Source organism: Podarcis bocagei (genome assembly GCF_964188305.1).
Source record: "Podarcis bocagei genome assembly, chromosome: 1".
Classification (NCBI taxonomy): Eukaryota; Metazoa; Chordata; class Lepidosauria; order Squamata; family Lacertidae; genus Podarcis; species Podarcis bocagei.
In genome coordinates, this window is record NC_138125.1 from 7399195 (window position 1) to 7543373 (window position 144179).

General features: G+C 46.2%; 1 protein-coding gene across 2 annotated transcripts; it reads right to left on the reverse strand.

Moving 5' to 3' along the window:
• Positions 1 to 38559: 38559 nt before the first annotated feature.
• On the reverse strand, positions 38560 to 107183 carry TMEM260 (transmembrane protein 260). 2 transcript variants are annotated; one of them, XM_081192453.1, is made up of 16 exons: positions 107053 to 107183; positions 93576 to 93607; positions 92613 to 92764; positions 69887 to 70064; positions 67013 to 67126; positions 64718 to 64897; positions 63195 to 63235; positions 61181 to 61264; positions 60694 to 60811; positions 52629 to 52801; positions 48945 to 49116; positions 46576 to 46724; positions 43909 to 44085; positions 42680 to 42733; positions 40204 to 40294; positions 38560 to 39613 (listed from the first exon to the last, which is right to left on the reverse strand). In XM_081192453.1, the coding sequence occupies exons 1-16, from the start codon at positions 107144 to 107146 to the stop codon at positions 39332 to 39334; spliced, it is 2091 nt and encodes a 696-aa protein (XP_081048579.1). In that variant the 5' UTR covers positions 107147 to 107183; the 3' UTR covers positions 38560 to 39331. The 2 variants fall into 2 exon arrangements, with proteins under 2 accessions (XP_081048579.1, XP_081048580.1); XM_081192454.1 differs by having other exon boundaries at positions 39573 to 39667.
• Between the last annotated feature and the right edge of the window lie 36996 nt (positions 107184 to 144179).

Genomic DNA, 144179 nt, shown 5'->3' on the forward strand with positions numbered 1-144179 from the left:
CCTGGACACAGAGTTAACCTGCACCTCCATGGACAGCTGTGAATCCAAAATGACTCCCAGGCTGCGCACCTGGTCCTTCAGGGGCACAGTTACCCCATTCAAGACCAGGGAATCTCCCACACCAACCCGCTCCCTGTCCCCCAAAAACAGTACTTCTGTCTTGTCAGGATTCAACCTCAATCTGTTAGCCGCCATCCATCCTCCAGCCGCCTCCAGGCACTCACACAGGACCTTCACCGCCTTCACTGGTTCTGATTTAAAGGAGAGGTAGAGCTGGGTGTCATCTGCATACTGATGAACACCCAGTCCAACCCCCCTGATGATCTCTCCCAGCGGCTTCGTATAGATATTAAAAAGCATGGGGGAGAGGACAGAACCCTGAGGCACCCCACAAGTGAGAGCCCAGGGGTCTGAACACTCATCCCCCCCCCACCACTTTCTGGACACTGCCCAGGAGGAAGGAGCGGAGCCACTGTATGACAGTGCCCCCAGCACCCAGCCCCTCTAGACGGTCCAGAATATTATAAGGACCTGTGAGCGGGCTGGGAAACCTCCTTCGTGCTTGTTCTTATACAAAGAGAAAATGTGTCAGGCTGGACCCTGACCAAAGGCCTGGCAGAACAGCTCCATGTTGCAGGCCCTACAGAAGGATGTCAAATCTTGCAAATGTAGCTGGTTGACCACTGGACTAGAATTCTGGATGAGAAAGGCCTTTAAGCCTGATCCAGTGGGACTCTTCAGTATGCTATTGTCATTCCCTTTCGAAATTAAAGATGGTGGCCACCAGAAGTGGAACTCAGAGGTGCCCGGGTGAGTTTTGCACACATGCACACAGTTACTCAGAATTTGCCCCTCCTTGTAAGCTGAAATGCCCTTCCTTTACTTTGCTGTCCATGTTAACATAGGAAGGGGTGTTTCAGTTCAGTCATAATACATACGGACCCTATGATCAGCAGGTGAGGCTGGCTGGCGGTTTTGAACTGTAATTGTTTTTAGAATGGTGGAATCTACACACATATAAAAACACTGTGGAAATGCTTTTTTAAAAAACGTTTTGGAAAATATATTTAATTTGCCATAGCTCACCATCGCCATCTAGTGTCACATTTGTATACTGCACTTCACAACACACTTAAAACATTTTATTTGCAGCTGTATAGCTGAGTCCAACGTTGCTGGTCTGTTTGAGAATGTTTGCTATGATTCTGTTTTAAATGGTGAATCTGGGGGAAAGGCCCCAGGCTCTCTGAAGGACCACATTCTCCCACACAAACCTGCCCAGGCTTTGAGATCCCCAAAGGAGGCTCACTTGGTGGGGATGCAGGAAAGGGCCTTCTTGGTGGCTGCTCCCTAGCAACTTTGGAATTCCCTCCCTGGAGAATCCAGACTGGTTTCCTCCTTGTTGTCCTACCATTGGCAAGTGAAGACTGTTTTATTCTGACAGACCCTTTGAGAATGACTTTTTTTAAAAATAAAAGGAATGGGATTTTTATAGCGAAGAGCTGTTTTCCTATCTGTCTTTCAATAGATTCTTCTTTATGTTGTTTTCAATTTAATTTTTTGTTGTTGTTGTTTATTCGTTCAGTCGTGTCCGACTCTTCGTGACCCCCAGACCAGAGCACGCCAGGCACTCCTGTCTTCCACTGCCTTCCGCAGTTTGGTCAAACTCATGCCGGTAGCTTCGAGAACACTGTCCATCCATCTCGTCCTCTGTCGTCCCCTTCTCCTTGTGCCCTCCATCTTTCCCAGCATCAGGGTCTTTTCCAGGGAGTCTTCTCATGAGGTGGCCTCATGTATTGGAGCCTCAGCTTCAGGATCTGTCCTTCCAGTGAGCACTCAGGGCTAATTTCCTTCAGAATGGATAGGTTTGTTCTTCTTGCAGTCCATGGGACTCTCCAGAGTCTCCTCCAGCACCATAATTCAAAAGCATCCATTCTTCAGCGATCAGCCTTCTTTATGGTCCAGCTCTCACTTCCATACATCACTACTGGGAAAACCATAGCTTTAACTATACGGACCTTTGTTGGCAAGGTGATGTCTCTGCTTTTTAGGATGCTGCCTAGGTTTGACATTGCTTTTCTCCCAAGAGAAATTACCTTTTAACAATTACCTTTTAACAATTATCTTTTATATGAGTTTTAGCTTTTAGGTATTTTATCTGTGTTGTTTTAAACTTGCGTAAGCCGCCTTGAGTCCTGGCCTGGAAAAAGGCGGGATACAAATAAATAAAATAATATTAATAACAACAAACTAACTCACAGATATGAAGCCATCAATAACCCGGTTAACCTGTAGTTGCTGTTCCTTTTCATGTCGCAAATGGTTACCTGTCCCGATTGAGATGGGACAGGACTGCACTTAGAACCTGCCCTTCCAGTTGCATAGGAGATCCTCCATCTCATTTATTTTCCCCTGTCTTCTTCTTTTACAAAATGTTCTGGCGCAGCAAGGCCTTGGATTGGGCCATTAAGGGGCTAACCAGGGAACGCTTGCAATGTTTTGATCGGGTGCGTCTCGGCGCCGCTGCGCCTCTGAATGGCTTGATTGCCTGCGGAAGGCTTAAGGATCTAAGTCACGCCCTGAATCAACATGAAGGGTTTTTAATCGTAAACTTGGTGACATAAAGACAAATGTCGAAATCTCAGGACCAAATTATGTCTAATTGCTGTTCGACGGGAGACGCGCCGCTGAACTGCCAATTTGCATATGGGGGGAGGGACACATGCTGCATTGTTTTAAACAAGTTTACCAAACATATCATTAGCGGCAAGCACCAGGAACCCTTTTTTTTGTTTTGTTTTTAATTCTTAATTAGAGCTCCACTCAGCGTTGAACGGGCCAACTTCATCCTCTTCCAGTAAGTGCTTCTTTATCAGAAGATTATATTGAGCACACCGTCCACAGGGGGTAAAGATCAAATGTAAGTGAAGGCAGCCAGTTTGGGCAGAAGGGATGGAGATCAGAGAAAATGAAGTTGGAAGCCTCTGCTTATGAATCCCCAACAACGTTTAAAGGCCCGGGAACTAGAAGGGAGCAGACTACCCCGAGCCAAATTTGCATCTCTGGTGTTTTAAGAGATCTGGAGGGCTGGAAACGAAATCTTTCCTAACCTGGCAAAGCAATCCTTGCGTGTGCTTTGTAGTCTGCAGTGGGGATGAGAGACTTCACCAGCCCCCAAATCATGTTCAGTTATTGTTGCTTTCGTTTGCTCTGTCTTGCGTTCCGCTCCGCGTCAACTTGAAGCTTAGACAGAAGTTCTAAAGCTGATTCCAAGATTTGCAACATCCCCATCAGCGTTCAGTTCCTATCAGTCCTTCCAGTACAAACTCTGGTTTTCTCCTGCTTGGACTACTGCAATGCACTCTCCGTGGGGCTACCTTTGAAAGTGACTCGGAAACTACAACTAATCCAGAATGCAGCTGCTGGACTGGTGACTGGGAGCGGCCGCCGAGACCACATAACACCAGACCTAAAGGATCTACACTGGCTTCCAGTACATTCCCAAGCATAATTCAAAGTGTTGGTGCTGACCTTTAAAGCCCTAAACTGCCTCAGCCCAGTATACCCGAAGGAGCATCTCCACCTCCATTGGTCAGCCCAGACACTGAGATCCAGCACTGAGGGCCTTCTGGAGGTTCCCTCCCTGCGAGAAGTGAGGTTACAGGGAACAAGGCAGAGGGCCTTCTCGGTAGCGGCCCCTGCCCTGCGGAACGCCCTCCCATCAGATGTCAAGTAAATAAACAGGTATATGACTTTTAGAAGACATCTGAAGGCAACTCTGTATAGGGAAACTTTTTAGTGTTCAATGTTTTATTAAGTTTTTGTATATGCTGGAAGCCACCTAGAGTGGCTGTTGGGTCAGCCCAGTTAGATGGGGATTATTATTATTATTATTATTATTATTATTATTATTATTATTATTATTATTATTATTCCCTACCTCCGGGTTATAGGTGCATAAAAACTCTCTGCAAAAATGCCAATCTGCTTGGGATAATCAGTATGATCTTTTCTGTGTGGTCCTGGATATTCTGTTATTGCAATGCATTTTACATGGGGCTTCCCTTAGGCCTGGTCTGGAAACTTCAACTGGTGCAAAACACTATGGCTAGATTGTTGATGGAGACACACTAATGCCAGCCCATAACTCTGATGCTTGCCCTGGCTACCTGTATGTTCCCAGGCCAAGTTCATCTATTCATTTACAAGGCTCTTAACCCTTTTGGTCCAGGATACCTTGAGGACAACTTGATTCCTTTAAAGCCCTAAACTGCCTCAGCCCAGTATACCCGAAGGAGCATCTCAGCTGGGCATGTTTAGCCTGGAGAAGAGGAGGTTAAGGGGTGATATGATAGCCATGTTCAAATATATAAAAGGATGTCACATGGAGGAGGGAGAAAGGTTGTTTTCTGCTGCTCCAGAGAAGCGGACACGGAGCAATGGATCCAAAGTACAAGAAAGAAGATTCCACCTAAACATTAGGAAGAACTTCCTGACAGTGAGAGCTGTTCGACAGTGGAATTTGCTGCCAAGGAGTGTGGTGGAGTCTCCTTCTTTGGAGGTCTTTAAGCAGAGGCTTGACAACCATATGTCAGGAGTGCTCTGATGGTGTTTCCTGCTTGGCAGGGGGTTGGACTCGATGGCCCTTGTGGTCTCTTCCAACTCTATGATTCTAGATTCTAAATTCTATCCCTGCCAGATCACTAGGGTCTTTGCAGGAGTCTCTGTTAGTGGTCACCCATTGCTCAGAGTCCCAGATCACATCAACCCGCTGCAGCTGTGCATTCACTATTGTGGCCCCCAACTCCCTCCTGCCTGAAATATGGAAGGTTCTTTTCCTGTTGAACTTCAGGCACCCCGTTTAAGAACAATTCAGCAGGGATTTTAAGTTGGCATTTCTTGTTCAAATTGTTTTCTCTTGTGCATCTCTTCTGTAGCCTCATTGTGCGCTGCTTAGAAACCAGCAGCGTTAAGCAGCACGTTAAGTTGCCGAAATAAATTAATACTGGTAAAACCCTATTCGGAAAACCTACAGAAATCTAATTGAAAAAGCAAAACGAGACAGATGCTAAAAGACAGATGGGAGCATCTCACAAGAGCCCAAAGTGAGTCTAGTGAACCAAGTTAAATTTCTAGTTCTCAGAGGCGGCTGTTTCAGTTTGTACAATTCATCGATCTTTCAGGGGTAGATTCCCTCCCCACATTTTATATTACTGGTTATGCCTCATGGCTGCTGTTATGTGTGTGGGGCTTCAGCATGTTTGAAGGGAGGAAGGAGAGAGCCAGGAATGGAGGTCAGGAGGGATGGAGGAAGGAGCAAAACTGTGGGCTGAATACACTAATCAGAAATTAATCAGAATTGTGCCCTGTAAATAAAAGTGTTCAGCACTGATAGCATTGTTGTAGACATTCTACATCCACCTCTTTATTCAGGCAGGGAGGTCAGCTGATTTTATTCACAATAAGTCACTTGTGTCTGGGATGCTATTTCGCTGAGACATTTAATTAAATGATCCCAAACCTTCTATTGAGATACTGTAATATTATGGTTAATCAGTTGATGAATCAATTGATCGGTTCTAAGCCAGGCAGAAAATGACATCCAACCGGGCGGGGGAGGGGGAGGGGGTGGAGCAACCCAACCCTTTATCTGGTTGACTGTCCCAGAAAGGAGGAAGACTTGTAACCTGAAATGGCTTCACCCTTCTGTTTTTGCAGCTGGAAAAAAAGAGAGAAGCAAGGTAGATAAAGGGCCATCTCATAATTGGCCGTTGAAGCAAGGGATGTCCACTTGAGTACAGTGGAAGTTGAAGACACTTGAACTCAGGACGCAAGGGAGAAATGGGCTAGGAGGAAGGCACGCTTGGCAAATCCACACCGTGATCAACTCCCGCCTGGAAACCCATGTCCCCACTGTGGAAGGACGTGTGGATCCAGAATTGGCCTCCACAGTCACTTATGGACTCATTGTTAAAACCGTGTTTATGGAAGACAATCTTACTCAGCTACGAGTGATCACCAAAGAAGAAGAAGAAAGCAAAGAAATGAATGGTCCTTTTGTACCAGCATTATGTCAGGGCCAGGTAGAATGGAATAGAGAAAGCTTGTTGTTGTTGTTTAGTCGTGTCCGACTCTTCGTGACCCCATGGACCAGAGCACGCCAGGCACTCCTGTCTTCCACTGCCACCGCAGTTTGGTCAAACTCATGCTGGTAGCTTCGAGAACACTGTCCAACCATCTCGTCCTCTGTCGTCCCCTTCTCCTTGTGCCCTCCATCTTTCCCAACATCAGGGTCTTTTCCAGGGAGTCTTCTCTTCTCATGAGGTGGCCAAAGTATTGGAGTCTCAGCTTCAGGATGTGTCCTTCCAGTGAGCACTCAGGGCTGATTTCTTTAAGAATGGAGAGGTTTGATCTTTTTGCAGTCCATGGGACTCTCCAGAGTCTCCTCCAGACCAGAATTCAAAAGCATCCATTCTTCGGCGATCAGCCTTCTTTATGATCCAGCTCTCACTTCCATACATCCCTACTGGGAAACTTCAATGAATTGGCTGCAGTTAACTGAACTGCATCTAGCCCATCGCCATCTTCCAAGCACTGGATGAAGTTTGTTGTGGCACGAGCAGTGGAAAGTCAGGCTTTTGACTGGGCCTATACATTCCCTGCCATTTCTCAGCAGTGATCATGTGTCCTGGGGAAATCGCTTCTGTGTGCTGGCAAAATCTCTCCTTAAATACACAGCTCAAGTCCTTATTAGCTAGGCACAAGAAGTGGAGAGAGAGAGAGAGAGAGAGAGGCAATAAAGCAGGGAGCTGTTTAGCAATTATTCTAAGACAATCAGCCTTCTTGGCGTATCTTGAACTCTCTTCAAGATATAAATCTGAAACTCGTGCTGCCCTCTTCATGAGACTCAAATGCATGTGAATCTTGGAAGTGACTCTCGGCCGACTGATATTTTTATTCACCTCACACTCCCAGGAGCTCACTGACTGGAATTCAATAGAAACTGTTCTCTGTGTGAAAGTAATTTCAGAAAGTAATCTAGTTTATGGAAATGAAAGGCATCAAAACACAGGGCCAAAAAAAGAACAAGGGAGGGGGAGCCCACTCTTTCTGTAGAAGTGTTCCGGCTTCAAATATTTGACATGGAAATTTATCTAATCCCTCTGGGGCACGCAGGTTTCACAAGTGTTAACGTCTTTTGAAATGAATTTCACAAATGTTTATTTGGGATTCCCGGGCATACAAATAATTGAGAATATCAAGGCACCTCGCGGAATCAGCCTTAATGATAGAGATCTTGGTGGGTTAAAGGGTATGAATTCTAATCGGGGAGGAGGGGAGGTGCGATTTCCCCCCCCACACACACACACACGCACCAATCGTTCAACATGAACACGGAGGGTAAATATGTCTTGGCACTTCTGAGTCCCAGCTGCCATTTTACTCCAGTACTTCAAGATGAGACCGGCGCATTTGTCACATTTTAGGAAAGGGGGCAGGCTGCAGACGGAGCAGATCTAGCTCGCGGGGGGAAGAGCACATTAAGAAAGCGTTGACAGAAAGGCAGAAAAGGGATCCGTTTGGCTGAAGAGAGAAAGAGAGGCAGTCTTTCTTGGGATTAGGGCTGTAAGACGGCCTCCTTCCCCATTCTGCCCAGTATCTATCGCATGCAGGAGTGTTTCCATTCTTCTGCATTTCACCCTTCCACTGAAAACCACATAATTTGTCTCACTGTCTGCTGCGGCAAAATAACATAACTAACCCAATTAATTAGGACGCGGGTGGCGCTGTGGGTTAAACCACAGAGCCTAGGGCTTGCCGATCACAAGGTCGGAGGTTCGAATCCCCGCGACAGGGTGAGCTCCCGTTGCTCGGTCCCTGCTCCTGCCAACCTAGCAGTTCGAAAGCATGCCAGTGCAAGTAGATAAATAGGTGCCACTCTGGCGGGAAGGTAAACGCCGTTTCCGTGCACTGCTCTGGTTCGCCAGAAGTGGCTTAGTCATGCTGGCCACATGACCCGGAAGCTGTACGCCAGCTCCCTCGGCCAATAAAGCGAGATGAGCGCCGCAACCCCAGAGTCGTCTGCGACTGGACCTAATAGTGAGGGGTCCCTTTATCTTTACCTTTACCTAACCCTATTACAGATAGGTAACCGTGTTGGTCTGCCATAGTCAAAATAAAAAAATTCCTTCCAGTAGCACCTTAAAGACCAACTAAGTTAGTTCTTGGTATGAGCTTTCGTGTGCATGCATTTCATGTGTATGCATTTCGTGTGTATCTGAAGAAGTGTGCATGCACACGAAAGCTCATACCAAGAACTAACTTAGTTGGTCTTTAAGGTGCTACTGGAAGGAATTTTTTTATTCTAACCCAATTAATTAGAGAAATTACATTGTTGTTACATTATTGCACCCCATCCATTTCAATGCAAACTGAATGCAATGCAAATTGAGTGGGGAGGGGACATAATCAATAAAGTATAATTTGTGGACGGAAAGGAACAGCAACTGCCCACTGACTTCCATTCTGTACAGTGAACAGATTAGCAAACACAGCAATTTCTGCCCCCATTCCTGTTTTTTGTAGGGATTCTCTAAGATCTGTACTTGGGAGGCAGGCTAGGCCGAAACCCAGAAGTAACCCGTTCCTTTACTTCCGGGTTTCGGCAGTCCGTAACCCAAAAAAACACAACCTGGAGTGGCTGTAACCCGAGGTATGACTGTATCCAGAAGCACTTCTGAATCTATCAAAGTCTGGCCTGCGAGTAGTTGCAGACCAGATCCAGTCACTTTGGGAAGAAATTGATTTTCTGGGTCCATTTCAATCAGGGTTTTATGCCCGGTTTGGGAGAGGGCTGTCAATGGCTACTTGTCAGGATAGCGACGCTCCACCTCCAGGGTTGCAGAGAGCAATGTTTCTGAATCCCAGTTGCTGGAAATGGCAGGAGGGGAGAGGCTCTGGTCCCCAGGTCCTGAATAATACTACTACTACTACTGTTAAAGGGATGTTGGAATGAAAACAAGCGGTGTTGGTAAAAAGATTAACAAGAATATGTAAATATGGATTGATAATGGTGGAAAATATATATTTACTATAGGTTAAGATGCTGAGTAAGGCTAAATGATAGAGGGTAAGGATTTGCTGAACTAAATATATGAATTGGAATACAAAAAGGGAGGTGTGAGGAGGTCAAGAAACTAGTGAATGAAATATAAGATATGAAAATACTAACCTTTTTTCTGTTTTGCTTAATGGCGTTTTTTTATTCTTTTTTTCTATTTTGTTAACAGTTTTTTATTGTGTATTTCTTATGTGTTTTGTTTTGTATTTTTATTTTATTTTTGTAGTTTTTCTTGGCTTTTGTATTCTATGTTTAAATTTTGAAGCCTTTGATTGTTTATGAAACTTCAATAAATATTACTTTTAAAAAATACTACTACTACTACTACTAATAATAATAATAATAAATAATTTTATTTATACCCCACCCTCCCCGGCCAGAGCTGGGCTCAGGGCAGCTAACACCAGTAAAATTACAATAAGAACATAATAGGGGGGGGGGACACAATTTAAAATACGGGTTAAAATGCAAAATGCAGCCTCATTTTAAAAGTAGCTCATAGATCAAAACCATAAGGGGAGGGAAACATAAGGCTCAGACTGAGTCCAAACCAAAGGCCAGGCGGAACAGCTCTGTCTTGCAGGCTCTGCGGAAAGATGTCAAGTCCCGCAGGGCCCTGGTCTCTTGGGACAGAGCGTTCCACCTTCCCCTAAACTTGATATTCAGTGGTACCTCGGGTTACAGACGCTTCAGGTTGCAGACGCTTCAGGTTGCAGACGCTTCAGGTTGCAGACTCCGCTACCCCAGAAATAGTACCTCGGGTTAAGAACTTTGCTTCAGGATGAGAACAGAAATTGCGTGGCAGTGGTGCGGCGGCAGCAGGAGGCCCCATTAGCTAAAGTGGTACTTCAGGTTAAGAACAGTTTCAGGTTAAGAACGGACCCCCGGAACGAATTAAGTACTTAACCCAAGGTACCACTGTATATGAGATTGAAATGGGGACAGTTTTGATATTGCATTTTCAGGCATCTTCATGTTGTGTGTGGTTTATTACCAATTGCCCCCCCTTTTTTTTGAGGGGGGGAATAGCAAAGCCTCCGAGAAAAGAACTGTTTTGTCCCGCAATAAAAAGTGCACTGGCTGCTTCCCGGCTTCGGCTGGGGAGGGCGGGATATTAAAAATAAATAAATATTATTTATTATTATTTTATTGTATTTCTTGCATGTGAAGCTGTTGCTGACGGCCACATTGAGATAGACAGGCGACTGTGCAAGTACAGAAGTAGATAAAAAGGGCACCTGCCACTCCCAGGATTATTTTATATAAAAACCCCCACCCATCTTCCTTTGGGTCCAGCATCAAATCCCCAGCCTGAGCCAACTGCCCCTGGCCTCCTTTCTGCCAAGGCCTGGAGCTCACATCTCCGAACTCATCCCTGCGACATCTGGGGCCGGCTGCCGGCCTGAGACACTCCTCCCTCATTACCAGAGCCAGCGGGGAATACAAGACCCCTGTTTCCCTTCACTCTCCCTTTATGAATGGGTTGTCGGGGCGGGAGGAACACTTGATGGGCAGGCGGGGGAGGCAGGAAGAGGAGGCGTCCCACCCAGAGCATCATTTTCTCAATGGAGGGTTGAAAAGGCCTGCAGGCTGCTATTCATCCCGACTCTTGTCTCGTCCCCTCCCCATTCTTTAGGGCTGCCATTCCAGCTGTTATTGCTGTCTAACCCCGCTGACCTCTGGTGTGTCCTCAACCATGGGAGGAACTCGGCCGAGGGAGAGGGGAGTCTGCTCCTCCTACCGTTTCAATGCCAGTCTTATTCGCTACCCATCGATTTGGCTGCCCAGGGTTCTGTCCTGACCCACAGTTTGGTGGCGGTGCTCAAGGTGGCTTGGCCATGGGTGCCCGGCCAGTCTATGAAGCCTGGTTGCAACCGTGATGGATGGGTTGATTTGGGGGGGGGTAGGATAAATCTATTTGCTTATTTAAAGGTACAGTGGTACCTCAGGTTACATACGCTTCAGGTTACAGACTCCGCTAACCCAGAAATAGTGCTTCAGGTTAAGAACTTTGCTTCAGGACGAGAACAGAAATCGTGCTCCGGCGGCACGGCGGCAGCAGGAGGCACCATTAGCTAAAGTGGTGCTTCAGGTTAAGAACAGTTTCAGGTTAAGAACGGACCTCTGGAACAAATTAAGTACCTAACCCGAGGTACCACTGTAAAGGTAAAGGGGCCCCTGACCATTAGGTCCAGTCGTGGCCAACTCTGGGGTTGTGGCGCTCATCTCGCTTTATTGGCCGAGGGAGCTGGTGTACAGCTTTCGGGTCATGTGGCCAGCATGACTAAGCCCGTTTCTTGCGATCCAGAGAAGCACACGGAAATGCTGTTTACCTTCCCGCCGGAGCGGTACCTATTTATCTACTTGCACTTTGACGTGCTTTCAAACTGCTGGGTTGGCAGGAGCAGGGATCGAGCAACGAGAGCTCACCCCGTTGCGGGGATTCGAACTGCCGACCTTCTGATCGGTAAGTCCTAGGTTCTGTAGTTTAACCCACAGCGCCACTCACGTCCCTATTTGCTTATTTACATGTGCACAAATCTCCCTTTGTGTACTTTGTGTCTCAAGGAGATTCACCAGTGTTGAAGCAATGATTCATCAACTTCATTGGACTGGTCATGTTGTGCACATGCCTGATTATCGTCTTCCAAAGCAACTGCTCTATTCCGAACTTAAAAATGGAAAACGTACGGCTGGTGGTCAACAAAAGAGGTTTAAAGACTCTCTCAAGGCAAATCTAAAAAAATTGTAGTATAAACACCAACAATTGGGAAACACCTGCCTGCAAGCGCTCCAATTGGAGGACAGCCTTTACCAAAGGTATCATGGGCTTTGAAGACACTTGAACTCAGAACGCAAGGGAGAATTTTGCTAGGAGGAAGGCACGCTTGGCAAATCCACACGGTGATCAACTCCTGCCCGGAAACCAGTGTCCCCACTGTGGAAGGAGGTGTGGATCCAGAATTGGCATCCACAGTCACATGGACTCACTGTTAAGACAGTGTTTGTGGAAGACAATCTTACTCAGCCACAAGTGATCGCCAAAGAGAGAAGAGAGATAAATGTACCGTAAAAAAATAATAATACCACTAATAAAGAGTGAACTCCATCTTTGGACTGGCAAGCTCCTGTGACAGCTGGGTCCATCTAGCTTACTATCTGTGAACTACCCTGAGACCTGCGGGCATAGGATGGTATCCAAATTTTAATAATAATAATAATAATAATAATAATAATAATAATAATAATAGGTCCACACTGATGGGCAGCAGTTCTCAGACCTACCTGGAGAAACCAGGGATTGAACATGGAGCCTTCTGCATACAAAGCAGGTACTCTACCACTGAGCTAGGGTTCTTCTCTTGCATAGAAGGGTTGTGTACCTTGTCTGGGGGCTGGGCTGGGGGGCTGGGGGCAGGGCAGGGGCTGGAGGTCAGGAGACCCTCTAGGGAAATAGCTTGGGTAGGTTCTGATCTCTCAGCACCAACAATTCCTAGCCGTGGTGGAATACCTGATCCAAGGCCACAGGGAATTCAATTCAGGGGCCTTATTTCCCTCTTTTAACAATTTGACATTATCATTGTTTTTTGTTTTCCCCCAAAGCAATATTTTAACTCCAAAGTTCACCTGCTAATCCTTAAAGCTGCTGAGACACCAGAATCAATAGGATGGGATTTTGCGATTCTCATTATTGTTATGTATTGTTCTTGCTGAGCATTCTGTATTAATATTTATAAATGCTTGGGAAGTCATATATATGAAATTTATATGAATAGAAATGAGAGGGGGGGCGGCTTCCTTTCTACAGAGAACTATTGTATCCAATATACTTGATTACCTTTTTGGACAATGGCAAGGAAATGAAATGATTTGCTAAACAATCCACTTAATGCTAGACGGGGGTTGCTGAACTGGGAATGTCTTTGGGTGCGGAGGAAGTGAGTCAAAAAGCTTCAGGTAGGTTGATATGATAAGTAGAGACCTGTAGCCCAGTTAGGGTGACTATGTGTGCATCACCCAAAACAAAGGCAAGGCACATTTTCATAACATTTAGATATGCTAATTTCTGCGAACTGATTTCTGTAATTTAACTGGGTGGGGATCTCACCCTACTGGGGAGCGAGACTCTGCTCATGAGATCTGTGTGTGCCTTCTCAGCCTGTAGTTCAGGTGCTCACAAGTTGATCGGCAACTTGAATAGCTCCTGCGGGTCTCTAATAACAGCAACAACAACAACAATTTATTTATACCCCGCCCTTCCCGGTTCAAAAACCAGGCTCAGGGAGGCTAACAACAAATTTAAAACACTTTAAAACACTTAATTATAAAAGCAGCATAAAATACAGTATACAAACATGAATAACAATAAAATTCAAAAATCAAAATCAGATAATCCCCAGGGCTGGCTGGCTGAATTGGTCCTACTTGAGCCAGCGAGGAGGCCAGGGGAGAATTAGCTGTGGGGTCTCAGAGCAGGTGATCTTCATAAAAGGGGAGGGAAGAAATGGGAAATAAAAGATCAGGCTGTATTCAAATTAAAGGCCAAGCGGAATAGCTCTGTCTTACAGGGCCAACGGAAGGAGGTTACATCCTGAAGGGCCCTGGTCTCATGGGACAGAGCATTCCACCAGGTCGGAGCCATCACTGAAAAGGCCCTGGCCCTGGTGGAGGATAGTCTGACATCCTTAGGGACCTCTAAACTATGGTTATTCATGGACCTTAAGGTCTTCTGTGGGGCATATATATTAGACTTGGACCAGGCAGCACTTCATATAGAGAACTGTCCTCAGTAAAGTGGAATATAGGACAAGCCTGCAGATGCACAGAAAAATCACCCTGACCACCATCCACGTCACATCAGTTTGGCTTCCTTCTGCCACATTAAAACCAACCAAGAGACTAAACAGTGGGGCTGTGTCCCAGATATGGCCGGATCCTGCACTCTGGGGCGGATTTGGGTAATATTTCATAATACGGCACCCTGCATGGCAAGGCAAAAAAAATAGATCTTCTCAGTTATGGATCTTCTCAGTGTTGCACCCCCTCAGCTTGGCACCCTGTGTGGCAGAACCGCCCTCACTGACCTGAATCCTGTGCTGCATTTTCAGATCAACTCAGGATTTGGCCAGATCAGGTTGAGGCAGGGTCAGATCCCCCTGGGTCAGATTGCGTCCAATCTGGTGCCCTCCATATATTCTTGAACTATTGTTGTTGTTGCTGTTTAGTCGTTTAGTTGTGTTTGACTCTTTGTGACCCCCCAGACCAGAGCACGCCAGGCCCTCCTGTCTTCCACTGCCTCCCGCAGTTTGGTCAAACTCATGCTGGTAGCTTCGAGAACACTGTCCAACCATCTCGTCCTCTGTTGTCCCCTTCTCCTTGTGCCCTCCATCTTTCGCAACATCAGGGTCTTTTCCAGGGAGTCTTCTCCTCTCATGAGGTGGCCAAAGTATTGGAGCCTCAGCTTCAGGATCTGTCCTTCCAGTGAGCACTCAGGGCTGATTTCCTTAAGAATGGAGAGGTTTGATCTTCTTGCAGTCCATGGGACTCTCAAGAGTCTCCTCCAGCACCATAATTCAAAAGCATCAATTCTTCGGTGATTAGCCTTCTTTATGGTCCAGCTTTCACTTCCATACATCTTGAACTATAATTCCCATCAATCCCAGTCATTGGGCATTTTGGCTGCAGGTGATGGGAATGGGATTCTGACAGCATTCAGAAGACACCAGTATTGCCTAGCCTGGCCAATGCAGTTTGCATGAACAAATCGAAAGACTTACTGCTGCATTTTGTTGATTCTGGCTTCCGTTACCCACCCCAAGCCTTTGGGGGTGGGAGGGCTACCAATCTAAACAAATAAATCCGGAGCCACCTAAGCCTATGTGGAACGATGGCCTCTTTATGAATATCTGGAAAGCGACCAAGTCCTTTCCGTTGCGGCTACTTCTGCAAATAAATAATAATTAGAAAAGAGATTGAATTTCTGCCGCGAGCACCTTCGCAGTACACGCAAGAAAGAGAATACCTGAATAGTTTAAGCAATAACACACAAGATGGGCTTCGTTTTACAGTTTTGCCGCCACCGCAGGGGCTGCTAATCTGAAATGATTTTATCCGGAGGAAAATGGGGTTTACCAATGGCTTTGGCCAAGAGCCTGCGATAGCAAATGCCACTCCTCTGGATGGTGGAACAACAAAAGGGGCGGTGGAATTAACTGCCCAAGTGTGTTTTTGTTCTCTTCCATCAACACATTTCCCGTGTTGTCCCTTTTTTCAGAGGGAAAATTATATAAAACAAAGAAAACACTCTAAAGGAGCCCTTCATGTTCAAGCTACTTATTTGTTGGGCATACGGCGGCATCGTCAAAGTGATGTTTTCTTTTTTCCCAAACCTTTGTGCTTTTCTCCTCTGGTTCAGCGCAGGTAGAGCTTTCCTGCTCACTGAGTCAGAAAACTGGGTAATCAAACCTGGAGTCCTGCCCTGAAGCACTAACCAATACCTGATACTTTAAGCACATTCGTTTCCCAATAACAGCGCCCAGTGATGAGGTCTCTCAGTGGGAGCATCAGTTTACCCCCTGAAGCCAAGGGGCTTGATTGCCTTCATTATCAGACTTTGGCGAACTGCAAAAACATTGTTCCTGGCCACCAATGAACCCAGCCCTGCTTTCAAGCCAAATCATCCTCGTTTTGTCTTGAAAGCTGAGTTGTATTGGCTTTCGAGGTGGAGATAACAGACACTCAAATGGGCAGCATCGTGCAATGAACTTTAAAAAAAAAATGTTTATTTTGTGGGCGAGGGAGGATTAGCTGTGCTGGAATTCTAAATGGATATTCAACTTGTAAGTTGCATCATTAAATATATATACCGTATTTTTCGCCCTATAGGACGCACTTTCCCCCCTCTAAAAATGAAGGGGAAATGTGTGTGTGTCCTATGGGGTGAATGCAGGCTTTCGCTGAAGCCTGGAGAGCGAGAGGGGTCGGTGCGCACCGACCCCTCTCGCTCTCCAGGCATCAGGAAGCTATCCGCAAGCCTTGCAAGCCCGGCGGGAGGTCCGCGGGCTCGCAAGGCATGCGGGCAGCAGCCTGCAGCCCACAAGCTCAGGGGACAGCGGGGAGGCGCAGCGCCGCCACCCCGCTATTTCCCGACCTGGTCTGGAGGCTGGCAGGGGGGAGAAGCAAGCTTGTTTCTCCCCATTGTCAGCCCCACAAGCTCGGGGGATAGCGGGGAGGCAGAGCACCGCCACCCCGCTATTCCCCAACCTGATCTGGAGGCTGGCGGGGGGGGGGGGAGAGAAGCAAACTTGCTTCTCCCCATCAGCAGCCCCACAAGCTCAGGGGACAGCGGGGCAAGCCGCTGCCCCACGGAGGCTAGAGAGGCTGTCCCTGAAGGCAGAAGAGGAAGACGGAGCGCCCCGTCTCCCTCTTCTAGCTTGGGGATGGCTGCGCAAAGCTGGGGGGGGTGGGGAATAAAAAAATTTTCCTTGATTTCCCCCCAAAAAGCTAGGTGCGTCCTATGGGCCGGTGCATCCTATAGGGCGAAAAATATGGTATATCAACCCACCCTATTCCCTTTATGACATCAAAGCTGGGGGGGGGGGGACTACTTTGGAAAGAGAGCATCATGCCCAATACTTTTTCTTCTTCTTTTTTTGGCTGTGGTGATCTTTGTTTTCGTGTGTGGGTGAGGTGGGTGGGTGTTTTGGATCAGGTTAGCCATATTGATTTGTATGCTGTCGGTGGATTATTGTCACTGTCCTGTTGGGCTGTGTATGTGATAAAGGGGAGCCATAACAGGGTGAAGGCATCTTCTTCTGTTTGTCCCCGTGCCAGTTTCAGTTTATTGGTTATTTTTTCTAGTAAGGCTGTTCCCCATGCTATTTGGTACCATTGGTCCATGCTTACTCCTGACAGGTCTCTCCAGTGTCTGGTTATGGTGTTTCTGGCTGCTGAAAGTTGGTGGGTTATGAGTTCTTTGTGGTGTAAATGGGCATTGTTGTCTTGGAAGATGCTTAGTAGGGCCAATTCTGGGGTGATTTCTAATACTTGCTTAGTTATTTTACATATTTCTCGTGTGGCTGTTGTCCAGAATAGTTGGATTTGGGAGCACTCCCAACACATGTGGAGGTATGTGCCTGTGGAGGTGCACCCTCTCCAGCATTTTGGTGAGGTTCCTGGGTGTATTATCGCTAGTTTTCTTGGTGTTAGGTACCACCTGTAGGTGAGTTTCAGAGTGAGTTCTTTTCTTTTCGTTGATATGGATTTAAAGGGGGGTTTAGACCACATTCTGGTCCATTGAGTGGGGTTAATCTCATAGCCTATATCATTCTCCCATTATTTTTTGATTGCGTCTAGGGGGTTTGTGGGATTTTGGAGTAGTATTTTGTATATTGCGGATACCGTCAGGGGCTTACACACAGATGTGCTTGGGTCAAAGTAGGCTTTGAAAAGCTAATATTTAAGAGTTGGTATGTACAGGCAAACACTCTCCACATGGTAACACCTGACAACACCTCCTTCTTTTTAAAAATATTTTTTATTAGTTTTTTAACATATCATTTTCGAGAATAATTAAACATACTTTTATATCTTATACAATTTTTTATGCCTTCCATCAATCAAATCTGAAAATTTTCCAATCTTTTCACTTAATTTACATTTCTTACTTTCACTATTACATTTAAGTCTCATAACTAATATCTCTCTTCTTTCTCTACTTTGCAAGGTTTCATATATTCCTCCTTACAAAACTTATTGTAGTCCTACTAGCCTAATTTGTTGATTACAGTTGCTCTTCAAATAATTTGTATATTTCTTCCAATCTTCTATAAATCTCTGGTCCCGCAGGTTTCGAATCCTTCCTGCCATTTTATCCAATTCTGCGTAGTCCATTAGTTTTGTCTGCCATTCTTCTTTCGTCGGTATTTCTTCTTGTTTCCATTTTTGGGCTAAAAATACTCTTGCTGCTGTTGTTGCATATAGAAATAATTTAACATCTTGTCTCTTAATATCCTCACCTATAATACAAAGTAAAAACATTTCTGGTTTTTTTTAAAAAATGTATATTTCAACATCTTTTTCATCTCATTATATATCGTTTCCCAGAAGTTTTTGACACCACCCTCCTTCTTATGGGCACCCCAATGCCTGAGCTTAGCATCGCACACACCCTTTGTTCTTCCAGGACTTTTCCTGAGCTCCCTCCAAGCCCCCCCCCCCCATGTCCTGGGACCTCCTGACTCAGCTCAGGCCACTGCTACACTCAAACTAATGGTAGGGCCGGCCCTGGAAAACATCACGGTTTGAAACCATTGATAGCACCTTGTATTCTGGATCTGTTCTTCTGATATCACCTTTCAAAATGGCTTTTGTTACTCTTTGAGAACCGTTACAGGTGAAAAACAGTATGTGATAAGAAATCTCCATTGGAAAGAAGGAACGCTCCCAGAGATTACAGATCAGCAGATACTCATGTTAGAATATCTACAATTAGCAAAACTGACGGGAAGCAACTAGAGAATAGATAATATTTAAGAATTACGTAAAACTTTATTGCACAAATAACTCCACATTAGCAGAAATTATGTGATATTTGGAAAGAAAAAGATCAAAGGAATATATACAAAGCAGAAAGAAATGATATTATATAATGTAAACCTGTGTAAAAAAGAATGTTATATCAAACAGTATAATGAGAAGGATGGGAAGGATTGTGTCGATGAGTACTTTTACTATGGAAATAATTTTGTCTTTTTTTATTTCTTTGTTTCTTATCTTTACTACTTCTTTTTTATTATTTCTTTATAAATTTTCTATTTTATATAGTTTTCTTTTTTAAAACCTGTTAAGAGATAGTACATAATGTTTGTATAGACATGCATTTTTTTTAATCAATAAAGAATATTCATAATAATAAAAAAGAAATCTCCAGGCATCTCACAGAATTACAGAATCGCAGAGTTGCGAGGGAGCCCCAAGAGTCATCTAGTCTGACCCTCTCCAATGCAGGAATCTCAGCTAAAGCATCCACGACAGATGGCCATCCAATCTCTGCTTAAAAACCTCCAAGGAAGGAGAACTTCTCTAGTGCAACTTCTGTGCATCACAGTTGCTTCTGAGGGGAATGTCCTTCTGAGGCCCTCCTTCGTTTGCCTCTTCCTCAAGAGGTCCAGAAGGTGGAGACACAAGAACGGGGCCTTCTCTGCAGTGGCTCCCTGTCTGTGGAATGCTCTCCCCAGGGAAGTTCGCCTAGTGCCTTCATTATACACCTTTAGGTGCCAGGCAAAACGGTTCCTTTTTAACCAGGCTTTTAGTTGATCTCATTGACATCCAACACCCTTTTAGAATGTGGCTTTGGGGGGAAGGTTATTGGGTTATTGCTTTTGGTTTGATTTTATATGTTGTCTTGTTGTGAACTGCCCTGAGACCTCCAGGTATAGGGTGGTGTATAAGTTGAATTATTATTATTATTATTATTATTATTATTATTATTATTATTAATAATAATAATAGAGGCAATGCTCACCTCACACAAGAGAGTGAGAAAAGCTACTGAACTTAGCAGTTGGTCTCTGAATATCGAGGAAAAGTTCTGGTGGCTAAACTATAGAAATCGCAGGAGTGACGTCACATGCACTAGGCCGGCCAGTATATGGACACTGGCATCAGTTCCTTGGGATGCGGGAGGCGCTGTGACTTAAACCACAGAGCCTAGGACTTGCCGATCAGAAGGTCGGCGGTTCGAATCCCCACAACGGGGTGAGCTCCCATTGCTCAGTCCCTGCTCCTGCCAACCTAGCAGTTCGAAAGCACGTCAAAGTGCAAGTAGATAAATAGGTACCGCTCCGGCGGGAAGGTAGACGGCGTTTCTGTGCGCTGCTCTGGTTCGCCAGAAGCGGCTTAGTCATGCTGGCCACATGACCTGGAAGCTGTACGCCAGCTCCAATGGCCAATAAAGCGAGATGAGCGCCGCAACTCCAGAGTCGGCCACGACTGCACCTAGCGGTCAGGGGTCCTTTTACCTTTTATCAGTTCCTTAGTAAGTGAGTCGAGAAAGTCCATCCATCAAGAATGAGGAAATGGCCTTTGCCATTTTAGTTGCCTGCTGCGCCCTGGGGCTATAATTTGCCAAGTAATTTCCCTTGAACATCTGCCAATGCTCTGTGTGGTAAGCAACAGTTAGCCAGCTAGGGATGTTCCACCATACTGGCATATCCCAGTCTACGAGAGGAGCATTTTTCTCCTCCTCCTCCTCCTCTTCTCTTTCAGTGCTCCTCGCATCTAAAATGAGCTTGTGGTAAATCCTGTCAACTCAACACCTGACAAAAGCGCTTCGACGTCAGATGTAAAGAATGCCACCTACGGCTTAATGTCTGGCTTTAGAAAATACGAGAGAGAGAGAGAGAGAGAGAGAGAGAGAGAGAGAGAGAGAGATTCAGAGTGGGGATGTGGGGGGGGGGGGAGACTATCAAACCACTCCCGAACGTTGCAAACAATGAGTCCTTTTGTCTTCCTCAAGCCCAGTTAAGTCAACCGAGTGGAAATGCTACTTCCATCCTTAATCGACAAATGAAATTAAAGTTGTTGAAAGATGCCTGTGAAACCAGGAAGGCCTCGCTTCTTGCTGAGAGCAGAAGAAAAGCTGAAACCCACCAAATATTTTAGCAGCTTTATTAAATTTCCAATTATATCTGGGATCGTTGCTAAGCGCATGCTTGCAGACGCACCGCGAGCATGAGACGCGCAGGTTGGCTCGCAGGAGGGAGATTTAGAGGTTTAAAGGTTTCTTCGGCGCAAAGAAAAAGAAAAAGAAAAAGGAGTGTTAATGAAGGAGGCTTGACAATCCGTGACGTTTGTGCGGAGCCAAGGAAGTCAGAGCGGCGTTTCCATGCGGTTAGAGGAGGAGATCCCAGGTCCCCAGCAGTGGAAAGAGATGACAGAACTGGTTGGCACATTGCAGTCTGCAGCAGGAGGGAGTCACATATACACCACGCAAGCAAGGGGCCCTTAGCTATATTTGGCACCAAAGTCTGCCTGCAATCTCCTTTCAGCCAAGAAGGGGGGAATGAATAATAATAATAATAATACAGTGGTGCCCCGCAAGACGAATGCCTCGCAAGACGGAAAACCCGCAAGACGAAAGGGTTTTCTGTTTTGGAGGCGCTTCGCAAGACGAATTTCCCTATGGGCTTGCATCGCAAGACGAAAGCCCATAGGGAAATGCTGGCGGTTGGGAGCAAAGACTTTCGCCCACAGCCGGCCTTCAGAAGAGGACCTCTTCTGAAGGCCGGCGGGGGGCAAAAGTCTTTGCTCCCCCCCGCCTGCCTTCCCCCCCCCCCCCGCGTGCCCCGGGCGATCTTAAAATGCTGGCGGGCGGGAACGAAGCGTTCGCTGCCGACCCCCAGCATTTTAAAACGCTGTTCCGAAGTGGGGAGGGGGGGCGGGAACATCTGCCCCAGCCGCCCCACTTCGGAACGCTGTTCCGAAGCGGGGAGGGGGGGCGGGAACATCTGCCCCAGCCGCCCCGCTTCGGAACGCTGTTCCGAAGCGGGGAGGGGGGGCGGGAACATCTGCCCCAGCCGCCCCGCTTCGGAACGCTGTTCCGAAGCGGGGAGGGGGGGCGGGAACAGCTGTCCCAGCCGCCCCGCTTCGGAACGCTGTTCCGAAGCGGGGAGGGGGGCGGGAACAGCTGCCCCAGCCGCCCCGCTTCGGAACGCTGTTCCGAAGCGGGGAGGGGGGGCGGAAACAGCTGCCCCAGCCGCCCCTCTTCGGAACGCTGTTCCGAAGCGGGGAGGGGGGCGGGAACAGCTGCCCCAGCCGCCCCTCTTCGGAACGCTGTTCCGAAGCGGGGAGGGGGGCGGGAACAGCTGCCCCAGCCGCCCCACTTCGGAACGCTGTTCCGAAGCGGGGAGGGGGGGCGGGAACAGCTGCCCCAGCCGCCCCACTTCGGAACGCTGTTCCGAAGCGGGGAGGGGGGGCGGGAACAGCTGCCCCAGCCGCCCCACTTCGGAACGCTGTTCCGAAGCGGGGAGGGGGGGCGGGAACAGCTGCCCCAGCCGCCCCACTTCGGAACGCTGTTCCGAAGCGGGGAGGGGGGGCGGGAACACCTGCCCCAGCCGCCCCACTTCGGAACGCTGTTCCGAAGCGGGGAGGGGGGGCGGGAACACCTGCCCCAGCCGCCCCACTTCGGAACGCTGTTCCGAAGCGGGGAGGGGGGGCGGGAACACCTGCCCCAGCCGCCCCACTTCGGAACGCTGTTCCGAAGCGGGGAGGGGGGGCGGGAACACCTGCCCCAGCCGCCCCACTTCGGAACGCTGTTCCGAAGCGGGGCTGGGGGCGGGAACACCTTCTGAAGGCGGGCAGGGGGCGAAAGTCTTTGTCCCCCCCTGCCTGCCTTCCCAGGGGCTTTTAAATCGCCCCGGTCAGCGGAGAAGTCCTCCGCTGTCCGGGGCGATTTTAAAATGCCGCCCGACAGCATTTTAAGATTGCCCGGACAGCGGAGAAGTCCTCCGCTGTCCCAGGGTTTTTTAAAATGCTGGGGGTGGGAAGAAAAGCCCTTGTCCCCCCCCCCTCCAGCCTTCAGAAGAGGTCCGGGGACAGACTGTCCCCGGACCTGGTCTGAAGGCGGTTTCCCTAGGAACGCATTAATTGATTTTCAATGCATTCCTATGGGAAACCGTGCATCGCAAGACGAAGAGACTTGCGGAACGAATTAATTTCGTCTTGTGAGGCACCACTGTAATAATAATAATAATAATAATAATAATAATAATAATAATAATAATTTATTTATTTATACCCCACCCATCTGGCTGCATTTCCCCAGCCAGCTCCCAATCGAGTGTTAAAAACAATACAGCATTAAATACTAAAAACTTCCCTAAACAGGGCTGCCTTCAGATGTCTTTTAAAGAGAAGATAGCTGCTTATTTCCTTCACATCTGAAGGGAGGGCGTTCCACAGGGCGGGTGCCACTACCGAGAAGGCCCTCTGTCTGGTTCCCTGTGACCTCACTTCTCGCAATGAGGGAACCGCCAGGAGGCCCTCGGCGCTGGACCTCAGTGTCCGGGCTGAACGATGGGGGTGGAGACGCTCCTTCAAGTATACAGGACCGAGGCCGTTTAGGGCTTTAAAGGTCAGCACCAACACTTTGAATTGTGCTCGGAAACGTACTGGGAGCCAATGCAGATCTCTCAGAATTGGTGTTATGTGGTCCCAGCGGCCATGTGGGATGTAATGTCCCACGTGGCAAAGGTTATCTCTTAAGTAGTGAATCTTCAGAGCGCTGGCTTGTTCTCATGAGAAACTGGGACAGAGTTGGTTTGGGGCAGGTGGGACAGAGGACTGAGACAAAAAGGGATATGCAGATTCTGATAACAACAACAGCAAGGATTCTTTATGCACAAAAATGGAAGGAAGAAGAAGTTTCCACCAAAGAAGAATGGATAAACAAGGTGATGGGCTGTGCAGAATTGGCAAAGTTAGAGAACCTAAATGATGATAGTTTTGTGGAAGGGTGGAAAGATCCTGGTTTCACAGGCATCTTTCAACAACTTTAATTTCATCTGTCGATTAAGGATGGAAGTAGCATTTCCACTCAGTTGACTCACTGGGCTTGAGGAAGACAAAAGGACTCGTTCGGATGACATAAAGAAATAGCTACAGTATGATGAATTCGCAAGCAGGATTTGAACTATGAGCAGCAGAAGGAATTAGAGATTATTGTAATGGTGTAAGAAACAGCAAAGGGGGAGAAATAAAAAAACACCGTGGAAAACGGGGTGGGAAGTCAACAAAACGAAAGAAAAAATTATTGTGGATTGGAGTGTATATGTGAAACTTTTGAAATTTAATAAAATATAACTAAAAAGAAAAACTAGATTCCCCTTTACATTTGTTGAGAGGTGGTTTCCTCATCAAGGCATGTTGTTTGCAAAGGACCACTGTGTCTATTGTCCAGATTGCCCTTCTGTTGCTATAAAAATTGTCCTGTGAGCATCACTGCCATATTTTGGAGAAGGCCTACGACATCAGCGCCTTGACATCAAATGGAACCCCCTTCGTCCTTCGTCCATGCAAGGTTTTTTGTTTGTTTGTTTGCTGTTATCTGACAGGGAGCCTGCATTTCCAAAATTCACAGTTGGCATTCCTGCCTCCACCTGCCTCAGGTGTCTCTGAAGGAAGTGTGGTCAAGGCTGGACCCAGACATTTAGCCGGTTGAGGCCAAGGAGAAGATTGTACCCACTTCCCCATTTAAGAAGATAATTCTGTGATTCTATGGGCGATAAAAGGTCTGGACTCAAAGGCTTTCGGGGAACAGTTGAGGGGGGTGGTATTTAGCCCAGAGAAGAGACGACTTGAGAGGTGATTTGAGAGTCATCTTCTCAAATATCTGAAGGGCTGCTCCATGGAACAAGCTTGTTTTCTGCTTCTGCAGGGGGTAGGACCCCAACAAGTGGGTTCAAATTACAAGAAAGGAGATTCCGACCAAACTTTCTGATGGCAAGAGCTGTTCAACAGTGGAAAGGGCTCCCATGAGGAGTTGTGAACTCTCCTTCCTTGGAGGTTTCTAAGTAGAGGTTAGATGACCAACTGCTAAGGATGCTTTAGTTGAGATTCCTACACTGTAGGCGGTTGGGCCAGAAGACCCTCGGGATCACACTGTGCAATTTGATAATTCTATGAGCTTTCTGGATGAGGCCATCTAGTCCAGCATCCTCTTCTCACACTGAGCCGAGACCTGCAGGAAGCCCACAAACCAGACATGAGCACAGCAACCTTTGATCACCAGTGGCTGGCATTCAGAAGTATTCTGCATCTGATACTGAAAGTGGGACATAGCCAGTGCTGGATTTAGGTTTGATGCGGCCCTCAGCTACTGAAGGTAATGGAGCCCCTGATGTGTCCAGCTGTCCTTTGTCAACAACAAATTGTCCCTGTTCTTTTGTGTTGAATATATGCTATATGGTAATTGATGGACCTAATAGGTATCTCAAGCCATTTGCACATGTTGCCATGCAACCCTTCCATGCAGAATGTAGGCACCCTTTATAGATAAATAAGCAAACCAGTGAAATTTTAGGGAGCAGGCTAGCAGGCGGGGACCATGACTTACATGGACTGTCTCGCCAGAGTGTTACATGCTCTAATTATCTCCCGCTTGGACTACTGCAATGCACTCTACATGGGGCTACCTTTGAAGGTGACACGGAAACTACAACTAATCCAGAATGCAGCAGCTAGACTGGTGACTGGGAGGGGCCGCCAAGACCACATAACACGGGTCTTGAAAGACCTACATTGGCTCCCAGTATGTTTCCGAGCACAATTCAAAGTGTTGGTGCCAACCTTTAAAGCCCTAAACGGCCTCGGTCCAGTATACCTGAAGGAGCGTCTCCACCCCCATCGTTCTGCCCGGACGCTGAGGTCCAGCTCCGAGGGCCTTCTGGCAGTTCCCTCACTGCGAGAAGCCAAGTTACAGGGAACCAGACAGAGGGCCATATTGGTAGTGGCGCCCACCCTGTGGAACACCCTCCCATCAGATGTCAAAGAGATAAACAACTCCTGACATTTAGAAGACATCTGAAGGCAGCCCTGTTCAGGGAAGTTTTTAATGTGTGACATTTTGATGTATTTTTAATCTTTGTTGGAAACCACCCAGAGTGGCTGGGAAAACCAAATATTATATTATTATTATTATTATTAATTATTATTATTATTATTATTATTATTATTATTATTATTATTACTACTACTACTACTACTACTACTACTACATCATAGGAGCCTACATAACACCAAACACTGTTGCTGTATATAGGTTTTATTTTATTTGTTTTTTATCTTATATTTTGGAAATGTACATCTAGTTTTTTTCCCTTTAGATTTTTTTGGGGGGCCCCAAGAGAGTGGGGCCCTGAGCTATAGCTTGTTTAGCTTATACGCAAATCCAGCGCTGGTCATAGCTGTGGTGGCTTGTAGCTATTGGTAGCCCTGCCCAAAAGGAATCATCACAGGTAAGAGAAAACTGACTGCTCTGGCAGTCCAAGTTGACTTCAGCACTGCTGGATAGGACAGCATCCCCACCAGCGCAACTGAGGGTAGCAGTGAGAGGAAGCCCAGCACACAAAGCTCTGCTTCTCAGGAGGATCATAGAATCATAGAATCATAGAGTTGGAAGAGACCACAAGGGCCATCGAGTCCAACCCCCTGCCAAGCAGGAAACACCATCAGAGCACTCCTGACATATGGTTGTCAAGCCTCTGCTTAAAGACCTCCAAAGAAGGAGACTCCACCACACTCCTTGGCAGCAAATTCCACTGTCAAACAGCTCTTACTGTCAGGAAGTTCTTCCTAATGTTTAATCATTGCAGAGGCAGCAGAGGCTGTTGCCATTACCCCAGTGCCACCCCAGCTGCCTCGCTCTGCTTAATGCAGGGGTTTAAGTTTAAGATCTTACACCAAGACTTATACAACAGAAACTGCTATTTAGAATCTATTGGACTCCCTTAGAAAGGTAAAGGGGGACATGGGTGGTGCTGTGGGTTAAACCACAGAGCCTAGGACTTGCCGATCAGAAGGTCAGCAGTTCAAATCCCCGCAACGGGGTGAGCTCCTGATGCTCGGTCCCTGCTCCTGCCAACCTAGCAGTTTGAAAGCACGTCAAAGTGCAAGTAGATCAATAGGTTGAGGCCAGCCTAACCTCCCTGGGGCCCGAGATCTCCAAGATGTTTTTATTTGAAGACCGTAAGATCCTCTGTGGGACATACCAGGAGAGGTGGTCCCGTAGGTACGAGGGTCCTAGGCCTAACCTGACACCCTAACCACTGCACCTCACTCTCTCTTTAGAATACAGGCGTTTAGTTTGTTCATCCGCATTGCCTGAAGACTGAGACAAGAATGACACAATAGCCCTGTAAGGTCAGTCCGCATTAGCCTGGAGATTGCTTCTAGAGCTGAAGGCGTTTTGAAAGAAATGTTCTTGCTTGCAGTGTGTGGACTCATTCTACTTTTGCCTCTATTTAGTCAAAGTTTTGTGCAATTCAAAAACCAGCGATTTCTACTTTCCTGAAAGTCACAGCAAGACTGCAGTGTACATTCATGCAAAGTACACCTTTCAATTCTTTTGAAAGAAATTACGTGTTTCTTATTATCCCCATGTTACAGATGGTGTGGGGACGACTGAGGCTGAGAGATAGCATAGGCCTACCTATGGTTATCTGCCGAGTTTGTGACGGAAGTGAGATTTGAGTTGGGGATCATTCACAAAGGACCCTGGGCTTGCGCAGAATGCAAAGCCATTGTGGGAACAAACCAAAGGTTCCTCAGCCAGACACAAACCATGGCTTCGGACCACAGCTTAACCATGGACAGCAGCCAATAAACCGTGAGTTAATCTTAGACTGCTTTGTCTCTTTCATTTCACAAATGTTTTGTGTCACTGAGAAGGCGGGAATTCTGTACTGATTTGCTATGGATGTTTGTATGTGATGCCAATAAAAGGTTTGATGGTGATGATGATGAATAAACCATGAGACAATCAATCAAATTATTTGCTTCGAATTCCCAGTCCACAGAGCCACTCCAGGAGGATACAATTGCCAATGGTATCTAAAGCTGTTGAAAGACCAGAGAGGACCAACAATGGCCACATCCTAACCTGACCTACCTCACAGGGGTGTTGTGGCCTGTGGAGAAGGGGTTTGGCTGGGGAGAGTCCCAGGGTCCAGGCTGAGAGGCCCAGGAGGCTGAATTCAGCTGCTAGGAATGAGGTTCATCAGCGCTGAATTAAGTATTAATATTTCATTAAGAGAATTCCATTCATAAAAAGAGGGGGGGGGGAGAGAGAACGAAAGAAAAAAAAGTGAGTGAGAATGACAAAAAGGGGGGACTGCCCCCCTTACCATACATGTGTATATTCTGATTATCCTAATAATATACATATAATTGCCAATAACCTAATGTGTAAACTCATTCCAAATATCATTGCATTTATCCAAAGAAAGTTTGTGTCTATAAGCTGTTGCCAATGTTGTCATGATGTCAAGCATTCAATGAAGGGGAATCATCTCTCTCTATTCTTCCAATTTGTCAGTTTCAGCCTCAGCACACAAAATCCATTTTCACTGCCCTGCTGTCAGTTTCCATACAATGGGTATATAGTTCAAGAGCATATTCACCTCTGAAAATCTTAATTTTTCCCTATAAACTGCTAGGTTGGCAGGAGCAGGGACCAAGCAATGGGAGCTCACCCCGTCGCGGGGATTCGAACCGCTGACCTTCTGATCAGCAAGCCCTAGGCTCTGTGGTTTAACCCACAGCACCACCCGCGTCCGTCCATCGGAGCCTACACAACACCCAAAACACTGTTGCTGTATGTAGGTTTTATTTTATTTGTTTTTTTCATCTTATATTTTGGAAATGTACATCCAGTTTTTTCACCTTTAATTTTTTTGGGAGCTCCTAAGAGAGTGGGGCCTTAAGCTTTAGCTTGTTTTAGCTTATACGTAAATCCAGCCCTGAATTGGGTATTTGATAAAAACCAAGGAACTACCTCGAGAGTCCCATGGACTGCAAGAAGAACAAGCCTCTCCATTCTTCAGGAAATCAGCCCTGAGTGCTCACTGGAAGGACAGATCCTGAAGCTGAGGCTCCAAGACTTTGGCCACCTCATGAGAAGAGAAGACTCCATGGGAAAGACCCTGATGTTGGGAAAGATGGAGGGCACAAGGAGAAGGGGACGACAGAGGACAAGATGGTTGGACAGTGTTCTCGAAGCTACCAGCATGAGTTTGACTAAACTGCGGGAGGCAGTGGAAGACAGGAGTGCCTGGCGTGCTCTGGTCCAGGGGGTCAAGAAGAGGCGGACACGACTAAACGACTAAATAACAACAACAACAAAGGAACTACCGGCGTGTCTGTGTGTGTGGATTGACATTTCTGCTTCCCCTCTGCTCCCTGGGTCTTTAAAAGGTGGCATACTGTATTTCCTTTTCCCCCTTCTCACCATTAGAAAAAGAAAAAGAAAAATCGGGCGAAGAAGAAGAGGATGGAGATGCAAGGGCTCGTTCTAGTGTGACAATTAAATCCAACCATTTAGCAACTTGCATCTGTAAACAGAGGAGAGAGCGCCTCAAAAGGCGTCTCCAGCCTGCCGGCGAGGAGAAGGGAAGTTTTAAATCTGACGCCCGCATTCTGAAACACATTCCAAAATGTAAATACGCACACGCAAGCATGCGGCTACATATTTTGAAGGAAACAATTGCAAGGCTGCCTCTGTCAAAAATGCCCCCCCCTTTTTTTTTTGCAAACGGAGAGATGCTCCCCAGGTCTTCTCTGGCCTGCCCTCTGCTGGAGAGAAGCTGCAAGCGCAGGCCACGCTGCCTCCAATTAAAATTTGGCAGCTTCCGCTCGCATCTGCTTTAGGAATCCAAAGCGTGAAATTTGGAGTAGCAGGTTTAATATTTGATCCAGCCAAATAAATTTTGCTACAAGGACTTACCTATGGTAGGGGTTTTTTGTGGGGGGGGGGCGAGGGGGGAGTTATTATTCTTGGTTCTCTGCGGTTTTTTTTGTTTTTTGCTTTTTTGTTCCCTTGCCACCCAGCCTGTCCAAACTCAAAAAAAAAAAATCTGTCACCAAAGTAAATACGTGGCAGGCATAATTTCATGGCTGTGCAAAAATTTGTTTAATTTCCCATCCGGTGCAAATAATTACTTAGCATAATACCACTTAAAATGTGGGCTCTTATCAGGAAACCGCTGATGGCACATTAGAAAAAAAAGAGAAAAGAAACAAAAAATATATAACTTGAGAAATAATTATGGTATCTTGGCGGGGGGGTGAGGTTTGCACTGATCTCCTACAGCGAGGGTCAACCTGGCAGCGGACACCAGGTAATATGCAGCTAGCACGGCGGCCCAGGTTTGACCAAAACATCCATGGAGTCATAGAATTGTAGATAGTTGGAAGGGACCCCCAAAGGCCATTTAGTCCAACCCTCTGCAGTGCAGGAATCACAGCTTAGATGGCCATCCAGTTTCTGTTTAGGAAACTCCAGCGGAGGAGAGTCCACCACCTTCCGAGGTGATCCGTTCCACTGTCAAACTGCTCTTGCTGTCAGAAAGATCTTCCTAATCTCTTTTCTTGTCATTTGAATCCTTTGATTCAGGTCCTACTCTCTGCAGCAGTTGAAAACAAGCATGCTCCATCACCCGTGTCCTTCAGATATTTGAAGAGAGCTATCACAGCTCCTCTTTTCCAGGCTAAACATACCCAGCTCCTTCAACCGTTCATCATATGGCTTGGTTTCCAGACCCTTGATCATCTTGGTTGACATCCTTCCAGCTTGTCAATATCCTTCTTAAATTGTGGCACCTAGAACTGGACACAGGATTCCAGATGTGGTCTGACCAAGGCAGAATAAAAAGGTAAAGGGACCCCTGACTGTTAGGTCCAGTCGCGGACGACTCTGGGGTTGCGGAGCTCATCTCGCTTTATTGGCCGAGGGAGCCGGCGTACAGGGTCATGTGGCCAGCATGACTAAGCCACTTCTGGCAAACCAGAGCAGCGCACGGAAACGCCGTTTACCTTCCCGTCAGAGTGGTACCTATTTATCTACTCACACTTTGATGTGCTTTCGAACTGCTAGGTTGGCAGGAGCAGGGACCGAGCAACAGGAGCTCACCCTGTTGCGGGGATTAGAACCGCCGACCTTCTGATCGGCAAGCCCTAGGCTCTGTGGTTTAACCCACAGCGCCACCCGCGTGGCAGAATAGAGTGGTGCTATACTTCCCTTGATGGGGACACTATACTTCTGTTGATGCTGCCTAGAAGAGCGTTAGCTTTCTTTTGCTGCTGCATCACACTGTTGACTCGAGTTAAGCTTGTGATCTGCTAGGACACCCTCCGGGATCCTTTTTCACACTGTGTTCAAGGGATCAAGGGAAGTAATAGTAATAGTGCCACTGTATTCTGCTCTGGTCAGACCTCACCTAGAGTACTGTGTCCAGTTCTGGGCACCACAGTTCAAGAAGGACACTGACAAACTGGAACGTGTCCAGAGGAGGGCAACCAAAATGGTCAAAGGCCTGGAAACGATGCCTTATGAGGAACGGCTAAGGGAGCTGGGCATGTTTAGCCTGGAGAAGAGGAGGTTAAGGGGTGATATGATAGCCATGTTCAAATATATAAAAGGATGTCACATAGAGGAGGGAGAAAGGTTGTTTTCTGCTGCTCCAGAGAAGCGGACACGGAGCAATGGATCCAAACTACAAGAAAGAAGATTCCACCTAAACATTAGGAAGAACTTCCTGACAGTAAGAGCTGTTTGACAGTGGAATTTGCTGCCAAGGAGTGTGGTGGAGTCTCCTACTTTGGAGGTCTTTAAGCAGAGGCTTGACAACCATATGTCAGGAGTGCTCTGATGGTGTTTCCTGCTTGGCAGGGGGTTGGACTCGATGGCCCTTGTGGTCTCTTCCAACTCTAGGATTCTATGATTCTATGAACCCACATCTGACGGCCTCCAGCTATTGAGCGTTTGCCTGGTTGTTGTTTGAGCACGTGGTTGCTCACTGCTTTGAGCCATGGGGAAGATATTGGGTAGGATCCAGACAAAGGCTGCAATCCTAGCCCCACTTACCATGGAGGAAGCCCTATTGAATTGAATAAAGCTTACTTCTGAGTAGAATCGCACTGTACGTTGCTTCCACTGAGGTCCCACTGAAATCAATGGGGACTGAGGTTGATTCACGACTGACTTGTCCTATTATTGTAAAAAGTCCGTAGTTCAAGAAAGTTTGGGTCTAGCTCATGGCAAATGGATAAATGCTACAGTCTAAAGAGCCCTGTGGGAAAAGACTGTAGCTGCCAGTCAGTCTACTTTGATGTTGCATAAATTTTTCCAAGCAGATATTATTTCCAGGTCCTGCTATTCAAGATCTTTCCACCTGGAGGCACTGGGGAACAAACCAGTGATCTCCTCCATGTTGGCTGGTACCCAGGGGAACTGGTAGGGCAGGAGGCAGGGAGCCCAACAGCAGGGGGCGCCAGAGCCAATGGCAGGCTGAGTCAGCTATTCCTAGCTTTGTCCCCATCCGTGTCATGGACTGGTTGGGTGCAGAGGAATGGTGGGAGGAACCAGCTGGTGAACCCGAAAGGAAAGACGGCTCAGCGTGGTGGTGGGACAATGATGAACGGTCAGAAGGAGAATACTGGGAAGAGGAGGAGTCAGAAGCAGAAGATGTAACAGGGCTTAGTGAGCAAGGAGAATCCATGGCAGAGAGAAGTTCAGAATCAGAGGCAGAAGCTGAAGCAGGAGAGGAGGGAGGCCAAGAGGCAGGGATGAGTCAGGCTGGTGAAGAGGCACAGGTGTCTCCCCCTCCTGCTGCGACAGGCTCCCCGTCCCCGGTCTCCCCAGGACCAGAAGAGGCATGAAGAGAGCAGAGAAACGTCGGAGGAGTCTCAGATTGCTTGGGAAGGACCAGGTGGAGCAGGAGGCTTAGGCAGTGGACCTTTAGTCTTGGCAACTGCTTCATAGGGTCAAGACCTGAGTTGCAGCGTTGATTAGGCCTGACACTCCTGTGCAGATCCTGATTCGCTCATGAAGGACTCCTACCCACTGACTAAAGGGAGCTGCCTTATAAGAGTTGGCCCTTTCCCTTTAAGACATTGCCTGTGTGTTGGTTATTGGCGTGGGCTCTCGCCCAACCAAGTACATAAGAAGAACCTGCTGCCCATCAGTGGAAGCTCTTAAGTTGGAGCTGAACGCAACAGCCCTCTCCCCTCCCTCCTATTTCCTGCAACTGGTATTCAGTCTTGTCCAGCCTCAGATAGTGCTGGCAGAACATATACATTGTGGCTGCCAGCCACTGCTGGTCTCATTCTCCTCCAAGGATCTCCTCCAGTTCTAAAGTCATCCAAGTTGGTGACCATTCCATAGTCATGGTGAAGAAGTCCTTCCTTTTTTGTCCCGGGTCTTCCAACGTTCAACTTCCTTGGATTCCCCCTGAGTTCTGATATTATGGACAGGAAGTAAAACTTTTTTCTGTTCACTTTTCCCACATACCATGAATAATAATTTTATACACCTCTGTCACATCGCGTTGATTTAGCAGGAGGCAGGTGTAAACCTTTCTCGTAAGGCATCCTTTCATCTATCAAGCAGTCTGCTTTTCAAATGCTGTCGCTGGAGATTTTACTTTGGCTCGATAAGCAGTTGAAAAATATCTTAAATAGAAAGATCAGTGAGAATTTAAGTGCAAATACTTTTTTTACACACACACACACACACTTATGATCTAGATGCCAGAATTGTGACTGTACTGTCATAATTATGTACGCTAAGGATCAACTATTAAGACATTGTGCGAATTATATTATATATTTATACTCTCAATATAAAATAGTTTTTAAACATTTGAAGATAGTGTTTTATACGACAGGCCCCTTATATTGTCTAATTAGTTTAACAAGATAATAAAGTTGATGAGACTTTTTTACGTAGATGTTTACATTATATACTATGTTTTAGAATAGTATTCTATTACAAAGAAAAATGAGCAAAATAATCTAACAGCTTGCCCAGCGGTGAGCTTATATGCGGAATATTGAAAAAATGTGACAACAGTACTTTTACGTAGAGCAGATTTTCACAGCATCCTGAAAAATCACAGAGATTGGTGGTTCTTAATTGTACTCGGAAAAAGCGCAAGACATTTTGGCAGGAGGGAAATGAACATACTTCTCTTGGTGCCAGATTTATTTTTGTTCCATTTCCATAAAAGAAGGGCACCCGTTTTTATCTTCTGAAGCAATATTGGGTGCTAAAATGGCCACCCTAGCATGCTTACTCGCGAGCATGTCTGCCCAAACTCCTTGGGACTGAGCAACTGTGAAGGCTGTGGAGCAGCACCGCTGCCTTTTAAAAGTAGGTGCCTTTAAAGGCGAACAAACGGTTGCTTAACTTCGCATTTTTTCAATTTTTTTTATTACCAAGTACTAAGCAAGCGCTCTCTCTCTCTCTCTCTTTCTCTCTCTCTCCCCCTCCGATAATGCTTTTGTAGACAAGAGCGAAGGGGTGGGGAAGAGGAACGACTTGTGATTTCTTCTCGGCCCCTTCCCATGGAGAAGTTACTTTCAAGTCAGCGAAAGTCCTTAGCCTATGATTAAAAGTCTTTGCCAATTAGCGCTCGACAACTCCTATTCATCCCCTCCCGGTTCAAGATGAGTAGGAGACTAATAAGGCCGTGTGATAAAAGGGCAAAAGGCACCGAGACAGCCAAAAAAAGGTCTTAATGAGCCCTCCTTCGTTTATTTGTCCCCCTAACAGCTGAACTGTTGCGCCCATTGATCCTGTTCAAAAGGCCGTGCTCTGAGCCCGGCAGGCTCCAGTGGGCATCTTCAAACCGCCGGAGAAAGGGAGCGCAGGAGTGTCTCCCTTGGTGTCACGCCAAGACCAATAAAGCCCTGGCCGATCAGTCAACGAAACTCCAGCCCCCACCATTAGCCCCACTGCCACCACCCTCTCCCAGCCCGCCCCCCTCCCCTCTCATCCATCACCCTTTGAGATTTATTTCCTGGCTGCAGCGGACAAGGAGGCAGATGGAGGGTTCGGGGATTGTGCAGTAGTCAAGACCTCGTCAACGGCTGTCACAGGAACCCTTGTTGTAGAGCAAACTCGGTGACGGGCACCTCTTGGTCTCAAGAAAAAAGGAGCTCTCCATCCCATCATACAAACTCCCTGCCCTCAACGGCTTATGACATCACAAAGGACACTCAAAAACAGGGGCCCGCAATGGCATCCTGTAGCACTTTTAAAAGAGAATTAGTGGTTTTAATTATGGCCGTCGTCTGAAAGGGAGCCCAGTGGAGTTCACCAGGAGGCCTTTTTGATCAAGGACCTTGGCTAGAACAATGGTGCGGAACTGTGACTACGTACGGAGGAATAGTCGGGCTGGGGTGGGGGTGCGGGGGCTCTCTCCCCCCTCCGCCCCTGAATAGCTCGCCAGTGATCTTTGAATGCCAAGCAAGCTCCTAAAACCTTCCCTCTTCATTAAGCGGACATTTCTATACAGGGCCCTGTGTAAGTGCTCTGGAGTCTAGCAGCTACACAATTGGAGCAGGGTGCAGGGGGGCTGAGAATCCCCACAGATTCTGGCTACTACTTACCCAAGTGCTGAAGGGCCCTGAGTGACTTAATTCATTAAAACAGGTTGCTATTAATTAACTGTCATAATCAAATAAAGAGCCATTATTTGCATTTCTTAACGCCGTTCCCTTTTAGTCCGCAAGCGAGGAGGCGGTGCGTGGAGTGGGGAGGGATTATTTTAACACAAAAAATATATATTAGGGGTTTTTTTTAAAAAAAACCCAGCACACGCACACAAGAGAGAGAGAGGAAAAAAGAGGGTGAAAAGAAAAACACTCTCCCCCTATTCGCTTTCCACAAATTCTCCTTTTCAACATGTAAGCAGCGGGACCGGCAGCTAATTACAAGGACCAGATCGGCAAAAGGAACAAACAGGGGAGGCAAAACGCAAATAGGAAAGTAATTAGGAAAATGCAGAAATGTGTTTACTTGGCAACCGGTTTGTGCAACTGAGACGAAGGGAACAAGCACGGCCCCTGGTTGTTTGAGAAACTTGGGGAGGCTGGTGGCCCCAGGAGGACCGCCGGAATTAAACTTCTGCCCGTTGGCTTCGTTCGAGCACCGCGGCCGCTGCAAGGAATGAGGAGGCCTCACTCTGGACGCGCTTGGTGGGTGTTTGGTGGCAAGCCGGTCTTTGCTTTCCAGAGGGCAACCAGGGTCGGGCAATCAGTTTGGTAACGAAATAAGGGTTGGGGTTACTGGGAGACTCAGGCACCTGGTGACATTCTACAGGGAACCAGACAGAGGGTCTTCTCGGTAGTGGCACCTGCCTTGCAGAACACCCTCCTGTCAGATGTCAAACAGATAAACAACTACAGTCATACCTCGGGTTACAAATGCTTCAGGCTGCATTTTTTCGGGTTACGGACCGCCAAAACCCAGAAGTATCGGAATGGGTTACTTCCGGGTTTCAGCAGCCGCGCATGCACAGAAGTGCTAAATCGTGCTTTGCGCATACACGCCGAATCGCAACCTGTGCGTGTGCAGGCGCATTGCTGCGGGTTGCGAAAGTGAATCCCACACAGATCATGTTTGCAAACCGAGCGTCCACTGTATTTGACTTTTAGGAGACATCTGAAGGAAGTTTTTAATGGCTGGTGTTTTACTGTGGTTTTAAGATTTTGTTGGGAGCTGCCCAGAGTGGCTGGGGCAACCCAGTCATAAGGGGGGGGCATATTATTATTATTATTAACCCTGTTTCAAGAGACTCTGGCCCTTTCCCTGCAGGCAGTGCTTTGGGAGCAGGACAGCACAGAGTTTCCAGGTGTGGGTAAGAGGGCGAGGGGCTGTTCAGGTGGGCCTTTTGTCCTTGCACCAGAATTGTCCTTGGACTCCCAACTCTCATCAGCTCCAGCATGCATGGGCAACAGGCAGGGACAAAGATGGCGTCATTCCTCCTCTGGTCGATGCTATGGAGAAACAACCTGACTGTTTGCAGGCACTGCAACTGTCTTTTCACTCTCAGCGATTTTGCAGTGGCAAGAGGATGCCACAAAACAGGCAGGAAAACTGAGTAATTTATCTGTTTATTCGATGAACGATCGTGCACCCACGGGTTTAAAAAAAACACCTCTCAGACCAGCTAATTCAACGAAAAACGAAAACAAAAATGAAATATACACATAAAAAAAAGCAAATGTAGAGGAGCATTAGAAAACTGCCCTTCCAAGAGAATGAGGGAGGTGTTCACAGTGAGATCCAGCACCTCTTTTTCTGGAAAAATAGCACTGGGTTCAACTAATTCGAGTTTTTGTCTCCATCCTCCTCCCTGCTGAGTTCCACAAGGGCAACTCTGAGATTAAGGAGGAGGAAGCTAACAGGCACTGGAGATGGATGTAAGAGACAAGTCAGGCAGGTTCGGGATGTTTAAGAGTCAAAAACAGCACCCTGAATTAGCCCACTTACCCACCAACCCAAAAGAGATGGGGAGCTAGTACAGCTGTCTTAAAACAGCCGAAATGCACCCAGTCCCAGTTAGCAACCTAGCGAGTGCGTTTTGTACTAACCACAGTTCCCAAACTCAACGACAGCTCCACATTCAGTGCATTATGAGCATATGAAGCTGCCTTCTACAGAGTTAGATTATTTGTTCATCTAGCCCAGTATTGCCTTCTCTGACTGGCAGTAGCCATCACCATAAGGATAATGAATTTTGTATTGATGGTGAGTAATCCTGATTGAAGACCGAAGGCCAAAATTCGCAGGAAGATATAAGCTGCTTTATACCATGCCAGGCCAATGGTCCATATAATTCAGTATTGTCTGCACTGACTGGCAGAAGCTCTCCAGGGTTTCAGGCAGCGGGCATTCCCAGCCCAACCGACAGATGCTGGGGATTAAACCCGGAACCTTTTGCATGTAAAGTGGACGCTCAACCGCTTGATTTATGGTCCCACCTCTTTGGGTAATTACAACAATCCTGGGATGCCACCAGAAAATTTGTTCGGAGGCTGCAAATGGTGCACGGAAAGGAGCGCTGTGCCGATGAGGCTGCTTGGCTCTCCAAATAATGGGCTGGATTTAGTAGCCCTCAGGAGGCTCCGTTGAAAGTTCCCATCGACTCGTTTGCAGGGGACTTATTTGGCAATGAGCACAGCTCCTCCAATTGCTCCTGATCTAGCTGAGGGGTGTTGGCACATCTTCTCGTCAAGTCTTTCCTTCACTTCTCAATGCATTTTCCTGTTGCTTTTCTGACTGCAAAAAGGCTGTTCCTTTCTGAAAGTGGATCTGTTGCACTTGGGCCACAGAACACTTCCATCTGTTTTAAACACCTGCCCTTCAATTTGTGCACAAACTACTGATAGCATTGGATGACTAAAGGTTTCAGTAAGGTAAAGGTAAAGGGACCCCTGACCATTAGGTCCAGTCGTGGTCGACTCTGGGGTTGCAGCGCTCATCTCGCTTTACTGGCCGAGGGAGCCGGCGTACAGCTTCCAGGTCATGTGGCTAGCAGGACTAAGCCGCTTCTGGCAAACCAGAGCAGCACACGGAAATGCCGTTTACCTTCCTGCCAGAGTGGTACCTATTTATCTGCTTGCACTTTGACGTGCTTTCGAACTGCTAGGTTGGCAGGAGCAGGGACTGATCAACGGGAGCTCACCCCGTCACGGGGATTCGAACCGCCGACCTTCTGATTGGTAAGCCCTAGGCTCTGTGGTTTAACCCATAGCGCCACCAGTACTATCGGCAAAAAGAGAAATGCTTCTCTGTCTACTTTCCCAGCTTGCACATTGTTTTGGTTTGTTTGATGCCATTTCATAAAGCCTCTATCATTTCACCCCTTTCTTAGACCCTCCCCCAGTGCCAGATCTATGGATAAGCTAGCAGTTCGAAAGCACGTCAAAGTGCAAGCAGATAAATAGGTACTGCTCCAGCGGGAAGGTAAACGGCGTTTCCATGCACTGCTCTGGTTCCACATGACCCGGAAGCTGTACGCCAGCTCCCTTGGCCAATAAAGCGAGATGAGCGCCGCAACCCCAGAGCCGTCCGCGACTGGACCTATCGGTCAGGGGTCCCTTTACCTTTAAACAAGCTATAGCTTAGGGCCCCACTCTCTTGGGGGCCCCCAAAAAATTTAAAGGGGGAAAAACTGGATGTACATTTCCAAAATATAAGATAAAAAACCAATAAAATAAAACCTACATACAGCAACAGTGCTTTGTGTTGTGTAGGCTCCTATGATGTAAGTCAAGGGCCCCGCCTGCTAGCCTGCTCCCTAAAATATCACTGGTTTGCTCATTTCTGTATCAATTACTTTGATAAAACACATATTTTGTTATGTGCAAATGGCTTTAGATACCTATTAGGTCCATCAATTACCATATAGCATATATTCAACATAAAAAACAGCGACCATTTGTTGTTGACAAAGGACAGCTGGACATATAAAGGGCCCCATTACCTTTAGTAGCTTAGCGCCTCATCAATCCTAAATCTCTCCCCATTTTTTTTAAGCAACCCAGAGCTTGGCTTCACTTCCACCCATAGACTGTTCAACTGACATTATCTTCTTATATTTCATTATTTCCCCAAGAGTTATTTTCTATGTGTTGTCCACAGCTCCTTCACTTTGTGCCTTGCTGAAAAGTCTCCCTGCCCTTTTTCATTTGTCTCAACCCCTTAAGTTCCTTCTTCAGGTGTTTCACGGCTTGCAAGATACTGCCCTGCTGGGGCTCGTCTTCCGCTTTCTCCGTGTAAAGGAGGAAGTGTTTGATGGCTTCTGACAGCAGTAGTTCTGGGTCTTCCCTTCCCGGCTGAAGGTGCAACATCCTCTCACAGGCAATTGCGTAGTTCTTGTGCCAGTTGACCGGGTGCACTTTGTGGGTGCTGACGATCTCCCTGTACAGCTAGGGACAATGGGGGAGAACTCAGTTTTGAAGGCTCTTCCGAACAAGATGGATCTGATTTAAATCACTAGTCAAATATTTACAACCAGATGAAGGTTTCATTTTGGGAATAATAAATTTTCAGAGTAGTTTTTACAATTACAGTGGTACCTCTGGTTACGTACTTAATTTGTTCCAGAGGTCCGTTCTTAACCTGAAACTGTTCTTAACCTGAGGTATCACTTTAGCTAATGGGGCCTCCTGCTGCCGCCGCCACCGCGCAATTTCTCTTCTCATCCTGAAGCAAAGTTCTTAACCCGAGGTACTATTTCTGGGTTAGCGGAGTCTGTAACCTGAAGCGTCTGTGACCTGAGGTACCACTGTATATCAAAAATTACCGATTTGGTTATACTGTTAGAAATACATAGACCGATCATTATGAAATTATTGTGAGGTTTAGTAAGTTACCGTATACAGTAACCATAGGAACGCATTAATTGAATTTCAATGCATTCCTATGGGATTTCGTGCTTCGCTAGACGAAAAATTCGCTAGACGAAAAAACTCGCAGAACGAATTAATTTCGTCTTGTGAGGCACCACTGTACCTACCTTGTAAGCGTATGTATAAAGCTGGGCTTTCACATCCGTAGACACACGAGCCGTTTCCGCAAGGTCAAAAATGAAGAAGGCTGTCTTCATCCTGCAAAAAAGAGGAAGCTGTTAGGAGCTCAGCCTACACTTGAGTAGGACCCTGGCAGAGACACATGCCCGACTGGCACGTTCTCTCCCTCCTGGTCGATCGTTCAGGAGCTTCAAAAGCTTTCTTCAGCCCGAACGTCACAGCAACCGATGCCAACTGACACTGGCACACTCAGGGATCCGCAGAGTTTGCGCATCATGCGTAACAGACCTCAGCAACTCAGCATTTTAGCTAATCTACTTTATTTACCTATAAACACACATGGAGCACTGCAACATGGCTCCCTCTCTCTCTAGCATCAGACAGCAAAGAGAAAAAGAACAAAGGACAATAGTCCCACTTCACGGAACACAGTAACACAAACATCCTGTCTCCGTCACTTCCCACTCTGTGGAGTCAAAATATATACCGTCATGTGATAGACAATAATCCCATGACTGCAATCACAGAGCAGGAATTCTAACAGAAGCACATGACTGTCAGGGTTAAAGGTTCTTTAAATACCAGTTGGTGCCCATGAACCAGGGTTGGCTGAGGACACAGAGCCAGAGAAACTATGCCAGAGGTGTGGTGCCCAAGATGGTGGCAGTATAGAATAATAAAATTCTAGAGTTGGAAGGGAACTCCAGGGTCATCTAGTCCAACCCGCTGCAATGCTGGAACCTCAACATGCAGGGGGCCCCATCCAATTTGAAACCGTACAGGACCCTGCTTAGCTTTGCAAACAGGCTAGCAGTTGTATTGCTGTATTATTGCTGGGTTGGGGCTAAGCAAAGGAGGCTTCCAAGCAGCCTTCCTATACTTGACGGTGTTGGACTACAACTCCCATCATCCCTAGCTAGCAGGACCAGTGGTCAGGGATGATGGGAGTTGTAGTCCAAAAACAGCTGGAGACCCAAGGTTGAGAAACACTGCTTGAAATTATTTGCATTCACAAAGGTTCACGCAGACACTATTTGCATCTGACTGCAGGTCACCAAATGCTGCTTCCTATATTTCTCCAATGCCTTCATTGTGTCACCTGCTTATTAATTACAGAACTGCGGAGTTGGAGGGGACCCCCAGGGTCATCTAGTCCAACCCCTGCATTGCTGGAATCTCATCACCGAGCTCCCCCACCCAATTTGAAACCATACGGGACACTGCTTAGCTTTGCAAACACGAAAGCAGTTTTACTGCTGCAGCTTCTGGCGCAATTATCACAGGAAGGTAGGAAGCTGCCTTATGGCTGGACCATTGGCCCATCTAGCTCAGTATGGTCCACACTGAACGGCAGCAGCTCTCCAGAGTTTCAGGACAGGGGATCTGGAGATGCAGAGGATCGGAGCTGGAACCTTCTGTGTGCTCCACCAATGAGCCATGGCCTTCTCCTTAAAGGAAGCAACCTTACACTGTCTTGGGCCATTGGTCAATCTAGCTAAGGGTCACTGATTCGTGGTGGTTCTTGGGGGGTTTCAGGAAGGGGCACTCTCAGTCCTACCTAGAGATGCTATCAGGGACTGAATCAAAGACCTTCTGCATTCAAAGCAGGGGCTCTTCCACTGAGCTATAGCGATTCTTCAACATCAACTTCATTGGACTGGTAATGTTGTTCGCATGCCTGATTATCGTCTTCCAAAGCAACTACAGTCATACCTCGGGTTACAGACACTTCAGGATGCATTTTTTCAAGTTACGGACCCACCGAAACCCAGAAATACCAGAACGGGTTACTTCTGGGTTTCAGGGGTCACGCACGCGCAGAAGCGCTAAATCACAACCCGCGCGTGCGCAGACACGCTGCTGCAGGTTGCGAATGCTGCAGGTTGCGAACGTGCATCCAGCACGGATCACGTTCGCAACCCGAGCGTCCACTGTACTCTACTTAAAAATGGACTACTTAAAAACTACTTAAAAATGGAAAGCGTAATGCTGGTGGTCAACAAAAGAGGTTTAAAACTCTAATCTAAAAAAAATGTAGTATAAGCACTGACAACTGGGAAACACTGGCCTGCGAGCGCTGTAATTGGAGAACAGCCTTCGCCAAAGGTGTTATGGACTTTGAAGATGCTCGAACTCAGGACGCAAGGGAGTAACATGCTAGGAGGAAGAGACGCTTGGCAAATCCACACCGTGATCAACTCCCACCTGGAAACCCATGTCCCCTCCCCACTGTGGAAGGACGTGTGGATCCAGAATTGGCCTCCATGGTCACTTATGGCCTCAATGCTAAAACCCTGTTTTGGAAGACAATCTTACTCGGCTATGAGGGATCGCCAAAGAAGAAGAAGAAGAAGATAGTCGTTTCCCAAATGAAGGCCCATGTGGACACCATGGTGTCTCCCTTCCTTTTAAAACCCATTCAGAAGGGGAAATGTGGGGGGTGGGTGGATTGGGGGCTCTCACCTGGCTTGCCACATCTCTTCGTTTGCCACCAACTCCCATGAAGATGAATCGAACCTTTAAGAAGTGAACAACAGGAGCTGATTAACTGGATCATCAGACATGAAAAGGTCACAGAGAGACTGAGAATATTAAACAGGGTCACGCTGTACAAACACTGGAATTTGGCGCTCAAAGACATTCTGCGTCGGGGACAGCAGAATTCTGTGGGGCGCCTGAACTGTGGGATGTCGAGCGCATTTGCACACCATGTCTCATTCTGCAAAGCATTCTGGTTATGATGGAAGAACAAAGAGCAACACGGGACAAAAAAACACCCCTCCCTCTAATTCTTATTTAGTTGCCACTCCAGCTCCTGAGATTTCAGAAAGCACAACTCACGTGCCCACAGACATATCTTCACAATTAGAAGGACTAGAAGCTTGATTTTTAAAAACGCCTTTAATGTTTTGCCCGTAACCTAGCCCTGTGGATGCTGCTGGGCTACAATTTCCATCACCCTTGACCACTGGACCATGCTCGCTGGGCCTGATGGGAATTGTAGTCCAAAGCTCCCGGGGAAGTCTGGTGTAACGCACCGTTTTTTTCGCTCCATAAGACGCTCCTGACCATAAGACGCACCTAGTTTTTAGAGGAGGAAAGGGGGAAAGCCCCATTTTTGGGGGCTCTGCTCACAGTTGTGCAGCTTCTTTTGCAAAGGGGGAAAGCCCCCTTTTTTGAGGATCAGCTCAAAGTTTTGCAACTTCTTTGCAAAGGGGAAAAGCCCCCTTTTTTGAGGATCAGCTCACAGTTGTTGAGCTTACTTTGCAAAGGGGAAAAATCCTGTTTTTATGGGGTTCAACTCACAGTTCTGCAGCTTCTTTAGGAAAGGAAAGGGAGCAGTTTCTACAGTTTCCAGACAGATAATCATATGTTGCTGGGAAAACATACAGCCTCATTCCGCAGAACATTCAACAGTGGAGGCCTGGGCCGGAAAGGGAGCCAGCGACAGACCACACATTCACTCCATAAGACGAACAGACATTTCCCCTTACTTTTCAGGAGGAAAAAAGTGTGTCTTGTGGAGCGAAAAATACGGTATAAGCCACCCCATTTCTGAGGCCAACACCAAGGCTCAAGAGCTAAGGTTGCCAAGGAAGATTGGGGGCAACTAGCCCAGATGTAACTGCACCCAAGTTCCTCATCCAGGTTTGCGAACTTTCAAACCCTGCCACCAGTTCTGCTGTTCTCACCTCCCATATTCCTCGCTCCAGTTGTAGAGGTTTCTGGTTCTCTCAATCCACTCTCCGGGGTCGAAGGGAGTTTCCGAAGGCACCAGCTTCTCGCAAGAGCCCCACGGCCAAAGGGAGTGGCTTTTCTTCCAGGTGGGGTCACCTTCGTGGAGCCCAATGCAGACAAAGGTTTCTTTGCTGTTGCAAACAAGCCACACAAAAAACAAAAAAACAAAATACAAATGGGAAACTATTTTTTTAAAAAAGATTTTTATTGATACAGCAAGAAAAAAAAAACCACAAATACCAAATTACACACCAGAATAACCATAGACACATAATTTTCTTAGCAAACAATAAAACATATATTGGTCTTAACACTAAAGACCCAACCTCCCATCCATTCCATATTTCGATTTCATATTACTTATTGCCAATACACACTTTTATCATAATTAAACTTACTCTTAATATATCTAATTTCTTATATCTACTTTGCAACTATTACTGAAGTTCCTCGAATGCTGCAACAGAATTTAAACTACTATATTTATTTTTCAGATATTCTTTAAAAACCTCCCATTTTGAAACAAATTCCTGTTTTGATTTATTCTTTATTTTTTCTGATAGACCATGGGAAATGGGAAACTAGAGCAGCAAAAAAAATCACCACCACCAATATTATTTATTAATTTGCATTCAAGATTGGATTTACTGCAATGCACTCTGTTAAAGCAGCAATTAAAACATTCACAGCAGGGGGTTAAAGTTAAGAGAACAGGTGGAACGCTCATCTAAACATGGGTCCTTTAAGAGCTGGCAGAATGTCAATACTGATGGAGGCCTCTCATATGTCAACAATGTAGCTTGGTTCTGGGTAACAAGGAAACCACCACATGCAGAAGGCAGAGTTTAACAATTAAAACTGTTAAGAGAGTGATTAATTAGGCTAGACTTCCCACAGCAATTTAGAATCTGTGGAGAAGACGTTGCTGGACTAGAGAAATCTGTGGTCTGCTCTCACCATAAAATTAAAGACTCAGAGGACCTTGCAGGTCATGTGTTCCAGCACTGTACACAACTGACACCCACCTTCCTGTAACTCACGGTCACTCTGGAGCAACACAGAACATATATTTTGCCATCTGCTGTGCAATAAAAAGGTGTACCATCTCAGGATCACTGGGGAATGAGGAGTGGGTAGCGAGACGATTTGCAAGGTACTCTGGTCACATCCTGGCTTCAACGGCCAAAACTCAACACTTTGAACTGAGCTCAGAAAAAGACTGGTAACCAATATGTACACAGCCCTCCACAGAAAACCAATAATTGCAAGGATATAGCTATTCTTATTAACAGACTAAACATAGGGAATAACTTTCTGACAGTAAGAGCTGTTTGACAGTGGAAGTTGTGGACTCTGTGTCCTTGGAGGTTTTTAAGCAGAGGTTGGACGGCCATCTGCCATGGATGCTTTAGCTGAGATTCCTACATTGCAGTGGGTTGGTCTGGATGACATTTGGGGGCCCCTTCCAACACTATGATCATGTTAAGACTTCTTAGTTCTTTGTTATGCAAATGTCTCCAAGCAACTGACAACACACTTAGAAAACATGGCCAGAAATACATTACACCAACAAAATAATTTGTACGAAGTACCCACAACTCATTATTTTTAAGGACCCACCTTATTTCCGAAATATTAACTTGTTTTAAACTGTTTTCAATACTCCCAGTACATTTCCGAGCACAATTCAAAGTGTTGGCGCTGACCTTTAGAGCCCTAAATGGCCTCAGCCCAGTAGACCTGAAGGAGCGTCTCCACCCCCATCGTTCTGCCCGGACGCTGAGGTCCAGCTCTGAGGGCCTTCTAGCAGTTCCTTCACTGCGAGAAGCAAAGCTACAGGGAACCAGGCAGAGGGCCTTCTTGGTGGTGGCGCCCGCCCTGTGGAAAGCCCTCCCATCAGATGTCAAAGCGATAAACAACTGACATTTAGAAGACATCTGAAGGCAGCCCTGTTTAGGGAAGTTTTAATGTATTTTTAATGTTTTAATGTATTTTTAACATTCTGTAGGAAGCCGCCCAGAGTGGCTGGGGAGACCCAGATGGATGGGCAGAGTAGAAATAAATTATTATTATTATTATTATTATTATTATTATTATTATTATTATTATTATTATTATTATTAATAATAATATTATTTCAATAGTTTTGCTGTAACCCACCCTGGGACATCATTAGTGTGAAGGTAGGTAATGAATTATAATCACAAGAAAAACGTGTGTGTGCTCAACATATATACATACACACAACACACACCTATACCCATTCTGGATGTAAACATGAGTGTTCAGGAGGAAAGCTGTATTTTGGATTGCAGGTTCAGACACTATAGAAAGCAAGGGTGGTTAACTTTATTTTTTAATGAACCCAGGAAGAATCAGAGCTTTATGTGTGGTGACACCAGAAGCCTACTTTGTATTTAAAAAAAACAAAACAAAATTGTTGCCGCTATCAAACTTGGGGCGGGCGAGTAGTTTTTGGGGACACAGAAAAACGCTTAGACGACCCCAATAAGGGCCCCAGGTGGGAGATTAACCTCCCCTAACACAGAGCAATTTGAGAATGCAACTGATGCATTTTTTATGGGAAAAAGGAATGCTATTATGTGAACAGGAATGCTTACTGTTTATTTACTTTGAGAAAGTGATGGAGATTAAATGTGGTCGTCCCATCGGGCAGTGTCCCTTCCAGAGGATTCCACCGGTTCCCAGGAAAAATGACGCCAGGCAAATGTTTTGACATCTTCAGTAAGTACCAGTGGTAAGTCATCATCTAGCGCAGGCAAGACGAGATGAAATTAAAGACGAGGCCTGTGGGCTTCTCCAACACGAAGCACCATCGATGTAAATAAACATACCTAAAACCTGACACTAAGGCTGCTGTGATGGCCTGGGATTCGGACTCGGAGGCTGAACCTGAGGAATCCCAGCCTGCACAGGAGTCCCCGCCTCCAGAACCACCTGAGCCGGGGCTGGGGCCTGAGCCTGAAGGGTCCTCACCTGTGCTGGATCCTCAGGTGCAGGCGTCAGCTGAGTCTGCTCTGGCTCCTGAGGGGATGGAGGACCCATTGCCTGCAGGTGCTCCACTCTCAGCCCCGTCAGGGGAAGCTGAGGTTGCCTCTGGGTCCGGTAACCCTCCAGCCTCTCCTGAGCTGCAGAGGCTCAGGCAGAGAGGCGGAGGGAACTAAGTTCCCGCAGGAGGCGTGCACACCTCCAGGCCAGGAGAGGCGAGTCACCAGAGGATTGGGGCCGCCCTATGCCTTGGGGAAGATAAAAGGCGGCCAGCCCCAGTCCCAAGTTGTGGGAGCAACATTGTTGATTGCCAGTTCCAATACATTCAGGACTGGCACTGTCCATAAGAAATCCAGTTGCAGAAGACTTAACTTAAACTTACAATAAGACCAAACCTTAACACTATCTATGTACAGAACACAACACCAGAAGGAAAAGCGACAGAAAGAGAAAGTGAAACCCAGACTCCTTCTGGCCTATTATAATACAGTGGTGCCTCGCAAGACGAAATTAATCCATTCCGCGAGTCTCTTCGTCTTGCAGTTTTTTCGTCTTGCGAAGCACGGCTATTAGCCGCTTAGCGGCTATTAGCGGCTTAGCGGCTTTAAGAAAAAGGAAACAAACTCGCAAGACGTTTCGTCTTGCGAAGCAAGCCCATAGGGAAATTCGTCTTGCGGAACGACTCAAAAAACAGAAAACTCTTTCGTCTTGCGCGTTTTTCGTCTTGCGAGGCATTCGTCTTGCGAGGTACCACTGTAGTCAGAATGACCTTGACAGAAGAGATAACAGAACCAGTTTAACCTAGCTGTACTCAGCTTCTCTGAAGGAATAACCCAAACATCATGAAACTTCTGCTTGTTTCTTTCACAGAGAGAAGCTTCCAGAAGCCTCTTGAATTAAGTAGATTAGGAAAGATCGCTACACACCAGATCAATACTTTCTGCACTAAGAAATGCAAACTGACAGGGTTGGGAGCAGTGCCGGATTTACGTATAAGCTAAACAAGCTATAGCTTAGGGCCCCACTCTCTTGGGGAGCCCCCCAAAAAATTTAAAGGGGAAAAAACCGGATGTACATTTCCAAAATATAAGATAAAAAAACAAATAAAATAAAACCTACATACAGGAACAGTGTTTTGTGTTGTGTAGGCTCCTATGATGTAAGTAATGGGCCCCACCTGCTAGCCTGCTCCCTCAAATATCACTCGTTTGCTCATTTCTATATACGGTGGTACCTTGGTTCTCAAACTTAATCCATTCCGGAAGTCTGTTCCAAAACCAAAGCATTCCAAAAACAAGACATGCTTTCCCATGGAAAGTAATGCAAAACAGATTAATCCGTTGCAGACTTTTAAAAACAACCCCTAAAACATTGTATCTCACTATTAATATACTTCTTCTTAATTGTATTTCAGTTCAACAATTACTTTGATAAAATACACTTTTTTGTTACGTCCAAATGGCTTTAGATACCTATTAGGTCCTTGAATTACCATATAGCATATATTCAACACAAAATATATAGCATATATTACCGTATAGCATATATTCAACACAAAAACCAGTGGCAATTTGTTGTTGACAAAGGACAGCTGGACATATCAAAGGCCCCAATACCTACAGGAGCTGAGGGCCTCATCAAACCTAAATCCGGCCCTGGCCAGAAGTGTCACCTGCCTGACCTGAAACTCTGGTTTAAACTGCTCTCGGCATCAGCAAGACTGAGCTACATGGCAGTGGCGTAGCGTGGGTTGTGAGCACCCGGGGCAAGGCAAGTAATTTGCGCCCCCTAACCCGTGGATTTGCGCCCCCTAACCCTAACCCCCAGATGTTGCGCCCGGTGCGGCTGGCCCCCCCTGCACCCCCCACGCTACGCCACTGCTACATGGACCAATGTCTGGCCAGCACAGCAGCTTCTCATGCCTTGCAAGTAACTGTCATCCCACACTCTGTAATGTATGCAAACCTCGCTTTCCACCTACTTCTTGGTCGACCAAGGTAACGTCAGGTCTCACTCCCTCACAATAATGGAGGTAACGGAGAGAATTGCCGGGCAAGTCCCCTCTCAGCAGGACGATGGCATCCGGAGGCATGGAAGACAAAAGGTTCCTCCCAAAGCGGTCGACGACGTAGTTCCGGCTTTGGTCGCAGACGCTGGGCGGAAAGAGATAATGGGAAAGAAAAGGGAAAGCTGTTTTGTGTTGCTTTTAGTCCATCCCCAAGTAGCTCAGCTAGATAAACAGGAGAGAGAGAGACACAGCGCGGCTTTGAATCCCAGGATTTGTAGCATTTGCAAACCCTTCCAAAAGCAATGACAGGCCACCGGGCAGCGTAGTGTTTGTTTATTAAGGACCTGACATTCTCTACATTCAATGCAATAATAATAATAATAATAATTAATAAAAATAATAATTTTTTATTTATAATCTGCCCCTTCCCGGTTCAAAAACCGGGCTCAGGGCGCCTAACAACAAATTTAAAACACTTAATTGTAAAAGCAGCATAAAATATGGTATAAAAACATGAATAACAATAAAAATCAAAAATCAAAAATCAGATAATCCCCCGGACTAGCTGGCTGAATTAGTCCTACTTGGGCCAGCGAGGAGGCCAGGGGAGAATTAGCTGTGGGGTCTCAGAGCGGGTGCTCTTCATAAAAGCAAATTGGTGGGCATCACTACTGAATTAATTGTGGGATGTATCTTAATTTATTGATCTCTTGTTTTATGCATTTTCTTACTTGTATGATCTTAGCCGCTCTGAGCCCGGCTTTGGTCGGGCAGGGCGGGATATAAATAAAATTTTATTTATTTATTTATTTATTTATTTATTTATTTATTATTATTATTATTATTATTATTATTATTATTATTATATTATTATTATTATTATTATTATTATTATTATTATTATTATTATTATTATTATTTCCTCTGGCAAAGGAGTTTGCAGAAGAACAAGGCTCCACATCCCTTCAGCAGACAGAGATGAACTCGACCAGAGATGGAGGACTTGTTGGAGTCGATCTCGCAGCAGGTCCAGCCAGCATCTGATGTTGGGAGTTGCATTTAAAACATAGGGAGGGGCAAAGATTCCCTGGCCTAAATAGAGCCAATCATCTCACATAGAGGAGGAAGAAAGGTTGTTTTCTGCTGCTCCAGAGAAGCGGACACGGAGCAATGGATCCAAACTACAAGAAAGAAGATTCCACCTAAACATTAGGAAGCACTTCCTGACAGTAAGAGCTGTTTGACAGTGGAATTTGCTGCCAAGGAGTGTGGTGGAGTCTCCTACTTTGGAGGTCTTTAAGCAGAGGTTTGACAACGATATGTCAGGAGTGCTCTGATGGTGTTTCCTGCTTGGCAGGGGGTTGGACTCGATGGCCCTTGTGGTCTCTTCCAACTCTATGATTCTATGATCTCATTCAGCAGACGGCAGCTTTGGATGGTCAATGGCAGAACTAGTATTGAAGCCCTGATGCAAGGCTGGATTTAGGTTTGATGAGGCCCTAAGCTACTGAAGGTAATGGGGCCCTTGATATGTCCAGCTGTCCTTTGTCAGCAACAAATTGTTACTGTTTTTCTGTGTTGAATATTTGCTATATGATAATTTATGGACCTAATGGGTATCTCAAGCCATTTGCACATAACAAAATATGTATTTTATCAAAGTAATTCTTGAACTGAAATACAATTAAGAAGAAGTATATTAATAGTGGACGGATGCGGGTGGCGCTGTGGGTTAAACCACTGAGCCTTGGGCTTGCCGATCAGAAGGTGGGCGGTTTGAATCCCAACGATGGGGTGAGCTCCCGTTGCTCGGTCCCTGCTCCTGCCAACCTAGCAGTTCGAAAGCACGTCAAAGTGCAAGTAGATAAATAGGGACCGCTCTGGCGGGAAGGTAAACGGCGTTTCCGTGCGCTGCTCTGGTTTGGCAGAAGCGACTTAGTCATGCTGGCCACATGACCTGGAAGCTGTATGCCGGCTCCCTCGGCCAATAAAGCGAGATAAGCACCGCAACCCCAGAGTCGGCCACGACTGGACCTAATGGTCAGGGGTCCCTTTACCTTTCTATATTAATAGTGAAATACAATTAAGAAGTACAAGGTGAGTCTTTTAAAAGAGGCACCATGGAACATGTGTACTCTGTATCCACAGGGCCTCACCCTGTATATTAATAGTAAAATAATTATTCAGCTCTAACTTTAAATGATTTTTTATTCATAGCAAACTTAATAATGCAAACACATTGGCATTTGGCAATAACAAAAGTTCCTTTAGAAACAAAATTTACAAAGACTCATAATTTTTGGGGGGCCCCCAAGAGAGTGGGGCCCTAAGCTATAGCTTGTTTAGCGTATAAGTAAATCCGGCACCGCCCTGATGCAGCGTTCTTGCTAAGATCCCAGGTGGCACGTTTTTAGAAGACTCTCCCATCCTGCCCAAGCAGTGCGAAGTCTTAAAGGGTTCTAAGCAAGAGCTAGTGTAGCAAGATGATTGGACTACAAGAAGGGAGACCTGGGTTCAGATCCACGCTAGGCCCTGTATACCTGAAGGAGCGTCTCCACATTCATCGTTCAGCCTGGACACTGAGGTCCAGCTCCAAGGGCCTTCTGGTGGTTCCCTCACTGCGAGACGTGAAGCTACTGGGAACCAGACAGAGGGCCTTCTCAGTAGTGGCGCCCACCCTGTGGAACACCCTCCCGTCGGATGTCAAACAGATAAACAACAATATGACATTTAGAAGACATCGGAAGGCAGCTCTCTGTACAGTATAGGGAAGTTTTTAATGGTTGATGTTTCATTGTGAATACGGTGGTACCTCGGGTTACATACGCTTCAGGTTACAGACTCCGCTAACCCAGAAATAGTACGCCGGGTTAAGAACCTTGCTTCAGGATGAGAACAGAAATCATGCTCCGGTGGCGCAGTGGCAGTGGGAGGCACCATTAGCTAAAGTGGTGCTTCTGGTTAAGAACCGTTTCAGGTTAAGAACAGACCTCCGGAACGAATTAAGTACTTAACCCGAGGTACCACTGTATTTTGTTGGGAGCTGCCTAGAGTGGCCGGGTACGAATAAAAGAATAAAAAAAAACCTGTAGTAGTAGCAGTAGTAGTAGTAGTAGTAGTAATAGTAATAGTAACAGTAATAGTAATAAATAGGCCAATTGCTATCTTTCAGCCTAACCTATCTGGCAGGGGTGTTGTGAGTAGGGACGTCAGACAATTTCAATGGAAATGGAAACGGAAGGGGAAAAGGCTGATGTTGCTTACATGTCCCATGTCCAGAATGGAAATCAAACCAGTTCGGGATTTGTTGCTGTTCCTGCTCCTTCTGATATGTAACTGATTATGTCCCCCTCCCTGTTTGCATTCCCTTTCCTTTGCCCAGGGTGGAATGGGATGTAGCAGCGAGATGAATAACGTAGCATTTGGCGGAAGGCAAACTGCAGTGGAACGGAAGCTGCGCTGCCTGCGATGGATACAAGGCAGAACAGAAGACGATGCCTCCTTACAACACGAGTTGTGTGGCTAAATAAGGAAGCGAGAAGAAGGTGTGGCCGCCCTGAACCACTTGAGGGAACAGTGGGAAATGAACACGACGCTAATTGGACTTTTAAGCCCATTCTGCAAAGCTGAACCCACTGTGCTCTTTCTTGCAGTTACCTGTAATTAGAGTAGATTTGTCCGGTAACCAGAACGGCAGCAAGAAGCCATTCCAGGGAGCGAAGAACTCGCCTGTTTTCAGCTACCCGCTCTGCAAAAGAGAAAAGCGAGGAGAAACCGAGGCCGGCTAGAACAGCAACCACCGCATTGCTCTGCATCCAGAATCGCTCAACCTGCGGAAGGACAGACAGACAGTGTTTCCCCAACTGCGTAGAAATGTGATGGGTATTAGACTCATAGAAACGCAGAGCTGGAAGGGGCACTACGGGGGTCATCTAGTCCAACCCCCTGAAATGCAGGAATCTTTTGCCCAACGTAGAGCTCATGCTCCACCAACTGAGCTATCCTAGGTATCGTAGTAAGGATATATTAATTATAACTGATTCTCTAGAGACCCGTGTGTTTGGATTAACACAAAATGGCTTGTGCCTGTTTTTAAAATGCAGGGCTTGCACCTAAAGAGACCCAGTAGTGGAGTTTAAATCTCACTGTTAGGCAGATTTACTGACGCCTAAGAATAGGTTTTTAAACCTTTTTAATACATCCCAGCTCTTAAGGCACCTGGTCTTAAGACCACAGACTGCAAGGTAAGTTTAAAATGTTTTACTTACAGTCACTAGGTCTCAGAGTTGAATTTTCCTTAGTAGCAACAATAAAATGCAGGTAAATGTGCTTAGATGAAATATATACAGCAAAGCAGCCTCAGATACATATGAGAGGCAGAGAACAAAGTTGATGTATTTCTGCTTCCTTGCTTGCAGCGTGATAGAGAGACAGAGAAAGGATGTGACATCACAGAGGCTACTCTAGTAATTGAGAACTCTGTGGTCCTTAACCCCTTCACATACTAACTAGCACTGTTAGGTTTGACTGCAAATCTCCCACACAATGCATGTTTGCAAAACGCTGCATGGAGTTCAGCTTTAGTGAATATAGACCTGGGAGATTGTCTTTCGATTTTCCAAAATCTAGAGGAAGGGCCACTGCTCACTGGCAGAGCATGTGCAGAAAGCCCTAGGTTAAATCCCTAGCATCACCAGCAAAGAAGGTAATCTCTGCCTGGGAGAGGTGGAATTTTCAGGTTTAAATTTTAGTTGCATGTAATTTTAGTTACAACCTGGCATCTTCTTTCATTTTGCCAGTTTATAAGGAGCAGGTATAAAACAACAGAAACAAGGGAACACATCAACATTATAGAAAAAAGAGAAAAGTATAAGGTATGCTGAAAATTATTAGGTTTTCTCCAGTCCTCAACAAAGTCAAGCAGAGATACAGCACTCATGTCCATAACATGTTTTCTGCGAAAAAGGGAAGGAACCAAGAGTTGATGAATACTATAAATTTAATCAGTCTCATTATCTGAGATATCACTATCAGTTTCTCTTTTGGGTTCTTCGTATTTGTCACCATATCTATCACAGACTTTCTTTTTTTTTTTTTTATTTTTTTTTATAAAGATTTTTTATTGCGTTTCTTTTCATAGATTAACAAATTTGTTTACATGGCAACATACAAGAAACATTTTTTATATATATATATAAGGAAAAATAAAAACAAGAAAAAATGTTATGAAACTTTCCTTAACATCTTTCAGCAATTCACTTTTGGACCTCCTCACATCCTCTCAGCATTGCATTCATTGTTCTAGCCAGTTCAGCAATTTGTTATCTTGTTTCCCATCTTATTATACCTTTAAATATATTATGTTACCAATTTCAAAAAATTGTAATTTAGTTTTAACATACTTAATAAACATAATAATTTGTTTCAAATATTTCTCGTTTTTTCTATCAATACTTACTTTATCATTTCTTGAAATAAATTGCGGAAACATAACATTTCTTAATCGTGCACTATCTTAACATTCAAACAACTTATAATGTTTTTGCAAATAGTCCTTAAATTTTTTCCAGTCCTCCTCCATAGTTTCTTCGCTCAGATCTCGGATTCTGCCAGTCATTTCTGCCAACTCCATGTAGTCCATCAACTGCGTCTGCCAGTCCTCCAGTGTGGGTAAATCTGGTGTTTTCCAGAACTTAGCGATGAGAATCCTAGCTGCTGTGGTTGCATACATAAACAAGGTTCTGTCCTTCTTTGGCACCTTCCGGTCCACCATGCCCAAGAGAAAGGCCTCTGGTTTCTTAGAGAAGGTATATCTAAATACCTTTTTCAGCTCATTATGTATGATTTCCCAGAAGGCCTTTACTTTCGGGCAGGTCCACCAGAGGTGAAAGAATGTCCCTTCTGCCTCCTTGCATTTCCAACACTTATTATCAGAAAGATGATATATTTTAGCCAACTTGACTGGAGTCATGTACCACCGGTATACCATTTTCATAATGTTCTCTTTCAAGGCACTACATGCCGTGAATTTCATACCGGTGTTCCATAACCTTTCCCAGTCTTCAGACATAATGTTGTGTCCCACATCCTGTGCCCATTTTATCATAGCAGATTTAACTGTCTCATCCTGTGTGTTCCATTTAAGCAGCAAGTCATACATCCTCGAAAGTACCTTAGTCTTTGGTTCTAGCAGCTCCGTCTCCAGTTTCGATTTCTCCAACTGGAAACCCACTTTTCTGTCCATTTTAAATACCTCTTGAATTTGAGCATAATGTAGCCAATCTCGCACCTTACCTTTTAATTTGTCCTGGCTTTGGAGCTTCCAGTTATCTCCAACTCTTTCAATCAGTTCCCAATACTTTGGCCAGTAGGCCTCCATATTGGGCTTTTTTTTAGAAATCTTGGCTTCCACAGGTGATAGCCACCTCGGGGTCTTGCTTTCTAATAAATCCTTGTACTTCATCCAGACGGCAAAAATTGATTTTCTGACAATATGATTTTTAAACAATTTATGAACCTTCGCCTTGTCATACCACAAGTATGCATGCCAACCATACACATTATCAAACCCTTCCAGATCTAGGACATCGGTGTTTTCCAACAGGAACCAATCCTTCAACCAGCAGAAGGCTGCAGCTTCATAGTACAACCTTAGGTCCGGCAGGGCAAACCCCCCTCTTTCTTTTGAGTCGGTTAGTATTTTAAATTTTATTCGGGGCTTTTTGCCCTGCCAGACAAACTTAGAAATATCCTTCTGCCATTTTCCAAAACATTCCATTCTGTCCACGACCTGAAGGGTCTGAAATAAAAATAGCATTTTAGGCAAAACACACATCTTTATAGCTGCGATTCGGCCTGACAAGGTAAGTTTCAATCTTGACCAAATATCCAAGTCTTTTTTAATTTCCAACCAACATTTTTCATAGTTATCTTTAAAAAGGTTTAAATTTTTGGTGGACAAGTATACCCCCAGGTATTTCACTTTTTTAACCACACTTAGCTCTGTCTCTTTCTGATACTCCTCTATCTCTGTAGGTGTCAGATTTTTGACCAAAACCTTAGTTTTTTGTTTGTTTAACTTAAATCCCGCCACCCGACCAAACTCCAAAATAAGTTCCAAAACTCTTTTTGTACTAGATACTGGCTCCTGTACTGTCAAGACTAGGTCATCTGCAAAGGCTTTCAGTTTGTATTGTTTCGCTCCGACCTCTATACCTTGCACCAGCTGGTCCTCCCTAATCATATTCAGCAATACCTCCAGAACAGAAATAAATAGCAGAGGGGATAAGGGGCACCCCTGTCGTGTCCCTTTTTCAATTCGAAGTTCCTCCGATACCACATTGTTCACTATCAGTTTAGCTTTTTGTTCTAAATAGATTGCTTCTAATCCATTTTCAAACCCCCGTCCCACTCCCATCCCTTTCAAGTTCTTCTTCATAAACATCCAAGAAATGTTGTCAAATGCTTTCTCCGCATCAATAAAGATTAAAGCAGCCCTTGTATTTCTAATTCGCAACAGCTCCAAAATATCAATAATGTTCCTGGTATTGTCCGACATGTGTCTACCAGGGAGAAAGCCTGCTTGGTCCTTGTGAATTACTTCATTTAATACATTTTTAAGTCTACTTGCTAAAATGTCTGCAAAAATTTTGTAATCCACATTCAGGAGTGAGATGGGACGGTAGTTCTTAAGCTGAGTCTTTTCCCTTTCTGACTTGGGAATCAATGTGATAAATGCTTCTTTCCACGTTTCCGGTGCCTTCCTCCCCTCCATGATCTGGTTACAAACCTCCAACAACGGTTGTATCAAGAAATCCTTCAAAGTTTTGTAATATTTGGAGGTGAGTCCATCCGGGCCTGGAGATTTGCCCAGCTGCATGTTTTGGATGGCACCTTCAATTTCCTGTTGAGTTATTTTGCTGTTAAGAATTGATCTTTTATCTTGACTTATTTTAGGTAGTCCATTTGTTTCCAAAAATTGGTCCATTTCCGATTCTTTCTGAGGCCCCTGTGCGTAGAGCTCTTTGAAATATCTGTGGAAGCACTTTCTTATTTCTTCTGGTTTCTGAACTATTTTTCCTTGAATCTCCAGATTTGTAACCGTATTTAACTTTTGTCTTTTTTTCAGCTGCCAAGCCAGCAACTTTCCACATTTATTTGCTGATTCAAACGATCTCTGCTTCATTTGTTTGATTTTCCACTCAATCTCTTGATTGATCAGTTTCGAATATTGTGCTTGATGAAATTTGATCTCTCTTAGCACCTCTTTAGATTTCGGTTTGATTCTCAATTTTTTCTCTCCTTCACTTATTTTCTCTAAAATTTTTTCTTTTTTTCCATTCCAATATTTTCTTTTTATCGAATTCTGTTGAATCAGAAACCCTCTCATTACAGCTTTACTTGCATCCCAGATTGTTCTTTTCTCCACCGTAGTGTTCAAATTTATTTCAAAGTAGTCCTTTAGTGTTTTTTGGGCCTTCTTCACAATCTCTTGATCTCTTAACAAGGTGTCATTCATTCTCCATCTGAAGGATCCAGTTGGGAAAAGTCTCAGTTCCATTTTTATGGCATTGTGGTCGGAGCAGGTTTTTGGGCAGATTTCCACTTTTCTCGTTTTCGGAGCCAGCCCTCTAGATATCCAAATTTGGTCGATTCGTGTCCATGACAAGTGGGCCTCAGAAAAGAAAGTTCCTTCTTTACCCAAGGGGTTCCTTGTCCTCCAAATGTCAATCAAGTCCATATTGTCTGTCATTTCAAAGAAAGTTTTAGGGAGTCTGCCGTCTGTTGTTAAGTTTTGATTTTGGGATTTGTCCATATTTGTAGACACCACCCCATTCATATCTCCCATCACAATAATATTAGCATAGTCCAAATAGTCCATCATTGTCTCATGCAGCTTCTTGTAGAATTCTGATTTTCCATCATTTGGCGCGTAGATTCCTAATATCAAAATCTTTTCCCCTTGTGTTTGGATTTCAATTGCGAGGATTCTTCCATGATCATCTTTAAATAAAAATTTTGGCGACAGGTTCTCCTTTGCATAAATTACAACACCTCTTTTTTTAACTTTGTCTGATGAGATAAATTCTTGGCCAAGTCTTTTATTGATTAATACTTTCCTGTGGAGCCTAGTCACATGTGTTTCTTGCAAACATATTACATCCAATTGTTCTTTTTTTAGGATATGAAATATCCTTCTCCTTTTTTCCGGAGAATTCCCGCCATTTATGTTCCAACTAAGTAGCTGCAGAGACATCCTGTTCTATTTAAGATGTTCTTAAGATGGGGTGTCTTCCTTTTGTTCAGATCCCGAAGGTATAGGCGTTGGCCCACTTCCGGGCGGTGCTGGTGCTGGTAAAACTGGAAGCCAATCCGCTCCTTTTTGGAGATCTTCTCCGTGGTCGTGAAGGAACCTTTGGTTATCTTCAGGTGTTCTTATTTTAACCTTCCTTTCTTTGTAGGTGAAGGATAATCCCTGTGGAAACTCCCACCTATAGGGGATTGCGTTGTGTCTCAGCAATTTTGCTAATTCTGTATAGGTGGCTCTAAGGTCCAGCAGCTGCCTCGGGATATCTCTGTAAATTTCCACTCTTTTGTCTTGTATTTCAATTGCTTTTTTGAAGTGAAGGCCTAGGATCTTGTCTCTCTCTTCCTTTGTTCTTAAAATTATCAAGCAGTCTCTGGATCTGTCTTTCCTTACCAGTCTTCCCAATCTATATGCCGAGACAATCCTAAAATCCGTGTCTTCCTTTAAACCCCAGAACTTCGAGAATTCCTGTGTTAAGTATCCAATCAAGTCTCCTTGCTCGAGTTCTGGAATACCTCTCAATTTGATGTTGCTCTCACGATTTTTCAGTTCCACCATTGACAGATAGACTTGTTGTTCACCCACCTGTTTGTGCAGGGGCCTAACTTCTCCTTTTATTTCTTCAACCTCTTTTTGTAGGACTCCCACTTTCTGGATTGCTTCTCCAGCTAATTCTCGATTTTCCGCTGTTGCTCCTTGCAATTTCTCTATGGCTTGCGTGTGCTGGGAAACTTGGTCAGTCAGTTTTTGGATCGAGGAAGTTGCTTTATCTATCTTCACAGACTGATCGTCCACCTTCTGATTTAAACTTGATAGTTGCTCCAATATTTGTTTTAATAGTGTGTCTGACCCACCTGCTGCCATATCTTCCTCAGTGGACTTCTCAGTTATTTCCCCTTGTTCTCTATGAGACACCAGTACAGCTGGAACCGACGAACGGCGTCCTTGGGTCAATGTTGTTTGTACAAATTGTGCTGGTCTTCTTTCCTTTTCCTTTTCTTTTTCCTTAGCCTCTTTAGTTTCCTTTGCTTTAGACGCTCTTGTTCTCCCTGCACCACTCATTACACATCTGTCAATGTTCAAGGTCAAATTGTCTATTGTTCCATGGGAAAGACAAATTCAGGAGTAAACAGCCAGTGAGATGGAATTCAAAACAAAAGTCAGTTCCCAGGATTTTGTAATCCGAAAGCCCTGTAGGGGGAGTGCCACCCGATTTCAAAGACAAGGAAGGAAGTAATCCGCCATTAAAGTTCCAAATTGTTTCAAAACAGTAAATTCGTTAATCCAAAAGTCCCTTCATAAATTCAAGATCTCCCAAAGCACCTTTTATAAATCGACAAAGTTTCACGAAAGGTGCTTGTAACAGTATCCCAATCAGTCTTTTCTGCTCAAATGTAACAATTACTTTCTAGCACAGTTTGCAACTGTTTCCGCAGTTTGACACAGTCTCTCTCTCTGGCAGCCCGACAATCTGGCTCTTTAAAAATACAGCCCAAAGAAGAAAAAAGATAGGAGGAAAGTCACCATCTGCTGCTTCTTTTAGTCAATGTCCGTTTCCACCTTCAGCTCAATAAAATAAGCAAATTTTATGGCACGAAAAAGTTTGAGCTTCCCAAAGTCCCGTTTCAAATGCTTCCGTTTCTAAAAGCTTTGCTTTGATCTTGTCAGCAATGTCGGAAGACGGACTTCCCTTTTCTCGTCTCCCGCTTTCAGCCAAATTAACCGAATTTCTTTGCCAAATTTTAAACCCCTTTACTCACGGGTATGTTGCTTGCAGTTTAGCGTTGATTTTAGGAAGAAGGATCAGCGCTCATCTGTAACAGCCGTGCGGCTTCGCTTCCGCGGAAAGAGCGATGAACTCACAGCACCGCTACCCCTCCTTCACTCCGGGTCTCCTTACGGGGTCCCTTCTGTGCTTTCGGAGCAGCTTCTGGTGCCCGCCGAGTCCCACGGCCACGGGCTCACTCTACCCGTGGTTTATCTTGATGGGTCGTCGCTATGCCGCAGCGAACGACCCTTTTCCGCGGAGCCCCTCTTCAGAGCCCGAAGAGGACCGCCATTACAGTTTCGCGCCGCCCCCGGAAGTCCTATCACAGACTTTCTAAAAGCCGAAAGTTTGCCCAGATTGAAACAAACTTCTACAGCCTTTCACATGTCACAGTGCTTTTCCTTTTACATTCTTTTCCAGAAACAACCCCTCCCCCCTCCAAAGAAATGGGCTTTGGGGGGAAATGGAAAAATACTTTCTTCCCCCTGAACTTTTCTCTCCTTCCCCCAGACATTCATCTCTCTGATCAGATATCGCAGAGCAATTTCTAAATCCTGAAATAAGCTTTAAATTAAATTAAAACCATGTATTTTGAGTTTTTTTAAAAAAAAAACCCACATAAATAGCAACCTTGAAAGCAAACATACCACTCCTTTAAACAGCGGCTTTGAAATATCCAGATTTGCTCTCCAAGCAAAGAAAAACGAATAGGCGAGGAGCATTGAAGTGAACAGCCAGACTAAATTTGGCTTCTCCACCTTGGGCCTAGGAGAGGGGAGAGAGACTGCGATTAAGAGAGTGATTAAGGTGGAAAAATGCAAAAGACAAAACTGCGTTTTAATTGAAGAACGGCAGAAGATGCAGCACACACAACTAACATCGCGAAAGGTACAACAGAGATGTGATTCCAAAGAGGGCCAGGCGAAAGGTGGTTGCCGTTGGCTTAAATCATTATTTTTAATGTGATTGTTAAAACCACGCTTCAAACAAGGTTCCCAGGGTGGAATACAAAGACTGCAGTGAAATAAAATAAATCAGCTACACAGCCATAAAATCATTTAGCAATGCACAACAGAGGAGGATACGAGAACAACTTTTTGAAGAGTAAACCAACGAACAAAAACCGGCCGCTACCTCACTGCTGCACACAAACATGCGATGATAGCAAGGGCTTGGGTGATGGCGGAGAGCTCCGTCCTCATGTCAGTCACTTGGAAACTGCAAAGGCATCAAAAGTCAAAATATAAGTAGTGCAATAGCTAAAAGCAGATGTTGCAAAAGCCGTCAGATCAATGCATCCACAAATCACAGCAGTACAACTGCTGGCAGAAAAATCACGGGGTCTCAGGAGCCATGGAGTGGAAGTCATGATGTCCTATTCTGACAATTGGGAAGACTAAGTTGGGGCCCTGCATGGCCCACAGTTGACACCTGCCCTGGGCCACCCTTTAAAAACGTATTTTGCCTGAGGTTCCAATGAATATTTGGCCGCTGGTTCCCGTGGTGTTTCAGGGTGAAGTGACGCAGCCTGCGTCAAATTCAACTGTGGTTTCCCAGACGTCTACACCGTCCAATTGCCATATTCATCTGCACATTAAAAGTAAAGGTAAAGGGACCCCTGACCATTAGGTCCAGTCGCGGACGACTCTGAGGTTGCGGCACTCATCTCGCTTTATTGGCTGAGGGAGCCGGCGTACAGCTTCCGGGTCACGTGGCCAGCATGACTAAGCTGCTTCTGGCAAACCAGAGTAGCACACGGAAACGCCGTTTACCTTCCCGCCAGAACGGTACCTATTTATCTACTTGCACTTTCATGTGCTTTCGAAATGCTAGGTTGGCATTAGCTGGGACCGAGCAACGGGAGCTCACCCCGTTGCAGGGATCTGAACCGCCGACCTTCTGATCGTCAAGTCCTAGGCTCTGTGGTTTAACCCACAGCGCCACCCGCGTCCCCACCTGTATATTAATCCTCTCAAAAATGTGTTTAAAGATTGTTAAACTCATTTTTTTGAAAAGCATCTTCTTTCAAAACATGCATGTCCAATGTTACATCACTATTTTCATTTTTAAATACAGTGGACGCTCGGGTTGCCAACACGATCCGTGCGGGATGCATGTTCGCAACCTGCAGAGGCGCATCTGCGAACGTGAGGGTTGCGATTCGGTGCTTCTGCGCATGCACAAAGCGCGATTTAGCACTTCTGCGCATACATGACCGCCGGAACCCGGAAGTAACCCATTCCAGTACTTGTGGGTTTTGGTGGGTCCGTAACCTGAAAAAACGCAACCTGAAGTGTCTGTAACCCGAGGTATGACTGTACATTCTGACAGAGACCCGTGGACAATGAAGTTCCAATCTGCACATTGGTTCCAGGAGGTATGAAGGTGGTCAGCTGTGTGAGAATTCACGGAGATCAACCCCCCTGAGCATCCCTGCCCTGGAACAATGTTATTACATCAGTGGTATTGTGGGAAGTCAAAATGCTGCTGCCTGATGCAGCCGAATAATCCCCAGGGCCTTCTGTGTGGCTGCTCCAAAAATTTGGAACTCCCTCCCTAGAGATGCCAGCCTGGCTGCCTCCTTGTTATCCTTCTGCCAGCAGATGGGAGACCTTTTTATTCCAATGTGCTTTGGGGAACGGACCATTTTTCATGAAAGGGTTGGTGTGCCGTGCTGCTTTTATTAAAATTATTTGTATGATGTGTGTGTGTGTATATAATTTTTTCAATGTTTAATTGGATTTTAAATGATTTTCCCTATGTTTTTAGCAGCTCCTATTTTTATCAATTGCCTTGAGTCCCTAGCAGTGAAAAGAGAAGGATATACATATAATACACATAATAATAATAATAATAATAATAATAATAATAATAATAATAATAATAATAATAATAATAATAATAATTTATTTATACCCCGCCCATCTGGCTGGGTTTCCCCAGCCACTCTGGGCGGCTTCCAACAGAATATTAAAATACAATATCAAACATTAAAAGCTTCCCTAAACAGGGCTGCCTTCAGATGTCTTCTAAAAGTCTGGTACTCGTTTTTCTCTTTGACAAAGAAGAAGAAAAAGAAGAGGTCACCAGTGTAGGATTTTGTTATGAGCCCTCCCAGACCAAGAAAGAAATTAAACGATTCACTTACAGCAATATATCAGCCATACTCGATCCATTCTCTAATTTTGCCTACACAGAAAAGAAAAACACTCAACAAATGCTGCAATAGGTTCCTGCCCTCTTTTCCCAGAGGTTAACCCCAGGATTTTTACATATTGTCAGAGCCAACTCCATGGGCGGAAGTACACTTTATTTTCCCTATCCTGAATTTGCCAACATTCAGCTTTGTCGGAGGGTCCCAAGTTCTAGAAAAGAAGAGAGGGGAAAAAATCCCCATGCACTTTCTCCAGGCATAAATTTTTGCGCCACTGCCATGTCCTCCCTTATCGCGGACTTTCCTCAGAGTCACTTGCCGCTGGTCCCGGTAACGTAAGGAGAGCCTACAGGATCAGGCCAACGACCCATCTAGTCCAGCGTCCTGTTCTCACAGTGGCCAACAGATGCCTGTGGGAAACCAGGGAGCAGGATTCGAACACAGGAGCCTTCTCCCCTCCTGCTGTTTCCAGACAATGCTCAGAATCATTGCTGCCTTCAACTGTGGAGGCAGAGCCGAGCCATCTGGGCTCACAGCCCTTGATAGATTTATCCTCATTTTCTGAACCGAATCCACTACCTTTTCGGAAACTGCTAGCAGCTGGGTATCAGTTGGACACCCCTTGCCCAGGGCACCTCCAATCATAGCTGTCAACTTACAGATTTGAAAAGAAGGGACCAGCAGCCTCGAAAATAAGGGATCAGCAGCCAAAATAAGGGATTTTGCGAGCACAGGTATGTTCAACTTCTGAGCCCCTCCGAGCCAAAGGCAGAGAGCCCAGCCAGCAGCCAAACGAAGCCTCAAGCGGTGGTTCCCACAGCACAGCAACCCGGCAAAGGGGATGCAGCAAGGGAAACCACCGTCACCTCTCCGCTGGGAAGCGCTGAGCAAAGGCGAGTCCCCAGGCAACGCGGCCGATTTGATCGGCACAAGGCATGCAAGCTCCACCCCCCCAGTCGTTCTTAGACTCCTTATTGGGTGAGCAACGCAGCCAAGCAACACAGTTGGAGCCTCCCTCCTCCCTGGCCGGCAGGGAGGGAGGGAGAGAAGATGCTTCCTTTGAAACCCGGGAAATTTAAGGGACATCATCAATAAGGGACAGCAGCGGGACATGGCGCTGGGATAAGGGACTTTCCTGCTAAATAAGGGACGGTTGACAGCTATGCCTCCAATTCATTGCATATGTTCAGCCTTCCCCTTCCTTTGACACGAGCAAAGCAGAGTGTCACACCGCAGCTGTGACGGCCTCACCGGCCTGCTCATTTTCCCTTCGGAACAAAATAACTACGATTAAGCGGCACGAGGGAGATCGCATTTATTTCTCTAGCTACCAAGTGGTTTAGCCACCCCAAAGAAGAAGCACAGGGGCTACGAAACCGCTATTTGAGAAATAACAATTTTTAAAGCCACTAGGATCCCAGGCTGTGTGTCTAAAAGATTCGGAGCCACGCAGACTCCAGATACATAAGAGAAATCTTGTTCTCTGGAAGAGAGCCCCTCTCCACCCCCCGGTTTACCAAATTGAAGGTTCCATATTCTTCCCTGAGAAGATGGGTCGTAAATCCCTTAAGGGTCGTCTGGTCTCCCCAGGTCCAGCGAGCTTCGTTGAGGTAGGAAGAGGCAGGCAGGTAGAGATACGGCAGGCAGCCAGCCAGGAAGCAGAAAGTCAACTTTAGCATGTGGCCTAGGGTCAGTTCCTGCACCAATATAATAAAATAAAATAAAATAAAATGTCAAATTGCACCACGGTGATTATTTCGGTGGTGTCGTGCCGGAACTTTGCCATCGGACATCAAGGGTTGGGGAGGAAAGGCAAAGGAAATATGTGGAGAGATATATATTGACACACACAGAACTGATCTCTCAATTTGCACGTTAAGTCCCTGCGAAAAGGCGATGTTGAAAACAGCACCATCTCCGTGGATTACTCGGGGGAAATGACATCGCTCTGATCTCTTCTGCTTGGCAGGATGAATTTTTAAAGTGAAGCGAATAATATTAGAGGCTCCCCGAAAGATCATGTTTGTGGCGCGTTTCGCCACTGAAACTGTGCCATGGGTGGTGGGAAACGCTGCAATGCGGAGATAAACCACTTTGCGATGATCAGAGCTGGCTGGTTTTCCACCTGCAACCCCCTTCGCCCATAATTAAATTAAATAACTAAGGCTTGCCCTCCCCCCCACAACATGCTCTTCGTCAATAACTTGATCCCATTTATTTTTCTAGCTCTGGAGTGCCAGGACACAGCCACACAGGATTCAGAAGAGAACGGGTGTATGTCTAACTGTAAAAGACAACGGTTCTGTTTGCATGTCACAGTAAACCATGGTTAACGGTTTACAGATTGTCCTCTCCACTGGGTGAGAGGAACCACAAACCATGGCCTGCGGCTTAGCGTTTAGTCTGAAGCACTGACTATCATTTCTTTTGCTCACACCACAATTAGTAAGTAAAGAGCAAATCTTGGCTTTACATTACAGCTTTTTGGGGAGCAGAGGAACCCACAATCCCTGGTTCAGACATCCCACTAAGCCTAACATTGGCAAACCACAGTTTACTGTGACAGGAAAACGCAGCTAACAGGGCAACTGAAAGGATTATTGCATTCTTTCTGAGGCTAAAGTTAGACAAGCTCTTGAAGGAAGATGTTTATCAATAACTACTAGCAAAGCAAAACCTCCATGTTCATGCACTTTAATACATAACAAGCAACCCATTCTAGATTGTAAAGTCCTTGGGAACAGAGACCTATTTTTTGCTGTCTGAAATGATAATGGGGATGATGATGATGATGATTTTATTATTTGTCCCCTGTCCATCTGACTGGGTTGTCCCAGCCACTCTGGACAGCTTCCAACAGATATAAAAACATAAGGGCTGTATTTTTATATATGGTTTTAATATGTTTAAAAAACCTTTCCAAGCAACGTATAGAAAACTAAAACAACAAATAATGTTACAAAAACACAGATTAAAACCATTAATACTAACGAATACTGACTATTCCCAGTTCTTTCTCCTTCTGAGACACCTGCCAGCTTCCTGGCTCTCACCCAACACTCCACGCATCTACCTTGGCTCTCTCCCAAGACAGAAAAATAATTCACAAAACCACCCCCTCCTCACAATAATGGGGGTTCCTGGAACCAACTGGCAAACCCCCTAACCCTTCACTGTAGGCTTGCTTTTATGCGCAGGTCCCAAGGGGAATAGCACTTCCTCAAACCACCCAGAGATGTCTTCCATTTTGCACTCGGTCAGTTGCACTGCAAGGGACCAGTTCCAAGTTACCTCCTCCAAGCTATTAGAATCTCCCTCCTGCAACTTTGGGTGGCAAGCCCCTTTCTGCATGCCCAGGTAAAAGGCAAAGGACCCCGGGAAAGTTAAGTCCAGTCAAAGGCGACTCTGGGGTTACAGCGCTCATCTTGCTTTCAGGCCAAGGGAGCTAGCGTTTGTCCACAGACAGCTTTCCGGGCCATGTGGCCAGTAGGACTAAACCACTTCTGGCACAATGAAACACTGTGACGGAAACCAGAGTGCATGGAAATGCTGTTTACTTTCCCACTGGAGTGGTACCTATTTATCTACTTGCACTGGCATGCTTTCAAATTGCTAGGTTGGCAAGAGCTGGGTCAGAGCAACAGGAGCTCACTCCATCGCGGGGATTCGAACCACCGACCTTCCGATCGGGAAGCCCAAGAGGCTCAGTGGTTTAGACCGCAGCGCCACAGAGAAGAGTGTCTGGCCACGCTCATCCCTAAACTCTCTCGGCCACCCAAGTCTTCTTTCCAAAGTGCATTGTGGGTACTCACCCTCTCCCTGAGCAAGCAGGAGAAAACCCACAGCATGACACAAATCACATAGACGACGATGGTGTGCTGGTTGCACAAGCTGAGGCCGCAGCAGAAGGCGCCCGCTTTGCAGATCTGCAAAAAGGAAACGAAACGAGCATCTAATTGTGGCTTTTTAAATTGTTTTTTCAGAACGTAAGAAGAACGTGCTGGATCTGGCTAGTCCAATTTCCTGCTCCCACAGTGGCCAACCAGGGAAATGTGGGAATATTTTATATAGAAATATAATAATCAGATGGATGGGCTATAAATAAATTGCTGTATTCTTATTAGTAGTAGTATTGTTGTTATTATTTCTGAAAAGACATTTCCTAATACAATGCATTTCTAACTCCCCTCCCCTCCCACTAATCTGTGCATTTTTATACACACTTCAGTCCAATATATGCATTTTTGTGCACACTATGCTTTGCTGGAGAATTGCATTGCACATTTCAGAGAAGTGCAAATTTCAAAGGATCACTGTGTTTTGGTAACCAGAGTCCAGGGACGTCCAACTAACTCCCAAGGGACTGCGATCAACTCACAGAAAAAAAATATGGCAGTGATCAGAGTTGTTGATATTTGGTCAAAGTTGTTGACCTTTTGGGGGGAGGAAAGTCAATGTTGTTCACCTTTTTTTAGAGGGGCAGGTATAAAATGTTGAGCTTTCTTTAGGGGGGAAAGGGAAAAGTCGCTCACCAAACTATCAATCAGGAAACAAACAGCCTCGCAGTGAAAACTCCGTCTTCCGATCATGTGTAAATGGAGGACAGCGCAAGGCGGCTGGGCTGGATCCTCTTTTTCGCCCCCGATCGACTGTGATCGACTCTAACATCGTGGGAATCGACCAGTCGATCGCGGTTGACCGGTTGGACAGCCCTGCCATAGTGTTTCTGAAAGTGTGAATTAGGTAAAATCTCTTTCAGAGGTGAACTGAATTGAATTTCGCCCCCATCCCTAATAACCAGGGACTGAGGTTAAATGGGATTAACAGGGAGAAGACTGTTGTTTTTACTGGTTGACCACTGAGGGAAATAAGACTAAATGGACCTTTGGCATGAATATTTCAAAAATTAAAAACGAGGGCAGCCTGAAAGCTGTTGAGATTTTTGTTACAAAAATACCAAAAAAATGAAATTTTTTTATTGACTTGCCTAAGATCCAGGACAAAGCGCCACCTTTCAGAAATTCTTACATGCTTAAGTCTCTTCTCTCAACTGTGAGACAGGCTACAGAGATAAACTGTTGGGGCAGTAACATCTCAACTCATGCACCACATTTTTCATTAAAAAAATAAAAACCCCACCACCGCATTTTCTCTATAATCAGAGAAATTAATTAGAAAGAGAGAGAGAGAATGCCTCACATTGGGGCAGCACATATATTATCATTTATTAATTTATATTCCACTTATATGCGAAAATGGCTTCTACACGGTTTACAGCTATAAAATAAATTCATATTTAAAACACACATTAAAAAGATAATTAAAATAAACAATGAATCATTAAAAAAAACGCATAACAAGCAAAACAAGTGAAAATAAAACAAACAGCTGAAACAATAAAACAAGAAATTCTGCTCAAGGGAATGCTTGGGTCTTCAGGAGCCGGCGGAATGCCGACACTGATGGGAGTCTCTCATATTTCAGCAGGGAGGGAATTCTACAGCACTGGTGCCACCTTCCAGCCATCTATGGGTTTAGAAAGAGGCTCAGGTAGCAGGTGTTGTGGAAGTCTCTGGGAATAAGAGCAGGGATGATGGGCTAGGTGGACTTTTGGCCTGATCCGACAGCCGAGCTCTTCTCATGTTCACAGGAGTTGCTGCCTGTCCGAGCGGACTATACTGGGCTAGATGGACAAGCAGTCTTAGGCAGTAGGAAGAAGTCTCCCGCGTTCCTACAGGAACAAATCCGGGTTTAGTGGAAGAGCATCTGTTTTAAATGCAGATGGCCCCAAGTTCAAAACTTGGCAGCACCTCCAGGTAGGTCGACCTGAACCTCAGGAGTGCTGCTGCCAGTCAGGGCAGGTAATATTCAGCTAGACGTCCAATGGTCTGACTCAGTAGCAGACAGTTTTGTCTGTTCCAGGTGTCTTAAACCATCATGTGCCATTCGGCCCAAGATAAACCTTCCCAGACTCAGCTTCTTCCAGATGTTTCGGACTACAACTCCCATCATCCCCAGCCATCATGCCCATGCGCTGATGGGATCTGTAGTCCAAAACATCTGGGAAGGCTGAAATCCAGAACGCGGCAGCCAGACTGGTGACTGGGAGTGGCCGCCGAGACCTTATAACACCAGTCTTGAAAGACCTACATTGGCTCCCAGTACGTTTCTGAGCACAATTCAAAGTGTTGGTGCTGACCTTTAAAGCCCTAAACTGCCTCGGTCCAGTATATCTGAAGGAGCATCTCCACCCCATCATTCTGCCCGGATACTGAGGTCCCGCTCCGAGGGCCTTCTGGCGGTTCCCTCCCTGCGAGAAGCCAAGTTACAGGGAACCAGGCAGAGGGCCTTCTCGGTAGTGGCACCCGCCCTATGGAACGCCCTCCCAACAGATGTCAAAGAGAACAACAACTACCAGGCTTTTAGAAGACATCTGAAGGCAGCCCTCTTTAGGGAAGCTTTTAATGTTTGATGTATTACAGTATTTTAATATTTTTTTGGAAGCCGCCCAGAGTGGCTGGGGAAGCCCAGCCAGATGGGCAGGGTAGAAATAATAAATTATTATTATTATTATTATTATTATTATTATTATTATTATTAATTGTAGGCTCGGGTTGCTTCCATTAATGGTGTAGGTGGGGAGGGAAATAATCTATCGTGATGGCTTTTGATCGTGAGCGGTCTACCTTTGATCTCTCCTTGGCGGTCGCAGCCTCCCGGAAGCGCACGCAGAGAGCCATCAGCAGCCCCACAAACAGATTGTTTAAGCTGAAAACCTCTGCCGTGATGGACCACTGCCATGTGAGGCGAGAAAACGAAAACATCCCCACAGCAAAGATTCCTGCAGCATGCTTGCCAGAAAGCCTGCAAACACAGATAACAAGAAAATGTACCGTCTCATCCAACAACTCTTAGTACACACCCCACCCCACATACGGAAAAACAAAATTGAAGAAGCCTTCGTTGTCCTTCTGGGCTGACGCCCCCACCCATCTGGAAACCCAAAACAGCAGCAGCAAAATACAACTTTCTGGGGGGACGCACCCACTGCAAAGCTTTTCTTGTTTTGGGTTTGGGGTCTTTTTAAAAGCATGCCTTAATCTGGACTTCTGGATCAGTTCTTGATTACAAGCGTTCAGCTCTGAAATGCTTGGGGGAAGCAGGACGCATTGGTTGAGAGTTCAGAAACAGCAAGTGAGGGCTGGAGACTCTGTACATGCACAGGAGTGCTCTCTCTCTCACACGCACACACAAAAACACCCGTTGCAATAGCTTTCACATCAGTTTCCAAGCATCCTGCAGCAGCTCCGGGTTCAGCAAAAGTGTGGTTGAGGGGACCGAAGATGAAACTGGACTGCGGTTCTAGATTCAGGTAGGTAGCCGTGTTGGTCTGACGCAGTCAAAATAAATTAAAAAATTGTCCACTAGCATCGTAGAGACCAACCAAGTTTGTTCTGCATGCTCCCTTGTTCAGATACGAACTGTGGTGGTGGTGATTGGGGGGGGATCTCCCATTTAGAATAGAATAGAATAGAATAGATTCTTTATTGTCATTACACAAGTGCAACATTGTACAAAGTGCAACGAAATTGGATGCCATCCCTTAAAACATCAAAAGCAAAAGCAATATTTTATTTGCACAGTTGAATACCATAAACATAGGGGCCTCAATTTCCACCAGGACTGCTGAGCGAACAAAGGTTTAAAGTGCTCTCAGAGTATATGATTTTTGAAGCAATTATGTACCTTAACCTTCTCGTACGCTAGGTAGGCGTGCCATCCATACCTATTATCAAAACTTTCTAGATTTAAAATACTAGTGTTTTCCAATATAATCCATTCTTTTAGCCACGCCAGACATTCTGCTTCATAGTATAATTTTAGATTTGGTAATGCCAGTCCTCCTCTCTCCCTTTTATCTGTTAATAGTTTATACTTTATGCGTGGAAGGGAAGTAGAGGGTGGTGGGTTTTAAAATTAAGTGTATAATTATGCAGCTGTTGTAATTTAGATATTATATTTCATGTGAGGGAATCATTGGGAATTTTGGTTATTATGTATATATGTTAAGTTTCAATAAAGATCTTTGGGGAATTTTTTTTTAAAAGTTTAAACTGCTCTCACCACGATCTTGGTCTATCTCAGACCCTCCCAATGCAATGTCTTATTTTTATTTTTCAAAACAAAAAATAAAAAAAACCCTTACACCTTAAGGTTGCATTCAAACATGACTTGACAGGCCTGCACAAACCGTTAATGATAGTTTATTGGTATTTTTATAAGAGAGAACAGGGTCTTGGGGTTATTTTTCCGCCATGGGCTGGCTGGCTCTGTGCCAAAAACCAGCCCTGTGGTCCTGTTCGCAGGCTGTCAGGTGTAGTGTTTCGGGGTTTTCCGAGGACGAAATTCACTGACCCCTCCCGGCTACGCTAACGCAGCTTCCTCCCGAGGAATATTCTGAGAGAAACAAAATGGCGGACCACCACACCAACAGGGACCCAGTTGATAGGGTGTCCACATGTAGCTTTCTTCTGGAGTGTTCCAGAACGGCAGCCACCTGCTGAAATGTTGGTGATTGTTGCTCTCTGCCCCCTCCCTGCACAAAAAAATGACACAAAGCAAAGGGTTTGGGTTCTTGTACCACACTTCCTCCCCCCAAATATTAGCCAAAGGTTTTGCTTTTTAAAGAAAAGCAACCCCAAAACTTTTGACCCAAGCACACATTAATGCTGCTGTTCAAACAAGCATGGACAAAAAAAATTGGGGGTCAGCTATGAGACTGTGTTGCCCCCCACCTTTTTAAAATCACGTTCCAACATTATAGCCACTACAACACGCCAGTGGCGCCTTTGGCCCCCATCCCTAAAAAACACAAAAGCCCTATGCATAGACAACATCCCTCTAGATCAGTCACCAATTCTCGCCTGATCCAGAAAAGTCTTACAATCAGTTACCAATAGGGACACTGTGAGGGGAGAGACTCCATCAGGCAAGGCCTTCTTCCACCTGCCTTGCTCCACCTTCTAATCTCTGCTTCTCAATTTGTATTGTATTATTTTATGTACTGTGCCATTGTTATATCGATTATAGTTTAGAAATTATTTACTGTGACTGTTGAGTGGATTTCTCTTTAACTTTTATATGTTGATACTATTATTTTGTACTATTCTAATAATTGTTGAATGTTACTTTATTTGATCTAGGTTGCTTATTTTAAAGTTTTGTTTTATTATCATTTTGTATTGCGTTAGATTGTTATAAGGTGTACATTTTTGTTTCTTCTGCTTGTAAACCCCCTTGAGTATTGTAAGATAGAAAGACGGTATACAGTCCTACCTCGGGTTGAAGTTGCTTCAGGCTGAGCACTTTCAGGTTGCGCTCCACGGCGACCTGGAAGTAACAGAACGCGTTACTTCCAGGTTTTGCCGCTCGCGCATGCGCAGATGCTCAAAATGACGTCACGTGCATGCGCGAAAGCGGCAAAACGCGACCCGTGCACGCGCAGTCGCATGTTAAGTTTACTTCAGGATGCGAACAGGGCTCCAGAACGGATTCCGTTTGTATCCAGAGGTACCACTGTATACAAATAAAAAATGATGATGATGATGAAGACACTCTGCTGCATCAGGCCAGTGGTCCTTCTGGTCCAGCCTCCTGTTCTTGCAGTGGGAAACCAGATGTTGTGTGGCAAACCTACAATCAGGATTCGAACACAAGATCCTTCTCCCCTCCCGCAGTTTCCAGCATCTGGTATTGGAAAGCATTGCTGACTCCAACTGTGGAGGACAGAGTGTACCCATCCTGGAAAAAAGCCATCAATGGCTTCTCCTTCTCCATGCATTTGTCTAATCCTCTTTTAAAGCCGTCTAGATCTGAGGACATCACTACCATCCTGGGTGAGAGAGTTCCACAGTTTAACTAGGTGCTGTGCGATGAAGTCCTTTTTTTATCTGTCCTGAAAGAGAGGGTCTCTTTCCTTCTCACCTAAAAGTGAACAACGATTAGCACCTGTACGAATAAAACAAACCAACCAACAAGAATTGGGGGCTCTCCCGCTATTTAAAAGAAATTCTTTCAGAAGTCTAAAATGAGAAGTAGTGGGAAAACATTTCTCAAGAGCTACGAAGCGCTGTGGGCCAATGTGTGAGATGGCTCCAGAATCACATTTATTTATTCATTTTGTTTTGGAAGATTTATTCAACCACTCAATCAAAAAACTTTCTAAGTAGCCACACAGAGAATAAAACTGCAGATCAAACACAGGTGAAACCTACATGCAAAAATAATGATCGTGAAAAGACACAGATAAAAATTGGTAGAAATTGGTTAAAATAAATATGGGTGCCTAAAATTGCACGCCTGGACAAGCTCGCCGAAATAAAATGTTTATCGCTATTTGCAAAGCTGACACCATTTATTTAATACAGCGGTTCCCAATTAACTAAGTACTGTTTTTCAAAAGCCAAGCCACCGACCCCCTACTTTTGAAAAGTTTGATATCTGTTTGGTTGTTTTTGTTATGTGAACGGTGCCACGGACCCCCTCTGCTGACCAGCAATCGGGAACCATTGATTTAATGTATTACTAATTTATTTATTCTATATATTTATATCCTGCCCAATAACAAAAGTTTTCAGGAGAATTCACAACTACCCTGAGAGGTGAGTTAGGGTAAGTATGATTGACCCAGTCAGCTTCATAGCCGAGCAAAGATTCGAGCCAAGGTCTGCATTTTCTCACTTGTTGAATTGGGCCCCAACCTTTAAAATTTGGTGGGGCTATCAAGTAAAATTCCCTTGGGGGCTGTTGCATTTGCGCAGTGAGGACAGGAAGCTACTCCATACTGAGTTGGACCACTGGTCAGCATCAGCCGATGTCACCCACTCTGACAGGCAACAACTCCCCAGGGTTTCTGGCACAGAAGTATTCCCAGTCACCTGTCATCTGAGATCCCTTTAAAAATGGAGGTGCTGTGTGGATTGAAACATGCATTCACAACATGTCCTCTACTGTAAAGTTATGGGCCCTCTGATGGGCTAACAGGTGGACACCTCTGAACTTCAGATCTTCAACTATCTGAAGGGCTGTTACATGGACATCTTGCAGGACATCTTTGGGAGAAGGAAAGGCTAAGGCAGGGGTCAGCAGACTTTTTCAGCACGGGGCCGGTCCACTGTCCCCCAGACCTTAAGGGGGGCCGGACTATATTATTTGGGGGGGGGATGAACGAGTTCCTATGCCCCACAGATAACCCAGAGATGCATTTTAAATAAAAGCACACATTCTACTCATGTAAAAACACAATGATCCCCAGACCATTCGCGGGCCGGATTTAGAAGGCGATTGGGCCGGATCCAGCGCCCAGGCCTTAGTTTGCCTACCCATGGGCTAAGGATACGATATGATAATCTTTATTGTCATTGTCCCAAACAGAACAACGAAATTGAAAAATCTACATCAGACATTCAAAAACCAACAAGCCTACTATCCCAACTATCCCAGCCTGGTTAGCCCCCTAAAAACTCTGATACCCCATAATTGAATACAATATACTCCCATAGAGACTACTTTACACTGCATTTAAAACCAAGATCGCATTTGGATAGAAACTGTTTCTCAGGCAGCTAGTCCTAGTCTTTATTACCCTGTACCTTCTTCCAGAAGGCAGAAGCTGAAAGAGATCATTTCCGGGGCTGCGCTATCTCTGCGGCTTTCTTATGGCACCTGGCAGCATAGATTTGATCCAAGGTGGGAAGAGTGCACCCAATTATTCTCTCCGAAGTCTTTACAACCTTGTAAAGTAAACCCTACAAAAATCTGGAGTGGACTCCCTAAGGCAGTTGGATGTGGCACTTAGTATGTCTCCTTCCAGCAACTCCTGCAGCCAAGCGTCGTGCTCTGCTTTCCTTTGGACCGCATCAGCGAGGCCGACGGGAGCAGGGGGTCTTGTCACCTGAGGGCAGCCCAGGGCCTCCATGCACACTGCCTAGGCTTGCGCCATGGGGAGGTCACTTCAGCGCTGGCAACGCAGCAGAAACAATGCAGGAGGCAGCAGGTATGAGTTACTGCAATCACAGCAGGCGCTGGATTCTCCAGCAGTGTGACTTCAGCCCCGGAGGTGAAGAAGAAGAGGAGTTTGGATTTGATATCCCACTTTATCACAACCTGAAGGAGACTCAAAGTAGCTCACAATCTCCTTTCCCTTCTTCCCCCACAACAAACACTCTGTGAGGTGAGTGGGGCTGAGAGACTTCACCCAGCAGCTAACTGCATGTGGAGGAGCGGGGAAGTGAACCCGGTTCACCAAATTACGAGTCTACCGCTCTTAACCCCTACACCACACTGGCTCTCACTGGTGAACTCCGCTGTCTCTCGAGACAGATGGATGCAAACAGCAACGCCACATGGAAGGTGTTTTCTCCTGCTCCAGAAGAATGTAGGACCCAAGCCAATGGATTCAAGTGACAAGGAAGGAGATGCTGACTCAACTTTCTGATGGAGAGAGCTGTCCAACAGTGGAAGGTGGTGGACTCTCCTTCCTTGGAGGTTTCTAAGCAGAGGTTGGACGGCCATCTCTCAGGGCTTCTTCAGCTGTGATTCCCACTTTGCAGGAGGTCCCTTCCAACTCTACAATTCTACGATTCTCAAACAGGCCCCCTCCTGGTAAATCCCAGGGTGTGGCCTGAAGGCAAATGAGCAAAACTGAAATATACTCAAGTCTTGAGAGTGGATTTCATGCTCTTTATTCAGCTCATGGTGAGGAGGAATGGAAGTTCCCCCAGAATGTCTGCTTTATATACATTAGAATTGAATTATTTACACAATGGGCCCCACGTGATTGGCTAATTCCGGGATTCTCTTGTAGGCCAATCAGGTTGTGGATTCCCTTCCACCTGCAGCTGGATTGGGTGGCTCCTGTGGACCAATCAGACTGCTGCATTCTGGATCCTATTGTTCTAGGACCAATCAATCTGCTGCATTCTGAATCCTATTGTTCTAGGACCAGTCAGACTGCTGCCTTTTGGATCCTATTCAACTCAGTACATAACAAAAACCTTTATTGTTTTATTGTTTGTGGGGCTCAGAAGGACCATAAGACGCTGATGCATACTGAGTCAGACTGTCTAGCTCAGTAGAGCCTGCACTGGCTGGCAGCAGCTCTCCGGGGTTTCAGCCAGAGGTGAGCCTTTCACCTGGAGATGCCGGGGGCCTTCTGAACGCCAGGCGTGTGTCCTCTGCCGCTACACTACAGTCCTTCCATGGTATACTGACGACTGGTGTCAGAAAGGTACAAAACACACACCTGGTGCTGCCTTGGTGATGGAGAGCCAGACAGGAAGCTGGAGGAGGAAGAGGAGGAGCACTTCACACACTGAACTTTGACCTTTCCCAGAAGGGGCGACTGGGATGACAGGGCAATGATGAAATACTCCTCTGCGAAATTTTCCCTGCCAGATTTTGCTTTCTCAAAAAGCCTTGTACACACCATACACAGTTGGCTGCCCACTCTCCACCTTAGAGCAGATTTATGCCACAAGGTGCCAAAGGAAGGCACTGGACATAGTAAAAGATCCATCGCATCCTGGTCACTGTCTCTTCGAGCTCTTGCCGTCGGGACGGAGATACAGGACGATGAAGACAAGAACGAGCCGTCTTAAGAACAGCTTCTTCCCCAGAGCGATCTCGGCCCTGAATGGGAAGCCCAGACTTTGAAAGTCATCTAATCTCCCTTGCTGTATTATACTGTATTGTTTAATTAGTGTTTTTATGGAGCAGTCAAGTAATTTCGTTGTCCCCGAAGGGGGCAATGACAATAAAGATATTATCTATCTATTATCTATCTATCTAAAAGCACCTTTCCTCACCCCAGAGATTGCTGGGAACTATCGTTTGCTCCTCACAGCGCTACAATCCCCAGCAGCTGTAACAAACTACAGTTCCCAGGATTCTTGGGGTGGGGGGGAGGGAAGCAATGTGCTTTAAATGCATTTTAAATGCATGGTGTGTGACAGGCCAAAATATGCTTCCTGCCCACTTTATGTAGGACCAGCTTAGAACCCATTTGGATTGGGGCACCGGGGGCAGGAGGAGAAGGCGGCTGATGAACTGGTCATTCAAGCACTGATCGTTCACTGGTGACAGCATGTCAGAGGACAATTTACATTTCAGAATAAGAAATAAGTCTGGGAATTATCCCTGAGGGAAAGCAGCCTTCCCTCCCATTAGTGATTCCTCACCTGGGTTTTCGACTCCTCCCTTTGGAGACCCTAAGGCAGCGGTTCTCAACCTGTGGGTCCCCCAGATGTTGTTGGACTACAACTCCCATCATCCCTGAGCTCTGGCCTTGCTAGCTAGGGGTGATGGGAGTTGTAGTTCAACAACATCTGGGGACCCACAGGTTGAGAAAGGCTGCCTTAAGGCAACTGAAAACCTGAAACTTTAGGTCAGACCTTGGGATCTAGCCCCATAAAGATGCCTAGCTAGCAGAAGCAGTGGTCAGGGATGATGGGAACTGTAGTCCAAAACCAGCTGGAGACCCAAGTCTGGGGATCCCTGCCTTAGACCAAGAGGTCTAAATATCCCACCCACTTCTAAAAGGCCACAGAGAGTTCAAGGCCAAAGGCTTGGTTACAGAGGGACGTTTTTGCCTGGCACCTAAAGATATGTAATGAAAACACCAGGCAAGCCTCCCTGGGGGAGCGTTCCACAAATGGGGAGCCACTGCAGAAAAGGCCCCGTTCTCATGATGCCACCCTCCAGGCCTCTCACGGAGGAGGCGCACAAAGAAGGGCCTCAGGTGATGAATTGCAGAGTCTGGGTATGTTCATATGGGGAGAGGTGGTCCCTGTTTAAGGCTTTATAGGTCAAAAACAGCACTTTGTATTGGCCCCAGAAACTAATTAGCAACTAGTGCAGTCGGGCCAGGTTCAGCGCTCAAGCCATCTTGTGTTGGTGAGCAACCAGGCCATTGAATTCTGCACCGGTTGAAGTTTCCGAACCATCTTCAGAGGCAGCCGTGTGTTTGTGTGTGTGTGTGCGTGAGCATGCGTGCGTGCGAACTGCAATACTAACTTAATTAATGCATTATCTGACAAAGCCTAACTGAACGAGGACACGATCCAGAAGCTTACAGAATCACAGCGTTGTAGAGTTGGAAGGGACCCTGAGGGTCATGCTGTCCAGCCCCCTGGAATGAAGGGATTTCAACTAAAGCATCCATGATAGATGACCATCCAACCTCCTGTGCTAACTATGAAAACTTGGCTGAGAATTGTGGGCAGTTGCTGTCACCACGGCCCCACCCATTTACATGGGGAAGTAAAGGGCGGGTTGTTGTTGTTGTTTAGTCATTTAGTCGTGTCCGACTCTTCGTGACCCCATGGACCAGAGCACGCAAGGCAATCCTGTCTTCCACTGCCTCCCGCAGTTTGGTCAAACTCATGCTGGTAGCTTCGAGAACACTATCCAACCATCTCGTCCTCCGTCGTCCCCTTCTCCTTGTGCCCTCCATCTTTCCCAACATCAGGGTCTTTTCCAGGGAGTCTTCTCTTCTCATGAGGTGGCCAATGTCTTGGAGCCTCAGCTTCAGGATCTGTCCTTCCAGTGAGCACTCAGGGCTGATTTCCTTCAGAATGGATAGGTTTGATCTTCTTGCAGTCCATGGGACTCTCCAGAGTCTCCTCCAGCAACATAATTCAAAAGCCTCAATTCTTCGGCGATCAGCCTTCTTTATGGTCCAGCTTTCACTTCCATACATCACTACTGGGAAAACCATAGCTTTAACTATATGGACCTTTGTTGGCAAGGTGATGTCTCTGCTTTTTAAGATGCTGTCGAGGTTTGGGCGGGTTACAAAGGAGAATTTCTGGTGCCCCAATCAAAGGCTCGATCCTATTTAGAAAAGGTCAAGTCTCTTCCTCTTTTCCAATTCTACCAATGAAACCCGGGCGGAAGTTCAACAGGTCCAGTAATTAGAAAACACTTGCTCTGGAGTGACGGTTCTGAGGAACGTTTGAAGAAGGTGGAGCTCCTACGATTTCTCTCGCACGAGAAGTATTACGTGAAAGCAGACGCACAGTGCAAACACACTCCAAAGGGCACTTTCCCCCAGAAGTTGCAAAAATGGTGTCATCAGATGTTGCTCCTAACTCTACGGCGGGCGGCTATCTCCTTAAGGCAGCCAGGGCTGACGTTACGACCCAATCACGCTTTTTTCCAAAAAATCTCTCTAGATACACACTTTTTTTAAAAAAAACCCAACCTGCACTTTATTACAGCTTCAACTGGTGTAGTTTAAGCAGAGATGCCCGGATGCCAAGTGGTGGAACGGAAAGTTAGGGGTATGGGGTAGGAAGGGGGGAGGTTAGAGGGGGGAGGAAGGAAGGGAAAGAAAAGAGGAAACTCTGCAGGAAACAGATTTAAGCAATTTAAATGTTTTATAAGTTTTTTTTGTAATTGAGGAAACTTTTCATAATCTGACATTTGTTTAAAAAAAAAAGAGCCCACTTATTAGAAATTATGCAGCAGAGAGGGCTGTGGAAATATGAGCTCGCTTCACAATTATGAAGGCAGGCTAGGAAGCCCTCCTCTATTGTGTGAAGTGGCATAAACCCCACAGAGGGGCCTATCAGCTCACTAACAGGCGGGGGGCTGCGCCTTTCAAAGTGAGAGATACAAGCTTCAGGGCAAAAACCTGCCAGCTCCCTTCTGACCCCGCAATCCCCTACTGGTGACAGATCCAAGCTCCATAGCAAATTAGACCTTCTAACATTACAATTGCAGAAGACAGATTCCATTAGCGGTATCTGAAATTGAGTGGAGAGCAGCCGCGTTATCAGACCTGACTCATAAGCGGTGCTATTAATCAGAGCTATGATAGCATTTATATATTTCAAGCTATCTGCCTCGGCTGTGATATTCGGCTACAAAGGGTTGATGGGACTTAGGGACGGGGACAATGGAGCTTTCTTGGAAAAGCAGAGTAAATCAAGAAAGTCTATGACTTCCGCACATTCTGAAGGGATTGCGGTTTACATAAATTTTCTCCCAATTGGAGATTGAGCTCTTCCCCATCTTACACATGGGATTTAGTTGTCACTCAATGGGAACAGCTGTGAAAAGGTGAAGCAGCCCACCGTTCAGAATACTGCCTCCGCTTTTAAAGCAATTAACCCGTGAACAGGAGGATACCTGGCGATATCAAGAGGATTAGGCCAGGCAGCGCTTTATTAACATTTCCTTGAACTAATTCTAACTCTGACTAGCTGTCACGAAAGACTCCCTTTTTTGGGGGGGGGGAGAAAATTAAGGGTGGGAGGGGGTGTGCTGGCCTGCTTTTTTCTTTCCAACACCCCCCTCCCGGCTCCCAAAAATGAAGCATGGATCCTTGAGTCTAAGAAAGAAAAAAAACACAACCCCAGCATGTGCTAAAAAAATTTTTTTTTAAGCATATGCAAATGAGGGAAATCGGTTAAGGTCCCTATAAAGTCTAATTCAATGCAACTTTGCTGCAAGTGAGAGAGAGGGGGAAAATATCTCTCCGTGTGTTTGTGTGTGTGAGAGAGAGATCAATTAGCCAAGGGGTCACGGTAGATAGTCTCCTAAAAGGGAAATTAATACAAGAGCTTTCTACAGCCTATTATTCCACACCCCCACTTTGCTAAAACTTAGAAGCTACTTGTTACTTAAGTATTAGCTGCTCCCGAAATTATAAAGAGGCTTGCAAGAACCTCAGACAAAGGGGAATAGTCTAATCTGGGAGAAATGTACCCAAATATACCTTAAATCGGAAGATTCCGCGCTCCCTTTTCAAAGCGCGGCGTTTTAATTTTCTGCTCGTCGGTGAATGGGATGATGGTCAGAGATACAATGTTTGAAGAGAATAAGCTCTGGGCTTAAAGAGTAAAGTCTCCATTTGCTCCAGGCTGGCATATGAAAGCAAAGGAGACACCCGGGAAGGTGGAAAATCTGATCAATTAATTTGCCTGACAGTAGGCAGGTAAGGATTCTTTCGGGATGGGGGGGGGGGGATTGATACAGCGGCCTCACCAGGCCATAGAAGGAAGGAGTCAAAACTGCATGGTCAAACAAAGGCAAACACCATCAAATTCTGCGAAGAAAGCCGAACAATTCCTCAAACGAGCCACAAGTTTATAAAAGATCGAGAGGTGGTTGGGAAAGGGAATATAAATCCAAATTGGGAGTCAACTCGTCCCGTTTAAACTCAGGATCCGAGAGCTGCAAAATGGGTGCATTGCAAACTCGCAGCAAAGAGCTAGCCTTTCACTTTAGCAGACTGTGACTTGAAACCAAATTTACCTTCCGATTTCTACAGTCCTGGCTTAACTTTGGAGAAGCCGCCTTTGCCCCCACACCTCCTCCACGGCATATTTAAGATTCCTTTCACTTCAGGGTAAGGGGGGGAATGTCAGTGCTGTTCTGTGACTTTCAGCTGCGGGTGCAAACTGGAAGGAGCATCGATGTGGCTCGTCAGCTGCCCTGTGGACGCCTTGCTTTTATTTTAGATGAGCCATAAGTCACGGCTTCCGCTTCAAGAGTTTCCACACGCCAAGAATGAAAGCTAAAAATTAAGGGAAAGGGGGCAAAGCTTCCTCTTGCTACGTATTTCTACCTAGGAAAAAATGTAAACGTCTCCTGCCATAATATAAACGAAAGAGAATTTTGTAGTGATTTCGCCCTTCACACACACAAGAGGAAAAAGTTAACGTTTGCTTTTAATTTATGCTTTTGTCCTCTCCTGAATACGCACACAGGCAAAACAAACATGAGGGTGGCCTTATAGCCTAACACCCATCTTGCAGTTTCAAACCTGGATGGAATGAATTATAACTTTCCACTTTGGGAATGCTGGTTAATGTGAATTTGTTTCTTTTCGGCAGTCTTGGGAGAACGCAACATTCTCCAGTACAGTTGCAAAACCTTAGGAAGAGGCATTTTGTAAAAAAGAATTACATCCCAGGTCTGCAGATTTCTGCTTTTTTTCCTTTCTTCCTCCATGTGCAGTGCAGCACATGTTTCACAACTGCTAAAATGTGTATTGCTAAACACCCTATAACTCCATCCCTGCTTAACGAAAAAAATGCAAGGGTTTCACTTAGGAGGAAGAATAAGCAAATATTATGGCTCACCTAAGATTCTATAGAACTTTTGCTTTCAATGATGTTGGACCTCACAGGTAGATTAACACTTTTGTTTTTCCACTTTTTCGTTATTTGCAAAGGGAATCCTGGTATGAGTCAATACTTTAGTTATTCTTTTGGAGCCGTGCTATTATTTTGTACTTTCCCCCTTCCACTTTATGTTTTACGTTTCTCATTCTTCGCTTACTTTATTTTCGTTGTTTGCACTTCCTGACAAATAAATAAAAATATTTTTAAAAATAAATAAATAAAATAAGCAAGAGAATGAATGCATATGGATTGTATTGAACAACCACTGCAACATTTGTTGAAACATGAAATGCTGAAACGTTAGCATACAAAACATAAAAAGGTGCCCCCTCCTCAAAAGGAAAAGGGGGTGGGGGAACCAGCACACCCACGCAAACAAATTCTGTCAAAAGGATATCTAAAAAAATTAAACTGGCATTAAAAAACACCAAAAAGTTAAAAGATGGAAATTTCAGGAGCCGAGTCGTTTTAAACCTAATCAGTAACAGCTGTTAAAAACAGTGGTTTTCATATCAAATCTGCTCATGCAGAAATCGAAGTGATAAAAATTAAGGAGATGACTAAAAGAGATTTTTCTGGGAGGGAATTCCTATTTCAGGCAAGAAGTATAGATGGAAACTGGAAGGCGGTTGTTGTTTTTCATTCACAGAAAAAGTGGGGGGGGGGAGGGAGTCCTAAATACCTGGCAGAATTCAAACCATGATTAGAAGAACAAAGTGTCAGAATACAGTTAACACTAATCCCGCGTGTAGAACAATGTCCTCTTAAGTGGGAATGAATGAAACTATTGTACGAATCAAAAAGCCTCCTTCAATTAAGCATTAAAATGAAACTATCTTGACCCGAAAACGAAGAGGAAAACTTGGGGAAGATGCCTCAAAACACAACACTGGACAAAGGACCAGAATCTGTTAAAAGAACTGATTTACATAGCATATACAGAGAGGAAATTGTGGAAAGTGATGGCTGGGGGGGGGGGGAGAGATGGTTCGTTGGTTGGTTATAAAACAACAGAACCAAATTAAAATAATACACACAAAAAACAAACAAAAAATGCTAGCGAGAAGCCAAGCAACGATTCTTTACTGTACTCAACTGTCAGCGCCGCAAACAGCCTCCGTGCGCTTATATGCACACGGAAGGAAAAAGGTTTCCAGAAGGTTAAGTTCAGGTCAGGCAACAAATGAAATTGTTAACAACCCCAACTGACACTGTATAATGTCTTCTTCTGCCAAATCAATAGGCCGCTCTCGGCTCCAGATTACCATAGAGATGGTCTGCTCCTTTCTGAAGGGTGCCTATTGTCTGAGGGGGGAAACAGATTTGCCACTTGAACTGCCGTTGTTCCCTGGAGGATCTGCACTTCATTAATTATTTGCTGCCTTAAAAAAAAGGAAAAAAAAGAAAAGCGACAGACTTTCCGTATATTTGCAAGCACCTATTGGGTTACAGAAGGAATTTGAGATATATATTTTTCTTGTTTCTGAGCCCCACCACCCAAAAGAAATCCCGGAAGACTTTTTTAAAGGTCATTCTGCAATATGCAAATATTGATCTCGTATTTGGAGACACCACGGGGGCATCTAGAACTCAGTTGCCCCCACTCCCACTACCCTGAAATGACGTACCTTGGAATTTCTGCAACCTGGGGCACGGCCAGATGTTTTGGACTGATGGGAGTTGCATTCCAAAACATCTGCAAGGTGCCAGGTCAGGAAAAGCTGCAGTAACTATTTCCTGAATCTCTTTGGGTAGAAGAGCAGAAGGCAAACTCTTTAGGCACTTAAAATAAATTTAAAAAGCAAGAATGTCCCAAAGGGACTTCAAGCATTCCTGTGGCTGTTCTACAGCGAGTCATTTAGATTTAATTTCACTTTTTTAAAAAAGAAAGAGTTTATCACCGGGAGGGGGTGGGGAAATGCGTATAAACGACAGCTGAGGTACGTGTGGTCTGCAACCCACAGTGACAGCGCAACATCACAGCGTACAATGTCCCGCAAACATTGCTGGAGTGGAACACTTCTGTGGCTTATTGTCAGAGCTGGCTGTACAAATGATCCGCGCTGGAGGTTGCAATCTATGTCTGCCTTTGGTGTTCAAAGCCCATTAACGTGGCAGGAAAGCTCTGTCCTCAAATTGTAAAACTCCAGAGAAGGCCTACTAGCTGCAGCAAGCTGGGACAGAGTGGGTGATGTATAAGAAGTTGCGACTGCACCCCTCCATTGCTGTTCCGTGGGTGTATTCTGCAACATCATCGCTGATGCAATAAAAGTGCATTACCGGTGGGTTTTATAGTGATAATAATAATAATAATTTATTATTTATACCCCGCCCATCTGGCTGGGCCTCCCCAGCCACTCTGGGCGGCTTCCATAAAACCAAAAATACAGTAAAATCACACGTTAAAAACTTCCCTGAACAGGGCTGCCTTAAGATGTCTTCTGAATGTCAGGTAGTTGTTTATCGCTTTGACATCTGCTGGAAGGGCGTGGACAGTCCAAGCACCCTTCTGAGTTAACAGTTGCTCTGTAATGCTTCCCAAGGGACGCGGGTGGCGCTGTGGGATAAACCACATAGCCTAGCACTTGCCGATCAGAAGGTCGGCGGTTTGAATCCCTGCGACGGGGTGAGCTCCCATTGCTCGGTCCCAGCTCCTGCCAACCTAGCAGTTCGAAAGCACGTCAAAGTGCAAGTAGATAAATAGGTACCGCTCCGGCGGGAAGATAAACAGCGTAAGCGGCTTAGTCCTGCTGGCCACATGACCCGGAAGCTGTACGCCGGCTCCCTCGGCCAATAAAGCGAGATGAGCGCCACAACCCGAGTCGGTCATGACTGGACCTAATGGTCAGGGGTCCCTTTACCTTTACAGCACGATTGATGTCTAGAGTGGCACCCTTGCACTGGAGCGCAAAGAAGGTGGTCCAAAAAAAAACACAACAAATTAAAAACCTGGAACATTCGTGGTTCATTCTGCAGGAAACTACAGGACACACACGGATTGGAAACGAAACACTTGGATTTATTGGGTATATGAATAATTATTGTAAAAATGTGAAGACACTCGCAGGACTGATATAAACTCTGTGAAGAAAAATCGTAAATTCTAAAACCTTTTGACCAAAGAGACAGAGTATAAAGGTCAGAGTACAAAGAGACAGGATATAAAGGTCAGAGGTGGAGGATATAAAGTGTGAAACAAAGACTTGAAAATAAAAAACCTGTTGAAGGGATGGAGGGAAGTCACAAGCTCAGTAGAGCAAATAATTTATTTGCTTTGTTATTGGTATGTTGAAATATTGTATTAAAAAGAAATTAATATAAATTGTATTTTTTAAAAAGGAAATGAAACAGTTGGCCTGCCCCAAAACGTTTTAACAAAACAGTGATTGCCCCAAATACTGTCATAAGCAGAAATCATCATGAATGCACACTAAAAATGACAGTTAAAAGAGCCTTATTGACATGTTCCTATAAGACTGGGTTTGTGGATGTGGTGTGTAAAACAAAAAAATGGTCTTCAAGATATTTGAATGACACATTTGGCCACTCTTTTCCAGTAAATACATCCCCTAATATTATACAGAGTTTCAAATGCCTGGTGTCTGAGGCATGAATTGTTAATGCCCTAAAAAAGATGTTTTTTAAAAAAAACCTCCCAAAATTAGCTTGCCACTGCGATTTTATTTTCAATTTACCTGTTTATTATTTTTCTCTTTCTGCTGTAGGACAACAACAACCACAAAAAACCCGCACGCAAATGTAATTCCTTTGTAAGGCTTCATCCTGTGATGTTTAGAATAAACAGAGGATGAGGTCGTATCCTTACAAAGAGAGGCATTACTAGGAATGCATTAGAGATTAATATAAAATAAAATGTATAGACGAGGGGATTTCTGCCCCCTCACCCCCCTGCGCCACCACTAATGGAACTTGGGAGTATTATTATTTATTCTTCTCCAACATTAGGCTCAACGCTGCTCCCAGCCGATATGACAAAAGCACTCTTTGCCTTGAGAATTCGCGCTTTATATATTTCTTTCCGAAAAGCTTTGGGGCCCTTTCCCCATATTATTGCTATTAACCCTACTCCTTTAACGACGCTGAAAATTAGTTAAGGATGAATTATCTGATAGGGGAAGCCCCTATTCATGAAATATTAGAGAGGTGTACTTAAGCAAATAAGGCACTGAAGGCGGCTCTGCCAGAAGGCACACAGTATGTAAAACATTTATCACAGCCTAGGAGCAGCCAGCCAGCCAGCGAGAGCGCCGAGTCCACCAGGCGCTTTTCCCTGAACAGCCTTGCAATCTCTTTCAAGGAAGCCTGGCAGGAGTGCTTGGCGGAGCAGGTCTGGGTTTCAAGCAATGTTAATTCTTATTTGGTAGAAAAGAAAATGTGTAATGAGGATCTTCAAAAGAGGCTGGCTGCTCCCCTCTCTGCTTGCAGGAGGCTGCTCACGCACAAGCCCCGCAAAGTTCCCTTTCCCTTGAAATTTCACTCGTAAGGAATTAAAGGGTGGCTGATCTAAGGTGCCCGGTCTGACTCCGAAACAAGTCGTCTGCAGAAAGCGGCGTTTGGTATTTCCCTAGGAAAGGCCCAGAGCCATAAAAACGAGCATGGCTACACTGCTGGCATTTGGATGTGGGCGGCTTGGGTTCGGCGCATCACCCAGCCGTGAAATTTTTCATTGAATATCCCGGGGCAACTTGGTATCGGTTGGCCTCAGTTCCACGCCCATTAAACGGGATTATTAAGGGTGGGTGGTTTCCGCCCCCGAAAAATGAATGGAATAAGGATTGTCAAAGCACTCCTGAGCTTTGAAAGCAATATAGGAATGGTTAATAATGAATAACGGGGGTTCTAAATAAAAGGAGGCACCTTTGACAAAGCCTGCCCATGGGCAGTTGGGTAAGGCCAACGCATTGCCATCGAACTAAATAATTTGCTAGCATAATAGGGTTGGGGAGCAGGGAGAGAATGTTATGCTTTATTTGAAGTATCTTCGAAACTGCCCCTGCAGAATGCTATCGGTTATAGCCAAAACAAAAACTGCATCTTGATGTGGGTGAGGCAGCCTTTGCCGATTTGGCACAGTCCCAAGGCAGGGTTTCTTAAAAATTGCCTTGACACTGGTCTTGTTCGCATGTAACACTAAGCCATGGTTTGTTTAAGAAATCACATCCCACAGATGATCAAACAAACGAACGCTGGTGTCTCCAAAAATCTGGTTTGTTTCCCAGCTGCTCTTGCATCAGTGAGGGATGAGGTGGAAAAATGATCAGTGGTTAAGGGAAGGATTCCACACAGCGGCCAAGCCACGGTTAGAACAAACCAAAGTTCATTGGCACCAAAAAATCACTGTGCCAACAACAAACCATGGTTTCAGGCAGGAAACAAACTATTGTTAAGTGGCTAGGCAGGATTAATACAAAATGCTAGGCATGTGCAAAACAGGCTGCTCTCTTCTGCAAAGTCATACAAAAATAGATCACCAAAGCAACTACTCCAGAGTAAGGACTGTGGACAAGCAAACAAATAAATCACATTTATTTCTGCAATTTATTTGTTTGCTTGTCCACACTCTGGAGTAGTTGCTTTGGTGATCTAGTTTGGTATGACTTTGCAGTGTGCCAGTATATCACCGGCCTGTATATTGTTTGTTGAAATGCTCTCCTTTGCAGTATTTATCTCCCTTATACTGTTATCCCCAAGTCATTAAACAAGCCCTATTTCTCTGACCCTTGTCACACATAACAATCCTTCCACAAGAAGCCACAGAGGTGTGGGTGCTGCTTCTCCTGTGTCTACTTTATGCATGTGACTGCCCAGGTGGGTGAGGCCTATCATTTGGGTCCCCCCCCCCCCCGGCTGATGCCCAACTGAGAGAATGGGTGAGAGGAAAGACTGTTATGACTGGCCTTGGGCCCTAACACTGTGGTCAGTGTGGTTGCATATTGCAGCTACAAATCGGGAAGTCACCAGTTCGAATTCTCTCATTAACTCAACAGGTGGCCTTAAGACAAGCATGCCCTTACACAGAAAAATAGACAGATACCCCTCAGTCCTTCCACCTGTAGCATGGGCGATGTTGACTTATCTTACAGGGTTGCTGGAAGACTTACAAGTAGATAGTGCTCTCAAAGCGCTTTGAGCACTTGAAAAAATGGTATTAATTGTAATAACAAGATGATAATAAGATTAGAAAGGGAAACCGAGTAAGGCAGGAGATACAGTGGTACCTCGGGATGCGAACGGGATCCATTCCGGAGCCTCGTTCGCATCCCGAACAGAACCTAAGACGCGACAGCGCGTCTGTGTGCACGCGGGTCGTGTTTCGCCACTTCCGCGCATGACGTCATTTTGTCCTTGAAGTAATGCGCTCCATTACTTCCGGGTCGCCGCGGAGCGCAACCCGAAAGCGCTCAACCCGAAGCATATTCATCCTGAGGTATGACTGTATAAGCATCCTGAATAGGAACACCACCACGCTGCAACATTTTGCTGCAGCGCCAATTTGTTATCAGCGTACGTAACTGGGGCCACTCGCAGTCTTACGCCGGACATTTGGGAAAGACCCACGTGGCTGCCCTCCCTAAATATATCACAATTGCCTGGGATCACAGTAGGGAGGGAAAAGGGGGCAGTCTCCCACCCTGCTGGAAGTGAGGGTGAAGAGGGCCTCAGGTAGCCGGCACCAATTCAGGTATCCACCAGATTCTGGAATCCTCTCCAGGGGAACACAGCTGGCATCTCCAGTGACAGCTTTTAGATGCCAGGCAAAAAAACTTCCATCCACCCAGGTCTTCTGTGGTTAAGTTAGCCCAGGGGTCAGCAACCATTTTCAGCTGTTGGCCGGTCCACCATCCCTCAGACCTTGTGGGGGGCCGGACTATATTTTTTTGGTGGGGGGGGGAATGAACGAATTCCTATGCCCCACAAATAACCCAGAGAAGCATTTTAAATAAAAGGACACATTCTCCTCACGGAAAAACACGCTGATTCCTGGACCATCCGCAGGCCGGATTTAGAAGGTGATTGGGCCACATCCAGCTCCCGGGCCTTAGGTTGCCGACCCCTGAGCTAGCCTCTACAGCTGTGGTCATCTTTGAGCAGAGTCAGGAGAGGCTTGTCCTTACTGTGTTGTTGGCTGAGGATTTTGGGGAAATGTGCGTTGTACGTCATTGGTTACATTTCTGGCTTCTCGGCGATTTTATCGGGTTGTATGTTATCTTCTTGAGCCACCCTGAGACTGAAAGAATTAATATAAACTCCTGTGAGCCCCTGACAGCACAGGCAGCGCAGTCTGAACGCTCTGGCCAAAGCCGGCCCAAAAAGATGGTTTGAACCGTCCAAAATACCATTTCTCACCTGTGAGTTAGGATACAGAAAGATGTGGGGGGGGGAGCTAATGTACGGTAATACCATTATTTAAATGTAATTTTGAATTACTGTAGCAGCTGCCACCCTGGGCTCCTTTGGAAGGAAGGACAGGGGTATAAATTTAACAAATAACCAAACCAGGCCACCCCAAAATGCTTTCCCTTATGCACATGGTTAGAAGCAGAGAATCCTGCAATGCAAAAAAAGGGAAAGATTGTTCATATTTTCTTGCAAGCCGGTATAACCTGAAAATTTCCCGACACACACTTCCAACTGACGATCTCCCATTTCCACTGCAGCCCCTGGCAATCCAAGCTGCATCTCAATATTATTTGGTCAGTACAGTATTCCAAGTCACTGTACTGTACACACAGGTGGAATAACGCAAATGACGCCATCAGCAGGCAGCTGCCTCCCCTTCGTAACGCCAGCAATTAAAAGTTTGCCAGCGCAGTTGATGCATGTATTGTTAACTTATTAAAAAAAAAAGACATCTGTGTCTTTTTGTAATGACAAACATTGTTACTTCTGGTTAGATAAACCTGATCAGCATCAACAAGACTGAACAATGTTGCCACTCTTTTGAAATAAATTAGTTGGGGGGTTTTCCGGCGGGGGGGGGGGGATGTTGTCTGTGCATGTGTTTTTAACTTTTGTGAAGACTCCAAGGCCCGATACAAAATTTAAATTATATAGCCAGATGAATCAATTAGCAGTTTGCAGCAAGCGCTGGGGTGGAAACTGACAATTCAGCAGCCGTGACGATTCAGCTGAATGTTGTTTTTGACTTTAATGTAGAGTTGTACAGCTAAACCAAAGAAGTGAAGGGATTTTAGTATATAGCAGATATTTCCTTGTGTGCGCCGTTTGTTTAAAGCAAAACAGTTCACGGAATGTATCCCAATGAATTTAGATTGATTGCAGATATTATTATTGTTTAGGAAGACAGTTTATGAATGACGTTTTCCCACTAAGGATATGACTACGAACGACAATAAGGTTAAGAGAAAGGGAGAAAGAGGAAGTGGGTATAGAAGGGAGGGAGGCAGAAACAAGCAGGAAATTGAGAGGGGAAAGGAAGGGGATACAAGATTAATAACTAGATCAGCTGCTTACTTCTAAAATCAGGGGGAAGGGCCGTAGCTCAGAGGCAAAACATCTGCTTTGCATTCAGAAGGTACCAGGTTCATTCCCAGGCTTCTACAGGTAGGACTGGCAGAGACTCCCTGCCTGAAATGCTGGAGAGCTGCTGCCAGCCAGTGTTGACAATACTAAGCTAGATGGACTCAGCACAAGACAGCAGCCTATGTTCCTAAGATCATGTCCCAACGCCCCCAGAAATTCAGTCCGGGGTACGATCTTGCAGGGATGTTTGAAAACGAAATGCTTTATGCTTGGGGATTTGTGGGGCCAGCACATGCACATGCCTTGGCTAAATGCACATCCAGGGCGCACGCTGAGCTCTGCCGGCCCCCAAAGACTCCCCTCCTTCATAGGCAGGCGGTGCCAGCTCTGCTTACGCAAATGGAACACGCCACGGAGAAGCAGTCTGAGTACAGGGACTCCAAATTCAGGCAAAGGGTCCTCTGCCCATTTCCCCACAGGTGAGAGTGGCAGCCAGGATAAGTGCAAAAGCTGTACAATCTGCATGGCATACTTTGCCCTCTGATACATGGGCTGGGCGATATCCAGTTTCCAGCATCGCGATATATCACCAGCTAAACACCGTGATAGATCACAGTGTCTGAAATAAGGAAGGAGCTACGCAGAGGCAGAGGCTGGCGTCAGGGTTTTTCCTACATTGTGATTTCTGCGTGGCAGACACACCCACACACCACGGTTCACAATATACTGCCAGGTCAAAAATGAACGCCCATCACGATTCGCGATATCTTGCTGGGTCCAAAACGATGGACTTCAAAAACCGGTTTGGGGACGATATATCAATACAGAGCTTCCCAAGCCTTGCGTGCTGGTGATGTACTTTTTAGACATGCATCTTTTCGCGGCACAGCAATTCAATTTGGCTAGCAAACCACCGGGCCGCTCGCTCCCTTTCCAGCCCCGAGGGGAGCGCAGGGAGCATTTGAACGACACACCTACACACTGCAGCCGACACACAAACATGTCGTGACGCATCGTTTGGAAAGCTCTGTGTCAATAGACTGCCCAGCCAGTGGCGTAGCGTGGGGGGTGCAGGGGGGGCCGGCCACACCGGGTGCAACATCTGGGGGTTAGGGTTAGGGGGCGCAAATCCACGGGTTAGGGGGCCCAAATCCACGGGTTAGGGGGCACAAATTACTTGCCTTGCCCCGGGTGCTGACAACCCACGCTACGCCACTGTGCCCAGCCCTACTGATACGGTGGATTTCCATTTCCCAAAGTGTCCGGTTTGTTCTGTAACCCCAAACGGGCAGCTTCCACGAGGGAGCATCCGCCAGCTTCCGCTTCTGGAATGGAGCCGACGTCCCCTGTCCCAGCCGCTTTCCCAAAACTGAATCCCCAAAACACCCATGTTACAAACTGTTCTTGAAACTCCTTGAGTGTTTCAGAAGCCATTTGCCGCTCCAGGAAAGCAAGGAGATGGGGGGGGGGGTGAGGAGTCCTCCCTTGGGCTCACACAGAGCTAGCGCCATGTCCTGTCAAGCCCGGCCTTCACCCAGAAAATTATGCATTTTGTTCGGTTCTGCATGCACAGCCTGTCACGGACAGCAGCCACTGCCGCCGCCGCCGCCGCTTTTGTGTCGGGGAGAAGCTGTTCTCCACAATTAAAGATCCTACCCAGTAACTGCAGATCCCGGGAAAGCAGGGGGAAAATATATACCAGCAGCATCTACTTTACCTGGCCACGGTGTAAAAGAAAAACGGCGCTGCGGCGGCTCCGAGCACAGCGCAGAGCAGGTTCACGCGGAAAGCGACCGAGCCAAAAGGGAACAGCTCAATTGCCAGTTTAGCCAAAAGAGTGAAAAGAGGATAGCCTGGGGGGTGAGCAACCTAGGAGGGAAAAACAAACAGAGAAGGCTTTGCAGTGAAGATGTCACACAAGGGCTGTCTGATGGAGAAATAAGTGCCTTATCAGCCTCATAATAAACACACAAGTCAGAGCACAGTCCCTTTAAAAAAAAAAGGAGATTTTCTTCCCCACCCCTTCTCATCTCATCTCGTCTCTCTAAAGTGCCAATTCTAAACTTTGCAGAAATATTTGCCTTAGTGGATTTGCTACACTCATCAAGGAGATGAATGCACCACTTAAGAAATGCGGTGGGACTCGTCGCCATTGTCCTTTAAATGGCTTGAAGTTTGGGTTCATAGTATATTAAGGTCATTCAAAAGGCTGGGATTCCAAATATATATACATATACAATTCGACCAAAATAGAGAGAAAGAACAGATTCTGAACTATTTTATTGGTTAGCAAGCTGAAAGACCACACTGCTATCGGATTACCACCGCGATGACAGTCCTAAGGTCTCGCCTAAAGGGGATCACACGCCGTAATAAAAGTTTATTAAATAACAAAACTTATTAAAATTGTTAACCCGATTTATTTTATTCTCCCCAGCTTATACAAAATTTGGGTTGATAATAAGCCAACTACTGTATATACAGTAAAGCCTTTGCTTTATAATTTAGTTTAATTGGATTTAAAACTTGGGAGTAAATTGTCGCGTGCTGTACTTATAAGTTAGCAAAAACTGTGGTTTGAAAATAAATTAATCTACTTTAACTCCATGCTTAATTAAACTTCCTTAATTCCTAAAACTGTTAATGAGAGCATTGATTAAACAATAAAACTAATACTTACTCCAAGCTCATAGGCGGCTGTGATCAGCTCCCCTGTGAAAAAATAATGTAAAACCAATAATTACTATTAGGGAACGACACTCCTCCCAAGTTTTGAAAATCCAAACCCTTGCGTTGGGGGTTTTGCATTAATTTGACTGGATAAAAGTGTAAATCTGTAGAGATTTAACAGCATGAATTTTTTCCAAGAATATTTTCTTCCCCCACTGATGTCGTTGCACAAAATATCTTTTGTTGCGTGTTTTTCTCTCGGCACTTCTATCAGGAGATAAATGAAGGTGCATTGTAATAATAATAATAATAATAATAATAATAATAATAATAATAATAATAATAATAATAATAGAACTATTTGGGTTATGCAAACAGTATTGCAGGAGGGGATGTGAAATAACCATGAAAACTGCATTTCCACAGCAGCTCAGCTCATTACCGATTTACCGATATTGTTCCTTGTCTCCCAAAATATCTGCAGCTTCGCATTTTGAAGCCGGGGACCGCCCTAACATGGCCATATACCTGTGGCAGTGTATTCCCAAGGGACTTGTGAATTCTCTGCTGCGTTGCCATTATATTTGGCCTCAGTTTATCGTGTACGAAAAGCCCTGTTTTGAATTATTTTTCCACCTTTTTTGCAATTTCTTTTAAAAAAATGAATGAAAAGAGTGGTGTCAAGAATGTTTGTTGAGAACTTCCTTCGGCCAGTTGCATCTTCAAAGCACCGTCCATGGGATCAGATGCACTGTAAGATAAGTCAGATTGCATTAGCCAAATCTATTTCACATTACTGTTGGAAGGATAGTACTTTGGGGCAGGTCTGAATTAATCCTGAGCGTCCAAACCAAGGCACACCCATTGGCTCCAGCGACCAGCACCAATAAATATTTGGAGGTGCACCTGACGTATTATTTAGGTGGTTTTCATCATATGCCTGAAGACACACCTGTACCATGGCTTCTGAAACATGAGATACGTTTTAGCACCAACCCTGGGCTCTCTCGACTGTCATTTGTTGTAAACCAATCTTAACTTTTAAAAAAAATTGTTGCAAACCGCCCTGGGAACTTACTGGGAATAGCGGCAAGAAATCAGATTATCTACTTATCGAGCTAACTGGCTGTGAAATGGATACCAATCCTAGCACTGATGGGATTTTTGCTTCGTGCTACGTTGAATGAAACCCCTGGAGTCCAACAGTGTCTGGAGGGAATCAAGCCAGCTATTTATAAAACCATACAGTTTAAAATAAAATAAAAGCAAACTTGAAAGGTTTAAAGGCACTTAAAAAGCACCAAGAACGTTAAAAGCAGTGGCGAATTTCAAGGTTGCCAGGGCCAGTATCTACCAGCCATCAAATGCCTGGGTAAGCAAGGATGCCTTTATAAATTTCCGCTGGGAGCCAATAATGAGGGAGACAGATGCAGCTCACTGGGGAGGGCAGGGAACAAACATGGAGCCACCACCAAGAAGGCCCTGTCATGGGTCAATGCCAACTGGGCAGTAGCAGGAGGCAGCAGTACCACTGGGTCTCCCCTGGCCAACTGTAGGGCCCAAGATGGTTGTTACTGGGAAAGTCACTATTTTAGGTACTTGAGTCTCGTACTATTTAGGGCTTTTTACTCTAGCACTGACACCTTGGGCTCAGTAGCTCACTGGCAGCCAGTGCAGAGCTGCAGCGTCCAGACCAACTTCAAGGCTGACTGACCGAACCCAAAGGGTGCTCATCAATGGTTCCTCTTCATCCTGGAGAAGAGTGACTAGTGGGGTGCCACAGGGTTCTGTCTTGGGCCCGGTCTTATTCAACATCTTTATCAACGACTTGGATGATGGACTCAAGGGCATCCTGATCAAATTTGCAGATGACACCAAACTGGGAGGGGTGGCTAACACCCCAGAGGACAGGATCACACTTCAAAACGACCTTGACAAATTAGAGAACTGGGCCAAAACAAACAAGATGAACTTTAACAGGGAGAAATGTAAAGTATTGCACTTGGGCAAAAAAAATGAGAGGCACAAATACAAGATGGGTGACACCTGGCTTGAGAGCAGTACATGTGAAAAGGATCTAGGAGTCTTGGTTGAGCACAAACTTGACATGAGCCAACAGTGTGACGCGGCAGCTAAAAAAGCCAATGCAATTCTGGGCTGCATCAATAGGAGTATAGCATCTAGATCAAGGGAAGTAATAGTGCCGCTGTATTCTGCTCTGGTCAGACCTCACCTGGAGTACTGTGTCCAGTTCTGGGCACCACAGTTCAAGAAGGACACTGACAAACTGGAACGTGTCCAGAGGAGGGCAACCAAAATGGTCAAAGGCCCGGAAATGATGCCTTATGAGGAACGGCTAAGGGAGCTGGGCATGTTTAGCCTGGAGAAGAGGAGGTTAAGGGGTGATATGATAGCCATGTTCAAATATCTAAAAGGAAGTCATATAGAGGAGGGAGAAAGGTTGTTTTCTGCTGCTCCAGAGAAGCGGACACGGAGCAATGGATCCAAACTACAAGAAAGAAGATTCCACCTAAACATTAGGAAGAACTTCCTGACAGTAAGAGCTGTTTGACAGTGGAATTTGCTGCCAAGGAGTGTGGTGGAGTCTCCTCCTTTGGAGGTCTTTAAGCAGAGGCTTGACAACCATATGTCAGAAGTGCTCTGATGGTGTTTCCTGCTTGGCAGGGGGTTGGACTCGATGGCCCTTGTGGTCTCTTCCAACTCTATGATTCTATGATTCTATGATTCTAAGGGCAGTCCCGTAAAGAGCACACTGCAGTAGCCTAAGTGGGAGGTCACTACGGCATGGGCAACTGAGGTCACGCTATCCGAGTCCAGGGGCATCCACAGCTGGCAAACCGGCCTAAGCTGGGCATAAATACTCCTGGCCACAGAAACCAACCAACCAACCAATAAATAAATAAATATTATTATTATTATTATTATTATTATTATTATTATTATTATTTATACCCCACCCATCTGGCTGGGTTTCCCCAGTCACTCTGGGCAGCTTCCAACAAAATACTAAAAATACAATAAAACATGAAACGTTAAAAACTTCCCTAAAGAGGGCTGCCTTCAGATATCTTCTAAAAGTCAGATAGTTGTTTACAGTATTTGCTTGACATCTGATGGGAGGGCGTTCCCGCAGGGCAGGTGTCACTACTGAGAAGACCCTCCGCCTGTTTCCCTGGAACGTCCCTTCTCGCAGAGTCCGGGCAGAACAATGGGGGTGGAAACGTTTCTTCAGGTATACTGGGCCGAGGCCATTTAGGGTTTTAAAGGTCAGCACAAACACTTCGAATTGAGCTCGGAAATATACTGGGAGCCAATGTAGGTCTTTCAAGACCGGTGTTATGTGGTCCCGGTGGCCACTTCCAGTCACCAGTCTAGCTGCTGCATTCTGGATTAGTTGCAGTTTCTGAGTCACCTTCAAAGGTAGTCCCTCGTAGAGTGCATTTCAGTAGTCCAAGCGGGAGATAACCAGAGCATGCACCACTCTGGTGAGACATGAGAGTGTCTGGTGCACAATACTCCCGGATCTGTGCAGCCCCTCCCAGAACACACCTAATACTTTATTTCCAGGAATCATCCACCCTCAGCTTCCCACTGCTTCCAGGGACTGGTCTAACGCCTTCACAGCCTCTCCTGATTCAGAGGGAATGGAGAGATAATAGCTGCTTGTCCACAGCATATAGGTGACATCATGCTTCAAATCCCCAAATGACAGCTCCCAAGGGGTTCCTATAGATGTTGAACAGCACAGGGGACAGAATGGACTAATTTTCAGGACCCACAACTCAAACGCCATGGGGCCAAGCAACAATCTCCTAGGACTAATTTCTGATCCTATTGGTTTCCAAATATATTCCAGGCAAGACTACCTGGGAGACTGTCTGTCATACATTTCTACACTTGGAGGACAATTTGCTTAAAATACCGCTCCATCTTGGTTGTACTGTACGTGCAAATCACAAAACGTTGCTACTGTAGAGTGCAACTGCATTTTCAGGGCGGGACTGAGCTGAGAAAAACAATTGCAAATTATATTTTTGGTATTTGCCAAATCCACACTCTGCAACAGCGACGTAACGCTAAAGTATCTCAGCAGCCTAAACTGCAATCCTATAAAGGCAGTAAGCACCACTGAACCTATAAGTTTGTTATCTGGTAAGTGAGGAGAGCGCCAAACCATAAATCCTGTTCGGGCGACACTCTGAGACAAACCTTGGTTTAGCTTAGCAAGGCACGGCAGTGGAAAGGACCAGGGAGGAGCAAAGTTCTGCTAAGGGAGACTGACGTTTGCACAGTCCCAGTAACAACCCTGACGGATGAATGGCTGGCACTTGCAAATATAGCATTAGGCAATCTGAGCAGTTTCAAAAAAATTTTGTTTACTAAGCATGAGCGAAGCAAACATGCTAAACTATTACCACTCTCCGATGCAGCGGGGAATTTTCCTGGTGCAAACTGAAAAAATTCTGATGTACGGGGGGGCGGGGGGGAGAGAGAGAATCTGATTCAAACTTTTTCCAGGAAATCCATACTTGGCAATGCCGCAGTGATGTGCAGAATGCAGAAAACAGGGAGCGCCTCCTTTTTTCCCACTTCTCCCATCCTATGGCATGCAAGATCAGTACTGCTGCAAAGGAGTGGGTATCAGCCGGCTTAGTTGAATCCCAAGGTCAGATTTAAGGTAAAGGTAAAGGGACCCCTGACCATTAGGTCCAGTCGTGGCCAACTCTGGGGTTGCGGCGCTCATCTTTCTTTACTGGCCGAGGGAGGCAGCGTACAGCTTCCGGGTCATGAGGCCAGCATGACTAAGCTGCTTCTGGCGAACCAGAGCAGCGCATGGAAACGCCGTTTACCTTTCTGCTGGAGTGGTACCTATTTATCTACTTGCACTGGTGTGATTTCAAACTGCTATGTTGGCAGGAGCAGGGACTGAGCAACAGGAGCTCACGCCGTCGCAGGGATTCGAACAGCTGACCTTCCAATCAGCAAGCCCTAGGCACCTTGGTTTAGACCACAGAACCACTCGTGTTTGTACAGAAGCACAAAATACCTTCACGGGGAACTCCCCCAACAGCCCAATGAGAAGCAACCATAAAGGCATAAGAAAGGACGTGCTGGATCAGGCCAGTGGCCCATCTACTCCGGTAGGCTCACAGTGGCTGACCACCAAAAGCAGGATTCGAACATAGGAGCCCTCTCCCCTTCTGCGATTTCCAGCGACTGGTATTCCAGAAGCAATGCTGTCTCCAAAAGTGAAGGCAGGAGTCGTGGAAAGCTCTCTCCTCCCTGAAGGTCTAATCATCCAAGCCATGGTTAGGCAAACTAAGGCCCGGGGGCCGGATGCGGCCCAATAGCCTTCTAAATCCGGCCCGCGGACAGTCTGGGAATCAAGAGTGTTTTTACATGAGTAGAATGTGTCCTTTTATTTAAAATGCATCTCTGGGAACTCCTACTTGGGGACTTCCCTGGCTTTTTTTCTGGCCCACGTAGGACCAGTCTGGATAGTTAGCCCTGGTGAAGACTTGACATTTTCACCCCCCTAAAAGTTTGTGAGTTTCTGCTGAAATGAGGCTGCATTTTAATGTTGTGTTTTAATCTTGTTTTTCAAGTTGTATTTCAATCAATTGTTTTATATCTGGTGTTAGCTGCCCTGAGCCCGGTCTTGGCTGGGGAAGGCAGGGTATAAATAAATTATTATTATTATTATTATTATTATTATTACTACTACTACTATTGGTTATTTGTGGGGCCTGCCTGGTGTTTACATGAGTAGAATGTTTGCTTTTATTTAAAATGCATCTCTGGGTTATTTGGGGGGCATAGGAATTTGTTCTTCTTTTTCCCCCAAAATACAGTCCGGCCCCCCACAAGGTCTGAAGAACGGTGGACCGGCCCCCTGCTGAAAATGTCTGCTGACCCCTGGACTCTAATCATCCAAGCCATCTGAGTTGGTGGCCCCACTGCCTACTGTGGAAGGGAGTTCCACAGTTCAACTATGTCCTGCATGAAGGACTGTCTCTCATCAACCCTTAATCATTCAACATCCAGCTTCGTTGAAAGCCCAGAAGCTCTAGTTCTATGAAAGGAGAAAAACTTTTGTCTATCCAATTTCTCAATGCCATGCAAATTTTGTAAACATCCATCAAGCACTGCACTACACAGGGAGACTTTCTTGAGGAGCGGCTTTCCTCTGCCCTTTAGAAGCTCGCAGGGCCTTCTCTGTGGTAGCCCCAAAGTTGCGGCACTCCCTCCCCACAGACGTGCTTCTGGCACTTTCCTTATAAATTCACCCTGGCTTTTGACACATGAGGTGTATAATTTTAGAACTCACCCTTTTTCCATGACTCTAAGCTGTTTTAAAGTGTTTTTAACATGTTTAATTTCTTGCAACTCTGAGAGCTGGAAGTCAGGTGATAATAATAATATAATAAAGTGCTTTAAATGTATGTTGTGGATGTGAGTTTTGAACCTACCAAATGGGCAGTAACAGTGACCTCCTTAAAAAGCTTTAAAGTAGGGTTGAGAATTCTTGATTTAATTGTTTTATCTTTTTGTAAAATGCCTTGGAGGGGTTTTTGTTTTTTACAATCAAGCAATGTATAAATTTTATGAAAGTAAAGGAAAACCCATGTATTTAACTGTTTTTCAAAACGTTTGAATACGCAGCATTTCTGCCATCCTGTCTTGCTGTCCAAGAAGCCAAAGCTTAAACCCATCGCCGTCACTTGCCATAGTCTTGGCCAGCGCAACCTGCCTGCTTTGAACATGCATGTGCTGCGCATGACGGCTGCAACATCTAGAGATGGGTGTACAATGTGGCCCATGGCCGACTCACCTCGGCTTAGCTCAACGCTTTTCAGAGGAGGAGCTACCATTACACACGTTCAACTGCCAAAGTGAAGTGCAAAGAAACAATGGAAGGACCTCTCTGGGCATCTGTATTGGGGGGGGGTCGTTCCATTTGAAGTCCTCACAACAACAGCCCTCTGAGGTAGGCTAGGCTGAGAAGAAGAGAAAGGGTGGGTTTTTGAACTGGCAGGGTCAACTCCAATCCATATCGCCATCGTTGCTCTTTTGAACCTCAGAATCATAGAATTGTAGAATTGGAAGGGACCGTCGCAAGAAGTAACCCAAAAGTTTCTTCTTAAAATAGTAATAATAATAACCATGTGTCAGGGGTTTAGGAGCAGAGGCACGGGCAAGGGAGGAAACAGAGAGCGAAGGGGAGGAGGCAGAGGAAAGGATGAGTGATGACGACTACCCGAGATCTCCCAGTCTTTCCAGTGAATCAGAGGATTCACAGAAAGGAGCACCAGTGGCCAGGGCAAGGGGGGAGTCAAGGGGGGCACCCCAGGAAGATAGAGCCAGAAGGGACTCAGGGGGGAGCAGCTGGAAATCGGGACCAGCGTCACCGCCAGGAAGCAGGGAAGAGGAAGGGAGCCAGGAGGGAAGCGCTGGCAGCTCGCCACAGGAGGGAGGGCATGAGTCAGGAGTGGCCACACCTCCATCGGGGAGCGAAGAAACGGTTAAGAGGAAAGTGGAAGGTTGGGCGCGCGCGCCAAGTTCAAATGCAGAGGAAGGCGGCGCAGTAAGCAGCCCCGAAAGGGAACCAGGTCCTAAAGCCCGGCGCAAGGAGGCAGGAGGGTCCGGGTCAGCGTCAGAAGAATCCCGGAAGGAAGAAGCCCCGGGGGGTAGAGGGACCCAGAGGAGGACAGTCAGGCGGAAAAGGTGGAGCAAGGCTAGGATATTAAGTTGGTGCGCACGGGGCGGAGACTCAGACGGAGCTTCGCCGATCTAGCTACTAGACGTAGAGTTGCGGACAGCAGCGTGAGAATGGAAACTGTAATTCAATAAAGACTTTTACTTAATGACTGCTGGCTAGCGTGATCCTCTGTGAGCTAGGATCTTCAAGCAGCTCTGACAGTAAGCTCCGTCTCACCATTGTGGGCATCTACAGCCTCGAGGAGGGGAGAGAAACAGGTGCCTACTAGCGAGCTCACGAACGGCAGACGACATGACGGCTGAGCAGCAGATAGAGGACCTCAGAAAAGCAGTGGCACAACTGAACGCCGAGGTTCTAGCATCCAGGAAGAGAGAGGAGGAGGCAGCTGCCGCCTGCAGGGATCTCCAGGTCAGGTTAGACGTGCTGGCAAAGCAGACACCCCGGCAGGAGGGAATTGGGTTGGCGAGACGGACAGGCGGGCTGCTCTCTCACTTCGATGGGAACCTGCAACAGTATCCCAACTTTAGAGCAGACGTACTGTGCGCACTGCAACTGCTGCATAAAGACTTTAGAGATGAACAAGAGAGAGTGGGGTTCATCATGTCCCATCTGCATGGGGATGCGAAAGCATGGTTGCGCAATTTATGGAGAGATAAGGATCCGGCGCTCCAGAATGCGGATGCCTTTATTAAAGCGATGGATGGGTGTTTTTTATCAAGTATTGACGTGGATCTTGCACGGAAGGAGGTGCATGGGCTGAGACAAGGAAGGGCCAGCGTCAGACAGTATCATGCCCGCTTTTTCGCCTTGGTCAGCGCCCTGGAATGGGACAGAGATTCGGCTCCTGTAAGAGACCTCTTTTGGGAGGGGCTGCACAACTCGATTAAAGATGAGATAGCCAGGGGGGAGAGACCCCGAACCACCCAGGAGGTCGTTCAGCGGGCACTGGCAGTGGGGGTGAGGCTGGAAGGACGTCCGTGGAGCAAGGACGAAGGGCGTGGAGGGCGCGAACCAGCCGGGGGCCCCTCCTTCCTTCCCAGAGAAGCAGCGCGGGCGCAATCCACGCCTCCGCCAGGAGGAGGAGCCGAACCTATGGAGGTTGGGGGTGCAAGGGCTCAGTCAGCAACCAGAGCCCTAGCACCGACAACAGTGAAAGCGAAGCCTCCTAGAGGGAACAGGAAGTGTTACGTCTGTGAGCAGCCAGGGCATATGGCGAAAGAGTGTCCCCAGAGGCCCCACAAGCTCACTGCAGCCTCAGCAATGGTGACTGCAGCAACGCAGCAAGGAGGAACACAGCAGGGAAACGACGATGTCTGGCTGGAGGAAGAGGCACTGGGGCCCAGCCAGACGTGTTAGTGACGCAGTCCCCAGAGATTTTACAGCCAGTGAACCCCCTCCCGCCCAAACCAGTAGTGAGGCTCACAGCATCTCTCCAGCTGCCCAATGGAATCACCATGGACGTGCCAATCACCGTCGACTCAGGCAGCAATGCAGACTTTATAGGGCAGGACTTTGTCGACAGGCACGCTGTGCAGTTGCTGCCGGCCACACTGCCCCTGCAGGTTGTCACTGTGGATGGCAGGGAGCTGCTCGGGGGGCAAGTGGTGAAGCAGACGCCACCAATGGTGATGCGACTTGGGAATCACAGGGAAATCATCAGCTTCAACGTCACTCAACTATCTGACACGCCCATTGTATTGGGCATGAGTTGGCTGGACAAGCACAGCCCAACGATGGCTTGGTACCAGAGGCAGCTGGTCTTCGGCTCTTCCTTTTGTGCTGAACACTGCATCGTGCCCAGGCAGGAAGGAGAGGAAGAGGAGTCACAGCTGCTGCTAGGCACGCTGCAAGCGATTCCCCACAAGTACGCAGAATTTTTGGAAGTTTTCTGCGAGAAGGAGGCGGACAGGCTACCCCCTCACAGACCATATGACTGCAAAATTGACCTGCTGCCGGGGGCGGCGCTGCCTAAAGGGAAGCTGTATTCCATGTCGGAGGACGAGCTGCAGGAACTCAAAGACTTCATCGATCATAATTTGGAGCGCGGTTTCATCCGAGAGTCCAAGGCAGCGGGGTGCAGTCCTGTATTCTTTGTTAAGAAGCGAGACACGCCCCAAAAAAGACTCGTGGTGGATTACAGGATTTTGAACAGTGTGACCAAGCCGTCGGACTTCCCCATGCCCCGAATCGACGACCTCCTGGCGAAGGTGCGGAAGGGAAAAGTGTTCACCAAGTTGGACCTGCGGGGGGCGTACAACCTCATTCGCATGCGGGAGGGTGATGAGTGGAAGACAGCCATGTTCACGCCACTGGGTACCTACGAATACAGAGTTATGCCTTTTGGACTGCAAAATGGCTCCCACGTTTTTCAAGCATTTATGCATCACGTGTTGGCGGGACTTCTCTACAAGACGTGCGTCTGTTTCTTAGATGACATCCTGATCTTTTCGGAGTCGCAGCAGGAGCATGACAAGCACGTCAAGGAAGTGCTGAGCAGGCTAAAGCAACATAGGCTCTACGCCAAGCTGGAGAAGTGCCAATTTGACGTGCCGGAGGTGGATTTTCTGGGCTACAAGCTGTCTGACAAGGGGCTCGCCATGGACAGCGCCAAGGTTCGAGCAGTGTTGGATTGGAAGAGCCCGCGCAACCGGAAGGAGGTCCAACGGTTTGTCGGCTTTGCGAACTTCTATCGCAAGTTTATCAAGGGCTTCGCGATGCAGACGGCGGCCATCACTGACACGCTTAGCTCCAAGAAAAAGAAGTTCATCTGGACAGAGCAGGCGGAGCAGTCCTTTCAGGCACTCAAGCGTCTCTTCGCGTCGGAAGAGCAGCTGCTTCATGTCAACCCCAGCAAGCCGATGAGGGTGGAGACAGACGCTTCGGACAGAGCCGTGGGGGCGGTCCTGCTGCAGAAAGACCCGCAGGGGGTGTGGCGACCGGGAGCGTTTTACTCCAGGAAGCTCAGCAAGTCCGAGCAGAACTACACCATCTGGGACAGGGAGTTGCTGGCCATTCATGCAGCGTTCAAGGCGTGGAGGCACTTTCTGGTCGGCGCCAAGCACACGGTGCAGGTTTGCACGGACCACAAGAATCTAGAGCACTGGCGCACGGCACAGTTCCTGAACCAGAGGCAGATACGTTGGGCTGAGTTCTTTGCGAACTTCGACTTCCGAATAGAGTATGTCCCGGGGGACACCAACATCATGGCAGACGCTCTCTCCCGTAAGCCACAGTATCTGGAGGACGCAACACCAGCGGCCGCCATGCACATCTTCGCACCGACAGTGTGGGCGTGCGCCGCGGCGACCGTGGACCTAGAGGCGGTGCGGCGAGCGTTGCAGGGGGACTCCTTCGCACAAACAAAGATGGCAGAGGTGCAAAGGGGCAAAGCAGCGGCCGACGGTTTCCAGCTAAGAGATGGATTGCTCATCCGTAAAGGGGCCATCTACGTGCCGGGAGACGAACTTCGAGCCAAGGTGCTGCAGCAGCTGCACGACGCGCCCACGGCCGGGCACTTTGGCAAGGAGAAGACGGTGGAATTAGTAGCCAGGGATTTCTGGTGGCCTGGAATGAGAGGGGAGGTCGCAGACTACGTGGCGAGGTGTGACACCTGCCAGAGGGCCAAGCCAGTGCACAAACCGCCGGCCGGACTGTTGGAGCCGCTGCAAACTCCGGTCGAACCTTGGGAAAGGGTGGCTCTGGACTTTGTCACGGATCTGCCCAGCTCAAGGGGCAAGACGGCAGTGCTGGTGGTGGTGGACCTGTTCTCCAAGATGGCGCATTTCATTCCGTGTGCTAAGGTGGCCACGGCGGAGCAAACCGCCAAACTGTTCATAGACCTATGCCAGCAGACTTTTTCGACGACTGGCTTTTCACGCCCACGCTTTCGGCCAGCACGTTCCGGGGGTTCGACTCGGACGAGGAACCAACACGAGACGTCCGTTCCCCGGAGGGGTCACCCTCGGGATCTGTCTCAGAACCCTCGTATTGGTGGGACGATAGGCCAGAGGAGCAGTTCCGCAGAAAGTGGCTGGACTGCTCAGGACGAGCAACGCCGCCAGGAGGAAGTGAGGGAGAGACGGACATGGACATTTTCGGGGACGACCCTGGTTTCGAGCACGGCGGCACAGAGATGGAAGCGGAGGTGACCGTCGTCAACGAGAGCAGGGAGGAAGACCCGGAAGAGTTCCGATGGAGGCCTGCCACGGGAAGCGACCGATATCCGACGTTCGTCCCTTTGCAACAGCAGCCCCCAGCTCCAGCACCGGAAGGAGGGGAAGGGGGACTGGGGGGCTTCGAGGGGGGGATGGATGTCAGGGGTTTAGGAGCAGAGGCACGGGCAAGGGAGGAAACAGAGAGCGAAGGGGAGGAGGCAGAGGAAAGGATGAGTGATGACGACTACCCGAGATCTCCCAGTCTTTCCAGTGAATCAGAGGATTCACAGAAAGGAGCACCAGTGGCCAGGGCAAGGGGGGAGTCAAGGGGGGCACCCCAGGAAGATAGAGCCAGAAGGGACTCAGGGGGGAGCAGCTGGAAATCGGGACCAGCGTCACCGCCAGGAAGCAGGGAAGAGGAAGGGAGCCAGGAGGGAAGCGCTGGCAGCTCGCCACAGGAGGGAGGGCATGAGTCAGGAGTGGCCACACCTCCATCGGGGAGCGAAGAAACGGTTAAGAGGAAAGTGGAAGGTTGGGCGCGCGCGCCAAGTTCAAATGCAGAGGAAGGCGGCGCAGTAAGCAGCCCCGAAAGGGAACCAGGTCCTAAAGCCCGGCGCAAGGAGGCAGGAGGGTCCGGGTCAGCGTCAGAAGAATCCCGGAAGGAAGAAGCCCCGGGGGGTAGAGGGACCCAGAGGAGGACAGTCAGGCGGAAAAGGTGGAGCAAGGCTAGGATATTAAGTTGGTGCGCACGGGGCGGAGACTCAGACGGAGCTTCGCCGATCTAGCTACTAGACGTAGAGTTGCGGACAGCAGCGTGAGAATGGAAACTGTAATTCAATAAAGACTTTTACTTAATGACTGCTGGCTAGCGTGATCCTCTGTGAGCTAGGATCTTCAAGCAGCTCTGACACCATGCAATTATACATAGAGAGAGAGAGCAAAAGCAGAGCTCCACTTAGCAATGTCAGGTGTATGAGTTTTTAGTCTATTCTATTGCGGTTTTAACTTTCTATGTTTAAATTCAATTTAATTTGTTGTTGTTTTTGTGATACTTTTATTGCTTTATATTTTTGTAAAACCACTCTGAGGCGCGTATTTCCCCCCCACCTACAATTTTCACATTTTTATTGCATAAAATTAATACGCTGCTTTTATTAAAAAGGGGGGCATTACTAAAAGGTAACGTAGCAATAACTTGAGTGTGGGGTGGGGTGGGGGAAAATCACAACCCTACTTTTAAACCTATTTTTAAACCTAAAGTACTGAAACAGATTAAGGTCACCTCCGCTTCCTAAGAACCTGGGTAAGCAAGGCTTGTCTGGAGAGGAATATTTTTAGCTGACGCCCTCAATAGGCAGGGAGTTCCAAAGTTGAGATGCATACATTTTATGAAACCAATAAATATATAATATGTAATACATAATAAACAGAGGGAGAAGGGGAAAGGGGGGGGGCAACCCGCACAAACCAAGGATGCTCCATATTAACATAAATTAGAATATGCAAATATATGCAGATTAGGCCAAGAGGGTACCGCCTCCCTCGCCCCGCGGTGCATCATGGGGGTAGGAGGAGGGGGACGGGTACGTTACCAGAGTCTCCCCCGGGCACGGAGAGGGGCAGGGCCGCCACGTACAAGGCCGCCACCCCCGCGCCCACCGCGCCGGCCCCACTCAGCGGCCCCATGGATCGGAGCCGCGCATGCGCGCGCCCAGCCGGTCTCGCCGCCCGCTCGCCCGCTGGCTTCCGGGTTGTGGGCGCGGCCAACGCCGGCCTGTTCCATTCCGCGAGGGCGAGGAGGAGGGAAGCTTCCTGCACCCCCTTCGCGGTGGTTGCGCCCACGCCGGAGCGCTCACCGCTTGCCTGGCCTGGCTGCGGCGACGCGCTCCCCCGCCCGGCAGGCAGCGGTACTGCAGGCACGAGGGGACCCGGGAGATTGCGGGGAAACGGGGTCGCTAAGATGGGGAGTCTTTGCGGAGGCGTGTAGTTCCTTGAGGGGTTCCTTGAGGCCCCAGATCGCCGCATCGAGGGCAGACCTCCTTCTTTGCACCTCCTTCCCGCGCACCACGCTGGGGGAAGCCTCACTTTGCTACTGAGAAGGCGCAAATGAAGCTCCCAATTGCGCCTGGTGCGCAGTTCTGTTGCTGTTGTTATAGTTCCTTTCTTCTGCCTCTGACCACTTATCATTGTCCCACCACCACTGCCCAGGCTCTGAACCTTCTTACCTTGGGGGTTCCCCAGCTGGTTCCTCCCACCATCCCTCTGCGTCCATGGCACATGTTCCTTATTTGTCATACAGATGGATTATCTATCATCTTCTCTATCTATCTATCTATCTATCTATCTATTTCTCTACCTGTGGGTCCCCAGATGTTGTTGGACTACAATTCCCATCACCCCAGCTACCAAGGCCAAAGCTCAGGGATGATGGGAGTTGTAGTCCAACAACATCTGGGGACCTACAGGTTGAGAACCGCTGAATCATCTCTATCATCTATCAATCAATCATCTATATACAGTATCTATCTATCTATCTATCATCTATCTATATCATCATCTACTTTGTATACTGCTTTATACCTTTTGCTGCATACCTCAACAAAAATCAACAGATATTCCTTAAATGAAGTGAAGGCGGTGAAGGTCCTGTGTGAGTGTCTGGAGGCGGTTGGAGGGTGGATGGCAGCTAATGGATTGAAGTTGAATCCTGACAAGACAAGTATTATTTTTGGGGGACAGGGGGCGGGCAGGTGTGGAGGATTCCCTGGTCCTGAATGGGGTAACTGTGCCCCTGAAGGATCAGGTGCGCAGCCTGGGAGTCATTTTGGACTCACAGCTGTCCATGGAGGCACAGGTCAAATCTGTGTCCAGGGCAGCTGTTTACCAGCTCCATCTGGTACGTAGGCTGAGACCCTATCTGCCTGCGGACTGTCTCGCCAGAGTGGTGCATGCTCTGGTTATCTCCCACTTAGACTCCTGCAATGTGCTCTATGTGGGGCCACCTTTGAAGGTGACTCGGAAACTACAACTAATCCAGAATGCGGCAGCTAGACTGGTGACTGGGGGCGGCCGCCGAGACCATATAACACCGGTCTTGAAAGACCTACATTGGCTCCCAGTACGTTTCCGAGCACAATTCAAAGTGTTGGTGTTGACCTTTAAAGCCCTAAACGGCCTCGGTCCAGTACACCTGAAAGAGCGTCTCCACCCCCATCATTCTGCCCGGACGCTGAGGTCCAGCGCCGAGGGCCTTCTGGCGGTTCCCTCATTGCGAGAAGCAAAGCTACAGGGAACCAGTCAGAGGGCCTTCTCGGTAGTGGCGCCCACCCTGTGGAACGCCCTTCCAGCAGATGTCAAAGCGATAAACAACTACCTGACATTCAGAAGACATCTTAAGGCAGCCCTGTTCAGGGAAGTTTTTAACGTGTGATTTTACTGTATCTTTGGTTTTATGGAAGCCGCCCAGAGTGGCTGGGGAGGCCCAGCCAGATGGGCGGGGTATAAATAATAATTATTATTATTATTATTATTATTATTATTATTATTATTATTATTATTATTATTTGTCATACAGATGGATTATCTATCATCTCTATCTATCTATCTATCTATCATCTATTTCTCTACCTGTGGGTCCCCAGATGTTGTTGGACTACCATTCCCATCACCCCAGCTAGCAAGGCCAAAGCTCAGGGATGATGGGAGTTGTAGTCCAACAACATCTGGGGACTCACAGGTTGAGAACCGCTGAATCATCTCTATCTATCAATCAATCAATCAATCATCTATCTACAGTATATATCTATCTATCTATCTATCATCTATCTATATCATCATCTATCTTGTATACTGCTTTATACCTTTTGCTGCATACCTCAACAAAAATCAACAGATATTCCTTAAATTCCACATTCAGTGCAGCTGCTCTTCTTTGACACCCAGGGTCAAAAATCACAGCAGAGCAGCCGGTGTCTGTAAGAGCAAGAGAACACAAGAAGCGCTGTTCTGGATCAGGCCAGTATCCTATTTAGTTCCTTTCTCACAGTGGCTGACCACTGGGGGAAGCTTGCAAGCTCAGACAGGAGCACAATAGCCCTCTCCCTTCCTAAAATATCCAGCCACTAGTATTCAGAAGCAAATGTGGAGGCACAGCACAGATGTCATGGTTAGCAGACATTGGCAGCCTTATCCTCCATTATTTGGAGCCGTCCAAATTGGTGGCCATTCCTGCCTCCAGAGAGACGCAAGCAATACACTAATGACAGGACAGTCAAGTCACATTCTGTTGTTGTTTAGTCGTTTAGTCGTGTCCGACTCTTCGTGACCCCCTGGACCAGAGCACACCAGGCACTCCTGTCTTCCACTGCCTTCCACAGTTTGGTCAAACTCATGCTGGTAGCTTCGAGAACACTGTCCAACCATCTCGTCCTCTGTCATCCCCTTCTCCTTGTGCCCTCCATCTTTCCCAACATCAGGGTCTTTTCCAGGGAGTCTTCTCTTCTCATGAGGTGGCCAAAGTATTGGAGCCTCAGCTTCAGGATCTGTCCTTCCACTGAGCACTCAGGGCTGATTTCCTTAAGAATGGATACGTTTGATCTTCTTGCAGTCCATGGGACTCTCAAGAGTCTCCTCCAGCACCATAATTCAAAAACATCAATTCTTCGGCGATCAGCCTTCTTTATGGTCCAGCTCTCACTTCCATACACCACTACTGGGAAAACCATAGCTTTAACTACACGGACCTTTGTTGGCAAGGTGATGTCTCTGCTTTTTAAGACGCTGTCTAGGTTTGTCATTGCTTTTCTCCCAAGAAGCAGGCGTCTTTTAATTTCGTGGCTGCTGTCACCATCTGCAGTGATCATGGAGCCCAAGAAAGTAAAATCTCTCACTGCCTCCATTTCTTCCCCTTCTATTTGCCACTGTGGCCGCTGTGAGAACAGGATGGTGGACTAGATGGACCACTGGCCTGATCCAGCGCAGCTCTTTTTGTGTTCAGACATTCATCTTCATTGACTAGACCCAAATTCTGCTATTTATGAGAGAGGGAGAAAAAAGTCTCTCCAGTCACTTATTCCACATGCACAATTTTCTCTTCTTGCGCCCAATCTACTGAAAATCAGCTTTCTATATTTACCTGAGTTGCATCAGAGATGGAGGAGGGGTGGAAATCTTAGGTAATACTCCCCCAGTAATATTAATGAGCATTTCAAATATCTCAAAACAGTTCACGTGTGTTGTCTAGTTCAATGTGATGCTCTCCAGGGTTTACTGAACTACAACTCCCCTCATCACTGTAAAAGACAATATGATATTATACCCATTTGGCAGATGAGAGGACTGAGGCTGAGAGACTGACTTGCCTAAGGAACCCTTTTGAGTTCATAGCACAGATGAGATTTGAAACACAAGACTTGCGCTAAGCACCCAAGAGCAGATCTAATGTGACTTCTCAGTGCAAACAAGCTGGAATTTGTGAAGGATTGCTTGGAAGGGAACATTAAAATAATAATAATAATAATAATAATAATAATAATAATAATAATAATAATAATAATAATAATACAGTTATGACTTCTTCCGGGAGAATTAACAAGCCTTGAAAGTGCACAGAATAATGCTAAAAAGGTAAATTCAGCAGGAAGTAAATTCAGGCAAATTGGGGGGTGGGAGGTTAGGGAGACAGAGAGAAGGAGCAGAAAGTAAAGGGCTAGAGTGAGATGTTCAATATCCAAATTCTGTAGGAGGCAGTGATGGCCATTAACCTAGATGGCTCAGAAGATGATTAGACAAATTCATGGAGGAGACAGAGGGCTGTCAATGGCTGTTAGAATTCCTGCTCCATGATTGCAGTCATGGGATTGTTGTCTTTCACATGACGGTGTATGTTTTGACTCCACAAAGTGGGAAGTGACGGAGACAGGATGTTTGTGTTACTGCGTTCCGTGAAGTGAGACTATTGTCCTTTGTTCTTTCTCTTTGCTGTCTGATGCTAGAGAGAGAGGGAGCCATGTCGCAGTGCTCCATTTGGGTTTATATGTAAATAAAGTAGATTAGCCAATATGCTGAGCTGCTGAGGTCTGTTACGCAAGGTGCACAAACTCTGCAGATCCCTAAGTGTACCGGTGTCGGTATGCATCGGTCGCTGTGATGTTCAGGCAGAACAAAGCTTTTGAAACTCCCAAACAATCAACCAGGAGGGAGGAGACATGCCAGTCGGGCATGTGTCTCTGCCAGGGTCCTACTCGAGTGTAGGCTGAACTCCTGACATGCTAGCCATGGTGGCTGCGCTCTGCCTCCACAGATGTTTCTGAAAACCAGACAGTGGAAACAGCAGGAAGAGTGATGGCTCTTGTGTTTGGGTCCTGCCTTCAAGCTTCTCCATGGAGGATCTAGTTGGCCCCAGTGAGAACAGGATGCTAGACTTAGATGGGCCATTGGCCTCATCCATCAGGCTGTTGGGAATCTGAATAGGTGCAGCTACCCACACAGAGTCAATTAGGGTTTGGCCGACAGCCAAGGCAATGTGAAGGAGTAAGTCTGCCTGGTGATACAGAGGCATGGAGACAGCTCCATGATTGGTCAAGCTCTCTCATGGGAATGATGATTTATGGCCTACTAACTGGAATGTACGAGTTTGAGTGTCAGTTCAGTGTAGGAGTTGTGAGCTGTGTGAGAGAGAGTTAGTCAAAAATCCGTGTTCTGTTCTTGTAAATGTTGTTGTTGTTTAGTCGTTTAGTCGTGTCCGACTCTTTGTGACCCCATGGACCAGAGCACACCAGGCACTTCTGTCTTCCACTGCCTCCCGCAGTTTGGTCAAACTCATGCTGGTAGCTTCGAGAACACTGTCCAACCATCTCGTCCTCTGTCCTGTCCTCTCCTTGTGCCCTCCATCTTTCCCAACATCAGGGTCTTTTCCAGGGAGTCTTCTCTTCTCATGAGGTGGCCAAAGTCTTGGAGCCTCAGCTTCAGGATCTGTCCTTCCAGTGAGCACTCAGGGGTGATTTCCTTCAGAATGGAGAGGTTTGATCTTCTCGCAGTCCATGGGACTCTCAAGAGTCTCCTCCAGCACAATAATTCAAAAGCATCAATTCTTCGGCAATCAGCCTTCTTTATGGTCCAGCTCTCACTTCCCTATATCACTACTGGGAAAACCATAACTATACAGACCTTTGTTGGCAAGGTGATGTCTCTGCTTTTTAAGATGCTGTCTAGGTTTGTCATTGCTTTTCTCCCAAGAAGCAGGCGTCTTTTAATTTTGTGACTGCTGTCACCATCTGCAGTGATCATGGAGCCCAAGAAAGTAAAATCTCTCACTGCCTCCATTTCTCCCCCTTCCTGTAAATAGTCCACTGTATATAATAAACACCTAACTACAAGTTCCTGGTTCCTGCTTCATCCATCCTGTCTGCAGCCAAGTTGCAAATTGCTTCCGTGAACTCTGGGTTTTCTCTGCTACGTCTGGTTAAGGTCCTGCAACTAGTCAGAGAGTTGCGAAACACCAACAGGTTTTGCCAATAATCCTTAGGTTCTTTTGACTAAAGTTAGTGAATACACTGCTTCATTTTCTGTAATGGACCAGCTTCCACTTCTTGCAGAATTGTCCTGCAGCTCAGCCCCTGATCCCTTGCAGCAAGAACAACATATGCATGTGATTTATATGTAAAAGCTGTTGGGGGGTTGTGTGTGTGTTTCTCTCACCTGAATTCCCATTTTCAGACACTGGACTTAGTGCATCATACGGAGCATGTTTGTATGCCAAACAGAAGGATATCCAAGAAAAAACACACACAGAGAGAGACGCAAATCTGGCCAAGGATTGCAGTAAAGGATATTTTTTTTTATTAAAAAAAACAGTAGTTCAACGCGTGGCAGTAGTTTAGAAAGCAAATAGAGTACAGGGAAGTATTGATAGAAGAATAAAACACACATTCACAGAAATCATTATGGGATTGTAACAAAAGACTAGAGAAGCTGTACCTGGAGTACTGGAGGAGATTAAAGAAAGGGTTTTGAATACAAATGGAGAGGGGGGGCTTGAGAGATATAGCGGAACGCATAACCGGGATGATAAAACAGTCATGTGGATTAAATCTAAGCAGAGACGTTTGGGAAATTAGGTTTGCATTTCATTTATTATTTTTTTTAAGGAAAGGGGGAGTGGAAAAAGAGAGGAGATTAAGGGATGGCTTGATTGAAATGTTGCGTATCAAATTCTGAGCAGGTGGGCGATCGTGGACTATCTAAGGTAGCCACCCAGGTTCAGAGGTCTGGGTGTGCCCAGGTGCTCATGTGTGGTGTGTGTGTGTGTCCCCCTCCCACACACACCTTTTCAATGCACATAATGTTGCTCCGTATAGTTAAAGCTATGGTTTTCTCAGTAGTGATGTGTGGAAGTGAGAGCTGGACCATAAAGAAGGCTGATCGCCGAAGAATGGATGCTTTTGAATTCTGGTGCTGGAGGAGACTCTTGAGAGTCCCATGGACTGCAAGAAGATCAAACGTATCCATTCTTAAGGAAATCAGCCCTGAGTGCTCACTGGAAGGACAGATCCTGAAGCTGAGGCTCCAAGACTTTGGCCACCTCATGAGAAGAGAAAACTCCCTGGAAAAGACCCTGATGTTGGGAAAGATGGAGGGCACAAGGAGAAGGGGATGACAGAGGACGAGATGGTGGGACAGTGTTCTCAAAGCTACCAGCATGAGTTTGACCAAACTGCGGAAGGCAGTGGAAGACAGGAGTGCCTGGCGTGCTCTGGTCCAGGGGGTCATGGAGAGTCGGACACGACTAAACAACTAAACAACAACAAATGTTGCTCCCTCCATTGAAATGAATGGAAGTGCTGGCGGGGGGGGGGGGTCAGATTCAAGCTGGATGGTCAGTGATTTGTGTTTTCCAGGAAATGTTGGACTTGAACAATTTTCAGTGCAAGTCAGGTCATTTGCATGGGGTAATTGACAGTTTGCAAAAGGAATTCTGATGCAGTAGAGAGTGATCTAATTTACTGTGTTTTCCTTGCATTTAGGAAACGATGGTAGAAACTTTTTTGGGGGGGGGTAACAAATGTTCATTCACTTTCAGTATCTAACATGGAAACAGTAATTCCTTCTCCCCCACTCACCCATTGAACAGATCAGATTAATAAATTTTGTGAGAGTCTTTTGTGACAATCTTCAGGGTTATTATCAGAAAACTTTATGAAAGGATAAACAAAGTTAGAAACTTTGAAAATGTCAGTCTTGCCCGGTGTTGTATTTGCAACTTGCATCCATTCATTGTTACTAACAGTCTTACGAAAGGGACATTTTTATGTGGAAAAATAAACACTTCAAGTTTTTCGGGAAAATCTTTCATTCAGGGAAATTTAAGTCACACATGCGCACAGACACCACTGGGGAGGAGTGAGACAGAAGCGATCTGGCTAGATCCACTAGCATTCTGCTCTAGTCTATGATTTATTATACCAAATTTCTTGTCTCACAAATAATCAGTGCCTGTGAAACTGGCGCCCTCCAGGAGATTTTGGACTACAATTCCCATCAGCCCCAACACCACAGTGTTGCACTGGATGATGGGAGTTGTACTCCAAATGTTCTGAAGGACACCCAGTAAGTAAAGCCTAAGTCTGCATTTAGCGGGTTTTTGGAAAATGAGATGGACATGACATGTTTAGCGGTGTGCTTTTTTTTTTTGTTAACCTTATTTGATTCAATTAATATATTTTGCTGTAGGTGTGGATTGGTGTTTTCTGTAGTTTTCTATAATTAAGGTGTTTTTTGTTTTAAAAAAAAGCTGAAGAAAAAACAGGAAAATACTTTCCCCTTCCAGGTATAGAGCTAGGTCTGAGATTAAGCTTTAAGTTTCTAACACTTCACCTTGCGCTGTAACTCTAAAACTTGTGACACTTGAGCATACTCTAGTGGAGAGTCAGCGAAACAGAACTGGAGGAATCTGGGGGAAAAGGGATCAGTTTAAGGAACGGCCAAAGCTACGACCCTGAACGAGTCAAGAAAAAGTCAAGTATCTTTAATAAAATCAGCAAGAGATGCAAGGAGGGACTTGAGAGCATCGGAAATGGGGAAACGCAACAGCAGGAAAAAAATGAGGTGGTGAGGGGCGAAGAGGTGGGTCTGAAAGCGAGGAAGCCCAGTATAAACTCAAAATTGTGATATGCCAAATGCACGTCGCATTGCACAGCAGAGTGTAATAGATTTAGAAAACCTTTCCTCGCTGCTATCGGTTAGCCGGAAAGCGTTTTCTTTTTCCCTCTTTTTTAAAAAATAATTTTTATTAAGAATTTCAACATAACAATTTATCAAAAACATATCATCTCCCCCCTAATTTTCCCTCCCCCCTCCCCAAAAGAAACCCATCGTCCCACCCCCGCCCAGACTTCCCTCAGCTCCTCTCTCTGGTTTTTCAACACATGCTATTCTCTGCATATTATAAAATTGTAAAGATCCTTAAATTATCTGTCTATATGTTACCAATAATAAATTTGTGTTTGTTTATTCAAAACCTGCCAAGAAGTCCAGTTCGTTTTGTTGTTTCTTTAAGTACTTTGTAAAAGGTCCCCATTCTTCTCTAAAGTCACAGTTATCCTTATCACAGAGTTTGTGCGTCAATTTTGCCAGTTCCACGTCGGAAAGCATTCTCTAGCTCTGGGGAAACTGAGATATCATCCGGGCAGTGGGAAAGCCATGTGGTTCATTCATACCCCCAAACATCCTGGCACAGGCAAACGAAAGGTGGTCTTTGAGACCATGTGCATAAGCCGTAAGATGGCACAAGACTGGGTAGCTCAGTTGGTTAGAGCTTGGTGCTGATAACGGCAAGGTTGAAGGTTCAATGCCCGTAGGGTATGGCCACATATTCCTGCATCGCAGGGAGCTGGACTCAATGAATCTTCCAACTCTACAACTCTGTCATTCTATGACTCTGTTCCATGTAGTCCACACACAATCTAGACCTGTTGAGTATTATCTGTTGAGGAAGGGAAAGGAGATTGTTAGCCGCTTTGAGACTCCTGAAGGGGAGTGAAAGGCAGGATATCAAATCCAAACTCTTCTTCTTCATCATCTTGCCCCTGAAAAGCACTTCCTGAGAAACTGGTTTCGTTCCAAAAAGGAAAGCCCATCGGAGATGGATTCCGCATTAGCATTCAGTGTGCCCATTTGAAAAGCACTGAAAACAGATGTAGGTGGTCCTACTTTTTGTGGGGGCAGGGGCTGCACCCACATTTTCCCAATGGCCTTGTGGGTGGGTTTATACTGGGGGGGAAGTTGCCATTGCGGGCCCAAGTGCAGAGGCTCACAAAGGTCCGTATAGTTAAAGCTATGGTTTTCCCAGTATAGTTAAAGCTATGGTTTTCCCAGTAGTGATGTATGGAAATGAGAGCTGGACCATAAAGAAGGCTGATCGCCGAATAATTGATGCTTTTGAATTCTGGTGCTGGAGGAGACTCTTGAGACCGATCCACTCTGAAGGAAATCAGCCCTGAGTGCTCACTGGAAGGACAGATCCTGAAGCTGAGGCTCCAATACTTTGGCCACCTCATGAGAAGAGAAGACTCCCTGGAAAAGACCCTGATGTTGGGAAAGATGGAGGGCACAAGGAGAAGGGGCCGACAGAGGACGAGATGGTTGGACAGTGTTCGCGAAGCTACCAGCATGAGTTTGACCAAACTGCGGGAGGCAGTGGAAGACAGGAGGGCCTGGCGTGCTCTGGTCCAGGGGGTCACGAAGAGGCGGACACAACTAAAAGACTAAACAACAACAACAATCAAATAATTTCACCCAACCTTACGGACAGCAAGGTCTAGAATCGATCTAGATTGAAAGCAGCAGGTTGAAGATGGGTAGGAATGATCCTGAACTGAGAAAAAAATACATTTCTGTGCTGCATCCGGGTTAGCGTGCATGCAGCCTTAGCCACAAATACCTGGCTTGACCAGGGCCTGCAGCTTTAAATGTGGAGAACAAAGGGAAATGAGAAACTGGGAGAAATGGGAACTTTTCACTAGGTGTAGGGCGAGTGGTAGGGCTGTAGCTGAAGCATCCCATTAGCAGAGCTCTGCTTCCAGGAGGTCTGGTTCTAAAGCAACATCTGCTGTTACCATTAATCGGCAACATTGGTTCCCAAAGAGGGTGGTACAGCCCCTTGAGGGGGGAGGATTACCTGGGGAGGATGCTAAGAGGCCAGGGGGCGGGGGGGGGCCTGGAGGTGTAAAAAAAAGTCTTTGAAAAGCTGTCATCACTGAATCAGGTTCATCAGCTTTGCTGGGTTAATTAAACCGAATAGTTTTAACTGAATTTTGCTTAAACGTGCAATTCATTGTTACTGTTTTGAACTTTATGTTGTTATTTTGCTCCTTAACAGGTCATGCAAACCGCTGTTTTGAATAATGCTTTCATAGGGTAGCATACCCTCCAACATTTCTCTGATGAAAATAGGGACGTCCCTATTACTACTACTACTACTACTACTACTACAGCCGCCCATCTGAGTGGGTTGCCCCAGCTAATCTGGGCAGCTTCCAACATATTAAAAACATTAAACATTCAGCAAACTTCCCTATACAGGGCTGCCTTCAGATGTCTTCTAAAGGCTGTATAGTTGCTTATCTCCTTGGATCACAGGTCGCATAACTCCAACATCTCTCCTATGAAAATAGGGACGTCCTAAGGAAAAGTGGGACATTCTGGGATCAAATCAGAAACAGGGACGCTTTCTGCAAATCCAGGACTGTCCCTGGAAAATAAGGACACTTGAAGGGTGTAGGAGGCAGGGCTGGATTTAGGTTTGATGAGGCCCTAAGCTACTGAAGGTAATGGGGCCCTTGATATGTCCAGCTGTCCTTTGTCAGCAACAAATTGTTGCTGTTTTTGTGTAATGAATATATGCTATATCGTAATTTATGGACCTAATACAGTGATGGCCAAACCTGGCCCTCCAGCTGTTTTTGGGGACTACAACTCCCATCATCCCTAGCTAACAGGACCAGTGGTCAGGGATGATGGGAATTGTAGTCCCAAAACAGCTGGCGGGCCAGGTTTGGCCATCACTGACCTAATAGGTATGTATCTAAAGCCATTTGCACATGTTGCCATGCGACCAGTCCATGCAGAATGTAGGCACCCTTTATATAAAAATGAGCAAACCAGTGATATTTGAGGGATCAGGCTAGCAGGCGGGGCCCATGACTTACATCATAGGAGCCTACACAACACAAAACACTGTTGCTGTATGTAGGTTTTATTTTATTTGTTTTCTTATCTTATATTTTGGAAATGTACATCCAGTTGTTCTTTTTCCTTTGCATTTTTTGGGGGCCCCCAAGAGAGTGGGGCCCTAAACTATAGCTTGTTTAGCTTATACATAAATCCAGCACTGGGATGAGGCAGCGGGGATGAGTTTATCTACAGTATGGGAATGTCGGTCCTGGATATGAAGACTTGCTTAACCCTTAGAAAGTCCATTGCACACGGGCAAAATTTGAATCCGGGACTTCCTGCTTTATGGCACCGCCTCTCTCTCTGTACGATGCCCAACTCTCTCGCTCGCTCGCTCTTTTGCCTCTTTTCCCCTTCCTGCTCTGTATTAGCAAGTACACAAGGTGGAAAGAGAGCAGGGGGAAAAATAAACAAGATATTTGTAAAGCAATCTCAAACGCAGCTGGAGCAGGCATCTCCAAAACCAACCGAAGCTGTGTGTACTCAGCGAGGTGCCTCTCCTGCCGGGGCTCTGTTGCAGCTTTTCTCCTGAGAGGCCTAGTTTAGAGGAGAGGCAGGAGATAACGGAAGGGAGAGAGAATAATACTTAGAGCAAATTCTCTTCACCCATGGCATTGTCATTACAAACTCCAATGAGCACAGTTATTGCAAATAAATAAAAACAATGGACCAGAACCAGTTTTACATAAGAAAATACAGAAATGCCACCCAATTAGGCCTAAGCTTCCGTTAAACCTTTTCTTTCGCCCATCAGGTGATAAGGTTAATAGGAAAACACTCAGAGGCACTTTTTGGGGTGGGGGTGGGGGTGGGGGGCAGGCGACAGGCGAGTCATTAAAAAGAACTAACAGGCTGATCATAAGACAAAACAGTATTCACACACTTAAACTGGTTTAAGAGTTAGGGTGGCCATGTTCCCCACTCTGCAGAGGACACTCCTCTATTTGGAGAAATAAGAACATATGAAGAGACCTGCTGGATCAAGCCAATGGCCATCTGGTCCTGTGGGAAGCAGCAAACACGTTGTCTAATTGCAACCCTCCACAATGCAGAAATCTTGCATTGCAAGAATCTTTTTGCCCAACGTGGGGCTCAAACCTGCAACCCTGAGATTAAGAGTTTCATGCTCTACTGACAGAGCTCTCCCACATCTTCCGACGTGATCTATGCCGCCATCTTCCCATAACGCCCTTCTCCACGAACCATACTGTCAATTACAAGCTTGATCAGGAGAGATTGTGGGTTTCTAATCTCTGATAGCTTGCTCAGTGACACAAGTTGTCCTCTGGCATTACAGTGACTGAGCAGCGCCTATATTTACACAGCTATTGAATGATTTTACAGGACCAGGGTTCATTGGTGGAGCCTCTTTTCCCCGTTCACGAGGTCTCAGCTTGAAATCCCCAGCGTCTGAAGTTCCGGGAGAATGTTTAGTACTTTGTCAAATGACAATACCCAGGATTCTTTAGAGGACGTCAGGACAGAAAAAGGGACATAAAATCAACCACTCAGCAGGGCAGAATATCGTTGTCATGTTATGCTGCTGCTGGAAAAATTTGCACTAGCTGCCAACTAACCACTGGTCTCAGTTGAAGGTGCACACATACCTTGCTCTCCAGTTGAGAAGATGGCCTGAGTGGTTGTGACGTTGTCGGTTCCTAGGCCCATCTTCTTCCCATCTGACAACAACATCTCGTAAGGCTATCTCTGCTAAAATGCCAGTAGTAACTGGGCAATGATGAAGTTTGCAGCTGGAAAGATTCCCAAAGGTCCACGTTCCTATTGTGCACTGGCTGGATGAAGAAGAATGGAGGCAGGCACTAGCTGGGCTCAGTGGGAGAAGACTGGAAGGAGGAGGTGTCAGAAGCTGAAGTGGCAACAGGTTGTAGTGAGCAGGGAGAGTCTGTAGCAGAGAGCAGTCCAGACTCAGAGGCAGAAGCAGAGGCAGGAGAAGAGGGGGGGGGGCAAGAAGCAGAGATGAAGCAGGCTGGTGAGGAAGCAGGGTTCTCTCCCCTTCCTGCTGCAACCAGCTCCCTTCCCCACTGGTCTCCTAGGACCAGAAGAGGTATGAAGAGGGCAAAGCAGAGACAGATAGGGAGACAGAACCTCAGATTGCTTAGAAAGCACCTGGGAGAGGAGGAGACATAGGGAGCTGTGGGAAAGTGGAGACCTTCAGCCTACACAACTGGCTCATTGGGGCAAGATCTGGGAAGAGTTGCTGTGCTCACTAGGCCTGACCTCCTGAGCTGTCTTGTTTCTTTGGCTAACGAATTAACTTCACGGACGCCATGTGAGTTATTACTGATCCTCTCCTGGCACCTGCCCCTGACCATTCCTTTTTGGGCAACATTTTGGGGACCACGTGCCAGTGATGGGCAGTGCAAGAGGCAAAGGTGGGCAAAGCAACGAGTGCTAATTTTACCTTTCTAAAGCAGGTTCGTTTCTACATACACACCAGTGTGTATGTAGCCAGTGTGGTGTAGTGGTTAAGAGCGGTGGACTCGTAATCTGGTGAACCACGTTTGCTTCCCCGCTCCTCCGCATGCAGCTGCTGGGTGACCTTGGGCTAGTCACACTTCTCTGAAGTCTCTCAGCCTCACTCACCTCACAGAGTGTTTGTTGTGGGGGAGGAAGGGAAAGGAGAATGTTAGCCGCTTTGAGACTCCTTCAGGTAGTGTTAAAGCGGGATATCAAATCCAAACTCTTCTTCTACCTCTCTATCCTCTACCCAGGAAGGCAAGAGGTGTGATCAGAGTTCAAGGATACATTCTAGCCTGGTACTTAAGGAGTGTGAGGAGCAGGACAGGTAAGTGGAGGTAAGATGGCTGCAGGGGAGATGTGGTTTGGCCAAGGGCCAAACGGAGATCCGCAAAGAGCCGCGCTTGGGTTTCCCCACCCCGAGCCAAATTTTGGTCCTCCAGTCGTAGCCACGGCCTCCCTGCCCACCAGTCATGAACTGTCTCTGTAATCCGTTTCTCCACAATCAGTTTCATAATGGCTCTCAAATCTTTCTTTCTCCACTAATTGGAGGGGGGGGAGCAGAAGGGAAGTGATGTTCGGAGCGTAATCTAGTCTCCTCCGTTGATCTCCACGTATTTGGCTGGTCCCCTTTCGCTAATGCATTGTTTCGTAAACATATGTTTTGTCGCCAAAGAGAAAAGGGGGACGCTGCGGCCCTCTCACGCTCTGTGCCAGTTACAGGGACTAATGCCTTAAATATCACTTTTAATACTAATGTCAGATTATTAAAAACATAATCCATTCTGCTGATTGGAACTGGCGAAAGCGAAAGGATAAGAGGGGTTCTATCCGTGCATTAACACATTTCATGGAGTGCAAAGCTACTTTCTTCCGACTGAAACATAAGGTTGTGAACTAATAGATTCTGCACTTTGAGAAGAGTTAAAACAAAAAACAAAAACATAACCCCAACACATATACGCACATATATGCAGTTTAGTGGAAATCTTAATCTATTGCAATTTATTGTGCCGCTGAGCTGCGTTGTAAACAAGACTCAAATGGGGCACGTCTCCAGTTCGCTCTTAGGCAGCCCCCCCACCCCTCCTCCACCCACCCCAAATGTGCTTTTAAAAACATTTTTATATGTTTAAATAGAAACAGAAAAGGAGACTAAGAAGCACTCAGCCCAAAGCAGCTTTGCAGAAATGTGTTGGAAGAGACTAAAATAAAAAGTAAGCTACCAAATCTCTCAAAGATGGGCAGATAAAAGGAAGAGGGGGGATCCAGATGTTTTGCCCCCCACTCACCTCCCCCCGCCTCCCCAAAAAACATGGGCACTTTCCCAAGGATGAGATCGGTTCCAGAGCAAGATGACGTCTTGGTCCCTTTGTCCTGAGAGTTTGGAGCACTTCTGAACAGGAGCAGGTGCATCGTCCCTGAACCTTTGCATTGTCCCTGAACATCAGACACTGCTTTATAGTGAATCGGACCATTGCTCCATCTAGCTCAGTATTGCCTACACGGACTGCCAGCAGCTCTCTGGGGTTTCGTGCAGGAGACCTTGCCATGGGGGACTGAACCCGGGACCTTCTTCACGAAAGGCAGAGGGGAGAGCACTGAGCTTCCACCCTTCTGTGTAGTTTTCTTCTGCCAGCCCTGAGGGGAGAATGACCAGGGGCCACAGCCCAGACGGAGTGGGAGGCTGGACCAGCAGGGGCTAGGGGGGGTGAGAGGCAGGGCCAGGAGACCCAGACCAGCTGGGCACCTGTCCAGAGCTGGGTCCGTAGGGATAGGCATTGTCCACTGGTTCTGAAAGGGTGTGGCGGAAAGATTCATGGACAATCAAGGAAATGTTTGAACAAGGCATGAGACTCTTAATCTCAGGGTTCAAGCCCCATGTTGGGCAAAAGATTCCTGCATTGCAGGGAGTTGGACTAGAAAACTCTCGTGGTCCCTTCCAACTCTACAATTCCATGATTCTATTATTTCAGTGTAGTGTAGAAGAAGAAGAGGAGGAGGAGGAGGAGGAGGAGGAGGAGGAGGAGGAGGAGGAGTTTGGATTTGATATCCCGCTTTATCACTACCTGAAGGAGTCTCAAAGCAGCTAACATTCTCCTTTCCCTTCCTCCCCCACAACAAACACTCTGTGAGGTGAGTGAGGCTGAGAGACTTCAGAGAAGTGTGACTGGCCCAAGGTCACCCAGCAGCTGCAGGTGGAGGAGCCGAGACGCGAACCCGGTTCCCCAGATTACGAGACTACCGCTCTTAACCACTACACCACGCTGGCTCTATACTCTATACTCACTGTAAAGGTAAAGGTAAAGGGACCCCTGACCATTAAGTTGTGACTGACTCTGGGGTTGCGGCGCTCATCTCGCTTTCTTGGCCAAGGGAGCCGGCATACAGCTTCCAGGTCATGTGGCCAGCATGACTAAGCTGCTTCTGGCGAACCAGAGCAGCGCACGGAAACGCCGTTTACCTTCCTGCCAGAGCAGTACCTATTGATCTACTTGCACTTTGTGCTTTTGAACTGCTAGGTTGGCAGGAGCAGGGACCGAGCAATGGGAGCTCACCTAGTCGCGGGGATTCGAACCGCCAACCTTCTGATTGGCAAGCCCTAGGCTCTGTGGTTTAGACCACAGCGCCACCCGCGTCCCCTATACTCACTGTAGTATAGCATCAAAATAATTTGGGGGGATGTACCACCAAAAACATGATCCCTGCCTCCCTTCGAGGGTGTTGGCTATTCTTCAGCAGTTCTCCACAACATATTGTTGTGAGCAGCGCTTTTCAAGTCTGACAAATATGAAAGATTGGGAGAGAGAAAGGCTTCTTTGTGTTGATGAGGAACTGAGAGGTTTTTTTGTCTCAAATTAGAGCTGATATAAATGAGGTTGCCCGACAAAAGCAAGTTCACACCTTTCATTGAGATTGTGTACATACTTAAAGTACAAATGTAAGAGGCTCGTTTATTTTGGAAATTATTGGTGTTCTCTTGTAGCTGCTTTATACTTTCTGGATATCCTGCGATCGTATTATAAAGTAATTGTGTTCTGCGTTATAAATCAAGCACTGCTAGGTGGTGTTTCTTCTTGTTTCCCAATGTATTCCTTATCAATAAAAAATTCGGTGTGGCATGAGCAAATTTTTATTCTGAAAGTGTGGCCCAGAGGAAAAAACCCTTGGAGAACCCCTGGCATAATCTACAGCTAGACTGGCTCCTTATTGTCCTTCCGCCAGCAAGTGAAGACTGTTTTATTCTGCCAGGCCTTTGGGAACTGACTGTTTTCTTAAGAATTTTGCTTCAATAGTGCCATACTTTTCTTTTGATCAGTATTTCAATACATTTGTTTTTATATTGTTTTGATTCTATTAGAGTTTAATTACTTTTTGATGAGTCTCTTTTATAAGTGTTTAGCTTTTTGCATTTTACCGGTGTTGCTCTAATTTTTACAAGCAGCTTTGAGTCCCGGTCTGGGGAAAAGGTGGAATATAAATTGTTGTCGGCGGCATCCGTCTGTCTCAGGAGTCAATGGAGGAGTGCCTAAATATAATAATCATAATAAATCTATATACCCATGAGGGGTTTGGAGCAGGAACTCAGGGGAACTAAGTTCCCTTACCTTTTTAAAATTAAATAATTGTTTTTTTGTTGAGGGCTGGAACAGATGTACACCCAAAGCTGATTATCATCTTCCAAAGCAACTACTCTATTCCAAACTTAAGAATGGAAACCGTAATGCTGGTCGTCAACAAAAGAGGTTTAAAGACTCTCTCCAGGCAAATCTTAAAGGAATGTAGTATAAACACTGGCAATTGGGAAACACTGGCATGCGAGAGCTCCAATGGGAAAATAGTCTCTACCAAAGACGTCATGGACTTTGAAGAAGCACAAACTCAGGACGAAAGGGAGAAAGGTGTTAAAACGAAAGCACGTTTGGCAAACCCTCAAACCCAAACCTATGTCCCCACTGTGGAAGGACGTGTGGATCCAGAATTGGCCTCCACGGTCACTTAGGGACTCACTGTTAAGACTGTGTTCATGGAAGACAACGAGTGATTGCCAAAGAAGAAAGAAGAAGTAGTGTTAGTGTAACACTCAGGTATCTGATCTTCTGTTGTCGGCCTTTAATGAAAAAATTAGAATGGCCACTACTGCTAAACGTATTTAGAAAGCCATTAATTTAGAAATATCAGCTTGTTTGCTTAAGCACGGCAGTTCTCTTCGTTGTGTTGAGGGATGGTCTCTAGAAAACCTCACCAACTTCAGAAATCCAGAATACAGGGAGCAAGAGACAAGGACCACTTGGCAGCATCACCCAACCACCTCTGCCAGCTTCTGCCAATCTCCTTCCTGCCAACTTCCCCAGGCCTGTCTCACTATAGGGCAGCTTCCTACAACCCTGTCCCTTGACCCTCAATCTTTGTTGTTGTTTAGTCGTTTAGTCATGTCCACCTCTTCGTGACCCCCTGGACCAGAGCACGCCAGGCCCTCCTGTCTTCCACTGCCTCACGCAGTTTGGTCAAACTCATGTTCGTAGCTTCGAGAACACTGTCCAACCATCTCGTCCTCTGTCGTCCCTTCTCCTTGTGCCCTCCATCTTTCCCAGCATCAGGGTCTTTTCCAGGGAGTCTTCTCTTCTCATGAGGTGACCAAAGTCTTGGAGCCTCAGCTTCAGGATCTGTCCTTCCAGTGAGCACTCAGGGCTGGTTTCCTTCAAAATGGATAGGCTTGATCTTCTTGCAGTCCATGGGACTCTCCAGAGTCTCTAATCTTACCAGACCCTCAATCTCAGGAGTTTCCAGTGCCAACATCAAATTTGTTAGATTTATTGCAACGGCATGAAGTTCCAGAAGTGGAGAGACAGGTATCAGGAAGTGGGTGGGTGGGTTTCGTTACAGAAGAGTGATAGAAGACAGAAGGGATCTTGTTGCAAACTTGGTGGGAGCCCCCCCCCCCCGTCATATTTGAAAGCGGATACTCTTTAGCAGATCAGGGAATTTTGAAAGGAAAGGGGTCCAAAAGCTAATTATATGGAAATATTTCTATTTGCACATTACACTGGAAGGCAGAGTGGAGTGGGCAACTAATATCTGCACAACTGACAAGAATATTAAGTTCCCCATCCCTTTTCACCCAGCCTGCCTTACCTTCCGCAGCAGGGATTCTGTCCTAGTTCCTATTAAGGTGAGCCCAGATTCAAACTCATTAATGGGCTGCATTTTAGATATGATAAGAATTTAGTGGCTGGTGTTAATTAAACTACAAAACAACTCCTCTCGCTGTGATTTGCATTCCAAGTTGGAGCAATTAATTCGCTCACTTAAACTGATCAAGATTTAATTACCATCACTCTGTGCAATTACTCCATAATTAAAGTAATTTGCTTCTTTCCACTCGCTGACACTGTCATTGAACAGCCATTCAGGGTACCCAAAGAAGTGATAATTAACTTAAAGAACAGCTCAAGGCAGTTTTCTTCCACAGATATTTTCTTTCTCTCTCTGTAACTCAAGGCTCTTTCTAAAGTCTTCTTTGGCACCGCAAAGCCAGGGGCAATGGCGGGGGAGGGGGGAGAGATGATGTCAGCAACTCTCTTTAGGGCCTCACTCACACTGAGGTGGGGAAACCTGTGTCTGGGATGCAGCACTTTGAACTGCACCTGGAGGCACACAGAATTAAAGCATCCTCCTTTTCAAAATATCCTTCCATCTCAGGGAGGTGCTTCCTGCTAGTTTTCTGTGATTTCTGGAAGGGCACCAGTTCAGTGGGAGAGCATCTGCTTTGCATACAGAATGTCCTAGATTCCATCCCCATCGCCAGGCAGAGCTGGGAGAGAAATCCTGGACTCTGGAGAGTCACTGCCAGGCAGGGTATACCGTACAGAGCCTGCTGGATCAATGGTCTGGCTCCATACAAGGCAGCCGCCTATGTGTCAGAAGCAAGCCAGCAGTAAACCACACAAAGTGAAAACTCTTCATCAGAAGAAACAGGATCTGCTTGGGAGTGCCAGGCCTAATGAGCACAGCAACTCTTCTGCAATTAGTCTTGCCCCTCTGAGGCAGCTGCAGAGTCTGAAGGTCCTTGACTTCCCACAGCTGCTGAAGATTCCTCCTCTCCTGAGACTTTCCCAAGCTATTGGAGACTTCGCCAGCATGCCTGCCTTTGCTCTTCCCACTTCATGCCTCTCCTGGTCCTGGGAGACTGGGGGAGGGAGAGCTTGCTACCGGGAGGTGGGGCAGGGGGAGAGACATCTGAGACTCTTCACCAGCCTGACTCACCTCTTCCTCTTGGCTTCCCTCCTTGCCTGCTTCAGCTTTGGATTCTGGGCTGCTCTCTGCCACAGACTCTTCCTGCTCACTAAACCCTGTTACATCGTCAGCTGCCAACACCTCCTCTTCCCAGTCTTCTCCCTCTGACCACTCATCATTGTCCCACCACCATTACCCAGGCTCTGAACCTTCTTATCTTGGGAGTTCCCCAGCTGGTTCCTCCCACCCTGTGTCCATGGCACCATGTTCCTTATTTGTCATACAGATGGATTATCTATCATCTTCTATATCTATCTATCTATCATCCATCTATCTATCTATCTATTTATCGTCAATTTCTCAACCTGTGGGTCCCCAGATGTTGTTGGACTACAACTCCCATCACCCCTAGCTAACAAGGCCAGAGTTCAGGGATGATGTGAGTTGTAGTCCAACAACCCCAAAAATCTTCCCGGCACAGTGCATATGGAATAATAATAATAATAATAATAATAATAATAATAATAATAATAATAATAATAATAATTTATTTATACCCTGCCCATCTGGCTGGGCTTCCCCAGCCACTCTGGGCAGCTTCCAACAAAATATTAAAATACAATAGTCCATCAAACATTAAAAGCTTCCCTAGACAGGGCTGCCTTCAGATGTCTTCTAAAAGTCTGGTAGTTGTTTTTCTCTTTGACATCTGATGGGAGGGCGTTCCACAGGGCGGGCGCCACCACCGAGAAGGCCCTCTGCCTGGTTCCCTGTAACCTCCCTTCTTGCAGTGAGGGAACCACCAGAAGGCCCTCGGCGCTGGACCTCAGTGTCCGGGCAGAACGATGGGGGTGGAGACGCTCCTTCAGTGAACAAAAGTGGGACTACGACACACATACCCAGGAATATTTTTGGTTTGGAAAGTTGCAGGATTCAAGGACATGCACAATTTGAAAACAAGGATGTTTGTCTGCTCTGAACATTTTGCGGGTGCAAACAATATTTAAAGCTGGATCAGATATAGCCACCCTGATAGCTTCAGGAGCACAAATCATCATGGATGCACAATGCGAAGGGCGTCTACAGAGGCCTGTTGTTTGACTGCAGAACTTTGGCAACTTTTTGAAATGGTTTCATGGCAGTGGGGGAGGCAGAGATCAGTTTGGACTTCTCTGCTCCTCCCATCAAAATTCAGGAAATGGTTCTCTGCCACTGGGGGGGGGCACGTCTAAAGCGTTGCCTCCCTGCACCCTCCCCAAAGGCAAACGGAACAGCTCCTTCCCTACTTGGAGCAGCCTGGCCATGTGCTTCCCTTGCACTCATGTTAATCCCTTGTTAATGGACACTTTCTCCTAAGCCAGCGGAGATCCAAGTCGCTTTGCAGCCAACTTCCGGCAGATTGCATTACTTGCATCGCCTTGTTTTCGTTATTTGGAGATTTGAGGATTTGGTCAGTTACATTTAGATGGATTCTCTCTGAGGCTGGACTTGTGAGATTGATCTGGAAACAGCAGCCTTTTCAAGCTGCGCCAGCGGGGGCAGGAAGCTGGGGAAGGGCTGTGGCGCAGTGGTAGAGAGCGTCTGCCTTGCATGCAGAAGGTATTGGGGTTCAATCCCCGGGATTTCCAGGCAGGGCTGCTGCCAGTCAGTGTAGACAACACTGAGTAAGATGTCTGACTCAGGATATGCTAGGGCTGGGCGATATTGTTGCATATTTAGCAGATTAATTGCGGTGCAGAGAGCGTGCCGGGGAGACCACACGTTCAGGAAACAATGAAGAAACGCAAAAGTATCTTTTGCTTGGCTTTAATTACAAAACCAAAAACTCCTCTTACATTACAGTGGTACCTCGGGTTACATACGCTTCAGGTTACATACGCTTCAGGTTACAGACTCCGCTAACCCAGAAATAGTGCTTCAGGTTAAGAACTTTGCTTCAGGATGAGAACAGAAATCTTGCTCCGGTGGCACAGCAGCAGCAGGAGGCCCCATTAGCTAAAGTGGTGCTTCAGGTTAAGAACAGTTTCAGGTTAAGTATGGACCTCCGGAACGAATTAAGTACTTAACCCGCGGTACCACTGTAAATCTATAAGTATGACCCATCCATTCACCAGGGTACTGAGAGAGGTACACGCTGCTCTTTATATACTATACCCATTTGCTGACACAGCTTAATTAACACAACTTAACAGCACCTGCTATACTGCTTCACAGTTGTAAAACTAGGTCATGTTATTTGCTCTGGCCTTTAAAGAGATACACATAAGGTAAAGGTAAAGGGACCCCTGACCATTAGGTCCAGTCGTGACCAACTCTGGGGTTGCTGCGCTCATCTCGCTTTACTGGCCGAGGGAGCTTCTGGATCATGTGGCCAGCATGACTAAGCCGCATGAGCAGCGCACGGAAAAGCCGTTTAGCTTCCTGCCGGAGCGGTACCTATTTATCTACTTGCACTTTGACATGCTTTCGTACTGCTAGGTTGGCAGGAGCAGGGACCGAGCAACGGGAGCTCACCCCATCGCGGGGATTCGAACCGCCGACCTTCTGATTGGCAAGCTCTAGGCTCTGTGGTTTAACCCATAGTCCTGTTGGGATGTATTTTGGCTTGCCTGCTGCTGAAAGTAACCATGAGGTGATTGATAATATCATTTTTCAGTTTTAGATCTTTAAGTAGTAGCAGTTGACAGAACATTGTCCTGTTCACCTCTGCATAGTTCCTTCCTTTAGCTGGTGATTTATCGCTATATTGAAAACTAGTTAATCACCCAGCCCTAGTACAGTATATGCCAGCTTCCTATGTCTCTGTGCACATTCCTAATGCACATGCCAGATTCCAACTTTGGACCAGGGTGGCAGTGGCGTAGCGTGGGTTGTCAGCACCCGGGGGAAGGCAAGTAATTTGCGCCCCCTAGCCCCTGGATTTGCGCCCCCTAACCCATGAATTTGCGCCCCCTAACCCTAACCCCCAGATGTTGCGCCCGGTGCGGCCGGCCCCCCCTGCACCCCCCACGCTACACCACTGCAGGGTGGGGAAATCTCTTCAGCAGTGTGTCGTGCAAACATTCCCCACTCTCTTCCTGGAAAGGGGCTAGTTTAACCTCTGTTTTGCAGGAAGCAAGAATTGCTGGAAGCGTAAAGAAGGTGTTTTTTTCCACATGTGGTGGTCATGCGATAAGGTAAAAACTTTTTGGGAAAGTATATACTGTCAGTTAAATTCAGCTCCGATCCTCCGAGCTGATACGGCTCATCTTGGCTTGAGCCCAGCAGAGTATTCCCAGAGTCCGCAATGAAAGGATGAAGCAGGTATGGTGTTACATTGCTAAGCTTTATTTCTAAGCTATGCTGAGAGCATACAAATACTGTATACATCTTGTCTCTGTGAGATGCAGAGAGCAACTCCGACAAAGAAACGACAGAACAAAGAAACAGGAAACCAGTAAACGTCACATCCCGTCTCCCTTTCCCGTGGGAATCCAACAGTAACTTGACCGTGGAATGAAAACATAGTCCTGTGACTACCAGCTGCTGCTCAGCGAGGGAAACAGAAACCAACATATACAATGAATTAAATAAGATCTTTAGGTACACGTTTCTGAAAAAAACAGAGGCATTCTTATTGGGAATGGTGGGAGAGGATATTGATAAGAAGGATGAGAAATTGTTCCTATACACAACAGCGAGGAGATTACTCAGGTGTGGAAACAACAACAATTGCCAGCAGTAGAAGAGTGGCAGTACAAGGTCATAGGATATGCGGAAATAGCAGTAAGGCATTTGACAAGGTGCCCCATGATATTCTTGTAAAGAAGCTGGTAAAATGCGGTCTTGACTATGCTACCACTCAGTGGATTTGTAACTGGCTGACTGACCGAACCCAAAGGGTGCTCATCAATGGTTCCTCTTCATCCTGGAGAAGAGTGACTAGTGGGGTGCCACAGGGTTCTGTCTTGGGCCCGGTCTTATTCAACATCTTTATCAACGACTTGGATGATGGACTCAAGGGCATCCTGATCAAATTTGCAGATGACACCAAACTGGGAGGGGTGGCTAACACCCCAGAGGACAGGATCACACTTCAAAACGACCATGACAGATTAGAAAACTGGGCCAAAACAAACAAGATGAATTTTAACAGGGAGAAATGTAAAGTATTGCACTTGGGCAAAAAAAATGAGAGGCACACATACAAGATGGGTGACACCTGGCTTGAGAGCAGTACATGTGAAAAGGATCTAGGAGTCTTGGTTGACCACAAACTTGACATGAGCCAACAGTGTGACGCGGCAGCTAAAAAAGCCAATGCAATTCTGGGCCTCATCAATAGGAGTGTAGCGTCTAGATCAAGGGAAGTAATAGTGCCACTGTATTCTGCTCTGGTCAGACCTCACCTGGAGTACTGTGTCCAGTTCTGGGCACCACAATTCAAGAAGGACACTGACAAACTGGAACGTGTCCAGAGGAGGGCAACCAAAATGGTCAAAGGCCCGGAAATGATGCCTTATGAGGAACGGCTAAGGGAGCTGGGCATGTTTAGCCTGGAGAAGAGGAGGTTAAGGGGTGATATGATAGCCATGTTCAAATATATACAGTAAAAGGATGTCACATAGAGGAGGGAGAAAGGTTGTTTTCTGCTGCTCCAGAGAAGCGGACACGGAGCAATGGATCCAAACTACAAGAAAGAAGATTCCACCTAAACATTAGGAAGAACTTCCTGACAGTAAGAGCTGTTCGACCGTGGAATTTGCTGCCAAGGAGTGTGGTGGAGTCTCCTCCTTTGGAGGTCTTTAAGCAGAGGCTTGACAACCATATGTCAGGAGTGCTCTGATGGTGTTTCCTGCTTGGCAGGGAGTTGGACTCGATGGCCCTTGTGGTCTCTTCCAACTCTATGATTCTATGATTCTATGATTCTATGATTCAAATTAATGGGGAAAATTTGACAACAGGGCGATGAAACATTTCAAAAAGAATGGGGAAACTTTATGTTATACATAGGTTAAGGTGCGGATAAAGTTGAAAGAAGAACAACAATATACAAAATCGATAAAGACAATGTGAAAAACGTAGAGATGACATAAAAAAGCCAGAAGGAGGAAGGAGGGAAGTCAACTCTTAGGAGTAAATGTAAATGCACTGTCTATATGTATAGTATGTAATCATAAAATCAATAAAGATTATCTTTTAAAAAAAGAGTTTAACCTCTGTTTTGCTAGTAAAACTGAATTACTGTGTCATGAAATGATGCACGGGTAAAAAGTGTGTCACCATCGTGAAGTTTGCCTATGCCATGGTTAAAGAAGTTATTTTATCTGTCCCGAATCCTGTAACAGTTATTGGAGTTACTTTTTTCTGTAGATGACAATCTTTCTGTACATGATTATTGGTTGTGTGTTTTGCAGAACTGAGAATTGCAGGGAGTGATATGGTGGGTGCAATGAGAATGCGGTTGTTGAGCACTTGTGGGTGTCAGCACAGCTTCTGAATTCCTGGCTGTATTACATGCTATCCTATTGGGGGGGCACCATTTATGAGATTATGCTGTAATTACCTTGCATTCTGACGCTGCTGCTGTGTTTTGATGTTTGGTGTATTATTTGCCTCTGTGCTTTTTATTTATTTATGTCCTCTCATACATTGTTTCGAGATTTATTGTTGTGCAATTATGTTACTTAAAATGTGGGAATAATTATCCCCCTCCCCATTGGTGCAGCAATAAAATTGAGAGCACGGTTGCAAAGCTAAGTAGTGTCTGGTATGGTTTCAAATGAGATGGGGGACTGTGTGTTGAGATTCCTGCATTGCAAAGGTTTGGACTAGATAATCGTTGGGATCCCTTCCATGATTTTAGAATCATCATTGTTAGTACCAGCACTGAATGCGGAATTTGTATTGTTTTATTTTTGTTGATTTTCCTAGTAGTGATGTATGGAAGTGAGAGCTGGACCATCAAGAAGGCTGATCGCCAAAGAATTGATGCTTTTGAATTATGGTGCTGGAGGAGACTCTTGAGAGTCCCATGGACTGCAAGAAGATCAAACGCATCCATTCTTAAGGAAATCAGCCCTGAGTGCTCACTGGAAGGACAGATCCTGAAGCTGAGGCTCCAATACTTTGGCCACCTCATGAGAAGAGAAGACTCCCTGGGAAAGACCCTGATGTTGGGAAAGATGGAGGGCACAGGGAGAAGGGGAAGACAGAGGACGAGATGGTTGGACAGTGTTCTCGAAGCTACCAGCATGAGTTTGACCAAACTGCGAGAGGCAGTGGAAGACAGGAGTGCCTGGCGTGCTCTGGTCCAGGGGGTCACGAAGAGTCGGACACGACTAAACGACTAAACAACAACAATTTTTGTTGATATATGTAAATGGCTTAGAGATTTATGTTGAAATGCAAAGCTGTATACAAGTTGAACAAACAGACAGACAGACAGACAAACCGTTTGCCCCAGAAATCTCTTTTTCCTTTTGGTTCTGTGACTCTGCGCTTGCTGCTGAGCCAAATGTCACCATCTGGTTCCATCTAGTGGGGAAGGTTAGGCATTGCATGAAGTGTGGACCAAAGCATCCCTAAATAACTTCTAACCTACCGGGAAGAGATGATAGAAAGTCCTCTGCCAAATCGAGCTTCTTGCAAACCCCTTTGGGTCAACTGGAAAAGCAGGAAAATGAGTGCAGCTCAGGAGCAGAGCACGTGCATTGTATGCAGAAGAAACCAGGTTCAATCTCAGGTTTATCTCCAAGAAGCGCTGGGAATGGCCCTAGGAGAGCAGCTGCCAGTCAGTGTGGGGCATAGTGAGCTAGATGGACCAATGGTCTAATTCAGGGGTCAGCCATTTTTTTCAGCAGGGGGCCGGTCCACTGTCCCTCAGACCTTGCAGGGGGCCGGACTATATTTTGAAACAAAAAATAAACGCATTCCTATGCCCCACAAATAACCCAGAGATGCATTTTACATAAAAGCACACATTATGTAAAAACACCAGGCAGGCCCCAGAAATAACCCAGAGATGCACTTTAAATAAAAGGACACATTCTACTCACGTAAAAACATGCTGATTCCCGGACTGTCCGCTGGCTGGATTTAGAAGGCGATTGGGCTGGATCCGGCCCCCGGGCCTTAGTTTGCCTACCCATGGTCTAACTCTCTATAAAGGAGCTCCTTATGTTCCTGTGGGAATTTTCTGCCTTGGTATCAGGTAGCTTCCTAGATTTCCACCCTGAAAATTAAAGATAGTGGTGATTTCGAGTCCCTACTGGGGGCTTGGCGTGGTTTTAATTGTTGGCATATGGAGTCTGTATGCAACATCAGAACTTGAGTCGAGCTATGAATCCTTGCTTGCATCATGCTTTCTACCTGAAATTGATCACTTAAGAAAATGAGAAAGCTGCTGTTTACCCCAGGAAATACATATTGGGTAGTAAAGAATTCCTATTCTAACTAACCTAAGTTGGGGGCCTTGCTTGCTGTTTGATTTTTGCAGAAGAAGGAGACAAGGGGAAGATGTCTCCTCTGTCTTTAGAAGGAGAAAGGAACAGGAAGTGAGGTCCGCATCTCTAAGATGCGGTTACAGGGAACCAGACAGAGGGCCTTCTCGGTAGTGGTGCCAGCCCTGTGGAACGCCCTCCCTTCAGATGTGAAGGAAATAAGCAGCTATCTTCTTTTTAAAAGACATCTGAAGGCAGCCCTGTTTAGGGAAGTTTTAAATATTTAATGCTATATTGTTTTTAACACTTGATTGGAAGCCGCCCAGAGTGGCTGGGGAAACTCAGCCAGATGGGCGGGGTATAAATAATAAATTATTATTATTATTATTATTATTATTATTATTATTATTATTATTAAGAATACCCATCTAGAAATTGCTGAGAGGTCTGCACAGAGATCAAGGGGCAGTGAGACCGTTCAGGAAGCTTGGCAGTTCCTCTCTCAATCCGCTTTCTCCCCATGCAAACCAACCAGCCCTAATACAAGCCGAGTTGCATCCCAGCACTGCCAACACTGATTCCATTGTACTGAGCTTTGAGAGTGGGCAGGGGGCTGCAATCATGGGGAAGGGGCTACAGCTCAGCAGTGGACACCTGATTTGCCTGCACACGGTCCCAGGTTCACCCTATAGCCCCAGTAGGGCTAGGAAAAGACTCCCTTGCCTGAAACCCTGGAATGCCCCTGCCAGTCGGTGTATTTATTTATTACATTTACCGTATTTTTTGCTCTATATGACTCACTTTTTCCCTCCTAAAAAGTAAGGGGAAATGTGTGTGCGTCTTATGGAGTGAATGCAGGCTGTGCAGCTATCCCAGAAGCCAGAACAGGAAGAGGGACTGCTGCTGTCGCTGCTCAGCGATCCCTCTTGCTGTTCTGGCTTCTGAGATTCAGAATATTTTTTTTCTTGTTTTCCTCTTCCAAAAACTAGGTGCGTCTTGTGGTCTGGTGCGTCTTATAGAGCGAAAAATACGGTATATGCCACTTCTTCCTCCAAGGGACTTCAAGGTGGTGCACATGGTTCTCCAACTCCTCGTTTTATCCCAGTGACATAGCATGGGGTGGGGGGTGACCTGGGTGCAAAACACCTAGTGCTACCTTGAAATAGTAGCACATTTTTGTCGCTGGGCTCCATTGAAAACGGCTTCTCCATGTGAACCAGGAAGTGACCTCTCCAGACAACGAAATTTCCTTATCTCTGTGGCTGCGATCTCCTGGGTGAAGCGGATGCGCATACGTACTCCATCCGTTCCCTCCCAACCCTGCTCTGAGTGGCCCCAGGAACTGGCAACCCATGCTACACCACTGTTTTATCCTCACAAGAACCCTGTGAGACAGGTTAGCCAGAGAGGCAAGGACAGGCCCAGGGTCACGCAGCTGAGCTTCATGGCCAAGGGGGGATTCGAACCCCCGGTCTCCCCGGTCCTAGTCCAACACACTACCCCACAAAGGCTCGTGCAACACTGTAGGACATACTGAGCTAGGTAGAACAACACTGCAGAAGGTAAATTCCTCTGTTCTCATCATCTGTGCCCTGGTCAAGGGGGACAGTCCATGGGGCGTCCAGTCGCCTCGGCCGCTTCCGGCGCTTGTGACGCAGTCTGGCTGCCTACTGAAAGCGAAAGAAAGGTATATATTTCTGCGATATATAATCTGGAATATTGATACCAGAAAGACTTGTGGTTAAAAATAGGGTCTGTTTTCCAGATGCTGCCGTATTCCCAGATTGCAGGCGTGCGGCGAAGACTGAGCGCACTTAGGCCTTGATTCAGCAAAGCCCCAGAACGTGTGCTTAACTTCCAGCGCGGTAATCCTAATGGAACGCCTCCCTCGAGAGTCTGATTAAGAGCTTTGCGGGCTATATTTGGTAGGTGGAGCAGCAGGGACCTCCTGCTGCACGGCAGCGACCTCTGCTGGTCAGACCACGGCACGCCTATCTCCTGCACTGTTTTTCTGAGATGTGAGCTTGTCGCCTTTGCCATCCCTTTCATAAATCCTATATTCGTCACTGCTAACTTGGAAGAGGGAGCTTTTCCCGAGATGCTCCAGCAAAACACCTTTTTGTTTTGTTTTTTTGCTGAGGGCTGTATTTGGGGTTAATGGGGTCCAGGTGCGAGGAAAGACGGAGGCTCTAGAACAGAAATGGGTAGCCTTTCAGCCCTCCAAGGGTTGTCAGATGCCAATCACTTCTGCCTCAAGGCCAGCAATGAAACATTAAAATGCAGACAGTTCCACTGTCAAACAGCTCTCACCATCAGAATGTTCTTCCTGACGTTTTGCTGGAATCTCCTTTCTTGCAACTTGAAGCCATGGGTTCGAGTCCTACCCTTCAGAACAGGAGAAAACAAGCTTGCTCCATCTTGCACGGGACAGCCCTTGAGATATTTGAAGATGGCTGCAGTATAAAGCACGGTGGCAATGTGGGTTAAACCACAGAGCCTAGGACTTGCCGATCAGAAGGTCAGCGGTTTGAATCCCCATGACAGGGTGAGCTCCCGTTGCTCAGTCCCTGCTCCTGCCAACCTAGCAGTTCCAAAGCACGTCAAAGTGCAAGTAGATAAATAGGTACCACTCTGGCGGGAAGGTAAACGGCATTTCTGTGCGCTGCTCTGGTTCGCCAGAAGCGGCTTAGTCATGCTGGCCACATGACCCGGAAGCTGTATGCCGGCTCCCTCGGCCAATAAAGCGAGATGAGCGCCACAACCCCAGAGTCAGCCACGACTGGACCTAACGGTCCCTTTACCTTTACCTTTACAGTATAAGGCTGTTTCCTAGGTTCCCACTTTCCTAATAATAAGAATACCTTTATTGTCATTGTAGAACCTGTGTACAATGAAATTATACGAGCCTCCCTCCCAAACACTCAATCTCTTATCAAACAACACACCACCTCGCAAGTCAATTTCGCTATGTTATTTTTCGTTCAACAGCCTAACAGCCCACGGACAGAAGCTATTTTTTAGCCTGTTGGTATGGCTGATTATACTTCTATATCTCCTGCCCGAGGGTAGAAGATTAAAGAGGTGGTGGCCGGGGTGCGAGTCATCCCTGAGAATTTTTCTCTCTCTCCTAAGGCAACGATCCCTTGTGATGTCATATAGCGGACTCAAGGGACAGCCCATGATATCATGTGCTGTATTCACCACCCTCAGTAGAGACTTTCTGTCCATGGCTGTCAGGCCAGCATACCACACTGTGATGCAATATGAAAGGACACTTTCTATTGTGGACCGGTAAAAGGAGTTCATCAGTTGTTGTTTAAGAAGAAGAAGAGGAGGAGGAGGAGGAGGAGTTTGGATGTGATATCCCGCTTTATCACTACCCAAAGAAGTCTCAAAGCGGTTAACATTCTCCTTTTCCTTCCTCCCTCACAACAAACACTCTGTGAGGTGAGTGAGGCTGAGAGACTTCAGAGAAGTGTGACTAGCCCAAAGTCACCCAGCAGCTGCATGTGGAGGGGCAGGGAATCGAACCCGGTTCACCAGATTATGAGTCCACTGCTCTTAACCACTACACCACATTATTCTTTTGCAAGACCCTGAGGAAATGGAGTCTCTGTTGTTCCGAATGCACATTCCAGAATTCAATGGGGAAAGCCAAGTTGAGTGGGGGGGTATCGCATGCTCCTCTATTTAACATGGACTTTCTGAATCCTCTGGGGGTTCACGGAACAGTCTGCCCCACCTAGGAGGATATGTTGGGAAGAGCTGTAGCTCCATGGAAGAGCATGCACTCAGGAAGCAGAAGATCCCATGTTCAATATCTGCAATGAGGACTGTGCTCTGATTTCATGCAAATACAGGATTATGATGAGGCACTACAGATCCTCCAGTGGGGGCTGTGTGACGACAGCCTTACATTTCTATGTATATAGGAAGATTAATACACAGCTTCTGTGTGCAACTGAGGGCCGGGGCCTTCTTAGTGGCTGTTCCCAGACACTGGAACGCCATCCCTGGAGAAACAGGACTCGCTCCCTTCTTGCTGTCCTTCTGCCAGCAGAATTACATTTTGTATGTTTTAAATTGATTTTATATATTTAAATAGTTCAATTGATTTGTAATGATTGTTTTTCCCCTATGTTTTTAGTGGTTCTTATTTTTGTTTATAAGCTGCCTTGAGTCCCATCAGGGGAAAAGGGCAGCTAATAATAATAATAATAATAATAATAATAATAATAATAATAATACAGTGGTACCTCAGGTTAAGAACTTAATTCATTCTGGAGGTCCGTTCTTAACCTGAAACTATTCTTAATCTGAAGTACCACTTCAGCTAATGGGGCCTCCCGCCGCCGCCGTGTGATTTCTGTTCTCATCCTGAAGCAAAGTTCTTAACCCGAGGTACTGTTTCTGGGTTACTGGAGTCTGTAACCTGAAGCGTATGTAACCTGAAGTGTCTGTAACCCGAGGTACCACTGTAATAAGACTCTGCATAAGGCATAAAAATGATAATAGTTTAAAACATTCCAAGAAAACATTAAATCATCTGTAAGCTAAAAACAGATTAAAATGCATGACAACATTCTACAACATCAGGAAAGGTTCATCGACACAAAAATGCCTTAATCAGGCACTGAAAAAATGTACAGTAAAGGTGCCAGCCTGATGTCAATAGACAGGGAGTTCCAAAGTGCGGGAGCTGCCACACTAAAAGATTGGTTTCTTAAAAATGTGGAATGGGTGTTAAGTGTCACCATTTTATAATGATACTCGCATCCTCACTGTTTTCTCTATCTAGCTGTATGCACACATCAGTATCAATATTTGTTGCGAATGTTGATGGTTGAATCTTCGATAATTCCTGAGAGGTCCCAGAGAATAACAACAGGGACATCAATTCATAATTAGAAGCCTTTTTTTCTTGCTGGTATTTTTGCACTACGCATCGAACCAACCTTCTCTTTCTGCTCCTGCTTTCCTTTATAATTCCGCCCCTGTGCTTCTATTGTTATTTACTCTTTACAGATAGCGGAAGATCTTAATAAACCACGGAGCACGTCAAAGTGGCCCTTCTCTGCTCCCCAGGCTGTGACATTGTCTTTCTTCCCCCCCTTCTCATTCGTCCTTTGCGAGATATCATACTTCTTTTAAATAAAATAAATAAATAAGAAAGCATGTGTTAAACCTTGTGCAACAATCAATTCAAGCTATACAAGTTTGGCTATTCAAATTACTTTTTCCAAAAGTACTTTAAAATGCATTAAGTTATTAATTGCCTGCTGGTACTTTAATCAAATGGGGAAATTGACATAGCCAGAGGCATGTGTCTTTTCTGTGGAAAGGAAATTTATTTAAGAAGGAACAGCAGCTCTTACTGCTTAATTTAAACTGAGAAAACTGTGGAAAATCAACTGCTATGGAAAATTAATAAAACATTTCCAGCTGCAAACAGTGACTAATTGTACAAGACGAAGACTGTCTGGAATTAATAACTTGCAATCTTCTGTGTGAAGAACCCCCTACCAGTTCAATTTACTGGGAGATTAAATTACTTCTAAGTTTGCCATATTAAAACAGAACATGAATCAAATGTTACTGAAAGAACATCTATTATTTACTGTCTGTGATATGGATATAATTATTTCCAAACAACCACAATGTAACGTGACCGGTAATATTTAAATGACTCTCCGGCAAACGTCGCTCTCGACTCTGTGGGATCCTGGAAAATGACAGCTCTGGAGAGACTGCCTCAGATTGGGCTCTCCTCTCCTGGCCCAGAGGATCATTTGCAAGCTTCAGGAATTTAGCAAGAGACATGTAGTCTCGCTTCTCCGTTTTTGCAGCAAGGGAGATACTGAAACACACCCCAAGGCCCCCCAAAGCAGAGACTCCATGTAGTAACATTGCTAAGAATGGTTTTTAAAAACAGTATCTAAGAAGCACCTCGCAGGGTCAACCAAGACTTACGTTTCCTGGAACATGGTTTTTATTTTATTTTTTAAATAATTTTTATTCATTTTTAAGCATATTAATAATCGTACATACCACAAAATTTCGCATCTTATACAATCTTTTTGGACTTCCATCAGCACCTCTAATGATCCCCCATTTTTATCATTTCTTAAATTCATATTGCCTTTAATTATCTTAACTAACATCTTCCTTTTTATCCAATTATGCAATAATTCAAATTATTCACCTCACAAAACTTCTTGCAAACCTACAAATGTAATCTGATCACCACAATTACTTTTCAAATAGTCCGTAAATTTACACCAGTCTTCTGTGAATCTCTGGTCCTGCCGGTTTCGAATTCTTCCTGTTAAGTTTGTCTAATTCTGCATAGTCCATCAGTTTCATCCTCCGATCTTCTTTCGTCGGTAATTCTTCTTGCTTCCATTTTTGTGCCAACAATATTCTTGCTCCCGTCATTGCATACAAAAACAGCTTACAATCTTTTCTATTTATATCATCTCCTACAATGCCCAGCAGAAATGCTTCTGGTTTCTTAATAAATGTATATTTCCTGCGTGGGACATGGTTTTTAAATGTGTGCATCAGAAGCAAAGCTTGCAAGGTTGGGGTATTTTTATTTCTGTGAAGAGGGAAGAAAGAGGTGGCAGGATAGAACTGTGTAAAATTATAAAATCATAGCATTTTAGAATTGGAAGGCACCACGGGGGTCATCTAGTCCAACCCCCTGCAATGCAAATTATCTCAACTCAAGCATCCCTGACAGGTGGCCCTCCAACCTCTGTGTAATGTGTATGGGTTGCTCGTGTGTAAGTTGCCGCCTCTCCAGTCTTTGTTGCCTTGCTAAACCTTTCAGTCTGGGCAGCCCTTCACTTCGTGGCTGCCTCAGTCGCTAGCAGAATCCGTCAGTGGGCGTTTCTTAAATCTTTTCCAACATAAAAGTTGTTTGACACCCAGTCTCCTCCTCCTCTCTCTGCGCGGAAGTCTTCTGCGCAGGGTGGGCGTGGGTAGCGGAGGACCCGTGCTCTCCCCGCTGGTGTCCGGTGAAGAGTCCTGGAGCTCTCTCGCCGATTCCCCCATCAGCCCCTCTATATCCCTGGTGTTGCGCTGATTTGCTACCCCATCTGCGGAGCTGCCTCTCTCCCTGCTGGGCCCTTCTCCAGCATCATTTGAGAGCCTTCCCTCCGCCTCTAGCTCCGATGTCAGTTCCCTGACACTCTGCTTAGAAACCTCCAAGGAAGGGGAGTCCTCCGCCTCTCGAGGGAGACCGTTCCACCAATGTGTTTAAGGGTGACAAAAAGGTGGGATTTGACGACAAAAAAAATCGAAATTTCAAATTGAAATATTAGAAAGCCAGTCCAAATTACTATCGAAAATGTACAATTTTTTGTTAGAATGGAACACAAAAGATGAACTGATAAAAGAGACAATAATAAAATGGGCAATAGATTTGGGGCATAATGTCGAGTACGATTCATGGGTGAAACTATGGAACGAGAATTTAAAATTCACATCATGCACTACTTTAAAAGAGAATGTAATGAAAATGATATACCGCTGGTACCCGACACCTGTCAAACTATCAAAAACGTATCGGATGAGTAGCAAAATTTGTTGGAAATGTAAAGAGAAGGATGGAGATTTTTATCACGTGTGGTGGACATGTGAAAAAATGAAAAAAAAAGGGAATTGATCTACAACGAACTAAAAAAGATGCTTAAATAAACTGTCCCAAAAAAGTTTTTTTGCTAGGTTTGATGGGGGAGGATATTAAGAAGGATGACCAAAGATTGTTCATGTATGCCATGACTGCTGCTAGAATCTTGATAGCCCCAAAACTGGAAAGTACAGGAATTACCAACTGTAGAGTGGCAGACGAAGATGGTTGACTATGCGGAATTAGCAAAACTGACCCAGAGGATCCACAACCTAGAGGAAACAAAGTTCCAAAGAGAATGGAGTAAATTTATGGACTATATAAGTGTGTACTGTAGAAATCTGAAGAGGTTAGCAGGGTTGAAATAAATCTTATGACGTGGACTAGATATTATCAAGGAACTGTGGACTAGAGATTGGAGTAAGAAAACCTGCTGGAGGGAGGGAGGGAGGGAAGTCAGTGCTCAGTAGAGCGGGAAGAAAGATAGCTGTAAAAGGATGTGAAATATCAGTGTATTTTGTTTATATGAAATGAAAACCTAATAAAAAGTATATCAAAAAAGAGAGAGAGAGACCGTTCCACTGCTGATCAGCTCTTACTGTCAGAAAGTTCTTTCTGAAGTTTTGCTGGAATCTCCTTTCTTGTAACTTGAAGCCATGGGTTCGAGTCCTACCCTCCAGATCAGGAGAAAACCAGCTTGTTCCATGTTCCATGTGACAGCCCTTTGAAATATGTGAAGATGGCTATCACATCTCCTCTTTTTCCAGGCTAAACATTCCCAGCTCCTTCAAACGCTCCTCATCAGGCTTGGTTTCTAGACCCTTGATTGTCTCGGTCGCCCTCCTCTGCACATGTTCCAGCTTGTCAACATCCTTCTTAAACTGTGGTGCCCATGCATGGCGTGAGGGCAGTGGCTAGAGCAGGGGTCTGCAACCCGCGGCTCTGGAGCCGCATGTGGCTCTTTTACACCTTTGCCGCGACTCCGGGGCGGAGACTAGCGAGGGGAGAAGGCGCATTGTGCGCCCCAACACTCCCCACTGTGGCGGGCGCTGTACTGGCTGTGATGTCGCATGGGGGCGGTGCATGCGTTAGTCACGCACTGTCCCGACGTCACCTTCCCACCCGCCCGCCCGCTACATTGTAAGGGGCATGTACGCTGGTCACTGCATTGAAAGGGGGCATGTACACTGGTCACTGTTTTGAAGGGGAGTGAAGAACACACACACACAAAAAGGTAACTTGTTAATTTAACGTTTATTTCTATGAGGAGGAGTAATTCTGAGGGGTCAAACAAAGAAATAATAAAAAAGTGACAAAAAAGTTATTTTTATAATGACGAGTTTTGCGGCTCCCAGTTTGTTTTTTCTTCGGAAACGGGTCCAAGTGGCTCTTTTTTTCTTAAAGGTTGCAGACCCCTGGGCTAGAGAAAAGCTTTTCTCCCTCTCTCGTAACGCTACGAGTCAGGGCAGCTGAATGTTGGAAGATTCAGGGTGGACAAGAGACCAGCTCCCTCGGCCAGTAAAGCGAAATGAGCGCCGCAACCCCAGAGTCAATCACGACTGGATCTAATGATCAGGGGTCCCTTTACCTTTACCTTTACAGATGTCAACACTAGATTCCTTTCAAAACTGTTATCTGGTTCAGGGTAGTAATAATAATAATTTTATTATTTGTACCCTTCCTATCTGACTGGGTGGCCCCAGCCACTCTGGGCGGCTTC

What these genes read in the sequence shown, in the direction of transcription:
- TMEM260 (XM_081192453.1), bottom strand. Translation starts at nt 107,146, where the DNA reads ATGGGGCCGCTGAGTGGGGCCGGCGCGGTGGGCGCGGGGGTGGCGGCC. An exon ending in CAAATCTACTCTAATTACAG is followed by an intron (nt 49,117 to 52,628) that starts GTAACTGCAAGA and finishes CTTTCCGCCCAG; the next exon opens with CGTCTGCGACCAAAGCCGGA. An exon ending in TTTCTCAAAGTAAATAAACA is followed by an intron (nt 44,086 to 46,575) that starts GTAAGCATTCCT and finishes TGTTTGCAACAG; the next exon opens with CAAAGAAACCTTTGTCTGCA.